At 43.5% G+C, this 144,179-nt stretch overlaps 1 protein-coding gene and 1 long non-coding RNA gene across 8 annotated transcripts; both read left to right on the forward strand.

Annotated features, from left to right (window-relative positions):
- Window positions 1–15,820: 15,820 nt before the first annotated feature.
- On the forward strand, window positions 15,821–37,122 carry LOC121493599. 2 transcript variants are annotated; one of them, XR_005988511.1, is made up of 4 exons: window positions 15,821–15,990; window positions 16,123–16,186; window positions 22,403–22,498; window positions 36,954–37,122. It is a non-coding gene; the product is annotated as an uncharacterized LOC121493599 (long non-coding RNA). The 2 variants fall into 2 exon arrangements; XR_005988510.1 differs by lacking the exon at window positions 16,123–16,186.
- Window positions 37,123–44,616: 7,494 nt separating this feature from the next.
- On the forward strand, window positions 44,617–109,247 carry IL15 (interleukin 15). Of its 6 annotated transcripts, XM_041759073.1 has the most exons (9): window positions 44,632–44,839; window positions 82,728–82,924; window positions 84,855–85,006; window positions 96,182–96,337; window positions 97,425–97,522; window positions 99,062–99,146; window positions 104,632–104,676; window positions 106,947–107,084; window positions 108,494–109,247. In XM_041759073.1, the coding sequence occupies exons 4-9, from the start codon at window positions 96,326–96,328 to the stop codon at window positions 108,602–108,604; spliced, it is 489 nt and encodes a 162-aa protein (XP_041615007.1). In that variant the 5' UTR covers window positions 44,632–44,839; window positions 82,728–82,924; window positions 84,855–85,006; window positions 96,182–96,325; the 3' UTR covers window positions 108,605–109,247. The 6 variants fall into 6 exon arrangements, with proteins under 6 accessions (XP_041615004.1, XP_041615007.1, XP_041615006.1 ...); XM_041759072.1 differs by lacking the exon at window positions 82,728–82,924; XM_041759071.1 differs by lacking the exons at window positions 82,728–82,924; window positions 84,855–85,006.
- The last annotated feature ends 34,932 nt before the right edge of the window (window positions 109,248–144,179 follow it).

Consider the following 144,179-nt stretch of genomic DNA (forward strand, 5'->3'; position numbering starts at 1 on the left):
TTGAAGTTTTAAAGATTATATTACTCAGGTGATTCATTAATATACTTTTTCCTCTTCTATTTGATCACAAATATCTAATTTTATATTAAGATTGGGTTTAGCTGTGTCTTACAGAAACCCTCAAATAAGACTGAAACAAGATAGACATTTATTTTGCTTTTACACATGTAGAAGTGCCGAGAACCTTGGGTTCCTAGGGATGCTATACAATGTGATCAGGATTTCACAGCAGCATCAGGATCCAGACTAGTCTACCTTGCTGTTTCATCATTGCTTACCTCACAGTCCAAGATGGTAACTGATCTTTAGCTGTTGCAGTCACCTTCCAGCCAGCAGCAAGGAGGAGGAGGAGTAAAGGAAGGTTCCCCTCTTCCTTCATTAACTCTTTCCAGAAGTTGGATAGAACTCGAGCACACATGGCAAAAAACAGTCGTGAGGGAAGCTGGCAAATGTAGCACCTATTTCATTTGGCCTTGTGTCCAGCCAAAAATCCAGAAATTCTACTATGAAGAAAAAAGAAGAAAACATGTATAAGGAGACCCACCAGTCTCCACTTCTGATTTAGTTCATTAAAACCCATCTGTTAGAAAATCCATATTTTTCCAAGTGTTTATTTTTTAAACAAAGAACTAGAGAATTAATATGCCAATGCTGCCTCACCCCAGAAGGTGAAATACAAATAAGAGAGGTTTTAAGTACCAGAATTTCAATCTCTTCTTCTCTCACTCTTCTCTTTCTATCATTTATCTCTCTATCATCTACCCATCTATCTTGACCTCTGTTAAAATTTGTATTGATAACCCTTACTTATGCAAATAGAAATCCACTTTAGTTAAAGCCTCTAGATTTGAAGTAGTCACTTCAGTGATACTAGAATTTACTTTGAAATGCCTGAAAAAAACAAAGCTGATTGGTGATTGCATAGAGGGATGGAAGCAGATAGGAAAATCTAATAAAACAAATATAATAATATGTAAATGATAGAAACTAGGTGGTGGTCATATGGGTATTAATGTTAGAAGACTTTCCTCTTTGCTCTTTTTGAAAAATTTTCTTAAAAAAATGTTGAAATACAAAGTCAAAATGTCTTGTGACCAGAAGAAATCAGTGACAACACAGTGAGAAAAATCCCTAAGTATATAAAGCATAATATTTCTAAATTACCCATAGTCAAAGAAGAAACCACATAATTAAAACATTTTGAAGCTAAATAATAATAAAATATATTATACTTTGTGAGATATGGGTAAATCAGTTCTTAGAGGAAAATGTATCACTTTAAATGCAATTTATAAAAAAAACCCACCAAAAAAAAAAAAAAAAGGCTTAAAATCAAGGATGTAATCTACCAACCCAAGAAGATGGGGGGAAAACAAATTTTAAACCCTAGAAGGTAGGAAAGAGAAAATAACAAGATAAGAACAGAAGTCAATGAAATATGAATCAGTTGAAGAATAAAGTGGACAACACAGCTAACAATTTGTTCTTTGAAATGACTATCATAATTCATAAACCCTAACAAGACTGAAAGGAGAGAAAAAACACAGTTTACCAAAAATGTTTTGGAGATGTTTCAAACCATCTCTGAGAATAGAGTCAATCCTATAAATTGCATGACATCTCAAGGGTGATAAGAAAATATAAACAACTTTATGCAACAATTTTGACACATTCCCAGAAAAATACATAATTCCAAATCTGATATAATAAGAAACAGAAAAATGTAAATCTACTAAAAAATATATCTACTAAAGAAATTGAAATTAAAACCTTCTTAAAAAGATGACTTCAGGTCCACCATACACTTAAGAAATAATACCAATTGTATACAGCTCGGTGGAGGAAAAATACTTCCAAATTCTTTTCGGGGGGCAGATATATCACCCTAATACAAAAGCAGACAAGAAAAGCAAATTAAAGCTAAATGTCTCTCATAAACATAGGCATAAAAAAAACCTGAACAAAATATTAGCAAATATAATTCACTAACTTATTATAAAAAAAGATAGTGTATTACGGATTAGGTGAATTTATCTAAAAAATGCATGATTGTCTATAACATTTAAAAAGTAATAAGTGTAGTTTGCCACCACATTAACTGGATAAAGGAGAAAAAAATTATTACCTTGGTAAGTGCAAAAAGGTGTTTCATAAGGTTCAATTATGATTTTTTAAAACTCAGGGAACTAGACACTTAAAAGTACGTACTTCATTAGGTGAGGAGTATCTATAAAAAATGTGCAGCTAGAATCATGCTTCATGGTGGAATGTTGAATAATTTCACCTTCATAAAATATTTGCTTTTTGGTTATTACTAGCCCTGTTTATTAACATATCTACTGCCGAGAAGGTTGTGGTAGTGGAAATACACTATTTTTTATAGGATGAAAGGAAATGTTCAGAAGAGAATAAACGACCTTGATGATACAGGGGAGAGCTCATTGGTGGAGGCTGTTGTTTCATTGCTGTTTGGGTGCAAGCATGGATGGAGACAGTGGCTCTAGTTGGGGTCTCTGACAGTTCATTCACATTAACAGAAAAGGAGATTTATTTGGGCAAAGATGTGTGTCGATGGACATAGGTTATGGTGGGAGTTTGTGGAAATACTTCTTCTGTTTGCCTCTCTTATCTCGCCATTTGATGATTTTCTTTCTCTTCTTGGCTGAAGAAAATCATTTCTTCAATTCTGAAAGTTGGTGGCTTAATTAGGATGTGTCTCATCACTGAGTTTTCTTTATCTGCAAAATTGTTTTTGTCTTCTTGTCAGACGATTTTTCATGTATTGTGTCTTTGAGGACCTCTCCTATTTAATTTTTTTGGGTTCTTTCCCTCAGGGATACCTGTTATATTTATTGATAATCTTTCTCAGTTTTCTCTCTAATTTCTTTGATCATTTTTTCCATTTTCATCTGGACTTATTCTGGATATCTTAGGCCTTTTCTGTAACAATGATTTGATTTTTATCATCTATTCCATTCCTTGCTGATTCTAATTTATATATTAATTCTAAAATGATGCTATTTTTGTTCTTGATTTATTTCCTTAAGTATGCAATTTATCTTATTATCTTATTCTTTTGCACTGTCATCTTGTGTTTAAAATTTTATTTTATTGAATTCACAGTCTTATCACTTCTATAGCATAAAGCAATTTTATGGAATTTTCTTCTATTTTTGATTTCCTTCTAGGTTACTAGTCTAAATTTTGCAAACTATATATTGTTTTGTCTTTCATCTCTGCCATATTATTATTAAGCATCATTCCTCCCAAATTTCTTTTCATTTGGCTCAGAATTAGATGGTTCTTCATAGAGTCATCATATGAGCTCTGATATATTGCAGCTTCCTTTTTGACTTCAGGGCCACAGCATATCTTTGTGCAACTGCTTTATTGTACAGGGCAATTGGTCCAAGAGGCAATTGGGGTTGACATTCAGTCAGGACATCGCTCATGCTGCTGCATCTTTTAATGGCTGCTTTTTTATCTAACTGACATATGTGTGTCCTGCTAGATTCTCTTCCCACCAAAACTGACACCGGCTTTTTTGTCCCTTCCAAATTGTAGTTTAAGATCTCCTTATTCTGTGTTCTAGCCACTTCCTAAAGTTTGAGAGAGTGGAGGTAAAAGAAATCAGCAGAGGCAGTTCGGGAACTTTTTTGGCATACCTTGGTACTCAGTCTCTGTTGTCCTGAGATTTCTTAATTGTCCTGTGCTGGTACTCAAGCCACGTACTTCAGGATTCAGGGTGGCGTTGGGAGTGATTTTCATTCTCGTGGGGATAATCCTTAACTTGCGAATTCTTTTCCTAATTCAGGACAAAAATGTCCTGTTTGTCCCTAGCAACGATTTAGCCAATAATCAGTAGACAGGAAAGATCAAGATCCTTCTCAATTGCCTTTCTCAAAATTTGACGAGTCTCAGTTGGGATACTCAGACACTTCTTGGCTCAGTAACATGGCTTCTTTGGGAAATAGCAGTGTTTATTCTAAACAGTATTTTCTTGCTCTGTCTGGAATCATGTATTTTTCTCAAATAGTCACCTTTACTCATTTGATGGCTATTAAAAGTTTTGATTGTTTTAAAATTAGTTTTGTTCACCACATTTGGGAGGGGGAATTCTATATTACATTTTCCGTTCATTATTCTTAAAACCAGAACACAAAGATCAACCTTTAAAATAGAAAAGGGATTCCAAAAATAAAACTATTGTTGTATCTTAAGATTGTTGCACTTACTGGTCGGAGCTGTGGTTATTTCAAAAATATAAATAATATCGTGAACATGATCACAGCCGATGCTTAGTTTGCATAATAATTACAGCCCTAAAATTTTTTTTTCCTAAATGTGGTTATCCCTCTCAAAAATTCCCATGGCTGTCTATCTTTTCCCCATTTTTCCTCCACCTACATTATCAAGGTGCAACCTGTGGTCTTCATGGGAAAGCTCATCATTAGGAAAGAGAATCAGAAAAGTGCACTGTAGGAGCTCTTTGGGTACAGAGTAAGTCAGTATTTCCCACCAGAAAAACACAGGGCCACCTTCTCCTTCTCTTCTGCCTCCTTTTTCTCATTTTATTTCTCTTTCTGTCTTCTCCTCCTTTCTCTTTTTTCCTCCTTCATTTTCCCCATCCCCCTCCTCCTTTTCTGCTCTTTCTCCTTTTCTTTCCTCTTCCCCACAAAGACCATTTCCTCACCATAAAAGATTTGACAGCATTCCCAAACTCTGTGTCATCTGAGTTTTCATATGGCAACTTCATAAAACAGTGCCTGCAGGCTTAATTGATATAAGATCAAGAAAAGGCCAGTCTGGAAAGTATCATTTCTATTATTTTGTTTGTTAGCTTGATCCTTTTTTTAAGAATCGGAAATAATTTGAATGGTGGGAATCATGCCAAGAAGGTTTGGCAAAAATAAGAGTAGTTTTTATCAAACAGAGTTAAAAAAAAAAACAATTTAAATTTTAACATATTCTTATAATTCTATTTTCCTTTCTCACTGACCAAAAATGAGACTATGTTCAGTTAAACAGTTATTTTACCAGTAAAATGGGCTTATTTGGGAATAGCAAAGGAATTATAGTTCAGGGCAAGCAAACCATAGTAAAAGTCATAGGGAGGTGTGGGGAAAGAGGAACCTCTTTTATAGAGTAAAAGAGGGAAGTTGGAGGGTTTGTTATAAACAAAAGTCCATTAGAATAAACCAGGAGCTCAAAGTCTAGTGGCTTTTCATTGGCTGAACTGTTGCTGGGCAAGGAGAAAGTCTTCCTTCCTTCTGTTGGGCCATTAAAGTAAGGTTTCTTCCAGTCGAGAATGCAACCTATGTCTCTTCCTGTTGGGTGTTCAAAAAGCTACAAGGGGCCATTGGCTGTGAGACCTCCCCCTTCTCCTGACTCCCATTTTTAAATGAGATTTCCTTTATTCAGTTTCACAAAGTAATACTCACCTGCTGATCTGGAGCAAAAGACATAGAATTCATTATTTCAAACAATTCCACTTTTTCCTGAGAGACAAACATAGTGTATGTTTACTAGTGAGGTACACGGCACATAGGCTGGGCTCTCTGGACAATGTGGGTCTACCCAAAGCAGAGTTCCCAAGACAGGCTCTATGGACTTTTCATGGGCATATCATGGCAAGATAATTTTGGGTTGAAATAAGCTGATTAAAGGTAAATAGTTTCAAAAATTTTATTTGAACAGCAAGACATATTATAGTTTTTGATATGTAAATTCCAGGACACATATTTCCCACTGTATTTTATCATGGTTGAGTTCCATATCATTTTGCTATAAGGAGTTTTGTTTATTCTGTACTTTTGTGTTACCTCGTGAGACACTTGTATTCCAGAGGACACAATTTGGGAAAAGATAATTTAAGGACAAGAGACAAAATTGTAGATAAATTAGAAGTTTGTTTTCCGTACATTCACTTTCTTTTTCTGGCATACCTTTGTGCAATCTTAATTATGCTTCAGGAGTATTTTATTTGTTTTCTTATTTCTAATTATGGGATAAAAGTCTCTCTCCAGTGATGGATCTTAAAAGAAAGGGCAATTGAGGTAGAGTGTAGGGAGGCCCATGCCAGCACCACTAATATCCTATGCAGAGACCTGGAAAGAGTTCAGTCAGCTGGCTGGGTTAAGGCTATTCCTGCCAGCCAAAATTGTAGATGAGAAAAAACCAAAAAACCAAAAAAAAAAAAAAAAAATCCGAAACAGCCATTTTCATTAACAATCTGATAAGCATTTTCTGCTGCCTTGAGGTAAAGACCCTGCAAACTCCAAGCTATTTTGAAAGGCTCAGCACTAATCTCTGTTGTGCTCCCAAGACTGGTGCCGCTGATGCCGTGTGCACCTGGATGGGTCTGGCTTGCTAAAGCACGTGCTGGGTTCCAACTGCCAGACCTCAAGACTCTCCTGGTCTGCTGGCTCTCTTAGCACCTCTGCTTGCCCTCACTGTAGCATTTGGGCCCATTTCAGTTTTTTCATGTCACACGTGGGCATTAAGGACCCTGGCATCAAGCTTGTCTAAATCATTATGTTCAGCGGCTGCTGCTTCAAACTATGTTGAATGACTTCTCCCTGTTATTTCTGGGAAAGCATACCACTACCACATCACACCTATCTTAATGTTTTTAAAAGCCATATCAGCTAGCTTTTGCTAAAAATAAAGCTGCAGAGCAAATAGCCAACAAGCCTAGAATCATCCAGAGTTATCCATTCATTGCTCACATGTCTGGAGCCAGTTAGGCCCTTCTACTGATCTTGGCTGGGCTCACTTGCCTGTGTGGGGTTAGCTAGTGCTCAGTGCCCTCAGCTGCTTCCATAGGTGCAAGGCAACTCAGGGGATGCTCTGTGTTTCCCATCCTCCCGCAGACTGGCCTGGGCGTATTCTCATGGTAGTGACAGAGGCACCGGAAAGCAAGCAGAGCACGAAGACTTCTGGAAGTTTATGCTCAAACTGCACTGCTGCCCCTTCTGTTTCAGTCTATCGAATAAAGCAAGCAGGGGCTGATTCAGAATTAGGTGGCGAGGGAGGTCGTCCCATCTGCAGGGGCGGGCGCTGCTAAGTTATGTGGCAAAAAAGGATAGAAACAGGGAGAGATGAAGTAATGTGGTCACGTGATACAACCTTTGCAGTCTTGGTACCAGACACATTTGGAGGTGGGCAAGGGCAAGCCACAGCCCTGGTGTTTGACTTTCCTGTTCTCCTTCCTCTGCCTCACTTTTGTACCACTCATCGGTACCCTAAGGAGCCATCTCCCCTCCTTTCTTCTTGTGATCTGGATAGGATCTCTGTTATACAATATTGTATAATCAAGCCCATCAAACAAGCCTCTTTAGTTATGAAAGAGTGAGATAAAATGACTCAAGAAATCCTTTTCTTTTTGACATCTTATTTGCATGACAAAATTATTGCTAGGGTGACTAAGAAATTCAGGTTTGAATCTCAAGGTTCACTATTGGCTTCTATGCTTTAGGCAGTATCCTTGCTCTTCTTCCCTTGAGAGACAGCCTTGAGCTTAGCTATGGAAATTTAAGGCTACTCGTGAACATGATTTAATGGAGAAATAAAAATGCATCAGCTTAATATTTACAAAATACCTACTCCCATTACATTTTGCCCCTGACTTTAGGTACAGATTTTACTTCAGGCAACAGATTTTATTGTTTAATTTCATAGTTTATTCCAAGGACATTTACATTTTGATACAGGGCCTAAGCTGCTTCACCTCTTAGGGTTTCCATTTCCTTATCTATATAAATAAAGTTAACAGAATTGAAATATATAGGCTTGGGAAAATTTATTTAACTTTTCTGGGTTTTAGTTTCCTCATCTGTCCAATAAAATCTATTGGGAATCCCTTGCAACCCAATAACACTGCTATTCTTAAAATTCCAAATACCCTCAAGACCTCATTTTAAGACTCTGATTGTAACCGCAGAATAATTTCAATACTAGGGCAAATGGGGAAGGAGATATTTGGAACAAAACTTGTCACCTCAGAATGTGTCTCTTTGACATGTAGATTTTAGGCTGATTAGTTTTAAAGAACTAAAGGCTCAGGAGGAAACTTTCACCTTCCCTTTAATTGCCTACAACAATTTGGTTAGAAGACCTGCTGGGGGAAGAGAGCCACCACCATAAATAACTATAGTCTAAGATGAGCTAGGGTTGGTAGACAGGGAAAGACTAAGCAAAATGTGTTTGTTAAAATTTTTCTATAGATTACACTGCTTCTGTATAGCCTAGCAAGCATTTGTTTATCAAACATTTACTCTTTTTCATCTTCCTGTGAGTTGTCTTCCCTCCCTTTGAAGTCCCAGATCCCTCGCCTGTTCTCCTTAGCTCTGGATGCCATATACTCCTCGGTTGCCTGACTGCCTGTGGGCCTCCTATTCTCATGAGACCTCTGTCACATATGTGATTAAATTTGATTTTCTCCTGTTGATTTGTCTCCTGTCAATTTAATTCTTAGACCATCCAAAAGAATCTTGAGGTAATAGGAAATTTTTTCCTCCCCAACAGAGACAAAGGACTCATTTCAGTACAGTTCAGGTCAGAGAATGGAACCATAATACAGCTTCTAAGGTCAGTGCTGCTAGAGATTGGAACACTGCCTGCATAAAAACAAAAGATTGGGGAGAATGTTGACTTTCTAAGGAAGCAAGTCAGGAATACCTAACTTATCTGCACCTAAAGCAGTGAAATAACTAAAAGAAAATTTTGCATTAATTTAAAATGGGAAAGTCAACTGAGGGCATATAAAATGGCAATAAAGGCAGCAAATGCAAAGTTTATTCATTACTAATTGATATAATTTATTGTACTTCAGTATTTCAGATTCTATACTTTCATTTCCCCACTAATCTTCACAAATACTCTGGCAAGATAAGCATTATTATCCCAGCTTCCAAAAGTATGAATAAAAGTGACCTACCCAAGAGCACACACATATGGGGGGGGTGTGTGCTGGCTTGTGCATGGTTCAGGCTTTTGCACAGGGACAGCACAACCAGAGGGTACAGGGACAGCGGTGTTGGAGACACCTCTTCCCAATCTCTCACATTGACAAGTGAGTTGAGAAAGTTGAGTTAACTGTCTTAGCCACTCTTGTTGGAGCACTGATCATTCTATCATGCCTTACATTCTGTCCTTTAGAAAGGTGTTAAATCCATTCAGTCCAAAATAGGTTGAAAAAACAGAGTCAGGCTATTGCTGGTCATCTTTCAAGGTTAACCATGAGTTAAAATCAGAACGCTGGGGGCACCTGGGTGGTTCAGCGGTTGAGTGTCTGTCTTCGGCTCAGGGTGTGACCCCGGGGTCCTGGGATCGAGTCTCACATGGGGCTCCCCGCAGGGAGCCTGCTTCTCCCTCTGCCTGTGTCTGTCTCTCTCTGTGTGTCTCTCATGAATACATAAATACAATTTTTAAAAACTAGATTAATTATGAAGAAAAAGGAACTCGCATCTTCTCATCACATCTAACACTAGTGTTACAGAATTCCCAATCATCCTGTATGTCACTGTGATATTGTTTTCATTGTTACACAGGCTCATTGATAAGCAAAATAATTCTTAAGATCATTTCAGATACCAATGTCAGGTATTTTTAGTATAACAATGTTATACAAGTCATTAAACCTTCTTTCAAATAAGGCATGTTAGTTGTTCTTCAAAGTTAGCTTAATCAAGGAACCCTGGTGCTCACAGGTGGGAGACACATCGATGTGCTTCTGTTGTCAATGTGTACTGAGCTTAGTGTGTTGTCACTGACCTATAATGATAAAATTGATAAAAATTTTGGAAGTAGAGACTGCCCTATACATAAAGTTAAATACTACATTGGGACAATTTTTAGATTATTCTAGCAAAGTGTTCACTTCTACAAATCATACCAACAAAAATATATTTTGTCCACATTAACTTGTCTTTTTATGTGTAGCTATCATATAAATGTTTTTTTAGGGGAAAAATACAAACTATTCTTGTTTTTTAAATGAATATGTTTTTGTATCACACAAATATTAATTTCTTTAAATGAAGACTTTGGGAATACATTTGCCAAAATGCCTCGTCTTTTTAAAGACTTATAGCCTGTAGTTTAAAGTAGATATCTATTTCATATAATAGTACTTTCATCTTTTTTTTTTTTAGTACTTTCATCTTAATGAAAAACACCTCTGAATATCGGTCAAGTAAAACCATAAACATAATAACATAAACTTTTCTTATCTAATGGTCTTTTTGGAAATAAGAAACAATGCAATTTGAAATAAACAGATTTTGGAGGGGAGCTTTTAGAAAAGATTAAGTATCAGAGTAAAGTTTTCATTGCACTCTTTGTACTACAAAAATATTATTCAGGTTTAATAAGCTATTTTAATTTCACTAAACTTACCCTGTGTTTTTTTTAAAAGATTTTAATTTACTACTTTTGAGAGAAAGAAAGAAAGAGCATGGGGGACAGGGCAGAGGGAGAAGCAGATTCCCCAGTAAGTGGAGACCCCCAGTGAAGGACTCAATCCCAGGGCTGAGCCAAAGGCAGATGCTTAACCTACTGAGCCACCTAGACACCCCTGCTTACCCAGTGTTCTTGATGAAGAGCAACAAAAATAAAAGAGAAAAGGCACAATTTGAAAGCACATCACTTATAGGAGTTTCAGCAAAGGAAAAAATGAGTGAAAATACCTATATTGGTTTTCAGAATTTGGAGGCAACGCTGAGGTACCAACTCACCACCAAGAGCATGAAATGTGGGGATCCCTGAGTGGCTCAGCGGTTTGGTGCCTGCCTTTGGCCCAGGGTGCGATCCTGGAGTCCCAGGATCGAGTCCCACGTTGGGCTCCCTGCATGGGACCTGCTTCTCCCTCTGCCTGTGTCTCTGCCTCTCTCTCTCTCTCTATGTCTATCATGAACAAATTAAAAAATAAATAAATAAAAATAAATCTTAAAAAAAAAAAGAACATGAAATGTTAGAAAAGAAGATTCTTTCCTGATAATTAAACTCTAGGGTAAACTCAAAGATCTTGACATCAAAAAGCACAGAACTCTCAAGATACGTTCCCTGACAGGATGTATGAACTCCTTAAAGAGGTGTCTGCAGCTGTTAAGGCCTAGGGATAAAGGCTGGAAGCGCAGCACTGTTAGTGCCCATCCCAGCACTATCCGGAGAGGGAGAAGCCTTGTTAACTAGCTTTAAGTTACCTGGTCTTATTGTTAAGTCAGTCCCAGTCATTGATTTGTGAACTAACCCTCTGTGTTGATTCTGTGCACACAAGACGACCTTCTGGTTCATGTGTCTGTATGTACGTTTTCATGTATCCGTATCCCCATTTTAGCTCTACCTATTAAGAAAGAATGCACTGGTCTTGGACGTACACTTGCTTCAGTCCATTGAAAAGTATATTTTACTTTCTCAATAAATGCAAAGCTCTTTTATCAGTTTTGAGTGTTCCATTAATAGAAGACTGGCACTGGATCCAGATCTCTACACAGTCTCACCCAAGTCATAAATGACTCTGTGAGGCCCTCTGGGTGCTATCCAGCCTGATTTCATGCTCAGTGACTGGAAGAAACTTTATTTGTTAATAGTCATGGCATTTCAGTATTATAAATGCTGAGTCTTACTTTCCCTCTTGTAAAGCAAGGATAATAGTCCTTATATGCCTATATAATCTTGCCAGTACTTTGCTTTGCCAAACACTCTTGGATCCTACTCTTGTCCCTTGCCCTCAGTTTCTTGGCTTGAAGAGCCTGCTTCCCAAAATAGAGTGAATATTCTGGATAATTCTAGGTAATTGTTTTCGTAGCTTCCCTTGAAGTTGGAGCATGAAGATATTACTCAGTCCTGAACAACAAAAACCCTGTAGGGAAATTATGGGAAGTTTTCCTCCCTAATAAAAATCACACTTGACAAGCTGAAAAACAAAGGGGACACTTCCTACATATGCTTCTTCTTTCTAAAGCTTTAAAAAGAAAACTTTGAAAAAAAAAATAAAAAATTAAAAAAAAAATAAAAATAAAAATAAAAAAAAAAAAAAAAAAAAGGAAACTTTGATTTGCAGAGCTTTTCTTTGGGAACAGCAGAAGATGGGAGAGGTCAAGAGGAATTTGCATTCTTTGGTGCATGCAGCATGATTCCTCTCTGACCGGAGAATCATGCCTTCCCGTCTTCTCACCACCATTGCTGGAACTGACCAAGACCAGGACTCAGCTGTGGCAACTACCTAATTATATTGCCAAAGTAGTGAATCTCTCTTTCTTCTGTATTTCCCCCCTCTCTTTCATATCACCCCCACCACATACACACAACGTGAGCTCATGGGCTAAAGCAACTAGACACTTGACAAGTAAAAAACTTTGAAGTGAAGAAAACAAACTGAACAAAATATGCTGTGTGAAGAAGAAATACTGGAATAGATTGGTTGGTATTTTATAACAGCTCTGATAATGTTCCAAAAAGATATAAAGAGAGAACTTTATTTATTATTTTTTTTTAAGAGAGAACTTTATAATATGAAACAAGAATTAAAGTAAAATAAAACCCAGGAAATATACACTATGAAAAATAAAATTATTGAAGCAAAAGCCACAATAAATCAGGTAAGTAGATGGGTAACATCTGAAAAGGAAAATAGTATGTTGAATAACGTGTTGAGGAATTCTCCCAGAAAGCACCAAGTAATAATAAATAGAAAGTTCTAAAAATATGAATAGCAGAAATCAAAGCCTAAACATTGGGATAATAGGAATCTCAGAAGAGGAAAAAAATTGAAAAGAAGATGTAAGCTGGGGAAAAAAATGGAGATAATCTTCAAAATTAAGGATGAGAGACTGATCGAAAGGGTTCACAGAGAAACAGAAGAGAAAAAGAAAACTCAAAACCTATGCACGTTTGAATGACACTGAAGAAAATCAAAAACAAATGCTAAAGGCCTCAAGAGAGCAGATAAACCACAAAAAGAATAATTAGAGTTGCATCATATTTCTCAGCAGCATCACTGGAAGTAAGGAGATAAGATATTCAATGAAAATACTTTTGTTCCTAGAATTTTATACCTAGCCAAATCACCACGTTTAAGAATGCAACAGCTGCAGAAGTCATAGTTGGAAGAATTCTTAATGCCCACCCCCCAAGATCCTCAACTGGGTGTGGACACACCCGCATAATCCCCCAGGGGGTGGATATATGGTGAATTTTATTCCTGTGGTGAAATTATGTTAGATGGCACAGTGGGCTTGGAGAAAGAAATTATCCAGGTGAGACTTTTCTAAACACATGAGCCTTTAAGCCCTACATCTTGAGGTCAGAGAAGTCCAACACAGAGGGGGTCAGAGATGTGAAACTTCAGACACTCTCCTGGCCTTGAAGGAGCAACTGCCAAGATTTGGAGAGGGTGATGGGGCAGGGAATGGCAGGCATCCTCAAGAGCCAAGAATGGTTTTTGTTCAATAGCCAGCAAGATCTAGATTTTCTCAACAACCTGAGTGAACCTGAAGGTGGATTTTTCCTCCCTGAACTTCAGACCAGAACTCAGCTTAGCCACCATCTTGCTTTCAGCCACGGGAGACCCTGAACAGAGACCCAGGTCTCTGGAGATTCCTAAGCCACCAAAACTACGAGATAGATTTGTGTTGTTTTAAGGTATTAACTAGATAGTGAATTGTTGCACAGCAATAAAAACGACTGCGGAAGTCTTGCCACATAAATACCTTCTTGAAAACAATTAGAGTTTTCAAATAAGAAAAATCCAGGGAATACTTCAAGATGAGGACAAATGAAGGACAGAAAAGTATACTCTTATTTCACTAACAAACATGGTGTAAAAGCTCCTAAATCAAATATTAGCTCATTAATTCCAACTATATATATATACATACGTGTGTGTGTGTGTGTGTGTGTGTGTATATATATATATATATATATGATTTTATTTATTTATTTGAGAGAGAGATAGCAAGAAGGAGCACAAGCAGGAGAAGAGGGAGAAATAGGATGCCAGATTGGATCCCAGGACCCCGGGATCATGACCTGAGCAAAAGACTGACACGTAACAGACTGAGCCTCCCAGGTGCCCCCCAACCAGATAGATGCTAGATAGATAGATAGACATAGAGAGAGAGAGAGATTTTAAAATCATGATTAAGTACAGTTCCTTTCAAGGCATAATAAATTACCCCAAAGCTCACCAGTGTAAGAAGACAACGATTTTGCTTGCTCTGGCTCCAGGGGTCAGGAATCTGGGGAAGGCCAAGAGGAGCAGTTCTCTTTTTCGTTACAATTAGATGCTGATTGGTCTTCTGCTTTGCCTCATAGTCAAGGCTGTGAACTTCAGCTCGGCCAAGTGTTAAGAAGGATTGGGAGGATTTAAAATGGCTTTTTCTAATCTAACCAAGTCTTTAAAGACTACCACCTTGCTTGGGACTTGAAAATCCTATTTACCATTGAAAGCTGAGAAATGGCTTTATTGCTTTAGCTACTGTATGTCTTTTCTCCAGAAATGGGTTGGGACCCACAGAGCAGCACAACCTACAATTTAACCTGATGAAAAACTTCTACGCCTCTTGTAAATCACACCAACTATATGCCAAATATTGTATTATAATCTTAGCTATGAAGATGAGTAAAATATTATTTCTGCCCTAGAGGAATTCCTAGCCTCGGAGCAGAGACAGGCATATAAAGAACTAACCACAACCTTACATAGCCAGCCCTGTAATAGTGGTATGAGCAAAGCATAATGAGAACACAGGGAAGGCTCACCTGAAAGTCTTCAGGAAAGAGCTATGCTTTACGCAAGAGGATTATAGTCCTGCTGAAATATAACGGGCAAAATAAATAACAGAATTTAGAGAAAGTAACCATGGGAAAAAAAATCCATCAATATCATTTATATTAAAGGAAAATAGTTTCTTGAATTCAAGAAAATTGACCTGATGTCCCATGAGGAAAATAAACCAATTTTTGCTCTTTTTTGTTTATTATTTGTTACTTACCTTTTTTTCTTACCTCTTTTTTTTTTAAATTAAAAGATTTCGTTCTAAAATTCCATTTTCCTAAGATTAAAGATGCATGAAGTTTTGTCTTTGAAAAATGTAATGTTTCTTGGGGCTCCTGGGTGGCTCACTCGGTTAGGCACCTGCCTTCGGCTCAGGTCATGATCCTGGGGTCCTGGGGTCCAACCCGCATCAGGCGTCCTGCTCAGCTGGGAGTCTGCTTCTCCCTCTCCCTCTGCCCCTTCTCTTGCTCATGCTGTCTCCCTAATGGTCTCTCTCCCCCTCTCTCTGAAATAAATAAATCTTAAAAAAAATTAAATTAAATGTTTCTCTCTTTCAAAGTTTAAAATTCTCTTTGACCATTATTCACGATCACCTTCGATTTGTAAGACATTGATGAAATGCTGTGGGACCTATCAAGATGGAAAAAAAAAAACAAAACCAAAAAAAAAAAATAAAAAAACCACATGAGTTTCTGGCCTTTTCAGGTTTACATGCTAGTAGGAGAGACTGTGGCACAAAAATACCATAATGTCAAGTAAAATAGAATGAATGCCACCAAGACACTATGGAAATCGGGGTGAATTTGGTTGCTGCCTGTAACCTGAGTGACGTCATGTATCTAGGTTTAGGCTTTTGGTGTTTTTATCACGTCAGTGTTGCAGCAGAATCTAGCACTGGCAGGGACTGCGGCGGAGGGCACTAAGGGTCAGCGAAGTTTCACCATCTGCCCAGGGTCACATGGTTAAGGCACAAGATTCTGAGTCTGTGTTTCAGCATTTACTTTCTAAATCAGGACTGCAGATTCACCACCTGTTGCTAAGTTCAGCTCACGGCCCTGCCTTAATGCTATTATTCTTAGCTACTGCAGTATTTTAGAGGAATCTCTTTGAATTACTTCTGGCAGCGCACGTGTATAGGGTGATCTGACCAGCGAAACAGCCAGGAGCTCCCCAGGGCATCTGAACCCCTGCTCTACGGCATGTGGGATGCGGTACGTGGGCTCCTTAGAACCTGTCCGGTGCCATTTAGGTTCTGGGTCTTTGAATTTATAGCTCCCACTTCCTGGGACAAACATTACCACCCTTTCTTATTTTTATTTTTTTGAACCATTATGTATATCAAGACTCTGCTAAGGAGCTCCGTCCCTTGGAAGTTGAGCCAGCCTGGCTTTGCCTTATCTCCTGTGTGTAAGTGCTGCATCCTGAGTCTGTCTCTGAAAAACACTTTAACTCTACTTTGTAATCATCCATTTACTTCCAGATGAATTGAGGGCAAGTATTACCTATTCATCTTGGGATCGCTAGTGCTGTGTGGTATCTCTAGCACACAGAAAAAATTCAATAAACGTTTATTGACAAGATGTTATTTTGTGAAATGGGGTGGAGAAGGCAAAAATGACATAAAAGTGCCATATTTCTTTGTGCTTTTCTAGAAAAGTAGTCTAGCATAAGCAACTCCTTGCAATTTGTGATTTAGTATCATATGCTTTTTTGTCTTTAATTATATTTTTAAATCTTCCAGGGAAAATAATTATGACTCTTAAATTATATAGGTAGTATTAGTAATTAGTAGGATATTGAAAAGAGAAAGAAAGAAATTTACCACCTAATTTTTTTTTTGAAAGCATGACTTAATAAAGTTGGATCTAGGCCAAAGGAAAATGAAATATATGAGTACAGAACGAGGAAATCCATAAAGTTTATAGTGAAGCCTCTGATCGTGAAGAATCCTTTCAGCTGGGAGTCTCTATGACTGATGGTTTTGCCAGTTGATGAGTCTGCGTAAGGGAAGCAGCTACGCCCGGCAGGTGCACCTTGGGGTTTGGATTCATTGCCTCCCAAGCCCACCTAGCTATTAGCTTGTGGTAGCTACTTCTCTTGTATTAGATTCTTCTCAAAAATAAACCCCCAACTCCCTGGCCTGCTATGTCCACTCTGGGTGCTTCAGCTCAGGCTCTGTGACTCTCGAGGCGGGAAGGGCTGTGAGTCTGTACTTGTCAGATGGAAATGGGACATTTGAGAATGCAGTTGGTCTGGTTCCAGCGGCTTCTTGACTCTACAAGAAAAAGCAGCAGCTGGCCCATTGGGAGAAACTTTATCCCTTACTCTGCTGCCCGAAGCATAGCCATTGGGTTTTCTTGATTCGAGAAGGTTCCTCTAAATGTCCACTTCACTTATTGGCTTTTAGCTTGGCCACGCTGAAATCTGATGGTTTTGACTGCATCGGGGCCACAATTCAGCCTCAGTCCCAGTTATGTGTGGGATCAAAAATGGACAGGGTTACTCTGCTCAGTGGCAGGACTCAAGGCATTTCTCAGGGCTGTGTCCAGTACGCCCCTCACTGAATTTGCTGTACCCTATCCACTCTTTAACATTTGTCAGTGAACTAGCCATTCTCATTTGTCAATTGGAAAACTGCAGATGAATTAAAGATGTTCTTTTCGGGGCCATGAACTATAGAAATAAAATCCTGATTAATGCTAATGCTGTCTTAGTCACATAAGGAGATGCCCATGATAAGGGCTTGTTTTCCGATTAGAATGCGTGGAGTCAAGCTATTAATGGAGGCTTCTGCTCCCAGATGCCACCGTTGCTCTCTGGTTCACCGTGGTGCCTGACATTCATCATCAGAGTCTTGGCACAAAGTGAAGGACTCTTGCTTCTTGATTTAGAGGGTGCCACTCTCAGACCTGTGACTCCTACCAAAAGTTGACCCATTCATCTTGCGGTGGGGAGACCACATCACACAGAACATCACCCCTGTTGTTCCCAGAAGATTGACTATATCAGGCCTTTGAACCCTTTCAGGGCTATCGGCTCTGCCTCACAGACATTGACACATTTTCAGGTTACAGCGTTATTCTTCTAGTCTGATCATCCCATTCTAGCCACGTTATTGTGTCCCTTGAAAATAATCTTTGTCATGTTTTTTGTTTCTTTTTTTTTTTTATTTTCTGGGCCACTTGCGATTGGGAAATAATGTACCTTTTATCACAAAAACCACTCAACAATGTGTAATGGTCAAAATATTCAATGGACTTTCCACCCTTCCCACCATCTATAGATATCTAGTGTTGAAATTGCCTTTCAGGAATAGACTCAAAAAGGGGCACCAGGGCGTCTCAGTGGGTTAAGCATGTACCTTCTGCTTAGGTCATGAACCCAGGGGTCCTGGGATTGAGTCCCACATCGGGATTCCTGCTCCTCTCCCATCCCTCGCCTGCTGCTCCCCCTGCCTGTGCACCTCTGTCTTATAAAAAGGAAATAAAATCTAAGAAGGAAAGAAAGAAGAAAGAAAGAAAAAGAAAGAAAGAAAGAAAGAAAGAAAGAAAAGAAGGAAAAGAAAGAAAGAAAGAAAGAAAGAAAGAAGAAAAAGAAAGAAAGAAAGAAAGAAAGAAAGAAAGAAAGAAAGAGACTCCAAAAGGTTTCTGATTCTATGTCTCTTATCTCCTCCTTCTGCAGAAACTTGGTAGGTAGCGTGGTCACTAAATACAGCTGTCCCCAGAAAGAGATAGTGGCGCATTTCCACGAAGACAGGCTTACACAAGAGTGTTTACTGAAGCTTCATTCATAACGGCCCACATTCAGGAACAAACAAAATATCCTACAAGAGGTGAATGAATAAACCAACTCTGCTATCTCATACAATGAAAGAATCCTTAGCAAAATGAGGGAATGCGCTGCTGATGGGCGCAAGGCCATGGAGGGAAATGCATGACACACGTTGACCGAAGTAAGGCAGACATGAAAGCACAACGCGTAGGCTTCCACTTGGATGAATTCCAGGATGCCCACAACGGCTTTGCGGGTGTAGAGATGAGAACAGTGCTTGTTGCTGGGCGGCCGGCACTGACCGGGGTAGTAACGGAAGTAAACTTCTTAGGTGAGGGGAAGCTTGGGGAGAATGTAGCTTATACAGCTGCATTTTTAAAACTGATCAAACTGTACATGGAAGGTCTTTGTACCTCACTCGCAGGTAAGTTACACCTCAAGAAATAACAAAGAAACATCTAGATGAAGGAAGTGTGACGTGAAATTTCCAAACCAGAGAAACCTAATTCAAGCCAGCAGTATAAAAAGGAACAAATAAAGAAGAAAACAAGAATATGTGTAATGGAAAACTAAGTAAGTCGCAGAGACGAAAAATACAGCCTAGGGAATATAGTCAATAAGATTACAGTAACGTAAAAAAAAAAAAAAAAAAAAAGATTACAGTAACGTTATCTAGTGACAGAAGGTGACCACGCTTGTCATGGCAAGTAGCGAGCAATGCATCGAATCTGAATCATTACGGTGTACACCTGAAACTAGGTAACATTGCCAACTATACTTCAGTGTTTTATTTAAAAAATTGAAAAAAAAAGACAGCAAAATAGATGGTCAGCTAGTCAAAATATATAAATAACTGCAACTAATTATTTTCAAAAGGCAGAAATTTCCAGATTAAGCCATATAAAACAAATGTTAAAAACGAATGTTAAAACTCTAGTCATTAGTGCTTTGAAAGAGGCACCCGTCAAACAATATGAAGCCAAGAGATTTAAGGCTAAAGGACCAGAAATCATGTAACAACCAAAAAACTAACTAAAAGAAATACTTTGTGGTACTATCAGAAAACACATATTCCCAGTCAGACAAAAGAGACTCATCGTGACCGGTTTGTATACTGTTATAAGGTACAATCTGCCAACGTGTCATGTCTCGTGAATCTTTTATGCACCTAACACAATGACTTTAACATAAAGGAAAAATTGTTAGAAATTTAGAAAGCACCTGACAAAAGTACCTGACCCAGTCATAGTTGGGTCATTTAACACAGTTCTCTGAAAAATTGGTAGATAATAGAGACACAATGTATATGCATGACCTGGCTAATTCTGTTAATAATATTGGACATTAAACCTAAAACATTTTCTAATGTTGATTGAATTAGTCACACATTTGATCAGTAATGGGCCAAAAAGGAAATTGCAAACATTTCCCCATGACAGTTTTGGTAAAGGAAAGTAGCACGCTGCTGCTGCTTTGTTGGTAATACAGGTGGTTATAACCACTTTGTAAGGCAATTTGGTCATCTCTATCAGGATTTTACATGCATATATATTTTGTCCCAAAGGACTTTGCCTCTAGGAATATATATGACAAAATTACTCAGTATGTGCCCAAGTATATGTAAATAAGAGTGTTTCTAAGGTACTATTATAATATCGAAAAACTGCAAAAGATCTAATAACATCACAATCAGGAGGTTGACTATATTATGCTCAACTACTATGCTTCCCCTACTGTGGAAAAGTATGAGTTCATAAAAAAAAATACATATATGTTCATATATATATATATTTGCCTATAAGTAAATTTATATGTAGCTATGTGAGGTGATAGATGTTAACTAAGTTTATTTGGGTAACCATTTCACAATACATACCTATATCAAATAATTGTGTTGTGCATCTTAAACTAATTTAATGTTGTAGGTCAATTATATCGATAAAAATGGGGAAAATAAATAAATAATATATATATGTGAATAATAATGCTTTAAAACTCGTGAATGAGGGGAATAGGCAAGAGATAGCAAAATAATATATGTATATAATAATACATACATTATAATATGATCCTATTCTGTGTGTGTGTTTAATTCCTAAGATAATGAGAAGGTGTACCCCACATTGTAGGTAAAGGTGACTTCTGAAGGAGAAAATGGGATTTGGATGGTAGAGGATGAAGGAATATACAGGATGGGATGCGCACATTGCTTTCTGTTTTCATCTATAGTTTGAGTATTTTTATAGCCACTCATTTATTAAATAGTTAACAAAATATAATTCTAATTTAATCTGCGAGTTACTAGCCATCTAATTTTTAGATATCTCAACCCATGAGTTAATCATGTAAAGAAAAATAAGATTTTAGTTTTTATTTCACATAAAATATATATATTTTAAAGGAGAGGTTTGAATTTATTACATGTGCCATAATAAAAAGTCTGTGGCATATATAACACTGGTATAATATAATGCTTGTCCAGTGTGGACTCAAGAAAAATTTGTTAAATGAACAATAAGCCCTTAGTAATTAGATATTAAATCATGGACAACAATGATGACAACAACAGACATACACTGTAATTGACTCACTTATAAAAGAAAATGGAGGGTATGTTTATACATATACGTTTCCCATCTCCATGAATCCCCCAGAGCTTGTTTGAGCTTTAGAACCAAATAAGAGATCACAACAAGCAGCATATTTTTCTCAGTGTGAAGAGAATAGTAAAATGTTTTTTGTTTTTAAGGTTTTATGTATTTATTCATGAGAGACACACAGCGAGAGGCAGAGACACAGGCAGAGGGAGAAGCAGGCTCCCTGCGGGGACCCTGATGCAGGGACTTAATCCTGGGACTCAGGGATCAGGCCCTGAGCCAAAGGCAGACTCTTAACTACTGAGCCACCCAAGCGTCCCTAAACTAGTAAAATGTTCTAATGCTGAGCTGAGCAGATATGGGCAGGGTAAATTTAAGAAACCATATAGGCTTTGATATAAGCTGTGCTTAATAATTTTTTAAAAATTCATGATTTGGAGGAACAATAATCACTGCATCATTTTTTGTTTTTTAGCTCACTTCTGTCTTTGTTACAGATCCATCTCCTCTATAGGTCTTTGAATCTGATCAGAACCTACCTTATGCATTGTATGGAATACTGGACTAGATCAGAGGTTCCCAATTTTTTTTCCATTCATGGCGTTTTTAGTATTTTAGTAATTTTTCCATGATACCCTTCGACTGAAAGGAGTATCTTATAGTTCCTTTGTAAGGAAATTGTTAGGTCCAAAAAATTTAATAAATATTTCTATCCTCAAAACTTAGAATCCATTTGGAAAAATAATAAAGTAGGAACTTGAGACTAAAAAAATAAAGATTTATGAACCAGCTGAAATCAATCTTAATCGTTCTGAGTACATTCTATCTTATTTAAGAGCATACCAATACCAGTATTCATTAATTTCTACTTACTTTATAAAAGTATAACATAAAAACTATATTCATTCTGTTTTTCTGATTATCCAGAGAACTGAAAGATGGCAATCCTAGGAACTTATTTTTTTTTTCCCTAGGAAGTTATTAACAACACTGATAATGCACAGTAATTAGTTAAAACTGATTACATGATTTACATATGAATTTTTATTTAATAAAAATTTATACATAATTCAGCATCCATTCCTTAATATAAAGGGTAAAACATAGAAGGTCCTGAATCTTGCCTTTTTTCCCAATGTAAGCCTATTTCAAGTTTCTGAAGCTTTTCATTCTGTGCCTTCAAACAAATGTTTCCCAGTGTGAGTAAAATAGACCTTGAAAACTATGGCATTTTTTATTTCCCTTCTGAAAGCAGAGCAGAACCTGGAGAGGGAAGGAGGAGGAGAGGCAGAAAGCGAGAAAGAGAGAGAAGAAATAAACAGATGCCAGCATGACAAATACGTTGTCAGAGGTAAGAAAACTTGTTGTACTGGTTTTTCCCATTCGTATCGGTTCACAAATGAGTTGTAATCATTGTGCTCTGGTTGAAAAGTTGATCTACTTAGTAACTTAAATTTGAGTCAAATCATACTTACTAGACAAACTTCCTATATGCCCAAAGGAGAGTTCATAGCCTATGTGAGTACTGCTGTGGCCATGAGACATGAATTTACAGAAGACTTCAAGCACGGGGTATTTATCAAGCAGTGTTGTTCCTATTAACTCTGACTTCGTGGGACAGTAAAGGTAACAGCAAAGTGCTGGAACAGATCTGGTCACTGTGCAGTCACAGTGCTAAGCACCAGCAGACGTACAACTGTGGTGAATTAGTCACCACAATACAGCAGGCAAAAGACACTGTAGGGCTGCGTGAAATGAATCTGCACACTTAAGCATAAGACACTAGAGAACAATAGTAACGGACCAGAATAAATTAACGTTATTGGCATGAAATCATTGGTTTGAGATCCAAGAAAAAGAAAACCACCTACTCACCCATAGGGGAAACAATATCCCAAGAGAAATCTAAGAACCTCTCTAAAATCTTGAAGAATTTATCTACATGTTTTCTGTGCATTTTTCCCTATCTCTGCTCTCTCGGTGATACTCTAAAGGGTGATTTTTCCCACCCTATCTCCCCATCCCTACGACAAGACGACACAGGAACAAAAAAATGACCCAGAGGAACATTGGCACAGAAAGATATTCTTGCAGAGTAGTTTTCTTCTTGCTTGTAGAAACTAAATATGATTGGGGTTGGGGAAGGAAGAAGGCAGACAGAACTGAAAGGAAGGACCTGGTGCACAGGTAAGGGGTAGATGAGATGGTGTCATCAGACAGAGACCCAGCACTGAGCAGTCTATCTGTGTAGACCTTCCCTGTAATCCATTGTCTGTGTCCAGCTCCTTTTGCAACAATCCCAGACTTTTGTACTCCCATCTGATGTAGAAATGCCTTAAGTGGGGATGAGGCCATGAGAGGAAAAACTCTACTCCTGATCAAGGTGGAACTCAACAGAAGCAGCTGGGCATTTCTTGTTGAGTCTGACCAATTGTGAACACAGTACCAATGTTAAAAATCTTTGTTTCAAGCAACATTACAAGGTCCCAGAAATTCTGGAAAATTCTGGAAGCTGTGTCAAAAAGACCTTTTAAAATATTGAATAAAATTGTATAAAATACCAATTACATAAATAAATGTGATCTAGAGAAGTTGATGAAATTTGCTGAATGAAGCAAGAGCACAAGTCTAGGAGGTAACTGAAAGTTGGAGCTGCCCACTGACCCAGGGAAATATGATCCCTGGTAGCTTGAAGCTTTGCTGTTAATGACTGTGCTTAAGACAGGGGCAGGACAAAGATTAGGGCCAGTGTATAGGGAGGAATTAGATTGGAGGGTCTCGTGTAAAGTCCAGACGTATAATGACCTAAACCGGGGAAGGGATGAAATAGGAGACTTCTCTGACTAGGCCTGGCTTTGGGTAAAGGGAGAAGAAGTAATATTTTTTGTCCAGAGGCCTGCTCTTTAATGGGCTTTGAACTTGAATTCACATTATTTTCAATTAAAGAATTTTGGTATAAAGAAGCTCTGGGCTTGTAGCTTTCTGGGACATAGAGAAGTAGGCAAATTCTTTCTTGCTGAACACATCCTCACATTAAGGCTCAACACAGCCCCACAGAATTTTAAAAAACATAGGCTCAGAATTAAAGATCATAAAATGCATAAATAAAACCACAAGTTGTAAGTGAGATACAACAGGACTAACACAGGAAAAGTATTGGAATTATTAGAGATACAAAATGTACAAGTGTGACTAATAAATTTATATCAACAAAATGTAGAATAAAAAACATGAGTAAGGATCAAACACCTATCAAAAATGAGCAGGCATGGTTGGTACAAAGCAAAATTACACTTTTAGAAGTGAAAAATATAGTCAGTGAAATTAAAGCTAAGTTTCCAAAATAACTGCTTAAAAGAGATTAACAATCCAGAAGATAGAAACTAACAAGTCATACAATTGGTGCTCACACAGACAAACTGATGAAAAAGTACAAAAGAGAAGTTGAGGAACAAAGAAGATAGAATGAGCTAGTCCAACACATACCTAATCAAAGTTCTGGGGAAAAAAAATAGCAGAAGGGACAACATCTAAATGGACAACGGCTAAGAATTTCACAAGACCCAGTGAGCTCATTCTGAGGAATACCAACAGGTCCCAAACAGGATAAATTATCGTATGCAGGTATGGAATTAGAAAAAACTGTAGAGAACCAAATAAAACAGTAAGTGTTAGAAAAAGCAGGGAGGTGTCTATGTCTTCTTTGGTGAAATGTCTGTTCATGCCTTTTGCCCATTTCATGATTGGATTGTTTGTTTCTTTGCTGTTGAGTTTCATAAGTTCTCTATAGATCTTGGAAACTAGCCCTTTACCTGATAGGTCATTTGCAAATCTCTTCTCCCATTCTGTAGGTTGTCTTTTAGTTTGTTGACTGTACTTTTGCTGTGCAGAAGCTTTTTATCTTGATCAAGTCCCAATAATTCATTTTTGCTTTTGTCTCCCTTGTCTTCATGGATGTATCTTGCAAGAAGTTGCTGTGGCCAAGTTCAAAAAGGGTGTTGCCTGTGTTCTCCTCTAGGATTTTGATGGATTCTTGTCTCACATTTAGATCTTTCATCCATTTTGAGTTTATATTTGTGTCTGGCATAAGAGAAACAGGTGACTGGGTGACAGGCACTGAGGGGGGCACTTGACGGGATGAGCACTGGGTGTCATACTATATGTTGGCAAATCAAACTCTATAAAAAATATACAAAAAAAAGTTTTATAGTTTGAAAGACCTGGGTTCAAATTCCAAAAATAAAACAAAACAAAACACAAATTCCATGCCTGGTACTTAAGAGCTATGCAAGTTCATAGAAATTACTCTAAATTTTTATCCTTATATTTCCTAATCTATGAGAATAATATGATAATGCAATTGTAAACATATGTATGATAATGTTTAACACATAATAATATGTAATAATATTAAAATTGCATAAGCCAAAAAAAAGGAGGGAGAAAAGATGGATTATGAGCAAAGGAATGAAACTAACATTTCACTTCTCAACAACCTCTTAACTGAAGCCAGAAGGCACTAGAATAACATCCTCAACATGTTACCAGTTTCTTTCAACCTAAAATCGTGCCCAGCAAAGGCATCTTTCAATGAAAGCCAAATTAAAAATGTTTTCATGTAATAATTGATCTACCACAACAGATTCTCCCTGAAGGAACATCTGGGGGATATACTTTAGTGAGAAGAAAAAAGATGCTAGAAGGAAGGTCTGAGAAGTATTCTTAAAAGGGGAGGGCAGAAAGACAGGTAACGGGAGAGGGTTTACAGGAAGCATCAAGAGTCTGGGTAATGTCCTATTTCATTGTATGTTATTTATTATATATTATATACATTACATATGTTCCTTTTTGTACTAGTTTTTAAAATAGATGAAAATCATCAGTCTAGAAAAGAAAATACTGCAGCATGAGAGAAAGTGAAGCATATTATTCTGAAAAATCCAATCTCCAAAAAAGTAATTGATAAAAGAAAGCAAAAGAAATTGTAGACAACTGCATGGCTTACCCCCAAAAGATTCAAGTCATTGTCATTCCTAAGAAATAGGAGTGTCAGTCCAATGGAGAGTACAGGCTGAGAAAGAGACACCTGGATGCTATGTGAAAATAAGAAGCCAGGAAGAAAAGGGAGGTGGTTGGAAGGACAACTGGCCAATGAAAGAGCAGAATAACAGAATGGGCCCTGATGAAAAACTTGATGCAAAAAATTGCACCTGTGTGTTGAAGAAAAACATCAGGTTCTCTTAGAATAAGAAATAAATAATAAGGTGAAGGACATGATGAAAGAACAATAAACACGAAACACCGCGGCCAGAAATACACTCTAAAAAGTAAGGCTAGTGCTGAGGAAGAAGGCAGACACTGGTGACAATTCGCAACACTCTTGAGCACAGAGGGTCTCTAAACCCTGGGCTGATATGCAGGCACCGTGTCACTACTGGTTTACCAATATGTGGGTTAGCACTGTCCCCAGTTACAGGAGCGGGGTAAAAGCCTGAAAGAAGCTGCTTGTTGGAAATCACATAGTTGGGGGGCGCCTCGGTGGCCCAGTTGGTTGAGCATTTGACTCTTGATTTTTGGCTGAGGTCATGATCCCAGGGTTGTGAGATGGAGCCCCATGAGAAGATTCTCTCTCTCTCTCTCTCTCTTTCCTATGCCCCACATGAATATGTTCTCTCTCTCTATAAAATAAAAAAAATATGGGCTCAGCCCTGGTGGCTCAGCCCTGGTTTAGCGCAGCCTTCAGCTCAGGACCTGATCCTGGAGACCCAGGATCGAGTCCCACGTCGGGCTCCCTGCATGGAGCCTGCTTCTCCCTCTGCCTGTGTCTCTGCCCCTCTCACTCTCTGTGTCTCTCATGAATAAATAAATAAAATCTTAAAAAAAAAGAAAATAACAAAAAAGTTTTCAAAATAGAAAAAAAAATCCCTTGATTGGAATTTGAACCCTGGTTTTTCTTATTCCAATGTTTGGATTGTTAATCTTTACCCAGAATATCAAAAAAGTTAAAATTCAAGTTGACTTCCTTTGGGTAAAAATAGAGTCACTGCTGCATGCATAATAGACCAAACGTCAGTGAAGATAAAACAGTATTAAAACTGTATGCTCCCGGAAATCCAACATAGAAATATTGTGTGTGTGTGTGTATCACAGAGACCAAAGGAGAGGATGAATAAAGACACCAACATGCTTTATAAATGCAAATGCAGATTCTAGCATCAAGTCAACAACCATCAAATTCATCAGGTTTGCAAAAGAATAAAAGCCACATGAGGGTTTAGCATATATAACATATGAGTGAAATATGCCAAAGGAGAAAATGTATTGTAACATCTTTAAATCTGAAGATGTTCAATTACAGGGTAATCTCAGTTGAATCCTAAAGGCATTTAATAACCTTAAAACTCTTCTATAATAAAATAACTTATAAATGAGAATATACTTACTTCTTTCATGTGATAAAGAATGTTTTTCTAGCCAACAACCGAAATCATATTGAAAGTTAAAATACCAGAATCATTTTCAATACAATCAAGAAGCAAGGCACCAGTATTTATTTTAAATTATTCTGGACCTGTAATCCAACTCAATGACTATTGAAAACCGTTAAGAAATACAGTTTCACAAAGTGTATAGATACGTCATGATATGCAGATAGTTGGTATGATTACCAATTGTAAAAACTATTATAAAAACGTCTAATTCAACTAATTAGAATGATCTATATTTCTTAGTATTTACATGGTATAGGGACATGGGGTTCTCAGACAGCAGGCATGCTCACAGGTGGCAAATTTCTGAAAAGAAAGTCAGAAGTTTAGACTAAGAGCCTTGTGATTGGTGGGACCTTGGTGGCTCAGTTGGTCAAGTGTCTCTCGATTTCCACTCAGGTCGTGATTGATCTCAGCATTGTGAGGGTCAACCCCGCCCCCCCCAATCAGGCTCTATCTCAGTGGGGAGTCTGCTTGAGATTCTCCTTCTGCCTCTGCCCCTCCTCTACCTGTCTCTCTCTAAAATAAATACATCTTTTTTTTTTTAAAGGGGGCCTTGTGATTATTGACTACTGGGACGCTATCCTACAAGTAGAAAGCTATGTACAAAATTATGTTTAACGATAATTACTCTGATGTTGATTATATAATTTCAAAAAATTTTAACATTTCTAACTGTCCAATTAAAGAAGAAAGTTTAAATATTGTACTGCACATTCATTACATTTGGATTTCGAAAGATGGGAAGTGACATGGGATGTTAATATAAGTGCAAAGGGTGTATATTATTTGTATGCTCTCAAAAATATAATTTAAAAATAACCCTGCAAGAGGACCCTCTATATACAGTATCTTCACTACAAAGGAAAAGGCTGGTGCCACACTTAATGTTTATGATCTTTTAGTGCTAAGATTACAAGTGATTCTTATGTCTTTATGTATTTCTGTTTTCAATTCAAATAGAAGGTAGGCTGGGGGTGGAGAGAGAGAAAGAGGAAGGAGGGAGAGAGAGGAGAGAAGGGTTCTCCAGCCACAGCTATATTTCATAGCAATCATGCCATCAGAAAGAAACGAAATATGAATCAGGGAAGGTTGCTGGCTGATGGGAACAGAGAGGAAGAGATTTGGTGGTAGTGCTCATTTATACGCCTTCCAGGAAAAAGAGTGTTTTGGTAAAATAGCAGTTATTTGACTGGGCTATTGAGAATCTGGACACATAACATTATATGATCCTAATACTATTGAACATTCAAATCATATAACAGAAGGCTGGTTAAAATATTTAACCATATTAAATTTGTTGAATTGACTATGGTGAGGCCTCCTGACAACCAAACAGCTGGCCTCTGTTGGTGACAGCCCAACTTCAACTTGTTCACACTGATGAAAACTTTATCATGTAAATTATCATAAGTTAATTCTCACAACACTTAAAAGCTAAGATATGCTTGTCACCATTTTATAAATGTGGAAACTACAGATAAAAATGGGCCTGTCCAGGATCACACAGAAATGCATGGTGAATCCAGTATTTGAACCCTGGTCTCCCCACCCCCATCTCTCTCTGAAGCCCCAAGTTCCCAGTGTATACTTATGACCTCCCACATGGCAGGCCCTCGGCTCTAACCCTAAAACTAGCACCAGAAGATAGGGATTATTAAACAAAATAAACACTGAGACCCGTATTCATCTGATTTCTGGAAGGCCAGCCATTGCCAGGCTGGAAATGCCATCGCCAGGCTGGAACCCTCACCTCTGTGAGGAAACCAATACAGCTTGAGAACAAACACATGCCCCTACACAAGAAGTGTGTTCAAATACAAAGGAATTATTCTAGAGGAAAAGGATCGTCAATTGGATACAGAAAGTCTCCTTGAAGGAAGGAGCTCTTGAGATGCTCTTTGAAAGAGGATTCGGCCTAAAGTGTCAAATACTAACTGGGAGCCAGCAAGGTGTATTTGAAGTGACAGGGGTAGGAGGCAGCAAGTGATGTGTTTTTTAGGGTAAATATAATTATACAAGATTATAAAGAGAGATGAAACTCAGTAGATCAGTTAACGAGTGGCTTTTTAAATAATGACCTAAGGAGTCAGGCCTAATTTTATAGGCAATTACCTTAAGGTTCAGCTGTGGTTGACATCCAGTGCGTAAAGCTGGTGTTTGATCTTTTCTCTTGCGAGTCAAAAGAGCATTTTATCATCCATTGCTCTCTGAATCATCTCAAGAAGCTACCCAATAAAGTCTATATTGTGCTGTTTACTTGGAAATGTTTTTTGCTGATGTGAATATTAGTGCCCACATAGGCCCATGTGAGGTTGTTTCACAACTTTATATTTTTCAGATTCCATCAAGCTGACATCGCAAAATAATATCTTATCGCGGTGAGTCCCCGTCTGTGAGATAAGTCTGACTAATGGTACTCACTTAAAAAGATCAATCTTAGAGACTTTAATCCTGGAACTTCTTTTCTATCTATTTTTTGAGTGCACAAGGATTAACCCACATCTAGCCTGAAAACTCCCACTAAACAATCACAGAAAAAAAAAAATAGCCAATCAAAAAAGATACGGTAAATTGTACCTGAAAATTCTAGCCAAGCTTTCTGTATAGGAGTTTCTACAAACCACTCTTTGCAGTCCTGATAATCTAACTTCCTGATGGTAGCACATAGGTCCTACATTTTTCCCTTTGGAAAGAAGGGACTGTCCTCTGTACAATCTGTGGCCCATGGCAGATTCTGAGTGCAGACATGATCCACAAAAGCTACTGAAGGGATGAGTTGATAGCATTAGTTTTAGGTCTGTTAGAACCTACTTCAAATCCCCAAATCTTAGATTTCCCAAACTAAGTTTAATTGTAAAGGCAAACAAGTGTAGATTTTAAGAGAAGGATGTGTGTATTTCTGGGGTGAGAAGCAACCAGGCTTCCAACACAATTCACATACCCAGAATTAGTTATTCATGTGTGGATGCATACGGTCCCTATGAACCGCACATTTAGTTATTTCCAATGCCTCTTCTGTGTTCGCCATTTTGGACATAAAAGTTCTCTTTGCAAACATAGGAGTTCCCTTTGCCTGATCTGTAACTTCATTTCTTATTCAGGTTTGAAGCAGAATAAGACAACGCTTCCCTCTGAAAGCCATTTTTCAGGAAAATGGGCGTTCAGTGTTTGCATGAGTTCCTCACTTTATGTAATCTATAGTAGATTTTGAAATGCTTTCTTGGAATATAGCACATTTCCTGTGTGCTATATTGGATAAGGATCTAAACAGGTGTCATATCACCCCTATCTGAAACGTGCTTTGCTCTTTCAGCTGTAGGAGAGTGGCTGCTCCTGTGGTTTATTTAATTAATGCAGTGTTTATTGACAGTACTTTCTTACATTGGACAAGCGCTGATTTTTGATAGGTCCTTATTCGGAATATTTCGGAATAATCATCATTGTCTCTTAGTTTAAGATCTACAGCTGAGGAATTTCAGGATATTCTTTCATGATCTACAGCTGAGGAATTTCATGATAATCATTATTGTCTCTTAATTTAAGATCTACAGCTGAGGAATTTCATGATATTCTCATGGCATTTGTTCTGAGGCCCACGCTACTTGGATAGGTCATTAGATGTGAATCACCTAGTTTCTCTACACCCCAAGTAAAGTAGAAATATAGTGAGGTTCCCTTTAGGATTCTGTAGGACTAAAGATTCTTCCAAGCAATGCCTTTGGACTCCTTTAACCAGAGCACGTGTGACCTAAGTTTAAATTTGAAATTCTCCAGCCAAATTTTATAGGATGGACTTCTTAATTTCAATAAGAAAAGCAAATCAAGTTGCAAATGACTATTTAGTAGATGAGTCGTTAATTAAGTCGTACAGCTATTACAGAAATACTATTTTTCAATGTTTATTGCCATAGAGAAATGTTTATAACTCCCAAACATGAGGAGCATCATGTCAAACTGTAACTGAATCGAGCATGGAGCACATTCCATAGAAAAATAATTATTTTACTGTTATGGGTGCTCTACCTCAATTAGCCTTGACAGTGGGGTATAATCCAGAAGAATGTAATATGTCTTCCATAGCACTTTGCTAGTGTGTATTTTTTGGAATACAAATTCTGTAAATGATTAATTTGTGTTCTACTTTTTAAAAATTTATTATAAATTAACTTTTATTATGATTTAAGGGCAACCCTCCTTTCTCTTTCTTGTATTTGGTGTGTGTGTGTGTGGGGGGGGGGTTGTGTGTTTGTTGTTATATATTTAATATTATTTTTAAAATTTAGATTCAATTAATTAACATATAATGTGTTACTGGCTTCAGAGCTCAGGATTCGGCAATCTTAATATAACACCCGGTGCTCATTACATCACGTGCCCTCCTTCATGCTCATCACCCAGTTACCCTGTGTTTTTAGACCAGGAAATTTGAGAAATAGTCAAACAATATTAAACAGGACTTTTATTGCAGGATTCTCCAGAAATTTGAGCATGTTTGCAGTCGTTTTGGACCTTAAAGAGAGAAAAATTTTAGATTTTAATGAAATCTAGTTATACCATTTATTTTCCTTCCATAGTTCGTACCTTTTGTATTCTGCCCAGGAAATCTTTACCTATTTCAAGACTGCAAAGGTTTTCTTCTATGCTTTCTTTTAGAAGGTTTGTATTTTTAGCTTTTACACTTAGGATTATGATATCTTGTGTCAGTTTTTATGAATGGTGTATCTGAAGAATTTTTTTTCAACCCAGTTGAAACCCCAAGAAACCCAGTTGTTCCTGTATCTCTCACTTAGAAAGATTATGCTTTCATTTTTTTATTTGGCACAATTGTCAAATCCAATTGATTGTGTATCTGGACTTTCTCTGAACTCTTTTTTTCTGTTCCATTGATTTGTCTGTTGGTCTTTATGCCATTATCACATTGCTTTGACTTTTATGGCCTCATAGTAAATCTTGATATCTGGTAGTATAGATTCTCCGGAATTGTTCTTTTTTTTTTTTTTTTTTTCAAGAGTACTTTGCCTCTGCTAGACCCAATTTTAGAATCAGCTCACCTAAGTTGTAAAAGAAGGCCTGCTGGAGCAATCAGACAACAAAAAGACATTAAAGGCATTCAAATTGGCAAAGAAGAAGTCAAACTCTCCCTTTTCGCCAATGACATACTCTACATAGAAAACCCAAAATCCTCCACCCCAAGATTGCTAGAACTCATACAGCAATTTGGTAGCATGGCAGGATACAAAATCAATGCCCAGAAATCAATGGCATTTCTATACACTAACAATGAGACTGAAGAAAGAGAAATTAAGGAGTCAATCCCTTTTACAACTGCACCCAAAAGCATAAGATACCTAGGAATAAACCTAACCAAAGAGGTAAAGGATCTATACCCTAAAAACTATAGAACACTTCTGAAAGAAATTGAGGAAGACACAAAGAGATGGAAAAATATTTCATGTTTATGGATTGGCAGAATATTGTGAAAATGTCAATGTTACCCAGGGCAATTTACACGTTTAATGCAATCCCTATCAAAATAGCATGGACTTTCTTCAGAGAGTTGGAACAAATTATTTTAAGATTTGTGTGGAATCAGAAAAGACCCCGAATAGCCAGGGGAATTTTAAAATAGAAAACTATAGCTGGGGGCATCACAATACCAGATTTCAGGTTGTACTACAAAGCTGTGGTCATCAAGACAGTGTGGTACTGGCACAAACACAGACACATGGATCAATGGAACAGAATAGAGAACCCAGAAGTGGATCCTGAAATGTACGGTCATCTAATATTCGATAAAGGAGGAAAGATTATCCATTGGAAGAAAGACAGTCTCTTCAATAAATGGTGCTGGGAAAATTGGACATCCACATGCAGAAGAATGAAACTAGACCACTCTCTTGCACCAGACACAAAGATAAACTCAAAATGGATGAAAGATCTAAATGTGAGACAAGATTCCATCAAAATCCTAGAGGAGAACACAGGCAACACCCTTTCTGAACTCGGCCACAGCAAGTTCTTGCAAGATACATCCATGAAGGCAAGAGAAACAAAAGCAAAAATGAACTATTGGGACTTCATCAAGATAAGAAGCTTTTGCACAGCAAAGGATACAGTCAACAAAACTCAAAGACAACCTACAGAATGGGAGAAGATATTTGCAAATGACCTATCAGGTAAAGGGCTAGTACCCAAGATCTATAAAGAACTTATTAAACTCAACTGCAAAGAAACAAACAATCCAATCATGAAATGGGCCAAAGACATGAAGAGAAATCTCACAGAGGAAGACATGGACATGGCCAACATGCACATGAGAAAATACTCCACATCACTTGCCATCAGGGAAATACAAATCAAAACCACAATGAGATCCCACCTCACCCCAGTGAGAATGGGGAAAATTAACAAGGCAGGAAACCACAAATGTTGGAGAGGATGTGGAGAAAGGGGAACCCTCCTGCACTGTTGGTGGGAATGTGAACTGGTGCAGCCACTCTGGAAAACTGTGTGGAGGTTCCTCAAAGAGTTAAAAATAGACCTGCCCTACGACCCAGCAATTGCACTGCTGGGGATTTACCCCAAAGATTCAGATGCAGTGAAACGCCGGGACACCTGCACCCCGATGTTTCTAGCAGCAATGGCCACAATAGCCAAACTGTGGAAGGGGCCTCGGTGTCCATTGACAGATGATGGATAGAGAAGCTGTGGTCTATGTATACAATGGAACATTCCTCAGCCATTAGAAACGACAAACACCCACCATTCGATGTGGATGGACCTGGAGGGTATTATGCTGAGTGAAATAAGTCAATCGGAGAAGGACAAACAGTGTATGTTCTCATTCATTTGGGGAATATAAATAATAGTGAAAGGGAATATAAGGGAAGGGAAAAGAAATGTTGGGAAATATCATGAGGGAGACAGAACATAAAGACTCCTAACTCGGGGAAACGAACTAGGGGTGGTGGAAGGGGAGGAGGGCGGGTGTTGGAGGGGAATGGGTGACGGGCACTGAGGGGGGCACTTGACGGGATGAGCACTGGGTGTTATTCTGTATGTTGGTAAATTGAACACCAATAAAAAAATAAATTTATTATATAAAAAAAAGAAGGCCTGCTGGGATTGCGTTGAATTTACAGATACATTTAGGGAAAACTGACATTTTAACATCAAATCGTCCAATTTCATGAGCATGATATTCTCCAGACATTTAGATGACGAGTTGATAAACTTTTTCTGTAAGGGGTAAGTTAGTAAATATTTTAAGCTTTGCTAAATGTTATGAGCTCTGTTCCAGCCTCTCAACCGCAAAAGTAGCCTTAACCACATATAATCAAATGGGTGTAGCTATATTCTAAACACAAAAAACAGGCCACAAGCTGCAGGCACAGTTTGCAAACCCCTGATCTGGACCATCTTCAGTTTCTCTCATCAGTATTTTGTAGTTTTGAGTACATGTTATTACATACTTATACCTAAGTATTTCATGGTGCCTACTTTTGTGGATTACATTTAGACACTTTAAATTTCCAATTACTCATGGCTGTATACAAAAATATAATTTGTTTATATATTTATATTGTTTCCTGTGACCTGCTAAATTCAATTATAGTTCTAGAAATATTTTTCTATGGGTTCTTCAGGACTCTATTGTCTGCAAATGACACTGTTTATCTATTTTTTTCCCAATATTATTTTCTTTTTCCTCCCTTATTTTATCACACGGCTTAGGGGCTCCAGTACTGATTGAATAGAGTAGGCATATTTGCTTGTAGCTGATTTTAGGAGTAAAGAATTCATCTTTCATTGTAAAGTAAGATATTAGCCGTAGCCTTTTCAGGTTCAAGAAATCTCCTTCTATTTCTAGTTTGCTAGGAGGTTTTCTTTCAGCCAAGTATTGAATTTTGACAAATGCTTTTATTCCTCTTTATTCGATTAATACGGAGAATTATATTGACTGGCTTTCAAAGATATTTCTGTGTAGATTTATTTTCATGGGATATCTTTGTCTTTGACAGAATAATTCGCCTTCACGAGGTAAGTTGAGAGGTATTTTGTCCTCTTGTATTTCTCTGAAGAGTTAGTGTAAAATTCGTATTTTTTCTTAATTTTTTTTTATTAGAATTTTCCAGTGAAGCTATTTGGACTTGGAGCCTTCTTTATGGGAAGATATTTTTTTTCTAAAGATTCTTTATTTTTTTATTTGTGAGAGAGAGCGAGAGAGCATGGGGCGGGGGGGTGGGCAGAAGGAGAAGTAGACCCCCCCTGCTGAGAAGGGAGCCAGACTCAGGGCTCAATCCCAGGATCTTGAGATCTTGACCTGAGCTGAAGACAGCGCTTAACCCACTGAGCCCCCCAGATGCTCCTGTGGGAAGAATTTTAATTATGGACTAAATTTCTATACTAGATATAATTTGAACATTTTATTTTTTGCGTGTGTCAGCCTTTGTAACTTGTGACTCTTAAGGAATTTGTCTTTCTTCTAAGTTGTTAAATTTATTGCCACAAATTGTTTTTGATACTCTTAATTTCTCTCTCACGTCTGTCGTATACGTAGTGACGTCTCTTCTTTCGATGTTGAGATCGGTAATTTTGTACTTTCTCTCTTTTTTCTTGAACAATTTAGGTTGAGATTTACCAATTTCATTATCTTTTCATTGTAATTGTTTCCATTGATTTTCTTTTCCATTTCACCTCTTAATTGTTTCTTTCCTTCTCTTTGTGTTTTGTCTCTTTCTCTAGTTTTTTTTAAGGGGGAAGCTTAGTCTATTGCTTTTATCTTTTTTTTTTTTTTTTGCAATGTAAGCATTGATAATTATAAATTTTTATCTAAGAACTATGTTAGTTGCACTTCTCAAAGTTTGATATATTTTGTTTCCATTGTCTTCATCTCAGGGTCCTGGAACTGAGCCCTGGCTTGGGGGTCAGCATGAGGGGTCTGCTTCTCCCTCTCACGATGTGCACACACTCACTCTCTCTATAGCTCTCTCTCAAATAAATAAAATCTTTAAAAAATGGATGGTATGATGAAATACATGCAAGAACAAACAAAGATACTACTTATAGATAGAAAGGACAGAAAGTCATAGTTATGATCATGACTTTCTCAGCAGACATTTTTATACGTCGCCTTTACACAGGCCATTCATCGGGTGATATCCAATGTAGTCACCTAGTCTCACATGTTCTATGTCCAAAACAATGTAGGAGGCTAATTGGAAATACACAGCTTCCCTCCTGCGTGATTCTCGAAGACAGCACGAATCTGTGTTGGTCCTGGTAACTTTCATCTTTGTGCCCCTTCCTGTTCAGATCTCAGCTTTGGTCTTCATCACTACAGCATCATCAGAGAAGGCGGATGTGGCATCGAGAGAAAATGAGAGAGAGACAGAGAGGTTACACGAACATTATACAACCCAGGATTTGGGGCGAGGGGTCTTCCGCCCATGTGCTCTATCCTACAAGTGTTTAACTTGGCGCCTTGTTGCTTTTCTTTTGTGTCTCATTGTGAATTTTAGATTGATTTAATAAATCATGTTGTTTATCTTAATTTGATCTCCAAGGCTTTCCGTTTTGATTTTTCCAGGACGGTAATTGGAAGCCAGCGTTTTGTCACAGTCTTTTCCCAAATAACAATCCCTATAATAACAAAACTAATGGTATTTTAACAGATGATGATGAGCCTTCTATTGGCATTGTTGGTATTTGTCAGTGTTTCTGAAAATTGATTTTGATAAGTGTGTGGTTTTTTTTAAAGCTTATATTTATTTATTTGAGAGAGAAAGAGCTCAGAGGGAGAGTGAGAGAGAGAAGCAGACTCCTCCATGAGCAGGGAGCCCAATGAGGGGCTCGATCCCAAGACCCTGAGATCATGACCTGAGCAGAAAGCAGACACATAACGGACTGAGTCACCCAGGCGCCCCAGATTATGATAAAAGAAAGTCTAGTTAAAACTTGAAGGAAGTTTAATTAAAAATTCAATTAAAAAATTCAATAAAAAAAGTGATTGTAATATTAAATAGACATATGGGCCACAGAATTAAGTCATGTAAATTATCAAATTATTTCATGGTCCTTGCAAAGAACTGCTGTGTGCATTTATATATGTACACGCATGCAATGAGTATGTAGACACATTTGTATATATATGTGCATGCATGCGTACGTATCTACATGTAGGTCTATAAGTTCCCAGAGTTTGGTTCTAGTAAGCACTTAAAACTGTGAAAAGACAGGTGAAATTATTTCTTACCAAAATAAATTCAACAAACTTTTATTCAGGGCCTATTTTGCCAGCTGCGGAATGGAAATCAAAATTGACGTCAGTTTAACTTTTTTGTGTGCCAGGTATGTTGACATGCACATATCAGTGCTACTGACGTCGGGTCACACCTTTTTGTCGAGGTGGTTACATGTTGTAAAAAGCGAATCTATAATTTTAACTATAAATTTAAGTCATAGAGCTAATTTAAGAAAATGTGTATTAAAAATGTAAAAAAAGAAAAAAAAGAAAATGTGTATTTTCCACATGTATTTTCCGTGTGTTTGATGAGAAGTAAAAATCCCTTTTTACAGTTAATCATTGAAATAAATGCCATCACGATTCGTATTGTGTGCATCTATGACACAGCTTTATTATGAATCTAAGTAAGGTGGGTCAAGTTTTTCTGAACTAGCTTTTGATTAGCGAGTTCAGACTTAAAAGACTATTCAGGAAAAAAAAAAAAGATTATTCAGCCCAATATTGTTGGCACATGAAATTATCTCTTGGTTCTACTTCAACCCCTCCCCGCCCCCAGTTACTAACTACCCAAACATTTTTTTTCAATAAACATGTATATTTATTTTAAATCAGTTTGGTACATGGTACAGATTGGTTTTCCAGTTTTTAATGAACTGATACAGAAATTTCTAAACAACAGCAGTGGCTGCCTGTGGAACAAATATCTGTAGGGTGAAATAAGGTGGTTTTGATGCGGGAGAGCGAGGGTCTCGTCTCACGGAGTCAAGAATGAATCTTGCCGACTATGGAGAGTGAGCAAAGCCGTGCGAGTTTATCAGGCAGAGATGCAGAGAGAGCTCTCGGGGTGAGGGGGTCCCCACAGGGCTGCCCCCGAGGGCTTGGGGGGCTGGTCTCTTATTGAGCACCTAGCCAGGGAGCCCGTGGTTTGAGACTCTTGTGCCATCCAGGTTTGAGCAGCGACTGTTGATGACACCACAACGACTTATTTCTTTGTGGCCTGGTGAGTTTCTGTGATTACTACGTCGCCCTTAAAGGGGGATACTCTCCATCATTTCAGGGCTAGGGAGCCAGGTTTATTTTATCTCTTTTTTTACTGTCTTATCTCTGTTTTCTTGGGATGGGCAGGAGCCTGACTCTGGGGCCCTTCGGGGATCCCACAGATTCCTGGGAGCCTGAGTCTGGGCCTTTCTCTTATCTTTCCCTGCCTTCTTCTCTGCCCCTAACTCACTCCCACATCATTTTGATAGCACTACATCCACATGAACAAAATCAGGAGAAAAATCTGAAAAGGTTTCTATATACCTTCTGGATTAAAAAAAAAAATTATGAATGGCTCAAGGAAGTAAAGGAAGGGGGGAGGCTGAGAGTTCTGGTGTGAGTTCTGTTGTGCTCTGCACACGCGTGAACATGAACGCGTCGGTGTGCTCTGACTTAACTGTTCGTGATTCACCTGCGGCTGGAGAGTGGGTGTCCTTTCTCTGCCTTTGCCGTGGGTACGTCGGATGCTTCAATCCAAACGAAATCACGTGTCTTTCATAGGCACCAGCTGCTGGCTCTGCTGTGTCCCACCGCAGCCTGCTCCGTGGGCCCGCTGCCAGCCACCTTATGCAAGTAGCTCTTTGTTGCAGGGCTGCAGCATCCACAGTGGCTTCATCACCTAAATACAACAAGCTCGGGAAGCAGAAATCTGTGGCCTGGTGAGTGTCCTTCCTAGTGGCTGAAGTTACTCTGGAGCAAACACCATTGGACCAAGAGACACTCCCTGGAGGTCAATGGCTTCTTTCCTCGGGAATCCCTTGTTTTGCAAGCAGTGGAGGACAGTTGTGCTTGTGGAGGAGCAGGGGTCGGCCTGCATACTTGGGCCCGAGCACCTAGGGCCGAATCCTTGCTGGGCGACTCGGGCGGATGGGACCTCAGAAGGCACGCGTGTGATTTCTCCGGGCTTTGGTCTTTCCATCTGTAGAATGGATATGGTTCGCATCTCACAGCATTGCTGTGGGAATTTAATATTTGGGAGCTAATATTTGTGCTTAGCGAGCACTCGGGGACTCACGGGAACTACAAGTATTAGCTAGTATTGCTGCACCTCTGAAAAAGCAGCGACGCAGGGACCTCTTGAAAACGTATGTAATCCCCAAGACAGAGTATTCCTTCCTTATCAGGATCACCAAGAGCAGACAGACAAGCAAACAAAATCAAGAAAACAAAACAAAACAAAAAACCAGAGGTGGGGAGCAACTTGGGGTAAAGCTGCATTTCCGGCATGTTTTAATTAAAATGGAAACTTGAGAGGCCTTGGCCAGGTTTTTTTAAAGACCAGATGGTTGACTTGGTTCTTGGCCTGTGGTTTGTTCTTGGGATCATAAATAAGGTCACAGTCATGGACTTTGAACACTAAATCAGATGAGCTAACTTTTAACTTCATTCCACATAGTCTCAAAAGCTGTTAGGAAACATTGACTAGTAATTTCCTTCAGAGACAACTTCCCAATTGGCAACCATTGTCTTTGGAATGAAAAATCAGATATGAAGAATTTACCGAACTATGATTCTCTTGTTAATTCTGTAAATTCAGAGAAAGGTTATTAGGGTCATTTCCAGAAGGTTTTGTTAGTTTTTGCATCTTTCTGCATTACCATTTTAAGAGCTGTCTCCTAGTGGTTTCATATTATTTCATCAATCTTGGTCTTTGTTTTTAATTCATAGAGTGGAATTTACTTGTTTATTGGTGTGAGTAATTTTCAATATCTTGCCAAATAGCCTGTGGCAACTGAAAATACAGGTTGCTTATAGTAGACTTTTCCATTTGAGTGCAGTGCAACAAAAATAAATCATGCTGAAAACCCAGCATCACGGACTTGTAGGCATTTATATAACTAATTCAAAATTACTTTTATTTTCTGTTATTAAGCAAACAAACTTGACCTACATATGAGGGAGGCAAATAATACAGCAAAGCATGTCTTCTGGCTAGAATAATTTCCAATTTCACCTTTATTCTTACTTCTATGTATTTTTCTCTCCCCAATGTGACTAAACGCTTTCTATCCCATTCAGCCCATCTTATTTCAGAACTCGCATGTATTGCAAGCTGGATCAATATAGACTGATTTTATTATTCTTATGTTCAGGTTGTACTTTAAAAGTCAGGTTTTTTTTTTTTTTAAAGTCAGGTTTTTGAAGGGAATTCCCATCAGTTTCCCAGAGTGTCCTGAGAAGCTCTCCAGCAGCTGCTGGTGGCCACATGCTGGGAGGGTGCCTGCTGTCAGGCTCTGAGCTGCTCTGGCTGGTGGGTGGGCAGCTCTCCCTAGTGCTCCCAGGCAGCCCGAGCACCACAGGATCTGAGACATGGTGATGGGTCCTGTGGCACAGTGACAGGACACCTTGATGGATGTGGTTGGTTGATGCCAGGCTGGTTGATGCCAGGTGTGGCCAAGGAGGTGTCTTAGTGTCTGAGCTACCACCTGCGGGGTGCGTAGCATCCATAAGGGTGCAAGGCGGTAAGGGAGGAGTGCAGGCCGCTCTGCCGCAGTCCAAGTCCACGGGACACAGGCCCCCTTTCCTCTCCTGCTCTTCGTGTCACATGTGCACTCGCTGTGCTCCCATTGCGGCTACTATCTTTGTAAGGGACTCCAGGCCACCCACAGGCCCGCTCCGAGTAAGTGAGCGCCCGCTGCGGGTCGGAGCTTCCGCACACTGCCCTGCAAGAGCCTCCTGCGGTTTGAGATCTAGGGCGTCATCACAAGAAGATTCAACACTACATTGTCTTGGGCAGAGAAGAATGTTTGATTTCTTTATTTACTTTTAAGATTTTATTTATTTACTCATGAGACACAGAGAGAGAGAGAGAGAGATTGGCTGAGACACATGTAGGCGGAGAAGCGGGCTCCATGCAGGGAATTTCATAAAATATGAAACTTTGACGTGGAATTTTATGCACATTTATTGATTTTTAAAGATTCTTTAACCTATTGACTCATGAGAGACAGAGGGAGGCAGAGACTGAAGGCAGAGGGGGAAGCAGGCTCCCTGGGGGGGGCCCATAGGGACCGGATCTTAGGACCCACAGCTCATGACCTGAGCCACCCAGGCGTCCCTTTTATGTGCATGTAATATTTAAGTCACTTCTAATATTTTTCTATCTTTTCTAGCACAGAGGTAATTGTAAAGAAATGGTTGTGGGAGCGTCCACCAGACTCGGGGGAGCCACAGCATTTCTTCCCCGGCATGAGCCTGCGAAATGGGGAAAGCTCCTTCCCTGGGGGTTCCTGGCGGTGGACACGGGGTTCCGGGCCTCCGAGGCTCCAGGGTCCAGGATCCAGGCTGTGCTGAGCACCGGGCCTGAGGGTCCCCGCCCCCCACCCCCCGCAGAGGCCCTGGGCTCCTCGGTCAACCCTGGAGCGCATCAGTCCCGGCTCCCCAGGGCTCCCCACCGGCTCCCCAGGGCTCCCCACCGGCTCCCCAGGGCTCCCCACCAGCTCCCCAGGGCTCTCCATAGTGCTCCCCAGGGCTCCTCACGGCTCCCCACCAGCTCCCCAGGGCTCCCCACCAGCTCCCCACCAGCTCCCCACCAGCTCCCCACGGCTCCCCACCAGCTCCCCAGGGCTCCCCAGGGCTCCCTACCAGCTCCCCACCAGCTCCCCACCAGCTCCCCACGGCTCCCCACCAGCTCCCCACGGCTCCCCAGGGCTCCCCACCAGCTCCCCAGGGCTCCTCACGGCTCCCCACCAGCTCCCCAGGGCTCCCCACCAGCTCCCCACCAGCTCCCCACCAGCTCCCCACGGCTCCCCACCGGCTCCCCACCAGCTCCCCACCAGCTCCCCAGGGCTCCCCACGGCTCCCCACCGGCTCCCCAGGGCTCCCCAGGGCTCCCCACGGCTCCCCACCGGCTCCCCACCAGCTCCCCACCGGCTCCCCACCGGCTCCCCACCAGCTCCCACCAGCTCCCCACGGCTCCCCACGGCTCCCCACCAGCTCCCCACCAGCTCCCGCACCCAGCTCCCCACGGCATCCCCACCGGCTCCCCACCAGGCTCCGCCCCAGCTCCCCAGGGCTCCCCACGGCTTCCCCACCGGCTCCCACAGCTCCCCACCGGCTCCCCACCGGCCTCCCCACCAGCTCCCCACCGGCTCCCCACCGGCTCCCCACCAGGCTCCCCACCGGGCTCCCCACCGGGCTCCCACAGGGCCTCCCCACCGGCTCCCCACCGGCTCCCCACCAGCTCCCCAGGCTCACCTCTGCAGGGCTCCCCACCGGCTCCCCACCAGCTCCCTCACGGCTCCCCACAGGCCTTCCCCACCAGCTCCCACCAGGGCTCCCCGAGGGCTCCCACCGCATCTCCCTCCGGCTCCCCACCGGCTCCCACCAGGCTCCCCACCAGGCTCCCCAGGGCTCCCCCACCACTCCAGCCGGCTTCCCCACCAGCTCCCACCAGGCTCCCCACGGGCCTCCCCACCAGCTCCCACCAGGGCTCACCACCAGCTCCCCACGGCCTCCCCACCAGCTCCCCACCGTGCTCCCCAGGGCGCTCCCCCACCAGCTCCCCACGGGCTCCCCACCAGCTCCCCACGGCTCCCCACCGGCTCCCCACCAGCTCCCCCAGCTCCCCAGGGCTCCCCACCTGCTCCCACGCTCCCACGCGCTCCCCACCGGCTTCCCCACCAGCTCCCCACCAGGCTCCCCAGGGGCCTCCCCAACCAGCTCCCCACCGGCTCCCACCAGCCTCCCCACCAGCTTCCCCAGGCTCCCCACCAGCTCCCCACCGGCTCCCCACAGCTCCCCACCGGCTCCCCACCGGCTCCCCACCGGCTCCCCAGGGCTCCCCACCAGCTCCCACGGCTCCCCACCAGCTCCCCACGGCTCCCCAGGCTCCCCACCGGCTCCCCAGGGCTCCCACCAGCTCCCCACGGCTCCCCACCAGCTCCCCACCGGCTCCCCAGGCTCCCACCAGGCGTCCCCACGGCTCCCACCAGCTCCCCACGGCTCCCCACCAGCTCCCCACGGCTCCCACCAGGCTCCCCACGGCTCCCCACCTCTCCCCACCAGCTCCCCAGGGCTCCCCACCGGCTCCCACCAGGCTCCCCACCACAGCTCCCCCAGCTCCCACCAGGCTCCCCAAGCTCCCACCGAGCTCCCCAAGGGCTCCCCACCAGCTCCCCAGGGCTCCCCACCAGCTCCCCAGGGCTCCCCACCAGCTCCCCACGGCTCCCCACCAGCTCCCCACCGGCTCCCCAGGGCTCCCCACCAGCTCCCCAGGGCTCCCCACCAGCTCCCCACGGCTCCCCACCAGCTCCCCACCGGCTCCCCAGGGCTCCCCAGGGCTCCCCACCAGCTCCCCACCAGCTCCCCAGGGCTCCCCACCAGCTCCCCACGGCTCCCCACCAGCTCCCCACCGGCTCCCCACCAGCTCCCCACCAGCTCCCCAGGGCTCCCCACCAGCTCCCCACCAGCTCCCCAGGGCTCCCCACCGGCTCCCCAGCGGCTCCCCACCGGCTCCCCACCGGCTCCCCCCCCCCCCCCCGGGGCTCCCCCGGGCTCCCCTCGGGCCGTGGACTTGGGCGCCCCCGGAGCTGTCCTGGCCCGGTGTGACCTGGGCTGCTAGAGGTCCCCGCAGGGCCAGGGCGGAGTGTGCAGCCCGGGGACCCCTGCCCTCCCTGCGGCCCTCCCCCTCCCCGCCCTCCCCCCTCCCTCCTCCCCCTCCCCCCTCCCCCTCCCTCCGCGCGGCGGGACACCTCGGAGGGGGCGGGCACCTGGGCGGCCCCGGGCTGCGGCGCGCCCCTCCCTGCCCTGCCCGGGGGTGTCCGTCGCCGGCGCCCCGCTCGCTGCTCTTTCGCTTTTCCTTTCTCCGGGGCTGGACTCGGGCTCAGGGCGCGGGGAGCCGGCCCAGGGGCCCGTCGGCCGCAGCGTCGCCGCGCAGGGAGCCCCGGGGCCCGGCCGCAGCCCGGACTCCATGGAGGTAGGAGGCCGCCCCGGGTCTCCGAACCGCCCCCGCCCCCGCCCCGAGCACAGGCGCCGCGCTGGGGGCTGCGGGCTCCTCCCGGGCTCCTCCGTGTCCGCGGGCTCCTCCGCGGGCTCCTCCGTGGGCTCCTCCGCGGGCTCCTCCGTGGGCTCCTCCGCGGGCTCCTCCGCGGGCTCCTCCCGGGCTCCTCCGCGGGCTCCTCCGCGGGCTCCTCCGTGGACTCTCCTGAGCGCCCACCTGCCGGGGTCCCGCGGCTGCCAAGCACCTGCGCCCCGGAGGAGCTGCGGGGGGGAGCCCCGAGCGCCGGGTCCGCGCCCCCCCCGCCCCCATCGCGCTGCGGCCGCGCAGCCTGTGCAGTGTCGGGCGCCTCCGTCACCGACTTTGCTCACCTGTCCCCCGGGAGAGGACCTGCAGAAATCGGGTCCCCCCCGGCCTTGATGGGGTCGCCTGTCCCCCCGGGAGAGGACCTGCAGAAATCGGGGTCCCCCCGGCCTTGATGGGGTCGCCTGTCCCCCGGGAGAGGACCTGCAGAAATCGGGGTCCCCCCGGCCTTGATGGGGTCGCCTGTCCCCCGGGAGAGGACTCGCAGAAATCGGGGTCCCCCCGGCCTTGATGGGGTCGCCTGTCCCCCCGGGAGAGGACCTGCAGAAATCGGGGTCCCCCCGGCCTTGATGGGGTCGCCTGTCCCCCCGGGAGAGGACCTGCAGAAATCGGGGTCCCCCCGGCCTTGATGGGGTCGCCTGTCCCCCGGGAGAGGACCTGCAGAAATCGGGGTCCCCCCCGGCCTTGATGGGGTCGCCTGTCCCCCGGGAGAGGACTCGCAGAAATCGGGGTCCCCCCGGCCTTGATGGGGTCGCCTGTCCCCCCGGGAGAGGACCTGCAGAAATCGGGGTCCCCCCGGCCTTGATGGGGTCGCCTGTCCCCCCGGGAGAGGACTCGCAGAAATCGGGGTCCTCCCGGCCTTGATGGGGTCGCCTGTACCCCGGGGAGAGGACTCGCAGAAACAGTTGCTGCCTGCCGGGCAGCCGGGCCTGGCCCCTCCATGGTGTCAGTTCCCACCCAGGACGGGCCACTCCTCGCTTTGGTCAGCGGTATTAGAAGCTTGGAAGGCACTTAGAAGAGACTTTGATTGCGATGAGGTCCTTATTCAAGGGGGATGTAAATGAAAATCCAGTGAATTTTCCCCCAGTGTTAGTGAGATTGGGTGTGGGGAACGTCTAGGATTCATTTTCATTCAGGAAGGTTCCGATAGCTTCCACGCATCCCTAAGACAAGGTTATTCTCAAGCGATGCTAACTTAGAGCCCTAAACGGTGAGTCAGATGTTCGAAACTGGAGGTAAAGTGGTTGTCATTGGCCGCTTTTCCGTTGTGTTTTTTAAAGCTACTTGCTGATGTTAGGACGCAGGGGACGACAGCCGCTTGTGACCGAGAGGCCTCACCTTGTCAGCGCACCTGGAGAGGTTCTGTTGACTCGATTGAACCAACAGCTTAGGCCGGGAGAGTTGGGGCGTCTGCAGGGCAGTGGCTGTGAGGTGGGCTCTTCCCCTGCAAGAGGCAAGGTGTGACATGGATCCAAGCTTCAAATCCTGTTGTTATACAGACAAGGACTCGGTGGGCGTGGTGGCCAGAGGGGGTCTAGAGGGGACAACGTAAGATCGATGAAGCGAAGGAGGGGGGGGGAAGCAATAGCCTTCTTCTATATGAAAGGGGATGGACAATTTAAAATTCTATGCGATCAAGAAGTCCCAGAAAGTCCTAAAGGTCTGTGATGACGGTGTCTCAAAGTCATATTCTTACATCTCTCCCCGTGTTTTCTCCTCTCAAAATTTTAGTCATCCTCGGCATGGCTTCTCTTGCAGCAGCATCCGCTCTGCGACGGGGTGATACAGAGGAGTTAGTGGTCACTGGTCCTGAGCCTCCAGTAGGCAGTGTTCCCATACTTTGATTTCTAATCTATGATTAATGAATTCATCTATTTATCTATTTATTTGTTTTTACTAAATAAGCTGTATGCCTAGTGTGGGCCTTGAAGTCACTTCCCCGAGATCAAGAGTCACACGCTCTACCAAGGGAACGAACCAGGCACCCCTGCTAGTACTTTGGGTTCGCTGTTCTCTGACAGTCTGGAGTGGGAACCCCAGAATCTGGTTTGAAGCTATAGTCCTGAAACTTGGAATTTTACTGCAGATGAATTGGTGGGTTTAAGGAAGAGGATCTGGTGCTTTTTGTTTTCGCTGGTGAGATTCATACGTGAACATCAGCAGCTACGTTGCAAGAAGTAATAGTTGCCAATGAAATACTTGCTTATTAACCTCTTTGAAGGAGAGGGAAACATCAGTGGTTTAAAGTTCATTGGAATAGGGTTTGATAATTGAAGGATTTTAGGCCCCAGAAGCTTCTCCATCTCAGGGTTGCTGGCTCTGATTGGATTTCAGGAAAGCTGTGGTTGAAGCCCTGAAAATGTTGTATGTAAGTGGATTTTTCTTAGGAAAATATCCACAACTCCAGTTAGGTTATTAACCGGGTCTCAAACCCCAAATAGGTTTTAAAACACTTACACCCAGCATACACTGAGTGTAGAGCTTGTTTAATGAAAAATAAATGAATAAATAGGTGAATTAATAATAAATTAAAAACTTAGAAAACTCTGCTTTTCTTCATTTCTGTCTTAGAGTTTAATGTTAAATTTGTTCATTAGATTACTAGGGAAGGTTGGTTAATGATACAGAGAGTTCCGTATTTCTGCCAGCAACTTGAATTCTGGGAAACGATATGAATCATTAGCTAATACTTGTTGAGCTCTTATTATGTGCTGGACGTTGCTCCAGGTATGTATGTATTTCTAAAAATTATGAACTTATATGCTGGTAGGGACTGTATTGTATTGCTGAGAAAAATCAGAGCACAGCGTCATTAAGTAACTTTTCCCTTAGCTACATGTAGAGCTAGTTGAGTGCAAGGACTGGGATTTGAACCCGGGCAGGTCTAAGATCACTGGTATTTATGAAGGATAGTATTTCCCGAGGAGACTATTTCCCCCAATTTGCTGCTGACAACCAACCGCGACTTCATTCGGATGCAGCGTTGTAATGATAGAAAGTTGGACTTCAAGTAGCGCTGCTCATACGGGACTTGCAGGGTGACATCATTAGTCATATATTTAAGGATTAGCTTGATGACCAACCAATATTCACACGAGTGTCTCTATATGTGTTTGGTTCCTCAGAGGAATTTCTTTTATGGTTCCTGAGTGGAAACATTTTTCTAATTTGCATCATTTTTGGCTGATAAGACGGAGGCACGTGCGGGCTGACCTGTGTCAGAATCCGCCCAGCTCCCTTTGCATTCACCCGCCCAGGCAGAAAGCTGGGATTCGCGGAGAGAGAACAGAGGCCTTTCCCGTTATGCTGCAACCGAGGTGGTGTAGTCGGCGGCTCGAGAAGCTCGTGCAGAGGCTTCATGGTATGAGGGTTGGCAAGAAGGCAGCTCTTGCGTTTTATTTTTTTATTATTTATTTATTTATTTATTTATTTATTTATTTATTTATTTATTTATTTATTTTTAACTCTTGCGTTTTATTGGGGGCTGAGGTGGAACCACGCTGAGTGCTTGCTGCCATCCTATTTGAATGGATTGAATAGAAACATCCCATAGGGCGGTTGAGAGAACATTCCAGCTAGTTTTAGCTAATACTGCAATATATTCACCACTGGCTATTTAATGGTGAATTTTACTAATCGACTCTCGTGATTTATGTCTATTTATTATTTTGCTTTATCTTCTTTTTTTTTTTTTTCAAGTTACCCAGTCCTGGAATCAGAAATAGGAAATAGAGGCTCTTTGGTCTGATTTCAATTCAGCGATGCTATTATCCATACTCATTTTATTATCTGGAGACAGGGTATATGTATGCACACATTTTTCAGTGTTTTATCCCAGCGTGACTCTAGGAGTTTCTTGCCGGTCATATACATATACATGTATATACATTGTACATACATATATATGTGTATATATATATACACACATATGTACAATGTATATATATACATGTATACATGTACAATGTATATATGTACAAAATGTATATTTTGTATATAGACCATATAAAAATAGATTAAAAAGTCTGAATGCCCATTAGCTGATCATGTTCTAACAGTACACGGCTGATTCTTCTCCTGATGCTAAGGTTTCTCCAAGTGCTAACAGACTACAGGAGGGATCAGGAGAGTGACAGGAAAATATTTTGTTAAATAAAGAAATTGAAACTGAAAATGATCCTACAAGAAGAAAATATGACGGTTGTAAGGTTGGTGAGGGAAGCTCTACTTATCACAGTGATACAGGAAAAACGCCCTGTGACACATCCAGTGGTCCCTTGCATCATTTCATTCTCTGGGCATTTTGCACATACACCTTCTAATAGTTAAAAAAAAAAAAAAAAAAAGGAATCCCCCTTGTGCACTGTTAGCTCTGAGCTCTAAAATGTTCAATCATTCTTTGAGTATTTCATAGTTAGGAGTTTTACAATACATTTTTCCCACTTCTGTGCTCTTCCTACTCCTCAGCAACAAAAAGTCTATAAATTTAAATTTATATTTCATATGTAGTATATTTATATTATTTTTAAAAATAATCTTAAAATTATTCTTTGCTATTTTAATATTATTTTTTATTATGATTATTTTAAAGATTTTATTCATTTATTCGTGAGAGAGAGAGAGAGAGAGGCAGAGACCCAGGCAGAGGGAGAAGCAGGCTCCAATGCAGGGAGCTGGACATGGGACTCGATCCTGGGTCTCCAGGGTCATGCCCTGGGCTGAAGGCGGCACTAAACCGCTGAGCCACTCGGGCTGCCTAATATTATTATTTTAAGTATTAGTACACAGGTAATCAAGGCAATTCATTAGCTTTCAATGAGTAATTATGAGCCATAAAACTAAACCATATTGGAAATGTGCATCGTGAATGTAGACATGAGTAGCATTAACATTGATGCCTTCCTGGAAGGTTTCTCTAGTATCAGTTTTCCACATTTGCCCCCTATTTGGCATCCTGGGGAGGCAGGGCACATGGTAAGATTCTGAATGGGAGAGGGATGCGCCTTTCTTTGGTAAAACGGAAGGAGGGTAATTATGAAAGGGGAAGTGGGAAAGGAGAACGTTCCAGAAAACGCTTTGCTGTTGGCACATTTCAGGCGTATCCCTTATTAAATCAAGGGTCCCCGTGGACATAGTGCATCTGGGAATTGGTTCCTTTAGAACTCTCTACACCCCTGGGGACCTTGGAGAGCTGTGGGCTCCCCAGGGTGACCGTGATCCACTTTGAGGGCCTCTGACCCTGTGCCGCCAGTCGCCCGGCCCTAGGGTGGCCGTAGTGTCAGAACCCAGAGCGTGTGTGAGGGAGGCTGGGGTGGGGGGCGCTGGCCTCTGTGAGGCTTCTCCCCCAGCTTGGGCGGGACGATGTCCAGGTGGCCTCAGCCTGACGGCTCTCCAGACCTGGATGCACCTGCAGGCCCTGGACGCACCTGCTGACCCTGGATGCACCTGCGTGCCCTGAACACATCTGTCGGCCCTGGATGCACCTGCTGGCCGTGGACGCACTTGCTGACCCTGGATGCACCTGCGGGCCCTGGATGCACCTGCCGGCCCTAGACATACCTGCTGGCTCTGGATGCAACTGCTGGCCCTGGACGCACCTGCTGACTCTGGATGCACCTGCTGACCCTGGATGTACCTGGTGGCCCTGGATGCACCTGCCGACTCTGGACGCACCTGCTGACCCTAGATGCACCTGCTGACACTGGATGCACCTGTGGGCCCTGGATGCTCCTGCCAGCCCTGGACGCACCTGCCGGCCCTGGACGCACCCGCGGGCCCTGGACGCACCTGCTGACCCTAGATGCACCTGCGGGCCCTGGACTGCTGTCGGCCCTGGATGCACCTGCCGGCCTGGACTCACCTGCTGCTCCTGCACCCCCCTTGCCGTCCTTCCACCTGGCTGAACGTGGCCACGCCCCAGCCCCCCCCGGGGAGAATGGTGTTGTCCCCCTGATGGGTGTATTGGGTGCTGTGAGGGCTTTTGTCTCTGAATGCAAATGCGCGCTGCGATGTGTGTCTCCATGGTCACACCTGGAAGGAACCCTTGATGGTGTGAGAGCGGCCGAAGGTAAGTCACATGGCTGGTCTGGGGGGCCTGCAGCGGGGACGTGGCCCGGACACTGCGTGGCTAGGCGGGGGGACACGGGGCAGGTGGAGACCTGATGGAGCGACCGCGGCGGGGATCGCGGTGGGCACGGGCACTGGGGGGACTGGTCTGGGGGGATTCAGTGAGGAAGGAGCCAGTGGGAGGGGAGGCAGCGGCCTGGCCCCGCCACAGCCCGGGGTGCCCAGGACGCAGCCCCGCGCCCGGTCGTCTGTCCCCATTGCTTGCGTCCCTGCCGTGGGCATGTCGCCCCCTCTGTCCTGTGGCTCTGCGTGGCCCCGGCCGCCCGCTTCCTCGGCCGCGCTCCACAGGCAAAGCCTCCCGGTCAGTCGTGCCTTCCGCGTGCAGTCCCCTCCCGTGTCCCCAGCCGGGAAGCCTCAGGGTCGGACCCCGTGGTGGGGCTTGGGGTCCGCAGGGCCCGGATCCTTCAGTCCCCGCGGGCCTGCCCCCTGCACCCCTTTCGGCCTCACCCCTGAGCCCCAAACAGAGGGGTCAGGGGCTCGGTGCCTGGCCCTTCCCGGCTGGCAGGTGGCAGGTTGCAGGTGATGATGGCTCGCTGCCCTGGGGTCTCAGCCGTCCCGTGGGGCTAGGCCCTCTGGTAGGTCCTAGGGAGCTGAGAGGTGAACCCAGTGGCGACGTCCCTGAGCCCCAACCCCTGCGGCAGAGCCGGCCTTTGAGAGCAGGTGTCCGGGCTCCTGAGACTCCCTGCACAGCACCCCCACCCTGACAGCTTCCCGGCCCCTCCTTGCCCTGAGGCCCTTGGCTCTTGGCGTCACCCACACGGCCACCAGCCCATCTCAGAGGCGCCCTCACCTTTCTGTTTGTCGCACCCACATCCTGGCCCACCACCAGGTGGCTGGCTGGGCCCGGGGCCTGTGGCACACCCGGCATCCCCCAGCCCCCTGGGCCCCCCGGCTGGCTGCAAAATCAAAGGCCCCTCCTTTGAGCCCGTGGTTCTTTTCCAGAAGAACGAGCTCTTTATCGGCAGCCCTTCCTGCTGGGAGTTGGGTCCGTAGGGACCTTTTGGGTGTTTGCTTTTGTTTACCTGCTGGTGAGCTTTTCTTAGTTAAGTTTTCTTCAACAGCTTGAGGGCTTCCTAGGAAGCCTTCCATCGAGGTTCCCTCCGTTAGGGAAGGATGGGCCCATGGGACTCTCGGGACACGCCCGGCTTTACTTTGCATGCAAGTCAGAAAGCGCTGGGACAAGCCCTTACAGGTTTTCCAAGGGCTTTGGTCGCGCTGACCCGGTTTATGAGGCACTAAAGGTGCCTCGGGTATTTTTATTTTATTTTTTTTAAGATTTTATTCATTTATTCATGAGAGACACAGAGAGAGAGGCTGAGACCCAGGCAGAGGGAGAAGAAGGCCCCATGCAGGGACCTGATGTGGGACTTGATCCCGGGACCCTGGGGTCAGGCCTTGTCTGAGGTCTTAATGAGGCATCTTCCAGCCACGCACTTGATTTGATCTTTAACCCGAGAGCGCCTTGTGCTATTGGACCTTGAATTTGAACTTCGTCCTAAATGTTTGGCCGTCTGGAGAGGCAAGAGGGATGACAAGTCTTACTTTGCAGTCTGGCAAGTCCAGGGTCGAGGAATTTCCTGTAGACTCCACTTGGACATGTTGGTCCCTCTTTCCCCCCGGCAGTGCCCAGGCAGCTCGATGGGGCCCGCGGCCGCCCTGGGAAGCTGCTGGCCAGTCGGCAAGGCCCGAGGCGTGTGTTCTCTCCCCCAGGTTGCAGCAGGGTCGCCCCCGTCGGGCCGGCCCCGGGGCACGCCGTGCTCTCCAGCCCCGTAGACACTGCCTCCCGGGGCTTCCCTCCAGGGAGGGCCTGGCTGCTGGGTCGCCCGCCACGGGCTGCAAGTCAGCTCAGAGTCGGTGCCTACCTGCTGGGCGACAGGCTCCGCCAGCCTGCGTGCGGGGACACCAGGACCATTCGTTCCGTTCAGGGTGTCGTGGTCTGAAGTTTGGACCAGACACGTGGCAATGGCTTGTCCCCACTCCACGGTGACCGTGGCCGACTCCGGTTGACCAAGGACTGAGCCATGGGGCAGGCCTGTCGCCTGGGGTCCCTCACCCTGGCCCCCGGCGGGCCCTCCATGGGCACCCGCCAGGCTCGTTCATGCAGGGGTGCTGGTGATGGTGACCATCCCTGGACACCACAACCACACGCTGTGACCCCGTGAGAACACTATGTCGCACCACTGCTCTGCCCAGAGCCTCCTGCGCCCCCTCATCTCCTTCTGTAAAAGCCGACTCCCATTACCAGGGTCTGGGTGGCCCTGAGGGTGCTTCTGTCTCTCATCTTCCCTATGACTCTTCCTTCCCGCCCATCACGCACGCTGCTCTGCTCTGACCTCGGGGTCCTTGAACTTGCTGCCCCCCAGGCCGCTTGCAGGCACAGCCCACCCCCCTGCCTCCTGGGCTTGGTTCGGGGCTCGCCCCATTGCAGCGAGGTGGTCCCAACCCGCTCACCTGCAGCGGCCCCCCACCAGCCCCGCACTTGGACTCTCCTCCGCGCACCTGCGACCGACCGTCCGCCGCGCTGGTGGTCTCTCGCACTGCATCCAGGACTCTTAGGGTCACATGTTGCCGTTCATATTTTTATCAGCTTTTGGAAAGGTAACAGTTATGGACTGAGTTCTGTGTCCCTCCCCACGCCACCCCCACCCCCGAGGCCCTCACGCAAGAGAGGCTTGCTTACGCTCCTAGAGACTTTCAGGTGTGCAATACAGTCACCGCGCTGTGCATTATGTTCCCGTGGCTGATTGATCTCATGACGCTAAGTCTGTGCCTTATGATTTCTTTTACCCCCTTCCCATTTCACCCACTCCCCATCTAGGGGATGGCAACCGCCAATCTATTTCTGTATCTAAGTTTTTTTTTTTTTTTCTTTTCTTTAATACACCAGTCTTTGTAGAGTCATCTCCTCTTTGGAGCTCTCCGGGTGAAGCCCTGATTTCCCCTCCTCTGTAGCCCCTGGCAATACTGACTGCATTTCTCCTTTGTTCCGTCTCCTCCCAACAGATACCTCTCTAGTAATATCCGGAGTATTTTATTATGTGGACTTGCGTTCGTATAGACCCTCCTCTTGAGCGAACGACCGAAGTGGTGCAAAGATGACAAGGATTGTGATGATGGGGTCGGAGGGGCTGCAGTTCGGGGAACACGGCCCCCTTATGTGCCCAGCACCTCGCCTGGCTCACGGTGTATCTTTCACGGTGTTATTTTTGTTGTCCATAATCTATCCCATGTTGCTGAGGGGTCCAGTGATCTAAAGTTTTGAGAAAAGGAGCTTGACTAGGTTCGACTCAAAATAAATCACCGGCGATCATGTCACTGGTGGGAAACCGTTCCCGGCATGCCTTACTGTCAGGGTCAGGAAGGGAAATAGAATTTCCTGAGGATCTATTTTGGGCCAGGCTACTAATAGAATCTTTCCATTCATTTTTTAGGATGGTGCATATGAGCTTCTAGATTAGCCTGAGCCTTTTAGAGCAAAAAAAAAAAAAGAAAAGAAAAAAAAAGAAAGGGAGTGCTGCTTCATATTTTGTGCCAGTTTTTATGGAGGGGATAATTTTACGAATTACAAAGTAAATGTTTCAATAAATGAAAGGAAATAGAACCAAGACACACCCTGGTTGCTAAATTTCTTAAAATAGAAATCTTTTCATTTTTTTAAAAATTTTTTCTTTGTTCATTTTATGAATTCTGTTTGCCAAGTATTTTGAAGAAAGGACTTCAAAATACAAAAAAAGATGAGAAAAATTTTGTGCAAAGAGTAATATTGTTTATTTTTATTTTTTTTAAAAAGATTTTATTTATTTATTTATTCATGAGACACAGAGAGGGAGAGGCAGAGACATAGGAGGAGGGAGAAGCAGGCTCTCCCTGGAGGGAGCCCGATGCTGGACTCGATCCCGGGACCCCAGGGTCATGCCCTGGGCTGAATGCAGGTGCTCAACCGCTGAGCCACCGAGGTGTCCCTTAAAATTTCTTTATTTTTAAGAAGTAGTATTGTTAATATTTAATTTATTTAGTGCTCCTTCTGCGAATCCGAGGAAACAAATGCATAGTCATACCAACTTTATTATGTCACCTTAAAATCTGCAGTAACCTCGCATGTCAGATTTTTAAGAATCTGTATTTTAGCTCTTTGGACTTCACCCCTGGAAAGCAAGATCCTCTTCTCATTGTTTTGAGGACCCCTAAGACCTGAGACATGCGGTTTTTCCAACGGCTGATTTATATGTGATGTCGAGGTCTCTCTCTAAACCTTGACCTTTCTTAACTGGAGCCACGTACCTCGGAGCCTCCGTGGTTTATAAAGTATTAGCTCCCGGGATCCCTGGGTGGCGCAGCAGTTTAGCGCCTGCCTTTGGCCCAGGGCGCAATCCTGGAGACCCGGGATCGAATCCCACGTCGGGCTCCCGGTGCATGGAGCCTGCTTCTCCCTCTGCCTGGGTCTCTGCCTCTCTCTCTCTCTCTCTGTGTGTGACTATCATAAATAAATAAAAATTTAAAAATAAATAAATAAATAAAAATAAATAAAGTATTGGCTCCCAGCTGTGGTTTTCCATCAGGCAGGCGAGCCACAGGCCGGAAAGCTGCCTAGGAGTGGCAAGTATTTATCGGGCACCTTCTCGGTTCACAGCCCTTGCCAAGCGCTCTGAGGGGTAAAGGCTGACTCAGACGTGGTTCCTTCCTGCAGCTGTGATCCGCTGGAGCAATTCATCTTTGCACAGGAAGGGCCGGTCCTCCGTGTGCTCCCACTGAGCAGCTGCCCGACCTCGACGAGCCAGGCTCCGGGCGCTGGCTGAGCGGGGGGGGGGGCCCACAGGCCTTCCCTGGGGGGCGATCTACCCACTGGCCTCCCCCACCCGCTGCCTCCCCAGCTGGTCCAGCACTCTCAGTTTCCTATTGTCTCCTCCGGGTGCTTTCCTAAACTCTCACGATTGGATTAGGTGTCCCCTATGTTTTTTGTTTTTTGTTTTTTAATTTGAATTCAGTTAACTAACATTGACTGTGTCACCAGTTTCGGATATAAAGTTTGGTGACTCATCAGTCGCATGCTCATCACATCACGTGCCCTCCAGTATCTCTGGTTCTGGACTCTATTGAGTAAATATTTTCAATAGTCAGTTAACGTTTATTGTTGGCTCCAGGCCAAGCACTTTGGCCCGTGGAGCCCTGGTGAGCTCCTCGGCGTGCTTTTGTCACGACGTTTCAGGTGGCGCCGAAGCAACCAGGACCGTGTGCCCGGGGCCCGCGGCGAAGGCTCTCCAAAGCCCGCGCGCTTCACCGGAACACTCAGAAGGGGCATGAAGACGGAGAGGGACGAGATGAAATCATCATTATTTATAAGTGAAAGCAATGAAAACGAACAACTAGGAAGACGAATCCGCAAGCTCAGCGAGGCTGTCCGACAGAGAAACAAAAATCCAGGAGCTTTTTTTTTTAATACTAAATAAAACATTAGCTGACCCACCGGGAAAACCCAGGGCCCAGCCTCCCCCACCAGGGAGACGTGTATCAGGATCGAATGGGATTTTCCTGAGGACAGGAGGGATAGTCTAATGTTAGACTAACCCACCGATTCCGCGTTCATGGGCGCGTGCAGGAACACTTGCTATGAGGCTTTGGGTAAGAGCTTCATGAGATCGAATGGGATCTTCCAGACGCAGCAATGAAGGAATGAATGAATGATATCTGCTCAATAGCCTCTAGTAAACGCATTCTTAATAAAGAGCCTTAAAAAGCATTTCCTTCAGTTTTGGAGAAGGATGAGTATGTCTGTATCTGTGCAACTACTTGACAAAGTACTGAAAACGGAGGTAATAGCCGCTCGTTTTTCCTGAGTGCTCCCTCCGTGCCAGGCAGTATTCGAGGTGCTTCCTAAGTTTTGCTTATTTAAAACACCAAACGTAAAATTCTTTACTTATCTTTGCTTCCTGTGTCTCTTGCTTTCTCCAAAGATTACCTCAAATGGGCCATAAAGGGTGAACTTTCCTGACCTCTTCTATGCCTGTAAATGTATTGATTTTGCCTTCGCGTGCACATAATGGTTCATCTAGGTATTTAATTCTAGGTACCAAGTTATTCTTCTTCAGCATCGTGGGGACTCTGCTCCATTATCTCGCATCTGTTGTTTCTTTCAAAAAGCATGATGTCACTCTGACCTTTGCTTTTTCACTCTGATGAATATGGTTGGTTTCTCTTTGGCTTGATTTTTTTTTTAACATTTCAGTAGACTTACCATAGTTTCAGGGGTACAACATAGTGATCCAGCACTTCTCTACACTCCCAGTGCTCGTCGTAAGTGTGCTCTTACTCCCCTGGTCCTATTCCCCACCCCCACCCCCACCCCCGCCTCTCCTCTGCTAACCCTCTGTTTGTTTTCTATACTTAAGAGTCTGCTTTCTTTGGTTTCTCTTTTTTTTCTTTATTCAATTGTTTCTAAAAATTACACGCATGCGTAAAATCCTATGATACTTGTCTTTTACTGGCATATTTCACTTAGCATAAGACTCTCTAGAACCATGCATGTTGTTGCAAAAGGCAAGATTTCATTCATTTTTACAAATGAGTAATATTCCATTATGTGTATATGTATATATATTATGTATAATATACATATTATATATAATATATACATACATTATATACATGTATACTTTATATACATTATATGCATATATAATATATACATTATATACATATATACAGTATATATGTGTATAATACATACATATTATATACATAATATGTATATATTATATATATAATGTATATGATGTATACATGTATATAATATGTATATATTATATTTATATAAAGTATACACGTATATAATGTATGTATATATTATATATAATGTATATATGTTTATAACATATACATGTATATAAGTATATAATATGTATATATTATATGTATATAATGTATATATGTATATTTATGTATATAATGTATATATGTATGTATAATATGTATATAATATATATGTGTATATATATATATATATATATATAGACCACATCTACTTTATCCGGTCACCTATCCGTGGACGCGGGGTGCTTCCATAATTCAGCTATTGTAGATACTGCTGCAGTAAACATGAGGGGTGCATCTATCTTTTCAAATTAGTGTTTTCGTATCCTTGGGGGTAAATACTACGTCGTGGAATTACTGGATCATACGGAGACTCTAGTTTTAAGCTTTTGGAGAACCTCCATGGCCCTTTCCACAGGCACAGCACCAGCCTGCATTCCCACCAGCGGTGCAGGAGGTCTCCTTTCTCTCCACGTCCTCGCCAACACGTGCGTGCGGTTTCTTGCCATGTGGATGGGGGTGAGGTGATACCTCGCTGCGATTTTTGATTTGCATTTCCCCGATGATCAGTGATGTTGAAAGTCTTTCCTTATGTCTGTTGGCCATTTGTGTGTCCTCTTTGGAGGGCCTGAAGCCTTTTGGATGCCGCTAACATATGCCTGGCGGTGAGTGGGATGTATTTGTAATGAATTTATTTATTTATTTATTTTGTTACTCTTATCTTTGTTTTGAGGGCTTCTGTTTAGAATTTTGGAAAAATCTTGATTACTATCTTTTCATTTATTGTCTTACTTTTTTTTTTCAGACTGCAAGTAGACAGAGTTGAAATTACTACTTTCATCTTCCATCTACCCTTCATTCTTCCTTTATTTTCCCCGTCTAAGTGTTTGTTCCTAATACCTTGTAGGATACCGCCACTTTCTAGCAGTGCTCATTCTGACGTTCAGGATATCTACTTAAATCTTTACTTTTATCACTTGTGGGTTTTTTTTATCCCTATTATACCCAGTTATGTCTTCATATTTTCAAAATCCTCCTTCTGTTCTACCAAGTATTTTTTTTTATTTTTTAATTCTTTTTTTTATCTGTTCCATTTGTCTTTTTCCACTTGGCCTACTTTTTTTCAGTTTTGACTTTATAGAGACCCCACTCTATACTCTTCCCTGTAGACTTCTCCTCCGTTAGTGGAGATCATCACTGACAGGTATTATCAGCCTCGAGACAAAACCCTTGACTGTAGCTTACGTCCTCAACTGCAGAGTCTGTTCTGGATTTGACGACTCTCTAACTCTCTACCATTCCAGTACCTTGTTCTCCAAGGATCTTTCCTAGTCCCTTGTTTCCCAGTCCCTAGGTACCTGTCTGTCTTGCAGCACTGATTCGAAGAACAATTACTTGGGTCGAGGGTATGCAGATGCAGCCAGATGATACATCTACAATGCAATCCAGATGCAGCCAGAAAGTGCCAGTTGAGGTTAATACGTGCAATAAAACAAGCATCTCCTAATCCTTCCTTTGAAGGAAAATAGAGGATAAAACAGGGTATAACAACTAGAACCTTCTTCCTCATCTCATCCTCTACTTCTGGCCCCTGACTATTCAACTGGTCTTCCAAACCAAGATACAATTTCCTTCTCTCTCCCAATGGGTTTTTTTTATAATGTTTTTTTTTAATTTTTAAAATTTATTTATGATAGTCACAGAGAGAGAGAGAGAGAGGCAGAGACACAGGCAGAGGGAGAAGCAGGCTCCATGCACCGGGAGCCCGACGTGGGATTCGATCCCGGGTCTCCAGGATCGCGCCCTGGGCCAAAGGCAGGCACCAACCCGCTGCACCACCCAGGGATCCCCCAACGGGTTTTTTTTATAGTTCGGGCATTAGCTCCGGAGCACGGATTGGCATTTGACAAACCTTTTATTTGTCTGGAACCTACAGGGCAGATTTCCAAAGAAAAAGCTCGTTGTTCTTACAGGTTCTTCATTTAACTTGGAACCGTGTGGGATTAATTTTTCTCCTTTCTCCAAGTGAATCATCCAAGAAACAGTAGACATGTAGATATATGACAATATTTACCATTATTATCATCAAACCACATTGGACAGAGATCCCAAAGCAAGAGTGTGATGGCTTAGCCACAGGGGAAAGCAGATGGTGAAGCTTCTGGCTTCCTCCAAGGTAGAGAAGTTATCAGCTGGGCTGCAGTGGGTTAGGGTGACACAGAGTCATTATGGGTGACATGTTGACTTTAGTGGTTCTGACCCAGAAAGTCGCTATTTGGAAATACGGAGAGTGAAGGCCATTGCATTATTGCAGCCGTTTGCTGGTGGTGCTAGCGTTGGTGTAGGATGGGGGAGCGGAGATGTGAAATCAGAACCATTCAAGTTCCACTAATACTGCCATTTCATTGACCTGTTTTGAAACTGAAACTAATAGGGGAGGCAGCCCCGTGCCTGGCCTCGCGCCGTGCGCTCCCTGTTAGCTGGATGAGCTACTAGTGGAGGCTTAAACTGGGAACCCAAGGCGACACACGGTGAACCCCAGCGTTACCTCTGGGTGTAAAACCAGACAATACATTTAGTTTCTCTGGCTTCATTTCTTTCTGGGAAACTAAGACGGTTAGAGCAGAGGAATTCCCTCAGGTGTCAAATCAGATGGTCCTGATGATTATATATAATATAACATGGCTGAGGTTGATGCTGATAAGCTACCTGTGACCGTAATAGATGTACTTAGACGCTGGGAAGGACTTTGGACGCCGTCTACTCTGGTTTCTTTATTTTAAAGATAAAGAAAGAGGTTAAGAGACACAATGTACCTTGCTAAGGTCCCATCGCTGTCTAAAGACGGCACCAGGAGCTGCACCTGGTTCTCTGGGCTTTGAGGCCATTCTGTGGTTTCAGTAGGATTAAGGAGGCTCCAGAGTTCCTCAAGGAGCCTTTCATCTCAGTGTTGCATAAACCATAGTTTTGGAAATTGTGACGTTTTGTGAAGATGGTAGCCTGCAGGGTGTCCTGGAAGAGAAAGGATTGTGAACGTCCTTGCTATGGTTTACACAACAGGTGCAGAGAGGCTTGTGTGTCTATAGAAGTGGATGTCTGTGGGCCGAGCACATGGTAGTGGCACAGTTAATGGTTGCCTAGAGGGCTATGGCCTGTAGCCAAAGGGGGATTATTTTCTATCCCAGATGATATATTCTATAAGCCTTCTCAGGGCACCTGGGCGGCTCAGCGGTGGAGCCTCTGCCTTCGGCTCAGGGCGTGACCCCGGGGTCCCGGGATCGAGTCCCACATCGGGCTCCCCGCAGGGAGCCTGCTTCTCCCTCTGCCTGGGTCTCTGCCTCTCCCTCTGTGTCTCTCAGGAATAAATAGATAAAATCTTAAAAAAATATATATTTTAAAAAAGAGTTTTCAGTTTCATTTGCTCCCGTTCCATGTTTGTCAAACCTTCTGACTACTAATTTGGTCATTTGAGTTAGTAGGACAGTCTCTGTTATGTAGGGACGGCCCTGGTGCAGAGAGACGGCCACCCATCGTAAGCCCCTCGGAGGGGGGAAAACCTTCAAAAGAAATGTGATGTTTTTGACTAGAAAAAAGCAGCCACTTGGGGTGTTCTGTACAAATGCACCCAACGGGAAGGGGCCGGATTTTCGGCACTGCCACAAACGTGCAATCACACAGAAGGGACGGGGCGCCCTGAGTGTCTGATGAGGTCTCCGTGACCCGATTTCTCTTTGCACAAAAGCTGAGGAGCGTGGAAGGGTTGATCAAAAGCAGAGAGAAATGAAACAGCAAAGGTCAGAAAGAAAGAAGGGGTGGCAAGGCCTCCCTGCCGGCGTGTTGGCTCCACGGCCTCCTAGTGGGGTGGGTGCTGGGGAAGGGTGGCCACAGCCCGGTGACTCGGCGGGGACAGGGCACCCAGGCCCACACGGCCGACGGGCACGCGTGTGGAATGTCAAGGAGCCGCCCCACCTTCCAGGGGCTGCTGCTGCTTGTCCTTGACTTCATGACAAGGTATTCGTGGGCCTTGCGGTGACCTCACCTCCCTGGTCTGGAAGGGATTGGTGGCGAGCGCCTGCCAGGCCCCACCGTGTCCCCCGCTGTCGCTCCTCCCGGCAGGTGGCCCTCGGCAGACTGTCCCCTGGCCTGTGGCAGGCGGGCGTGGGTCAGCGGCCGCGGGGGGGCTGCTTCTCCCTCTGCCTGGGTCTCTGCCTCCCTCTCTGTGTCTCATGAATAAATAAATAAAATCTTTAAGGAAAAAAAGTCTTTCCTGAAGACGAAAGCACTGTAAACTGGTACTTTAAGATTTTATTTATTTATTTGAAATGGAGAGAGCGAGCAAGAGAGAGCAGGAGCCCAGGGAGAGGCAGACGGAGAGGGAGAAGCAGGCTCCCTGCTGCACAGGGAGCTGGACGCAGGATTCGATCCCAGGACCTGAGATCAGGACCTGAGCTGAGGGCAGACGCCCACCCGACTGAGCCCCCCAGGCACCCCTAAACTGGCCCTTTACTAACACTGACCTAGAGGGTAAGGACGTGAATGAGTCCCCCTCCTGTGGGGCCTGTGGGAGGGGTGGGGCCCTAGTGGCTACTGCATTGGACCGTGTAGATCCAGATCCTCTTTAGGTGTCACTCACTATAATCACAGAAAAAACCAAACCAGGAAGATGTATTAAAAGAACATGCTCTTCTTCCTTAATTTCTAGAGTTTCCAGATCCTACATTAATTTTTTTTTTCGTTTAGTATTAAAAAAGAAAGGAAAAAAGGGCTATTTTAAATCTGTTGCTATATGGAAACGACAGGTTTCAATTAAAAAACAAATTATTGACTGCCTCCTCTGGTCCAGGCCTTCTGCCGCGCGTTGGCCATCACAAATAAATAACTGGGAAGACATAGTCTTCGAGGAGCTCATAATCCAAGTAGCTTTGTAGAGATTTTTTTTTTAACTTTGTAGAGATCTTATACATTTTATTTCCAGAATATTTTCATATATAATTAGACGATGTGTCTAAATATCTGCTATTGAAACTTGGCAGTGTTTTGCTTTTCATTTCTAATATTTTAATTTTTTTCTTTTTTTCAATATTAAAAAATTTCACCTTTATTCATATTTGCAAAATCCTATTTCATGCTATTGGATATATCCAAATATTGATTCAAACTACTCTGAAAGAGTAAATTACTTCTCTTCCTTTTTAATTTTTTTCAAAAGGCAACCTCTTCCCGAGGTTTCAAATTCAGAGGGGACCAACTTGATTTTAATTCCCTTTTATGGAAACAACCACTGTCATCATTTCCCAGTTCATACCTTTGTAACTAGTCTGTGCAAAACAAACATGGGGTCAGTCTTTAAAAAAAAAAAACAAAAACCAAAAACCAAATCTGCACTGTTGAGTAAACTCTCTCTTGCGTGTAAAAAATATATTTTGGGTACTTGGTCCTATTGGTACTTGCGGACCTTCTCGTTTCCTCCTGCGGGTGCACAGTATCCCATTGTGTGACCGTATCACCATTTGTCTGAGCAGCCCTCCGTGGACATTTAAGTTCTTTCTGGTCTTTTGCTATTACAGGACGTAGAGACATGAGTAAGTTTGGCCATTATATTCTAATGTGAGCCGGAGGGAATTGCATTCGTGCTTCCCAGAGCTTATCCCACAGTCTCGGGGGGTGTTCGGTACAAAAAGAGGGTTCTCTGGCTGAATAGCCTCCTGTAACCTGGGGATTCCTTGCGGGTCCGTAACGCGCCCTGTTGGGATAATAGAGACCTTGCGGTCACGCATGTCAGGATAGGCCGAGTGTTTCCCGACGTCCGATTTTCTCAAGCACTGGAATGGACGGTTTGGGTGGCTGGGTCCGGGGAAGCAGCCCCTGAGCTAGAGGTGCACACGCGGGAGGCCCGCTGGGTGGGTTCCTGGGGTTGGGGGGGGACACCTGACGGGGCCAGTGTGATGTCCCAGCTCCAGGGAGGCGGCCGGGCCCTGGGTGGTGCTGTGGGCCTGTGCTGGGGAGACACCCCCCGGAGCTGCCCGTGGGGGACCGGGTGCCCCGCTTCCCTGGCTCCTTCCTGGGAATGTCAATAGCCCTGCTGTTCAGAGCAAGTCGCGGGGTTACTTGGTGACCCGACTCCTTTCTCTGATGCGGGTGGAGGCCCAGCTGGAAGCCCTTGGGACCGCCCCACTTTCTTTGTTTCTAATTCTAGTTAAATATGCACTGACTGAGCTCCCGGTCCAAGGTGCATCTTCCCGAACATGCGCGTGGCCCCGCGGGGCCAGCGACAGGCCAGGTCAGCCCTCACCCCCGGGAATCCCGCTGGGCGGCCACGGAGGGGGTCGGCGGGGCCCGTTTCTAGGAGGAGGTCACTCAACCTCGGGCAGATTCTTGGGGCACAAGGGCACAGAGCTGAGTTAGAGTCTCTTTTGTGTTTTAAATCTCTTGGTTCCCTCTTCCTAGACATTCCCCGGAGAAGCCGCCTGAGCTCTCCCCAGCTGGGAAACCTTGGTCCGCGGCGTCCCGGTAGGTCAAGGATGACACAAGGGTCAGGAGTCCCGGCAGCCTCGCGCCGCGCTCCTGGGTGCTCTTTTCCGTCCTCGCGTCTGGAGCTCCGGGGTCAACAGGTGTAGCAAAAAAGCCGTAGCGGCTTCTCAGGGGCGTCCCCAGATGGGTCCATCCTGTGCCTTCTTGCATCTTTGCTAAATTCATTCTCATCTCCCGTCAGAATTCCTGGCTTGTCCTGGCTGTCAAGGAAGCTTATTTCCTGACCAGGAACGGAAGAGTCTAAGGATGGGCCTCTCTAGGTGTGCCTGGAACACTCGATGGAGCCGCGTGGAGAGGATGGGAAAATATCCCAGAAAAAATCTGGAAGCAGTGAGGAGATGCTGGAGGAGACAGACCAGTGTAGTGGGAGTAAATCCAGGGTGAGGGGCTTGGCTGGTACATGAACAGGACGCCCGGGTTGAGACGAAAAAGAAAAAAAGAACCCCCAAAAAACATGCTAAGATTGATGGCTGCGTCCAAGAACAACCTTTAAATTGAACGTTCTTCGCAAAAACTTTAATCTTTTCCTTCGACACAAAGTTTAATAAGAATTCTTTGTTATTTTTGCATAAGAAACAATGGATCAGGTGAGAGTGTTGAAAAGGGGGATTTGCAAGGGAGTAAGGTAGGGAGGGGGTGGCGGTGACTGGGTGCCGGGCACTTGACGGGATGAGCACTGGGTGTTATTCTGTATGTCGGCAGATTGAACACCAATAAAAAATAAATTTACAAAAAAATTTAAAAAAAGGTAGAGAAGATAGTGTTAGACGGTGGGAGGAAATGATGGAGATAGGAATTTGCCTGAAATAGACCCAAAACAAATCCATCTCTTCTGACCAGTCGTGGACTCTCTTTCCTCCATAACGGATGGTGTCGAAGTTGTGTTTCTGGCGACTCTTGAATGTTCCTGGAGCCGCCCCCCTCGTGATCCCTTTGCAGTGACTCATGCTGCGCAGCGCCAGATCCTATAGCACCTGGTTACTCCCGACGATTTGACTGTGGGGTCCGTCCAAAGCCCAGGCCCCCCTTCATCTGTTCCTCCGGTTCACGTTAGAGCCGTGGGACCAGGAGGAGGGGAAGGGGCTGCCTTCGAGCTTCCGTGGCCGCCAGCCTCCTTCTGGTTTTCACTTGATGGAACTTGGGACCGAGGGGGAACGTAGGGCAAAGGGGCCGGATGTCTTCGGATTCGAGATCATTCTCTGTTGGTCGTTGCTTCTCTTTCTGGCCAATAGTAGCTCATCACTGATGATGCCCCCCGCCCCCGTGTGGGCGCGGTCCAAAGTGGGGCATTTCTGTGGGACACGTGTGAGTTCTTCCCCCGTACGGTGGTCCCTCCGTTGGCCCTCCACATGCCTGGGCCTAACCCCCTCACCCCCTCCGCCCCCTCTGCGTGGGGGGTGGGATGGCCCACTAGGCCCCACTATCTGAGTCCCCTTGCAAAGAGGCCAGCTTTGACCCATAGCCTTGCTGAACCCAACGCCGCACATAGCATCTGATGCTTTTCTCCATTATCTTTTCCCCCTTTGGTCAGGTGGGCTTAGCAGCAAAGCAGCAGTCCCTTGAGCTGATAGGATGTCTACCCGGGAGACGAGATGCCAGCCTCCTCTCATGACAAAATACCTCCCTGGGCTCCTGGAGGCCGAGAAGTCCAAGGTCAGGGGGCAGCTGTTCGCTTCCCCCGTGTGAATTCCTCTCGGCGTGCAAACGGCTGCCCTCTTGCTGAGTCCTGAAATGCTGGAGAGAGAGGGGACAATAAGGTCTCCGGTGTCTCTTCTTATAGGGACCCTAATCCCGTCCTGGGGCCCCCACCCTTACGACCTCATTCAACCCTAATCACATCCCCAAAGCCTCATCTCCAGACGCCATCGCAGTGGGGTTAGGGCTTCAACAGAAGAATTTGGGGGGAAGCAGCTCAGTCTGTAGCGCAGCCTCTTTTACGTATTGTCCCGTAGCATTTTGCACCATGCTCCTGGCTGCTGTCTCTAGCCAGTGCCTTTCTCTTCCTTCCTGTATATGGACTGAGGGGGGTTCTTGGGGTGACGTTGGTGGTTTGGAGGAAGTAGACGTCGTAAGGGCTTGCCTGCCTCTGAGTTGGCTGTGGAGCGGGGTCGGGACTTAGCTATGAGTCTCTCTCTAGAATACGGGGCGGCTTAACGCTCCTTTATCCCCAACATTGCGTTCTGTTCACCAATTCCAGGGCGACAGTAAAGCCACGTTCAAAATCCTCTTAAAAGGGATCCCTGGGTGGCGCAGCGGTTTGGCGCCTGCCTTTGGCCCAGGGCGCGATCCTGGAGACCCGGGATCGAATCCCACATCGGGCTCCCGGTGCATGGAGCCTGCTTCTCCCTCTGCCTATGTCTCTGCCCCCCTCTCTCTCTCTCTCTGTGACTATCATAAATAAATAAAAATTTAAAAAAAATCCTCTTAAAATATCATGCATTCCTCATCCACCTCCTTGGATGCTGAGCCTCTGCAAGCGGCGTGCACTTTGCTAGAGGAACACTACTCCTCAGGTGTGACCTTCTCACCCAAGTCTTCCCTGATCCCTCGTCCTCTTCCTGTCTTGAGAATTAATTGCCTCACACTGTGTTTTAACACGGGCTTTTCTTTATTTTTCTCTTCAAACACTGAGAGCGTCAGTTAGTTGTTTGAGGTTTCCCTTCACCGGTTGGCAAGTTCCTTAAGGATCAAAACCAGTTATGAAGTCCTTATACATGATAGGTTTTGAATAAATATTTTAGATCATTCAGGAAGATTCCAGCGTGTGGGCATAGATACCGAATGGCTACGCTTTTTTGGGTTTAGAATTATATGAAACTTCTATCAAATCGGCGAGAGTCAGAAATAAGATCATATAGATAATTTTGTTATTGACCTAAATATCCTGTGGATCCTGGGCCATACTGAATTTTGGTTTAGATGTTTCTTATTTTATAAAATAGGAATTATACCGTTTAACTTTTAGAAATGGCATGAGTCCGACTACCTTTTTTAAAAAATAGGAAATAAAAATAGGAAATATCCTCCTTCAGGGTTTTGTAATGGTGTAGTCGTTTGGCATATTCGAACCCCTTCAAAATCACGTATGCCTTGAAAATATGATGTTTGTAATGTTGTGTTTTGCTACTGAGCATCTGACTGGACGCTTTGTGACTCCACTGTTAGAACAGATGTATTTGTGACCTTTTTTCAGCATCTTCCGTGAAGCTGGTCAGTAACTTGGTATCAAGTCCACAAATACCTTTGACATCACATTTGCTCTGTGCTATTTTTGGGGAAATGAAAGACTTTCCACTAGAGAATTGCATGAAACATTATAGCTTCTTTTAGACGATGTGTGATCGTTCGTCTTCCAAAATGAAGTAGCTATAGTCCACACGGGTGGGAGTTAAATTATGGGGGAGTCTGAAGATCTTAGGAAAGATTAATCCAGAAAAATTCCCACGGACTTCTGAAGCTTTCTCCAGATGAGTCTCCCTGTCTTCCAGGCGTGATCAGGTGTGGAGATAATCATGAATGCAAAGAAAGGAGCATTATTCAGTACATAATTTTGGATATGTTAATCCCTACCTGTGACTCCCGCAGGATGCATTCCTGTATATCGCCACCTGGCTCTTTAAAGCAATATGCCATCAGGTGCTATGCTGCCACTGTCGCAGGAAGCAAAGACGACAATGGTAGCACATAGGCGGTTGTAGAAGTAAGTTTTCAAGAATCCTATCATGTAGTAAAAGACTCTCTTATGTAATAGTGTCATTAGTAATACGGAAGATGTGGGGAACCAGTTAGCGTGTTTTATATATAAAACACCCCCTTGGAATTTTATTTTATTTTATTTTATTTTATTTTATTTTATTTTATTTTATTTTATTTTATTTTATTTATTTTATTTTATTTATTTATTTATTATTTTATTTTATTTTATTATTTTATTTATATTTTATTTTATTATTTTATTTTATTATTTTATTTTATTTTATTTATATTTATTTTATTATTTTATTTTATTTATATTTTATTTTATTATTTTATTTTATTTATATTTTATTTTATTTTATTTTTTTAAAGATTTTATTTATTTATTCATGAGAGACACAGGAGACGCAGAGGGAAGAGAAGCAGGCTCCATGCATGGAGCCCGATGTGGGACTTGACCCCAGGAATCCGGGATCAGGCGCTGAGCCAAAGGCAGATGCTCAACCGCTAAGCCACCCAAGTGTCCCACCCTCGGAATTTTAAACACGAATATCTTGGTTATAAAAGAAGATGCTGTTTGTCATAAAATGTTTAAGGTGTTTTCTAAGGGGGCCCGGCAAACAGGGAAGGAGGTGGCTGGCCTGGTGACCTTGAAGCATGTGTATGAGATCGCCCAAGTTAAATCTCAGGATGAGGCCTTCGCCCTGCAGGATGTGCCCCTGTCTTCTGTGGTTCGCTCCATCATTGGCTCTGCCCGTTCCCTGGGCATTCGTGTGGTGAAGGACCTCAGTTCAGAAGAGCTAGCAGCTTTCCAGAAGGAGCGAGCCGCATTCCTGGCTGCCCAGAAAGAGGCAGATTTGGCAGCCCAGGCAGAAGCTGCCAAGAAGTGACCCTGTCCCCCACACTCCAGGGTTTTGAAGGGAGTAGCTGGAATGGAGGCCAGTTGGAAAAGCTGTACCAAAAGGGTGGGAGGGAGGTGACACCAAGCTGATTGTTATATCCCTGACTTTAAATTATATATTTTTACATGTATGACAGTATCAAGAGATCAAACTTAAATAAACATTCTTTGTCATCCGCAAAAAAAAAAAAAAAAAAAAAAAAAAGGACAGACAACACTGCACATAACAGAGGAAGGCAGATTTTTTTTTTTTTCTGAAAAGAGCCAGATACTAAATATCTTAGCCTTTATGAGCCAAATCATGTATCAAGACTATTGCCTTTACTCCTGCCAGAGACGTGGATGGGCGTGACTCTCTCCCAATAAAACTTTATTTACAAAACAGGTGGTGGGTGAGGTTTGGCCTGTGAGTCATAGTTTGCCCATGTTTGTCCATATAAGATGAAGAGATTCTGTGTCTTACTTTTTTCTATATCATTAGGTTAATTTTAGAGGAACTGAGATGCTTAAAACCAAACAGTCTATATAATCCAACCATCCACTTTCTGAATGGTTTCACCAATGTAAGGAAATCAGCGAATGATGTAGATCAGTGTTTTTGGGTGACTCATCGAAACTTTTCAAAAATACTGAGTCTAAGGTGCAACCAAGCTCAGTCTCAAAATGAAACAAAGCCACAGAAATCCAAGGAACGGGCTTCTTTTTCATAAAGTGGAAACGCATTTTATTTTTACTTTCAGTTGTAATTTACATGTATTCCTTGAGAAAAAAAACAGTCTGTAGCGTGTGTATGTAGATCAGGATAGACAAAGGAGCAGGTCAAGGTGTTTGTGAAAATTGAAACTATAAAAAATCCATGGAGGAAAACGGTAATTCCTCTCTTGTGCAGTCATCTCCGGCATCAGAAAACAAGGAAATATAAACTGAAAGGAAAAGTATGACGAGCGTGCTTCATATGCTTCCTTGAAACTGCTCGGTTTCCTAGAATTTTTATTGAGAATTCCCCAAACTCAAGAAACAACTTCCCGACAGCCTAGGATAGACACACGTTAGGGGTTGCTGCGGCCGAGAGCTCAGAGAAGCAGCAGGAGGACGTCTCGGATGCTGAGGGTACAACTTGTGACCTTCTTACAACAGCAGTGTAGCTCTGTAAATGCTAAGGTCGCTGCGAGAAATTTATGAAAATTAGTAAACGTTATTATTATTATTATTATTTTTTAGAAAATCCATTATGATCAACTCTGGGGCAAGAAATTGGGCAATTTTCTTTAAATGAAATCGTCCTTGCAGCATGCAAGAAATCAAACAGGAACCTCCCCTCAGTTGTTTTGAGGTCATTAGCGCAGTGTCATGTGCCTTCTGTTTTTCTAATTCTCTTTGAGTCCTAGATTTTTAGTTATAGTTCCTTCGGGGCACTTCAAAACGGAGGGTTTTCGCTGTGGTTATTTCGTGCGGGGCCTGCGATAGATGTTCTTGGCCGATGCGAGGGAGGGTTGAGAAGAATACGCGCCAGGTGGAATCGAAGATGCATCTCTTACAACCGGCATAGTCAAGGTTGTAAGATGCTTCTTTTTTATTTTATTTTATTTTATTTATTTTATTTATTTTATTTTATTTTATTTTATTTTATTTTTATTTTATTATTTTATTTTATTTTATTTTATTTTATTTTATTTTATTTTATTTTTTTATTATTTATTCATGAGACACACAGAGAGAGGAAGAGACACAGGCAGAGGGAGAAGCAGGCTCCGTGCGGGGAGCCCAACGCGGGACTCGATCTCAGGACCCCGGGGTCAAGACCTGAGCCGGAGGCAGACGCTCAACCTCTGAGCCCCCCAGGGGGACCCAGTAAGTTGCCCCTTAAGGAGCACTGGGGTTGCTTGTGGCCGGGATCCAGGAGGTGCTGTTTCTATAGGACGGCCCTTGGAAGGCAGCGATTATTTTGAGTAACAGGTTGGGAAGCAGAGTCGACTCCGTGCGCAGGAGCTTTGGGCCGCGCTGCCGTGGTGCTAGCTGGATCTCTCTTCTAGTATTTACCATCCTCTTTGTTTTCTTTCTTAGATTCTGAGAATAAATGCGTTTAGAAAGCTGAATTTGCATACAGACTAGGTTATATTGGATCTCATTTGTGCGTGCTTTCACTCAAAACCTTCTTCTCTTTTATTTTGGCCAGAACTGCAGCCTACAGGTGGTGGGTGGCCTCCAGTCACCATCTTTTAACTCCATTAAAGTCAAGTTTTTAGTTTTTTTCTTAGATTTTTTTGTTTTTTTTTCTGATTGTCAGAGTAATATGTGCTCGTTATAGCGAGAGTGCGAGTACAGGAAACGGTAAAGTGGGGAAAATACCAGACCCAGCAATGCAATTAGTGAGTAATTAGTAAGTAAGTAACTAGACAACTCGTTGCACCGTTATTTTTTCTACATAGTTGACAGAAAAGTGTTTGAACATTTGCCTCCTAGTTTTGTTTTCTTAACAGCAGATGGTGACGTTTCCCCATGACATTACATAGGTAAAGCAAATATAATTTTTAATGTAAATATAGTACTCTGATTGAAAATGTGTCACAATGCATCATGATTTGACTAGTTTGTGGTTATTAAAAATAATACTTACGTGTATATATTTTCGAATGAATCTCCATCCAGGTTTCTGACAATTTTGTTAAGGAAAATTTCCTAGGAGCAGAATTAAGACGTCTGACATTTAAAATATTTTAACAGTGCTCAACACATGTTCCAGAAAATACGCACAAATTTATACCTTTGTCAGCATTTTGTGAGTCTTGTGTCACTACATCCTCACTGGTGCTGACAGTTAAGAGGTTTTTTTTTTTTTTTTTTATTAAGATTTTACTTATTTATTCATGAGAGACTCGGAGAGAGGCTGAGACCCAGGCAGAGGGAGAAGCAGGCTCCCTGCGGGGGTTGGGGGCCGCCACGGGACTCGAACCCAGGGCCCCGGGCTCATGGCCTGAGCCCAAGGCCGCTGCCCAAGCACTTGACCCCCGGCGCCCCTAAGAGCCTTAAGCCACCCTGTGGCCCTAGAGGACGGGGCAGTACAGGGCCCATGGGTGCGTGCCCAGGAGCCCCGGGGCAGTGACAAGGGGAGCGGCGGGGCAGTGGCGCCCACACAGATGCAGACATGATGTGCCTCAGGGTCGCAGGCCCAGTCCTGGTCCGAGGGGGCGCCGGCCGGGCAGGGAGGGCTGTGGGGACCCTCGGGCGGCTGCCACCCAGCCCCCACCCCGCGAGCCCACCGCTGGCTCCCACCAGGAGGCCCCGGGGAGGGGAGGGGCTGCAGCCTCATGTCCGCAGGTGCACACACACCTGCGCCTGGGGAGCCCCCCCATGTGTCCACCTGCACCCCCCCCCAGGGACCAGGGCCTTGTGTCTGCAGGTGCACGTACTCCTGCGCCTGGGGAGCCCCCCCATGTGTCCACCTGCACGCCCACCTGCACCTCCCCCAGGGACTGGGACCTCGTGTCTGCAGGTACACGCACCCCTGCGCCCCGCCTGCGTGTCCACTTGCACACCCACCTGCCCCCCCCCCAGGGACCAAGGCCTTGTGTCCGGAGGTGCACGCATCCCTGCGCCTGGGGAGCCCCCCCCCACATGCCCACCTGCACGTCCACCTGCACTGCCCCCAGGGACCAGGGCCTTGTGTCCGCAGATGCACGCACCCGTGCGCCTGGGAAGTCCCCCCCACATGCCCACCTGCACCCCCCCCAGGGACCAGGGCGTCACATCCACAGGTGCACGCACCCCTGCGCCCCACCCACGTGTCCACCTGCACGCCCACCTGACCCCCCCCGAAAATGGGGCCTCGTGTCCACAGGTGCACACACCCCTGGGCCCTGCCCGCCCGCCCACTGCACGCCCACCTGCAGTATTATTCTGTCCCTCTTCTTAGGAATTTATTTATTTAAAAAAAAAAGCATTTAGAGAATTGTGTCCACTTCTTGTAGTTCTCTTGTCGTGGGTGATACTGGGAGAGGTGTGTATTTTGTCTTGGTATTGGTTTCCCAAAACACTGTGAGGGGTAGCCATGCACACGGATCTACCCAGGGCTAGTCATACCTGTACGTAGGCGTGAACCTCACTTTCATCATGTACTTGAGTAAGCTTATTTATTTCTCTTTAGAAATTCTAATTTTCAAAAAAAATAAAAATAAAAATAAAAATAAAAAAGAAATTCTAATTTTCTTTTTTTTTAAAGATTTTTATTTATTTATTCATGAGAAACAGAGAGAGAGAGAGACAGGCAGAGACACAGGCAGAGGGAGAAGCAGGCTCCACGCAGGGAGCCCGACGCGGGGCTCAATCCCCTGGGCCGAAGGCGGCGCTAAACCGCTGAGCCATCCGGGCTGCCCCCAATATTCTAATTTTCTGATCCAATAGGTCATTTAAGTAGCTAACCTGACGCTAACTTTTCTTTTACGGGACATTAGGCTTTGTCTACCATCACGGCTAATAGTAAAGCTCACTTTACAGGGATGGAATTTGTGCATCAGAAAAGTGTACGTGATGTAGGATTATGATCATCTTTTCTGAACATGTACTTTGTGATTGTGGTTAAACCACTTTGTAATTTTAGTAGAATTTGGTAGATGGTTGATTTTGTGGTAGAGATAATACTTCTTGCCGCATATGCTGGAAAGTACACGCGTATCCTACCTGATAGAGATTTTCTTTAAAATGAAAGTCCTTCGGAAAGGTAGATGCTGCAGACCCTGTGAGCCTCAGTTTACCTTACTGGACCGTGCTTTTAAGCCATCTCTGTCTTACTGGGACCAGCTGCCTTTATGCCATCTCCCTGCTGCCTCCCCCGTGCACACTGCTGGCTCTTTCTCACCCCTCTGCTCTGTTCTCTTGCGGGTTTAGGCAGAAACTTCTGAACTCCTTCCAGAGTGGAGGCTTGGTTGTCTTAACTCGGTCCTTTCCCCTGCCCAGCCACTCCTCGCCTCTGTTTCCCTGACCCGTTTCACTGCCTCTTGGGTGGGGCCACCCTACACGCTGGTAAATTCCATTAGGAATTTCAAAGCAGAGAGGCAGGACCAAGCCTTCCCCTAAGTGTACTTTCCTCCCACTGTCCCTGAAATATCAACCCCTGGGGGAGAACTCATTGCACCCGTGTCTTCTTCTGCCTCTGTTTCTCTTAGTCCTCCTCCTCTCCTGGCTGGAACATCTACTTGCATCACATCTTTCTGATCCCGAGGGTCCCCTGTTGTCTAGTGTTTACGCATGGACGGTGTTTTCGCTCTCTACTGTGGGAGAAACTCTCTCTAGATCAAGTTTCATTTTCACGGTAGGAGCCCCCGGGAAGCTAGGTGGTAGGGACCTTCTACACGGGAGTAAACACTGGCTTAACTAAGACTGTGGGAAAGTGGTAAAAACACGGACGCAGCCCAGGCTGCCTGGTTTCTTGCTGTGGTGCTGCCACTTACCAGCTGTGTAACTTTGGGCAAATCATGTAATTTCTGTGTTCCTCAGATTTCTCATCTTTGCAATGATGATAGTGGCATTACCTTCCTTATAAAGTTGCCATAACAAAAAATTAGTTAAAAATATACGCATCGCTCAGAATTGTGGTTGATAGGTAGTACTTGATTTGTTAGCAATGATTCTTTTAATATTTTCAATCGTAGTAAAAAAGAAAAAAATCCTTCTTTTCTATATTTAAAGGCGTGGAACCTAAAGAATGTGGTAAAGTGATCGACCTTACTGGAGGTAACTTGCTGTTGGCAACTAAATGCAAAATCTGGAAATTCAGGGGCCTGAAGGGGTTGTCTAGGGAGAATTTTTTTGCGGGAGGCCAGGGCGTATTGGGAAGTATTCCTTTCTCTGCTCTAGTGTGTAAGAGTTTTTGTAGGCCTGAGAAGAAGATTTTTGACTTTAGGTTAAGTTTGAGATAGCGATGGACCATTCATGTAGAAATACCCATTGGTCAGGAGCTGACAAATGTTCTGTGTTAGGGGCCAGATGGGAAATATTTTAGTCTTTGTGCACCAGCTGTGGAATCCGCTGCGGGATCTTCTTTTTAAATGTTTTAAACTCTTGTTTTAATTTTTTTTTAAAAAAAGGGTAAAAATGTAGAACAAAAGCAAGCTGCAACCTGATTTGCCCCATAAAGGCATGGCTTGCCAACCCCTGCTATAATTTATTGCAAAAGAACAGAACTTTGGCAGATTTGTTGGAGTTAAGAGATTTAGATTTCTTCATCTTCAGTGTCTATATAATTTAAGAAATCATTAGTGAGCATGGATCCATGTATATACAATATTCTTTTTTTTTCAATGATTTTATTTGTTTATTTGAGGGAGAGAGGAGAGAGCATGAGCAGCGGGGAGGGGTAGAGGGAGATGGAGAATGGCTCGGGCCACCCAGACATCCCTATGTACAATATTCTAACTAAAACTGAATATTGTAGTGAAAATAAAATTATGTAAATATTTAAGGTAAAAGAATTTTTCCCTAGAAATAAATTTTATAAAATTATGTTTTACTTCCTGTGTGTACTATAAAGTTACTTTGTAAGAACTTCTGTCTATTAATATAGGTATGTTTTTAAAATACTGACGAGACCTTAACATAACCATTTCAGAGGATTTGTGATTCCATAGGTTCATGGAAATTAATGCAAAATAATGTTTGACTTACTAGGTGTCACAGAGATGAACAGTGATACTTTTGGCCTATGATGCTCTCATCGTGATTAATTGGTGGAATGAAACGGGGCATAATAATCGTAGCCGGCTGCACTTGGCTTTAAGACTTTGAGATTATTTATGTTTTAATGGTGGGATTGGAGGGGAGTGTATTCTTTTAAAACTGACCAAAGTAAATGCATAATAGAAAGAATTTAATAAAGCAATTTGAGTTCCTAATTCTATCCAAATTAACCGAAATCAATAGTACAATTTTAAGAAGCCTCTAAGCTAGCCCAAACTAATGAGTCCATTTATTCCTTCAATTCAAGTAGATTACGATGGAGTAAGTACATTTTCTAACTGAATTTTATGGATTGTGAGTTTAGCCAAGGCATTTTGCATTTCACAACAGATTCCTAGAGGGATTCCATTTTTTCATGTTCAAGCCTAGAAATTATTTTGTTTTGGTTAAGGTGAAACTTTATTTCAGATAAACTTTTGAAATCCACAAAGAACATCACTTTCCTATAGATGCAGAGTTCAGATTACAGAGAGTAGTTTTAGATAAGCTCAGTATTATGTTCAGTTTCTTTCAACTTCTCAGTTTTAAGGGAAACATTGAAAAATAGAATTTGACTTAGAAGTCAACCAAGAATATAAAATATCTCGATACTAACACAAGTGAAAAATAACCAAAACAAAAACAAAAACAAAACAAAAACAAAAACAACAAAAAAAAAATGAGCCTGGAAAAGAAAGACCTTGGAGGGGCTGGGCTTGGGGGTGGGCTATGTCTTTTTTCTTAAATATTTAAAATAGCAGATGAAGCACCCGTTGATTCATTCATCCATCTATCTACCCATTCATCATCCATCCAACCTTTGAAAAATAACCTTCTTTATTTCGGCCACCTTGTGTGGGCTGGAGATACAAAGCTGCGTAAGATAAGCCCCACCTGAGGAGTCTGGGAGACTCAGGTTTGTGGGCACACTTACTAGCTGGCTGAGCTAATCAGCCGTTGTTTCCCCCTCTTTAAATCCAGGTAGTAATAACCAGCTCATAGGTTATGTCAGGAAAGGTGAGGTTGTGAACAGCTCCAGGGCGCATGGAAGGTTAAACAGTTGCACGCGATAGTCTGAGGGACACACTGACAAGCAATCACCAACTCATACTTTCTAAATCTTGTGATTGAAAAATTTGTATGTGTCGGATCAGTTGACCTGTTGCTAGAGAACCAAGGGGCCAAAGTGTAGCGGCTTGGAGTCTCAGCTCTTGAATATTTCCCAGGAGCATGTGTGCTGGCTGCTCGTCATCAGGGCGCCTCACCCCCGGGTCTGGGAGTGGGGGGCTGCCTCTGCTCTGGGTTGGTCTCTCCGTGTCGTTTTGTTACTAGTGACTTCCTGGGTTTCTACTCCTGGCCGTGGAGGCCTTGCCAGGTGGAGCCGACCCCGTGGCGCAGCCTCCGGCCCTGGGTGTGGGCCTTGCTCCCTGGTGTGGCCCACGCAGCCCGAGGTGGGCTGGCCCTATCGGTGGCCCGAGGCGACACCCCTTGAAGGGACGGGGCAGTGGTGAAGGCACCTTGTGCCGGGCCTGCCATCACCAGCCTCCTAAAGTGTGGGTTTTCACCCCACGACTGATAGACTGTAAGTGCTTTTCCACACCCAAGGACACCAGCCGTCCTGCCTGTTGGGCAGCCGCTCTGGCGGGTGACCGTGGCCCTGAGCTGCTGTTTGCGCTCCCGGTGACGGCAAAGCTGCAGCCGACCAGGGTGCTAGGTGAGGGGGTCTGTGGGCACCCTTGGGAAAGCTTGCGGGTCTGAGGGCCTGAGGTCGTGTGGGTCACACCCCACCTTCCCTGGTCCCCAGTGGGAAGTAGTCTTCATAGCTGTCGCTTTGGTTCCTTGATGACCTCAAGATAAATACAGTTTGATGCACATTTTTCCATCTCAGTGTATAACCAAGGCTTAGCATAGAACAGGGAAAATTTTAAAAATTTAATTTTTTAAAGATTTATTTATAAATCTTTATTTATTCATGAGAGACACAGAAAGAGAGAGAGAGAGAGAGGCAGAGACCCAGGCCGAGGGAGAAGCAGGCTCCATGCAGGGAGCCCGAGGTGGGACTCGATCCCAGGACCCCGGAGTCACGCCCTGAGCCGGAGGCAGACCCTCAACTGCTGAGCCCCCTGAGTCCTCCTGTACCCAATTACTAAATGAGAAGTTCTAAGTTTCTGTTATTTTAAATACATCTATGGCATTTTGGGGTCAGTTTCCATGTTGCTGGAAATATTTATTTTGGTTTGACTGCTTAGAAATTTGTTTGCTGGATCTCATCAAGACATATGAAAAAGTTTTATGGTTGAACGTGCATGAATATTATAGTAAAAAATCATTGGGATGCGTATGGGGCTTGTCACACTTAAGTTATGGGATTATTTTTCTATCTTCCCACAAGAAAAATTTTCTTGGGTTCCAACGTTTATGCACACTTTGCTCTTCTTAAATAAGGGTTGCATTTTTTTTTTTTTGTCTCGTTTCTCTTTATTTCACCAGAAATATCTGTTACTTGCAACGTTATCGGTCACAATTTATGCACGATTGTTCCCGGATGAGACATTCGCCTTTCCGCCGTCCAGGACAAAGTGCTGCATGTTAAGACACAGACATCAAGGTAGCAGGCTGAGGCCCGAGTCGTTGCGCGCTGTCTCAGCAAAGTCGATTTTGCCTTTCTTTGTGAAATATGTTGTGTGCAGCACCGGGATGGTCATTCTTATGGGTTCTCCTCCCAGCTGATGGCCCAGTTGTGACAAGCCCAGGCATCCTGTTGCTGTCTTAAAGTGTCAAAGAAAATTAAATGAACAGTTAAGTTAGAAATGGGGTCTGAGCTAGAACCTCCCTCCCTGGAAGGGAGGATATTATGGGCAACAGGCACACAGGGGATGGTTTTTTCTGGTAATAAAGTTCGGGAAAAAGCAACCAAAACAGAACAGAACTATTCATGCTGTCATCCGGCTCGTAGAGAACGAGAGTCTCCTCTGTGTGAGGACCTGCTCCACTGCGCGTTTGCGCCGGCGCCTTAGTGCAAGGGCCAACAGCTGCTTGTCTGCTTTTCTTTCCCTTTTATGCTCTTTGGACGCTGCCCGTCTCAGCACGGGGCTTCATAGAGCCGTGGGATTCTGGTGCAGAACCACCGGGTCCGCGGGCCGTGGGGGCCGATGTGCTGATTCTCCAGCTGGACGGTGATACCGTGTGACAGCTGGAGGGAGCGTGGGCCCGAGAGCTCAGGCGGGAGCCGCCCAGCACCGGGTCGGTGATGCAGATCGTATCCCCGCTCCTATTTCGTTGTTGCTGTTCTTGGACTATCAAAGACGTGTCAGCCGCTTCCGTTTCTGCCGAAGCCTTGATGGGAACTTGGGTCGTCAAGCCTCCTTGACGGGGATGGCTCTTTGCCTTGGCCATAAAGGAAAGCCCTATAAGATGTGATCGGAAATCACCTTCGGGAGTTGCCGCCCCGCGTGCTCTTCAAAGCGCAGACCCCAGTGTCGGTGGGAACTCAGGGCCGTGGCTGCCCGGGCGCCGGGAGCCTCCCTCATCCCCAGCTGTCCTCCTCCACCTGCCGCAGTCTTGGTGGCCCCCATCCCGGGCTGTTCGTTAGGACCGAGCTTTCCGGGTGTCCCCCTGTCGAGGACCAGCTATGGTTTATGTTCCGTGATTCACCTCTTCTGAGGCTGCAGGTGTAGCTCCCGGGAAGCGCTTCACGCCGCGCAGTCCTCGGGGAGTATGCGGTGAGCATTGGGGGGGGGGGGGTCTTCACGGCACTGAGCATCCTCCGATGCCGCTTCTTCTGTGTTAAAATTTCTTGCTGTCCACGTGCGCCTTGAGGCCATGCCACCGCGCGTCTGTATTCACACCAGCCCCCATCCCGCTCGGCCCCGCCAGCACACGCTCTGCAGCCCGTCAGTGCCCCTGTGTCGCCCTACGTAAGCAGGGCCTGAGACACGGCCTGTTTCCCATGATGGGCCTATGTATATATTTTTTCTTTCCCCAAAACACCTGATTCTTGCTCTGAGCTCTCACCTGCGATGCACCATGAGACGTGGTTTCCTTCCTTCTCTTGTACCCCGATGAGTTGGCGTCTCTAACCTAAGTAAAAAAGGGAGAAGACTTTATTTTTTTCTTAAAGGGGGACAGAAGTCACAGTAATCTCTTGCCTTGCCTGGAAACAGGTTGCTCAGCAGCCATAAGGGAGTCTAAGCTATCCAGATGTTTCCTCACCTCTCCCGTTAAAAATAAATAAATAAATAAATAAATAAATAAATAAAGGGATACGCGGCCGTCCAGGAAAGCTGTTTCCTTGTGTTTCAGTCGCTCCTGGGAGCCCCGATGTTGAAACGCCCCAAGTGGGAAAAGAATTTTCTGTCATCTTCTTTCCTGCTAATGGTGTTTATTTTATGTAAATATTCAGTTCGGGAGTGATAATGGGTGCCCAAGGGAATCAAAGTGAAATAACAGGATTCTTAGCGTATTTCTCATTCCCATATAATTTATGTTTCATATATTTCTACTGGAAAGGGAGAAAACATTGCTGTTGTTTTTTTTTCCTGAGGCAATTACTCTGCATGGCCTTTCTACCCTATTAGAGAGGCTTCTTCCTTTTCAGATAATAACCCACAGAATCTCGTTGGGTGCTTGAGTTAAGTCATTAATTGTCTTGATAAGGGGTTGTTAGTACAGAAAGCTTGTTCTCTCCATTTGCTGTGCGTGACTCCCAGACTCTCAGTGACCCATTTTGTTGTTCCTGAGGGCAAGAGTCATTATTTTCCTTTGGCACCATAGAGACTGTGGATTTCAATTTAATTCGTAGACTCATAGCTCATGTCGAAGTGCTTTCTGCCGAGAAGTGATTTTGCTAGACAGTTATTCAAAATTTTTGGTGAAGAGTCAACACCAGATATAACATTTGAATGCCTGTACTCTACTAGGGACATTAATTTGCAAGACTTTGTACCTTTCTTCCTTCAAAAATAGTTTTTGCTCAACTGTGGGTTTTTTTTTTTTCTGAATGTTTGTTCAGAGTTAACAATAAAGGCAAGTTTGACTAGTAGCCTCCCATATGAATTATTAATACCTTAATATCCAGCTTGGTTCTCCCTCTTCTTAAATTAAGATCCGTATTTGTTGAGAGAAAATGTGAACACTGGGAAAACTTTACTTACTGGTGATTGACTCTGAATTTTCTTTACCGGGTCTAACCTTGGAAAATATTGATAATTGAATTCCACAAATAAAATTAATGTTATCAAGTTACAGATTTTTACCCACCAAACTTCTATAACTGCGTCAAAGGAGAGTTCATCCACTCAGTGCACAGCAAGCCAATAAAAAGGGACCCTGAAAAAACAAAAACAAAACAAAACACACAAAAAACTGACCCTGGAGCTCTTGCGGTGAATGAAGATAGACTGTTTTATTGTTGCGTCACCACCCAGGAAAATGGGGAGCTCTGATACGTAAAAGAACCAAGTTCTCTGATGCCTTGCGAGTGAAGGTTTTTAAGGGCAAAATTTGGGGCAGGTGTCTCCTGGGAAGGTGGACATTGCTGATCGGAGGCCCCGAGGGTCATGTTAGCAGGTGCGACTTACTGACCTCTGGTGCTGCTCCATCTGGTCCTTCTGTTCCATCTCGAGAGACTTGGAAGCTGAGATATATCTTTGTCTACGTGAGAGATTTCCTTGGTGCTGGTTAACTGCGTGTCCTACAGGTTACTTTGAATGATGCGTGAGCATTCCTATCCCTTGAGTCTAGGCCTCTGTGTTCCTTGGCGGGTCTGCCCGTTCCGTGGGGGTGATACGACCTCTAGTTGTTCATCCTTTCATCTGAACTGGCAAGATAGATGCCAGCCTCCTAGGTAGAGTCCTACAGGTGGACAGACCCCAATCATACTGGGAGTGGATTTGTAGACGGATTAAATAGTGATGAGCTTCAGGAGCCAGGTCAAAACACAGAAACAATGTGAATACTTGATAAAGCAAATTCTAAAAAAAGGCACTTAAGGAAGCAACAGTAATGAAGAGGGCCACAGTCCCGAAGACAGCTCCTATTGGACATGTGTGCTGAGGGGTGGAAAGTTTCATATAAGGTATGAACCAAGTATGATCCAATCTTGTACTTATCCAGCTAATAATTAATACGTGGACTCAGCATTAAATCAACTACAAATTCTCACTCTTGAAAAATCAAGTCTTGGGCAGCCCCGGTGGCTCAGCGGTTGAGCGTCTGCCTTCAGCCCAGGGCATGATCCTGGAGTCCCAGGATTGAGTCTCACGTCGGGCTCCTTGCATGGAGCCTGCTTCTCCCTCTGCCTGTGTCTCTCTCTCTCTCTCTATCATGAATAAATAAATAAAATCTTAAAAAAAATAAAGATTTATTTTTCCTCCCTCCATAGAGAGAAATTTTAACAACAAATTTGTAATCCCAAATATATCTGCCATCTTGAGCCGAAATCTTAAAACATGATAACATTAGCTCGTCCATATTCCATGAATGAAAGGACTTATCCTATGTTTATGCACCATTGCTCACACTCCTCCACTCGGCTGATGAGAATGTTTAATTCATTGTGATTCCTCCTTTATTTATTTGTAGCGCTTTTTAATACCTTTCTGTAAAGGTATTATGCTTTCTATTGCAGCATTTTGGGTCTCATTATTAGTCTTTATGGTTTGTGGGGGTAGGAACTATGTAATATCAGCCTGGTATTGCCCAGCACCCAGCACATCTGCTTAACTAAAAAAGGGGCTTTGGGCAGCCCGGGTGGCTCAGCGGTTTAGCGCCACTTTCCACCCAGTGCCTGATCCCGGAGACCCGGGTTCGAGTCCCACGTTGGGCTCCCTGCATGGTCCCTGCTCCTCCCTCTGCCTGTGTCTCTGCCTCTCTCTCTCTCTCTCTCTCTGTGTCTCTATGAATAAATAAATAAAATCTTAAAGAAAAAGGGGGATTAGTCACTGGTGAATGATAAATGAGAGGCTGTATATCATAGCAAAGCGCAGCAAAGTTATAATTTTTTTATTTCAGTATAGCACAGAGTTAAAAGAACATGAACTCGAGCGTGAGACGTGTTCAAATCTTGACACCGGCCTGTCATCCCTGAGTCACTTCTAGAAAGTTCCCTAAAGTCTTTGCCCTCAACTCTCTCATCTGATGAAAGCATCTACCTCCTACGTTTACCCGATTAAACCAGCCGAGGGCTTGGAGGAAGAGTCCAGCACGTCGTAAGTAAAAGCGAATCCAGGTCTGGAGGGCCGCAAGCGTTTGCGGCGTCCGGGCCCTCTTTAAGGGAAAGAGCGCTAAAGTATGAACACAGAATTAGCCAACTGGAATATTTGGGGGGTATTTATGTGCAGCGGGAACAGCGATCACAAATTACAGACATTAAAAGAACTGAAAAGGGCAGCCCGGGTGGCGCAGCGGTTTGGCGCCTGCCTTTGGCCCAGGGCGTGATCCTGGAGACCCGGGATCGAGTCCCACGTCGGGCTCCCTGCATGGAGCCTGCTTCTCCCTCTGCCTGGGTCTCTGCCTCTCTCTCTCTCTCTCTCTGTGTTTCTCATGAATGAGTAAATAAAATCTTAAAAAAAAAAAAAAGATAAAAAAAATTAAAGAACTGAAAAATACCACGAACATCACTAAATATTATCATCATCGGAAATAAACTTCCTAACTCCTCTTTACATGCTTCTCCTACAAGTCTTTGTCTTCATGCACTCAGATTCCCTCTTTTACATGATCGTGGATTTTAATATTTTTTATAGAGCAAATAGAGATAAATTTAATTTTTTTTCTATAGCAAAGTGGGTTGGAATTTCATTTATTTATTTATTTATTTATTTATTTTAATTTTTATTTATTATTTTATTTTGTTTTTTATTTTTTATTATTATTTTATTTATTTTTTTATTTTTTTATCGTTGATGGCTTGGGAAGCATTCGTTCACCTTGATAACGCAGGGCGGGAGACGCTGCATTTCTGATTGCCGCCCAGCTTCCTGCTCAGGCGGCCTTGTTCAGAGGGAAGCTTCGGGGGAAATTCGCCTTTTGGGTTTCACGTGCCCTGGTTTCAGAGAGGCGGGAGCCCCCACACGCGGCCACCCACGTCTGCGCCTCCCTACCCGGGGGGCATGCCTTGCAGTGAGAGCCGCGGGGAGCGAGTGGGAGCTGGGGCGCGCGGGGACGGAGAGGCCCGGGCATTGGATCCGCAGCCGTCGGGAGGCCGCCGGGTCAGGTGGCCGCTGGGGTCCAGACTGAAGGAAGTGGTGGCAGCTGCTTGCAAACCCGGATGACCTCCAGGAGGGGGAAGCTGACCGAGAGGCCCCCTACCCCCCGCTCCGTGCCCCCCGCGGGCCTAGGGCTGATGCTCCCTGGGCACCAGCTCGCGAAGCCGAGGGTCGGAGCCCCCGGGCTCTGCGGTAAATGTGCCCTTCAGGCCGCGTGCCCGGGAAGCTGGCACTTGCCACCGTTTTGCTCGTTCTTGGCCAAATAATTTTTCAGTAAATCCCTAGGAATCTTTTAGTGAATATATATTTTTTTGCTCTTACATGAGTCTTTTTGGATTTTCCGAAGTGATTTCCTTCACTCCATCCCAAATAGGGCGGGATCTCCGATGACCTACACTCGTACTAAAATGGATTTTAAAATAGGTTGTGCCAGAGAGCGATTGTGTCTCCGGTCTCACGAGTGATACGGTGATGAAATGCCGCGTCCTCATTCCTGAGTGTCGTTTGTGACCGTGCCTGGCTCGGGCCACGTTCTCCGTGAGGGATGAAGGGCCGCTCGCAGGAGGGTCGGGGACGGACGGTCCATCCGGGAGGAAGCGTCCCCGTCCAAGTCGCGGCCCGGCCAGAGGCAGCCTGCACCCCGGGCCTGCAGGGCCTTCCTGTCGGCGACTTGGCCCACCTCGAGGCCCATCCCGGCCTGGCGGCGGCTCGCTGGCCTTGCTCCCCCCTGTGCCCAGTTGGCTCCCTCCCAGCCCCGCAGACCTCATCCTAAAGACCCTGCTCCGTCCGGGGCCTGCACGTACCCCTGTCAGTCCCCTTCCCCGGGACCCGCCGAGAAACTCCGACGGTTTTTAAGCAGCACAGTCTTCTTCGTGAGAGCTTCTCTGAGGATGAGGATGGAGATAATTCATAAGCTGTGACCCTGTTTCAGAAACGTTCGCGTTGAAAGGCCGAGCGGCTTCCGTTCCAGGAGACGCACCCCAGAGCCCGTGAGAGCCCCCTCGCGTGCCGCGTGGCCGCCTTGGCTGTGACCGTGACCGAAGCCACCCGAAGCCTGTCACTGCAGCCGCGGCCTGGACAAAGGTCAGAGATGGCTCCTCGCCCTCCTCCCTGCAGCTCCCCCCGGCCGCGGCCCCGGCCCCGGGCCCGGCCGTGCACCTGCCTTCTCCTGTGTGCGCCTGGGGCCTTGACCCCACTCACCCCCCGCCCCACAGACGGGCCATCTGCACCCCAGGGAGTCGGCCTCCTCCGTGGGGCCCTGCCCGCGAGTGACCTGCAGGAGGGACCTCACCACCGGCGCCTGTGGACCTGGAGGCACAGGCTGGTCACCTGAGCCTGACCCCCTTCCCCTCCTCGGGCAGCTGCCTGCCAGCTGTGGGGGGGCTCCCCGTGGGGCTGTTCCGGAGCCGCCCCCCGCCCCGTGCAGCTCGGGTCCCCACACGGCCTTCCCCGCGGTGCCTCCTGCTTTCCGCCTGCGCCTTGCTGCCTTGGCAGGTGCTGTTCCCCTGCGGCGTGACCTGTGGCGGGGGGGCGACCTACGGCAGGTGGGGGCGACCTACAACAGGTGGGGGGGGCGACCTACGGCAGGCCTAGCGCACTGCTCCGGCAGCTCGTGTTCCGCCTCCGAACCTGTCGTGGCCTCCGCCCTCAGGTACTGGTGGCCCACACCGCAAGGCCTCCACTTAAACACAAGGTCCCCTCCTGGGTGAGTGGGGTCCCCCCTCTCCCCCCTGCATGACACCTGTAGCTCCCCTGTAGCCACCATAGGTGCCACGCTGTGCTTGCTCTGCCGGGTCCAGGTGTCCGGGTGTCTGTGCGTCCAGGTGTCCGTGTGTCCATGCATCTGGGTGTCCAGGTGTCCGTGCATCCAGATGTCCGGGTGTCCGTGCATCCAGGTGTCTGGGTGTCCATGCATGCGTCCACATGTCTGGGTGTCCAGGTGTCCATGTATCTGGGTGTCCGTGCATCCAGGTGTCTGTGCATCCAGGTGTCCGGTGTCCATGCGTCCATGCATCTGAGTGTGCAGGTGTCCGGGTGTCCAGGTGTCTGTGCATCCGGGTGTCTGGGTGTCCACGTGGCCATGTGTCGGGGTGTCTCGGCGCCACATCCTCAGAACCGTTGCCGGCACTGCTGGCGGCTCGGAAAGTGGCCGATGGCCGCCGAGCGACTGAGGGGAAGGGCCGAGCCCTGATGCACCCTCCGGTGTGTGGGTGCACACCGTGGGCCCGTGGGGGCAACCCTGTGCACCTGCCGGCCCGGGGAGCCAAGGTGACGCCACTCCGAGCCCTCAGTGCTCCTCTCCAGCTACCGACGCAGAAATCAGTGACCAAGGTGTGCACATGTCTGGAGGCGGGGAGAGGGCGGGTGTGCACCCACATAGCCCAGATGTTCGGTGTTCGCGAGACGTCGCCGTACAACTCTTGTTTGGGGGCTATTATTACGCAGTATTGATGCCAGATTTTGGTGGCCCCGATCTTTCTTGATGAAGCATGATCTTCATGTTGACTTTCTCTTTTATACTAAAAGTATCATCTTACATCTTTAGGTGGACAGAGGTTAGAAGTCGCCTCTTCTTTTATTAGGATTTTAACTCAGAATTGTTAGTGTCATTATAATGATTCACTATATGAATCATTCCCATCAGCAACATTATTATTTGGGATCACGTAATGTGGCAGGTATGATTCCAGACTTTTTTCATTTTTGAGATTCTATTTTATTTAGGTCAGGCACCTAGACATCGTCGATCTAAGTCCCCGGCAACTTTCATGATTGCCCTATGTGCTGTCCGGCGGCGTGGAGCGTCCTCCTCCCTCCCTCCCTATTACTGTGGCGCACACGTGTACTACATAAAGCGTGATCCGTCGCGTTTTCAAATCTCCCCGCAGGCCGTGGTGGGACGCAGGCCTCTCACTGGCCTGTGAAAGCCGGTCGGGCATTTAGTGAACCAGTCGTTAGACCATTGGTGGCTTGGAACCAGTACGGTTGGGGATTTACACAACACAAGTTGGCAAATGCTGCGTAGCGCTGCTTTTTCTCTCTCTTTCTTAGGGTTTTTTTTTAAGAATCCGCTTCCTTGCATACCACAGACCACAGTCTTACTCATTTTTGTATTTAAATTTCTCAAAAATGGGATCCCTGGGTGGCGCAGCGGTTTGGCGCCTGCCTTTGGCCCAGGGCGCGATCCTGGAGACCCGGGATCGAATCCCACATCAGGCTCCCGGTGCATGGAGCCTGCTTCTCCCTCTGCCTGTGTCTCTGCCTCTCTTTCTCTCTCTCTGTGACTATCATAAATAAATAAAAATAAAAAAAAATTAAAAAAAATAAATTTCTCAAAAATGTCCTGAAATCTTTAATAACTCCTTGTTTTACTATTAGTTTCTCCTTTAATCAATTTATGGCCATATAAATTGCTATAAGGTGCCTGAAGTTTTATGCTTCTTTTATCTTTCTGTAGATTGTAACTTTAACCCACGTGTTATTATCCTTTGTATCGCTCGGTACTTGTCACTTGAAATTGAACTTTCCTCAAATTTGCTTAGCATATCGTTTTCTGTTCTTGCACTTTGACACTTTCTGTACCGTTTTATTTCTGTTCCATTTGTTATAAATAGCGTATTTTAAAATTTGTCTTTCTGCCTCTCTACTTTTTAAAATCAATCTAAGCATCTGTTCTTTTGGAAAACAGACACAGTTTTTATCACATTTTTGGATTTGTAGAGGGATATGCCCTATGTCTAGACTTACTACTGCCACTTTGTATTTTTTACTTATTTTTTTCCTTTTCTTCCTCCACTGTCTTCTGTTAGATTACTCAAGTATTCTTTGCCTTATTTTCCTTTTTTTTTTTTTTGGTTTGGAAATTATAATGATAATGTTATATTTAGGTTTTTTTTTTCCTGCAGTAAACTTTTATGTTGATCTTCTGCAATTAATCATCATGAATGTGTTTCACATTCTCCAAATAAAATAATAATCTTAGCATGAGTTGACTTCCTCTTCTTTTCCCACACCGTTTCCCACATGGAGATTATCTGTACTTTTCCCTCCACAATCACTATTCGGGAAAGCACGTAGTGGGTCAGTTAGTTGCCTGGTATTGAGGTTGAGCATGTAGTCACTGGAAAGGGGCGTGAGAGGAATTTTCGTGATTATATATACATTTTATATCCATGTGTGTTATGGTTGTGGTGGTGATTTTAGATGTATACGGTTTTTATTTTTTTACTTTATTTATTTATTTTTATTTTTATTTTTTTGTATACAGTTTTTAGAACCTGCATACTGTCTACCTAAAACGAGTATATTTTATTATGCTGAACCTGTACCTCAACAAAGCTATTTTTAAAAGCGTGGAGAATGTCAGCGAGCAAGAAATTATTAGCAGGACATAGAGAAGGCCCGTTGGAGGCTGTGTCTCGAGGAGTTATGATGGCACATTTTTCCCCAGTAGTGCTTCGTAGCTTGTGATTTGAAATGAGCAAAATCAAAGAAGCAGAAAGACGGAAAGTGGAGGGAAGTTAGGGTGCAGGTTAGGAGTCCGGCGCCCCACTGTGACACCTGCTGGATCGGGAAACAGGTGCAGCTAAGAGGTCGATGGTCCTGAGAAAGGCAACAAGGCAGCTGCAAACCAGTGAAAACAACCAAACCCAACACGCAGAGTCCGCGTGCTTATCATACTCAGCTAGTGTGCACAGTGGACAAGGGAAACTGGGTTTCTAATCACAAGGATCTCACAGTTTTACAAAATAAATGAATGAATGAAGTGGGGGAAAGAAAAAACCATGCACTTTGGAAGAACAGTGCCTTTATTTAGGCCCAAATATAAATGTCAACCTGTTTTATGCTTCATATTTTTATATCCAACATCTTTTTATTTATTTATTTCTTGGACATTTTTATTTTCATAAAATGCATCTTCACGCTATTATTTCACATTCTGTGGATCTTACATGTTCTAATGTCTTATATGAAAGAGTGTTTTTTTTTCTTTTGCCCTATTTCTTAAGTACTAATATCTTTCTAGATTCAAATTCATTTTCCCTTAAACTTTGAAGATTATATTGTCTTGTAAGTACCATGATCAGATTCATTCTGCTCTCGTTTTTTAAGTGAGTTGACTTTTCTCCATGAATACTATTAGCGTGGTTTTCTTTATCCTGAAATTAGAGAATCTGAGTTTAAAAATACCACATTTTTCGTCTGTCCTCTTTATGCCCTTCACCGTGAAAGCTGGTGTCTCTTTCCAACTCTATAGCGTTCTTAAGAACCATTTTGTAATTATTTCCTCCTCTGCATTCTCTTTGCTCTTCCCGGAGTTCCACTTCAGTCCTATGTTGGAATTACTAGATCCGTCTTATAATTTCCAACTTTTTGTCCTTTTGTGCTCTAGTTTGGGAGAATGCCCTCACCCTTCCCAAGTGTTCTGAGTGCGGTACTTTTGGAAAGCGGACTAGGGAAGCAGACCTCATTAGCTATTCCTAGACAGGTTAGATATTATAGCTGTGCTATTCTGGGCAAGCTGTCCATTGTACCTGCCCTAGAGAATTATACTAGCTGGCATTTTTCAAAAACACTTACACAACACATCTTTCAAGAAGACTTGCACCAAGTGATTAAAAAAAAGCATGTGACCATATTGCTACGTGGAACTATGATCAGAGAGTGGTAGGAGCCTATATGCCGGTCAGCCACATGCGTGCTTCATTGTCTTTCATAGATGATAAACTACACAAAGTATTTCGATATTCATTTTTTATAATACCATCTATTTAATTGATGCTTTTTTGAGTCGTCGTCCTAACTACGGTGTCCAAATTTTGGACCTTAGTCCAAAACACCTTGTGTTTGGTAGCATAGACAATTTTTTTTAAAAGATCTATTTATTTTAGGGAGACATGCATGCACGTGAGTGGGAGTCGGGGGGAGGACAGAGGGAGGGGCAGAAAGAGAATCTTAAGCAGGCTGCATGCCCAGTGTGGAGCTGGACCTCGCCATGCTGCCATCGTGACCTGAGCCAAAATCAAGAGTTGAACGCTTAACGGACTGAGCCCCCCAGGCATCCCCTTGGTAGTGTAGACTAAATGGTTATGATTTGCTTTAGAAGCACTTAAGCATAATTAAGCAATTTGCCTTAAGTATTCCCCAAAACTCAAACATTGTTTTTATTTAAAAAAAAAAAAATAGGGATCCCTGGGTGGCGCAGCGGTTTGGCGCCTGCCTTTGGCCCAGGGCGCAATCCTGGAGGCCCGGGATCGAATCCCACATCAGGCTCCCGGTGCATGGAGCCTGCTTCTTCCTCCGCCTGTGTCTCTGCCTCTCTCTCTCTCTCTGTGACTATCATAAAAAAAAATAAATAAATAAATAAATAAAAATAAATAAAAAAATAAATAAAAAAATATATATATATTAAAAATAGGTACTTTGTAAACCTTATATGAAACAGTATTTTTAAAAGAAGAGACATCTTACTTAATCATTTATTTTTGTTGTTTTGATAAACCATGAGACTTTCAGGCCCTGTTAATGTGTTGTGTGGCCTTTCGAGAGAATCACATACCAACTTCAGATCTTACATGAATTAATTTTTAAAAGTGAAAGTGGGGGCATCCCAGGTGGCTCAGCAGTTTAGCGCCACCTTCAGCCCAGGATGTGGTCCTGGAGTTCCAGGATTGAGGACTGCATGGGTCTCCCTGCATGGAGCCTGCTTCTCCCTCTGCCTGTGTCTCTGCCCCTCTCTCTCTTTGTTTCTCATGAATAAATAAATAAAATCTTAAAATAATAAAAAATTTAAAAATAAAAGTGAAAGTTGTACCCATGGTAACATAGTCCCCCTGAACACAGATTGTGTTTAATGCAACCTTATATATTTGAAAATTTTATAATATCAGAGTCCATTGAAAACCGCTTAAGAGCAATTACTGAAAAAAATGCTGATATCCTTCATGATGGGACAAAGGAGACATTTAAGCACACCACCTTCTCGGCTGTTTTCCGGTTGGGACTGATAAAGAGACTCCCCGCGAGTCAGAGGCCTGTTAACCTCAGCCTGCAGGTCGGATTTGTGCCTGGGCTGAGCGTGCTCGTCTGTCCACCCACCGTCTGCGGCCACCTTCCCACGGTCACAGCAGGGTGAGGCAGCTGTGAGTGAGAAGCAAAGACAGAGGCCGACAGACTCACTCTCAGGCCCTTCGGGGGAGACGTTTGCCAGGCCCTGCTTCACGCCCCACGGCAGCTTTGTCCGCTCTTCCCTGCCGCTGCTTTCTCATCATTAGCACATGACACCCTTGCCTCTGAATTCTCAGAGGTCTTTGCTCGGGCTCTTTCCCGTGCCAGGGGCGCTGTCTCTCTCTCTCTCTCTCTCTCTCTCTGCTTACATCTAAGGTCTAGTCATTCTCTCAGATGTGACTCCAAGAGCACGTCCTCCATGAAGCTGTCTAATAAAAACAGAAAATCGGATTTCCTGGGTGTATCTCCATCATCCTCCCCCAGGTACTCTGAGGTCCCCCGCCTCTGTCTTGCTGGTGTTTGCTGGCGTACACCAGCACGACTCAGTGCAGCTCTCACCCGTGCCAGGCCCTCCTCTTCCTGGTAGTTGGCCGCAGCTGGAGAAAGCACTCATGCGCCAACTCCTCTTCTCTCTGACCATTCATGGCCCTGGACTTCCAACAGGCATGGCTCTCACACTGTACTTACATTTGTCGCTCTCCTGTTCACCCCAATGGCTGTTTCATATATTTTTTCCCGGTTCTCAACCCCTGACGGAGCTCCCTCCCCATCCTCACTCTCCGAGGGTGACTTTTTGTCCTAATTCACCTAGAAAATGGGAGCATTAGTCGAGAACATACACTGCCAAGCTGTGTACCACCCAGACGTTGCCTCTCCCCGACACTCAGCCGTCTTCCTTCCATGACAGAGGGTGACCCGGCTGCCAGCCCACTTGTGCGTGAAATCCCATTCTCATCCTCACGTGCCTATTCGAGAACATGGCTCCAGCCCCAGTGCTCTCTGCCTCTGATGTCCTCAGTGTTTCCCTCGGCACGGAGTCATGCTCTTATTTCCCCCGACCGTCTATTACCTATTCCCGCCCTCTTTTCTTTCTCCCTTTTGGAGCAGTATTTTGCAAAATATTGCCTGCACTAACATTTTATAAATCCCTTCCTCCCTCTCTCTCCTTCGCCCATTTTGGGCAGGCTTCTGTCTCCGTCATGCCCCTGAAAATGCCCTTGTCAGCGTCACCTGTGACCGCCAGGTTACTGAGCCCACTGGTCAGGGCTCAGTCTGTGTCTTCCTTGGACGTCTGCACCTTTGACGTGAGCATCACTTCTTTTCCTGGGTGTAACTGTCATTGATTTCTAGAACATCACCGTCTCTCCATTTTCTCCCCTTCGCTGGTCTTCCCTTTGAGTTTCTCTTTGGTGGCCCTTTTTTTCTCTCTCTCTCTGACAAGTTAACATTGAAATGCCTTGGCCCAGGTTTGGCCCTTCCCTCTGCCTTTTTCTTGGTGATCTCAACCAGAGTAATGAATCCCATAAGGATTCCAAGCTCAAACCACTTTCCTGAACTCAAGATTCTTGCATCTAACTGCCTATTTGACATTGCCACGTGGGTATGTACTAGACGTTGAACTCCACACGTCCAAAATAAAAACTCCCGATCGACCCCCTCCCTTCAAAGTATCTGCTCCGCGCACTGTCCACCTTTCTTCATTTGGTGGCAGCTCCATTTCTCAGATGCTCAGGGCAAAAGACTTGGGAGTGTTTCTTTCTCTCATGCCTCACGTCCAGTCTGTTGGCAACCCCTGTTGGTTCCACCATAACAGTGTTTCCAGACTCCAACCACGTGTCCCCATCTCCACTGCCATCCCCCACAGCCCCCCCCCACCACTTGTCACCCGCACTCCCATCGTCACAGGACTCCTGCTTTTCACCTTGGCCTCCCAACCCCCACCCTGCCCAGCCTGTCCTTAACACAGGAGCCAAGGCAGGTTTTTAGAAAGGTCGATCGGACGGTGCTCTTTACCCAAGGTGGTATCCTTGGGGCACATTCCCTTGCTGCCTTTCCATCTTGGATCTGGTTTTGTTCTCACTGAACTCCACCCTGACCACCTACTCCAAAACGCAACGGCACCCTTCATGCCTTATTCTGTGTTTTCTTTCCCTGTATCACTTAACTGTCTCTAATAAAACATATAACTAACTACTTTTTAATTTTTTTATTGGAGTTCAATTTGCCAACATGCAGCATAACACCCAGTGCTCATCCTGTCAGGTGCCCCCCTCTATAACTACTTTATGTTGATTGTGAACAGTCTGTCTTTCCCTCTAAAAGCAAGATGATTTGTCCTCTGCATTCACTGATGTATCCCAAGGTCATAGAGAAATGCCTAGCGCATGGTGAGCCCTGAGTACGCTGAGTGCGTAAAGGGCGGCGGTGCTGTCCTCCAGTCATTTCAGTGCACATTAACGCACAACATGGGTTCGCCCTCATTTTTAGCGTCTTTGAATAGGTGAATATGTTTACCAAGTTAACTGACGCTTAGCACACTTTTTCTGCACTAAACCTTTAAAAATCCACCTTAAATATGTGACTCGGCGAGTGAATAATGAAACGAAATCAAGCAAAACGCAGGAGCGCTGTGTCAGGCGGTGTCCCCTCGCAGGAAGGACTGTAGGACGGGTACAGGACGCAGGGTGCGGGTGGTCGTTTTCACAGGTCACTCCAGCGTGGGGCCCCTCGAGCTGCCCAGCTGCGTTCATTTGTCTGCCCTTCCCAACATCTTGCCCTGGGCAGTGACGTCCTGCCGCAAGCTCAGCGGCCACCCCACAGGGACACCCGGTCACAGGCTTGCAGGGAACAGCGTCCCTGCTTAAGCTTGGTGAGCAGCTGGAGTGTAAGGCTGGGACTCGGTGTTTTTCTGCTCCTGGGTCCAGGCCTGCAGCCAAACAAAGGGCAAACCAAAGAGGCCGAGGCAGGGCACGCACAGCGGTGACACACGGGGGGCAGGCCAGGGTCACCCGCTGCTGCCCTGGCTCCCCACAAACACGGCAGGGAGGCCGGAGGCTGGCTCAGCCCTAGACCGGCCCTCTCAGAGCATCCCTAACCAGGCCTCAGCCGCTGCTCTCCAACAGGTATTTTGTGAGTCAAACGAGATCATGGGTGTGAGTGAGCTGGTGCCCTGCTTCACACAACAAATTTGAAAGATGTGTCTTCACTTATCGTGTGGGGCGACCGGCTGCCTCCTGTCTGCAGGTCTGCAGCCTCCCCCCTGCCCCAGTGTCACCGCCACAGGCATGGCCCCTGCCCCAAGCCCAGGAGCTCCCCTCTCAGAACCTCAGGGACTTCGCTGGAGTCCGAGTCGTGTCCTCCACAGAAGGAGGTGGCCCGGGTTGAGCGGGGCCACACGTAGCAAGTACCTCGAGAAACCTGAGGGCTGCAGGGAAGCAATACTCATCAGGGCGCTACGCTCGTTAATAATATTAGTTATGTCAACTGTCAACCTGGATTCCTGGTTCAAGAGAAAAGATTGTTTTACCTTCTCAGGTTGCTTTGACTGCCCCCCCCCCACACACACACATTTCTGGAAAAACTCCTGGTCTGCAGAATTAGCGAGTGGCAGGCTGAATGCTTCCAAAGCTGCTACAAAAAAAAAAAAAAAAAAAACAGATTCTGGGCAGCCTGGGTGGCCCAGTGGTTTAGCACTGCCTTCGGCCCAGGTCATGACCCCGGGTCCTGAGATCGAGTCCTGCGTCAGGCTCCCTGCATGGAGCCTGCTTCTCCCTCTGCCTGTGTCTCTGCCTCTCTCTCTCTCTCTCTCTGTGTCTCTCAGGAATAAATAAATAAAATCTTTTAAAAATACAAATTCTTCGCTGCTGGGAAATCACATGCATTCTGTTGTGGGTGGTGAAGCTATGATCGTCCCTCTTCAGCTGCACTGGCCTCTGCGATCACCAGTTTGCTTGAAGCTTTCCAGGTGGTTTCCTACTGGGTTCCACCTGCTTGGCAGGTGTGGGCGCCAGGGGCAGGGTCAGAGGAAGTCCATGGGGCCACGGGTGAGACCGGGAACCCCACATGTGGGGTGACGGGCAGTGAAGCCTTCGCTTCGGCAGGCCTTAGTTCCCTTCATCGTCCCCAGGATTGCTCAGCCTGAGTCAGTAGCTACTTTTACTTGAACTATGTGGAGTTTGGGATACGACTCAGAAGGATGGAAGGAATTTAAGAGGCTTTGACAATTATGATAAGGAAGTTATGAAGTCTGGTGAAAACTTGAAGCAAGGAGATGACACAGACAAAGAGGATTTTTGTAAGATGGGAGTAATAAGGAGGGTTCCCTGTAATTAAGATCATGTATACGAGTCAGATCATATGTAACAGGAGGATTCAATTTAATACGTTATTGTTGAAAAAAAAAGCCATTCCTGGTGAATATATTCTTACAGTATCTTGTTTAATGCTTAGATAAATGCTAATTTTTTTCTTTCAAAGATTTATACATCATATATCATAAAGCGATCGTCCGGAAAATAAAATAGTTTAAATAATTGAATTTGCAGAACTTAATAGCAGTGAATGTTTATGTCAAGGCTGTGGCAGATTGTGATTTTTGCGGTGCGGTCAATAAATACCTACTATTTTGAAAGGATGGCACAAATAATCGTTTATATTTTATATATATCTTGGTTTTAATTTTTGCTTTGATAAAATGGAGTTGAATATGGGAGTGCGTAATCTTCACATTCTTCATTGCCTTGAATTAGAAAAACTAGAATTTGTTACTTATGAAATTCTTAAATCATGTTTTAGTTAACAGTGACTTATTTCAAAGACTGAAGACAGCTGTTCAATGTCTGTAGAAGTAGCTGCTTATGTTGTAAATTAAATTAACAGTCGGTAGTTTATATGAAACCAGGTAGTTGGTTGTTTCTGCTGTTTGCTAATATGCAATTTTGGAAATTGCCAATTCAAGAACATGCTATAGTGGAAAGTGTTTAGGCTTTGTCATCAGACAGGCCTGGTCTCAACTCCTTGAGCTTGCTGTGGGGCCTGGGCAGCTTACCCAAACACTGCTAACCCTACCCATTAGGATCGTTGTGAAATTCTAATGTGATATATATATAATGTGATTATATATATATATATCTCAATAGAGAGCCCATGAAAGAGTAAGTGCTCAATGAATATTAATTTCCTCCCTTTCTTTCTTCTCCTAGTCCACTTGTGTTTTTAATGGATCATTTCTTACCCTGGATTGTATTATAGGAAGTATTCTGTGGAGTTTGGGATACGACTCAGAAGGATGGAGGGAGTTTAAGAGGCTTTGACATTCTGGATGGATGGCTGCTGGAAACCCATTGCCATAGCCAGCTCTTCTTCAATACTTAAGGATTTACCCTGCATTGAGTAATGAGAATTTCGGTAAGAAAAAATAGGTAGAGGTAGTATATGGGCTTTTCATAAAAGATCTCTTGAATCTCAGATACTTCATAATAAGTTATATGACTCTTCTCCAGAGACCTTAAGATGTCACAGATCCCCGTTCATGTATGGATTATTCTTATTTTGAAAGTAAACAGAAATAGGTCTTCTCACTAACACCCTGATGTGCTCTTCATGTCATTGTAAATGTATTATTTCACTTGCCTCACATTACTTTGTTTTTTGAATTTTCATCTAATCAATGAATTGTGTAGCCTTTGATGACAAGGTCTGGATATTATTCATCTCTTCAGCATAGACTACATGAAGCACAGACTCTCAGTGGTTAAGGTGCCCTCTGAAACTGTAAAGGCTTTGGCAGTGTGAAAGAGGCAGGCAAAAGTATCAAAACTGAGAAATTCTAAGACAAGTAAATATGTTCCTAAATCACTAAGAAAAAATTCTTATATATCGCTTATTAGGATGAATGGTATAGGGTATCTTTAGTTGGGTCTATTTTTATCCATTTTTAAAATGATATCAATATATAATTAATTTAATATAGTTACACGAAATTAATATATAAGTAATACCCCTGTCTCAGTAACTCATGTTATTAGTCTGTGCTATATAAAATGTGTTGGACTATTATTGTCAACCACACCCAAATAAAAAAAATTAAAAAAAAAGAGAATGAACATGTGATGGAGAATTTAAAGGCAATCAAACAAATACATGCTGAACTGTTAAAAAGGGGGAAAAAAAAAGATGGGGAGGGAGGATAAGGATAATAGAAACAAAATAAGTGGTGATTTAGTATATATGTAAATTGCAAATATGTGAATTTTCTTAAAATTATCATCACTGAAATGCATCCACAGTAGTACATATTAAAGAAATTTTCACCTAGGAGACAGAGCTGGAGGTGGGGAGAGAGCATGAAGGATAAATTCTGGCTTCACCAATTCTAATAAAGAGCTTGATAAATTTACCTTTTGGAATCTAAAACTATGATAAAATACTATTTTAAATATCATTTTGTAACTAAAAGAGTTTTAACCACTCTGCCTGTGATTATATTTTTCAGAAACCACATTTGAGAAGTACTTCCATCCAGTGCTACTTGTGTTTACTTCTGAACAGTCATATCCTAACTGAGGCTGGCATTCATGTCTTCATTTTGGGGTGAGTTTATCTTTCAGCATAAATATCATCAGTTAATGACCATGGTCATTGTTCCTCAGTGTCTTCTCTACTAAACTGGTTTATGTTCAGTTTGCTTAAATCTTTAGGGAGTAACTATTGGGGTACGATAGAGGGAAGATTATGGGGACTCAGAGGAGGTTTGGTCAACACTGAGCAAACATTCTGGTAATATTCCAAATGAGTGTTATACATAAGTTGGACCTCTTGGCATTTAGCTAAACTCAGAAATCCGTTCTTTTTTATTTATTTTTTATTTATTTTTATTTATTTATGATAGTCACACACACACAGAGAGAGAGGCAGAGACATAGGCAGAGGGAGAAGCAGGCTCCATGCACCAGGCACCCGATGTGGGATTCAATCCTGGGTCTCCAGGATCACGCCCTGGGCCAAAGGCAGGCACTAAACCGCTGCGCCACCCAAGGATCCCCGGAAATCCATTCTTTATTAATAGCTTAGATGACTTTCACAGCAGTGAAAAATAGACACTAGGGCTTGTCTGTGTTACTTTCTTTATTTACTTCTAGCACTGAAATCTCCCATCCTCTGAGCCCTATTGTACTTCAGTTTGAAATGTTTCTTTTTTTAGGCTTTTCGTTTTTCCTCCTAACAAACACTCATATGTTTCCATGCCTGTTAACCTTTTTCTTCTCTCTTAGATGCAGCTAATACACTACACAATTGGCGCAAAGCACCCAGCCTGTAGTTACATAATATGACCCTCTGCTCAGTTTCTCCTGCTCATGCCTTCCTGGTGTGGGCATCCGTAGATGTGTGCAGGTGCATCTTCCTCACAGGGAAGCCTAGCGTTGCTGCTCTCGCTTCCATACTAGATCCACTAGGGAGCAACTGTCTTTCCTCCAGCTTGAGGAATCATTCTGCAGTCACTGGGTCAGTGTATGAGTCTTTTGTCTCGATGTTAAATTTCAGTTTTACTGAAAGGAGTACGTATATGACCATTCAGCCTGGACTGGTCTCAGGCCTGTAATATTTATGAAGAGAGCTACTGCTCGCGTGGTCACAGTGTAAGCAGTGTGTGAGGGGAATGTTTAATCTGGGGCAGAGAATATTTACTATCAAAATCTGTGCATGAAAATGATTATTGCTTATTTTAAAAATTTTACCTATTTGTTGGGCTTAAACGTCTGAGGGAACCTCCACTTAAAGAAAACTAGCAATTCATTCAGAAACATATCGAGCACTGCCACACATCAGGTGCTGTGTTTATTCCATTGTGATAAACTGTACCAGGTTATTTATAAGTTATCCTTCTAAATTAAGTTTTTATCTAATCCTTGTAGGTCAGTTCTTAAGTTAGTCTGAAGTGGCAAGGGTGGTACTGGATGTTTGGTGCTTTTATTCACCTACAAGTCTGTTGAACGCACGAAGGGAAGGATAACACTTCTCTTTTCACGGATCAAAATAAAAAAATTCTGATTGCTCTTGCCTGTGGCATTCATCAGGCATGTATTGTTGTGCTCACTCAAAATGTTTTTTGCTCTTTGGTTTTGCTTTCAGCTGTATCAGCGCAGGTCTTCCCAAAACAGAGGCAAATTGGCAGGACGTGATACTTGATTTGGAAAAAATTGACAATCTTATTCAAGTGAGTAATCATTTTTCCATAAACTATTTGGTATGATTGCTAATGGCGTATGCTTCTCCCCATGTTAATGAAATCTCATTTGAAATGATATTTTTGTAGAAATTCATGAGCTTGGTAAAGCCTTAAGTGAAATCTTTTGCTTAAAATGTTCAGATCCTAATTGTCTTTAAACCTCAATTTTTAAGTGTCCTGGTATGAAGAGCTCTCTATCACCCCAGGCCAGAGACTCTCCCTTCTCCAGCAAAGAAATGGGGAAGCTTGGTGTGGCTCTTGTAGGGAGCATGGGCTGACCCAGAGAAGAGGTCTCTGCCTTGTGGCTAGAGAACCCCTTCCCTCACCCAGAGATGCCAGCTGGCCTACCAGAACCCATGAGGGAAAAGAGAAAAGGGGCCCCACTGATGACTCTGGCCAGGGCCACTGCCTTCCACCACAGGGACTGTTGCAGCAGGGGCCAGTGGGAGTCCCAGGGGCACCAGGTGTATCAAGCATTTCGAATTAGCACCACAAAGACTCTGAAAGCCATTGGAACCACAGCATACACACGGAAGTCTGAACCTAGACCTACACAGGGTGGCTGCATGCTGATATAGAAGATTTAAATGGAACCAGGTCTCTTGGCATAAAGCTAAAATACCAGAACACAGCTGAAAAGCACTCATTATACCAAGAAGCAGGAACATCACAACTTGACTGAGAAATGACTCTGAAATAGACTTTGAAATGGAGATGGATTAGATGTTGGAATTATTTGACAAGGATTTTAAAGCAGCCATCATAAAAATGTGCCAACAAGCAATTACAGATACCCTGAAACAACTGGATGAAACAAAGTCTTAGCAAAGAAGCACGATATGTAAATGGAACCAAACGGAAATGACAGAACTGAAAAATACGATAACTGAGATACAAAACAAACTGGAGAGATTCATGAGCAGAATAATGGCTATGACAGAGGAAAGACAGTGAACTTGAATATAGAGTAATAGAGAGAAAACACACTGAAAGAAAAAGCCTCAGGGATCTTTGGGACAATTAAAGATCGAACTTAAAAAAAATTTGTTTTTAATTTATTCACTTGAGAGAGGGGGCGGTGAGCTGGGGAAGGAGGAGAGCAGAGGGAGAAGGACAAGCAGACACTGCACTGAGCGTGGAGCCTGACGTGGGGCTCTATCTCACCACCCTGAGATCATGACCTGATCTGAAATCAAGAGTCAGACACCTAACTGACTGAGCCACCCAGACACCCCAAGATCCAACGTTTTTAGTATTAGCATCTCAGATGGAGAGGGGAAAGAGAATACAAGTAAAAGACAGAGATTGGCCAAGTTGATAAAACACAAAGCAACACATTTCTCTGTCTACAAAGATTTCACTTCAAACACAATGATCTAAGTAGGTTCAAACTGTGAAGAGAAAAGAATATACTGTATTATAAAAGGTTGAAGAGTGCCCACCCACCACCCCCCCACTAAAAATTCATGTCTACTCGAAACCTCAGAATGTGACCTTCTTTGGAAATTGGGTCTTTGCAAGTATAATTAGTTAAGAAGAGGTCCTACTGGGGTGGGTTGCCCCTAACTCCAATGACTGGCTGTCCTCATAAGAAGAGGACAGGATACTGAGAGTGACAGGGAAGAGGGCCGTGTGGGATTGGAGGCCACTATAATAGCCACAGAAGGCCCAGGATTGCCAGGAGTACTAGAGACTTGGGAAAGGTCAAGAAAGATTGTTCCAGAGCCTGCAGAGAGAACATGGCCCTACTGACATCTTGACTTTGGATCAAGCTTCCAGAGCTGTAAGAGAAACTGTTGTTGTTTTAAGCTCTGGGCAGCTGTTACGCATACAATAATTTAAAAATCAGCAGTGGCTCTCTTAGTGTCAGACAAAGTAGACTCCCCAGCAAGTAAAGTTACTAGAATCAAGAGATACATTACAAAATGCGGAGAGATTAATCCACCAGGAAAATGTGATCTTAAATGTGTACACATCAAAATACGAGATGCAAAAACTAATCAAACTGAAATGAGAAAGAGGCAAATTCACAATTGTAGTTGAGGATTTTACCGCCTCCTAACTAACAAGTGGGATGACAAGGCAGAAAATCAGAAAGGATACAGAAGAACTGGACAACACAGTCAACCAAGGCTACCTCATTTATACAGATGGAACATGGAACATTTCACCCACCAACAGGGAATTCTTTTTTTTTTTTTTTTTTCAGGCGCCATTCACCAAGACTAAACATATCATGGACCATAAAACAAAATTTAACAAATTTATCAGAATTGAAATCATGCAGAGTATGTTCTTTGACCACAGGGGAATCAAGTAGCAGTCAATTATATAAATACCACAGGAAAATCTCCAGACACTTGGAAATTAAATAGTAGACTTCTAAATATTCCGTGGGTCAAAGATTAAGTCCCAAAAGATATAAAAAAAAGCACATAGACCTGAATGAAAATGAAAATACAACATGTCAAGATCTGTGGGATTCAGGTAAAGCATTCCTAAATGGGAAATTTATAAAACGAAATAGATTAGGAAAGAGGAAAGATCTCAGAACAACAATATAAGTTCCCACCTCAAAAAACTGTAGAAAGAAGAGCAAAATAAACAACACAAGTAGAAGGAAGGGAAAAGTAAAGATAGAGCAGAAACTAATGAAATTGAAATCAGAAAAATAATAGAGAAACTTAATGAAGCATACGCTCATTATTTGGGGAAAGAATCAATAAAACTGATAAACCTCCAGAAAGCCTGACAAAGATTAACAGAGAGATGACATAAACCATTGATACCAGAACTGAAATTAGAGACTATCACTGTAGAATCTGCAGACATTAAAGGATAATAAAGAAAAACTTGTAAACAACTTTATTCTCTAAATTTGACAACTTGGAGGAAATGGACCAATTTCTCAAAAACCACAAACTACCAAAATGTAATGAAGACGATGTAAACAGTCCCCAAACTGCTATAACCAGTAAAGACACTGAATTCACCATAAATAAGCTCCCCAGAATGAATCCCCAGGCCCAGCTGGTTTCATTGGAGCATTTTACTAAACACTTGCAGAAAAATTAACACCAATTTTACAATCTCTTCTAAAAATAGGAGAGGGAAAACTTTCTGACTCACTTAGATAAGTATTACCCTGATGCTAAAACCAGGCAAAGATAGTATCAAAGGGGAAAACAGCAAATACCTCTAATGAACTTAGATCCAAAAATTTTCAATAAACTATTAGCAAATTAAATCTGCCTGTGTATTAAAAGAATTATATACCATGACCGATGGGCTTTATTCCAGGTATGCGATATTGAGAAATTCTCTATAATCCACCTTATCAGCAGGCTAAGGTAGACTGTCACATGATCAGATCACTTGATGGAGAAACAGCATTTTAAGAAGATAGCTATTCCTAGTAAAATTTCTCAGCAAACAAGGAAAGAGGGGTAACTTTCTCAACTTGATACAGAGAATGTGCAAAAAACCTAGAACCAACATCGTACTCAATGGGGAAAGTCTGGATGTTTTTCCTACTAAGATTGGAAACAAGGCAAATATGTCATCTCTCCCCACTCTTACTCAACACAGTATTGGAATTTTAGCAAAATTGCCAAGTCAAGAGAAAGAACTAAAAGTATGTAGATTAGAAAGGAAGAAATTATAAATCACTACAAGTCTTTTTCTGAGAGACGGTGCCAATAAGTGGCCGTACATTATTTAGAGAGTGCAACTTAAAACCACAGTGACATCACAGTGCGCTTACAAGAATACTTAAATTAAAAAATAATAATAATGCTAGATGCTGGCAAGGTTGTGGAGAGACTAGATCACATATTTTTTATGAGAATATAAAATTCTACAGCTACTTTAAAATAGTTTGTTTTTAATATTTTTTAAAAAAATTTAATTGTTTTTTATAAAACAAAACATGCATTTGCCATATGATCCAACAGTTGCACTCCTGAACATTTATATTAGAGAAATGAAAACTTAGGTCCACACAAAAACAGGCACATGAATGTTTATAGACCTTTATCTGCAATAGCTGAAAAGTGAAAATGACCCCAGTTCCCTTCAATGCATGAATTATATCATGGAACAATACTGAGCAATTATAAGGAAAGAATTACTGATACAGGGGATCCCTGGGTGGTGCAGTGGTTTGGCGCCTGCCTTTGGCCCAGGGCACGATCCTGGAGACCCGGGATCGAATCCCACATCGGGCTCCCAGTGCATGGAGCCTGCTTCTCCCTCTGCCTGTGTCTCTGCCTCTCTCTCTCTCTCTCTGTGACTATCATAAATAAATTAAAAAAAAAAAAGAATTACTGATACAACAAGTTGGATGGATCTCCAGCGTATTGCTCTTATGCTGTGTGGAAAAAAGCAAATATACGCCAACTATAGTACATCCATACAACAGAAAACTATCCAGCAATAAAAAGAAATGAGCTTCTAGACATGAAAAGACAGGGAGAAACCTTAAAAGCATATCCACGAAGGGAAAGAAGCCAATCTAGAAAGGCTACCTACTGTGGTTCCAATCATATGATGTTCTGGAAAAAGTAAAACTATAGATGATGTAAACACATCAGTGGGAAATTTCCAGGGGTGAGAGGAAAGGGTGAGATGAATACATGGAGCACAGGTGATTTTTATGGTAATGACACTATTTTGTATGAGACTGTAATGGTAGATACATGTCATTATGTATTTGTCGAAACTCAGAATATCCCACCCAAGACTGAATTCCAGTGTGATCTATGGAACTTGTTACAAATGCATCAGTACTGACTCATCAATTGTAATAGATGCACCTATTAATTATTAATAGTTAATAATTAATAATAGGAGAAACTGGGATATATGGGAACGTTCTCTACTTTCTGCTCATGTTCTGGAAGCCTACAACTGCTCAAAAAATAGTTGAGTAAGTTTTGCAAAAAGCCAGTCTCAAAAGGTTATATGCTCTAGGAGTTCACTTATATAACATGCTTGAGATGACACAGGGATGGAGAGGAGAGAAGTGGTTGCGAGGGATTAGAAAGGTGTGGGGAGTGGGATGTGTGGTAAGAAAGGGGGTTTAGGCTCTAAAAAAGTAGGAGGGGGATTCTAATGGTGGTGGAACTGATCCGTATTGTAACTGTGGAGCTGGTTACGTAAATTTACACATCTGACGAAATTGAGTAGAACGGCACACACCCATTAGTAGTGCACGTAAGAATGGTGAAATCCGAAGGAGGGGGGTGCATTGTATTGTGTCAGCTTCCGGGTTGGGATACTGTACCGTGGTTATGTGATGGCGAAGGGGACACAGGATCTCTGGGTTTTCTCTTACAATTATTGCATGTGGATCTGAAATTATCTCAAAATAAAAAAAATTAAAAAGCGTAATTTAATGTTTTCAGTATGTCGTTCTCACCATATCTAAAGCAGGGCATAGTTTTTCATATTATCTAATTTTGTTTCCTTTCAGTCTATACATATGGATACCACTCTGTATACTGAAAGTGATGTGCATGTGAGTATAGTTCATGTTTTTCAAAATTGCTGTAGGTTCCAGTTTTCAAAAGTCAAAGAAGTGTATTTCCATGAATTTACCGAAGGATGTGTAGTATTTAAAAACTAAGTTTAAAACAACTTAGTTAAAAAATAAACAAACAAATAAATAAATAATAAATAATAAAAAAATAAATAAAACAACTTAGTTGTGTATCTAAACAACTTAGATATGTTGTATTTAAAAACAATTTCTGGTGGTTTCTGAAAACATGGGATCAATGAATTTTGTAAGTAATGGTTGAGGTTGTGGGACTTGGGGACGAAGAGCTACGTAGATGCTAGTTTCATAACGGTATCAAATCAAAATATAAAACAGCCTTTCCATCAATGTCAACCAAAATATGTTACACATTTTGTGATGCAATTAGATCATGATGCAATCAGATGCAAAAATCAGGTTAACTGATTCAGTTTTAAACTGTCCACCCTATCTGTTGTTTCCACTGCTGGAGCGTATCACCACCCTTAATCATATTTTCTAAAATCGCTTAAAAGAATTCATGTCCTACATTTTGCATGAATCTCTACAATGGTCAGAAAGGGATTCTGGTTGGTTACCCTCCATGTGGGAAAAGAAATCAACACAACTCATAAAACCTATCAGAATTCGAAAATGATCTGGAACTTGTCTCAGTAGTACACTGACACGAATGATTTTAGCCACATTGTCGGTCCTTCCCTCTGGATTGGCTGCTGCAAACCGAGAAACGACCCCTGACTTCTTCGCCTGGTGGAAGACCGACTCTGTGCCGTGTGCGTGGAGAGCAGCGAGCTCACTCTCTATTAGCGCTCAATTAGAACTTCCCTGAAATAGAAGATTTTGCTCCTATGAGGACTTTCTTAGCTTTCACCAAAAACTAGGAAAAAGCATATTCATCAACCGCTTGGCTAGTGCTGCTACACATAAAAATTGTCTTCCTCCTTTGGCTTCAGCATGTCTTCTATTTTTTTTTTTTTTTGCATTTTTTTTTTCAAAGAAGAGAGCAATTAACCACCAAAACTCAGCATCCCGAGGTTGCTCTTTTTTGCAAGAAGATAATGGTTGTGACTCTTGGGTTATAGGAAGAAGCTGAGGTTGAAGTTTGGATTTAAACTGATTTAGCCGCTTCCTAGTGGTGTTACCTTAGAAGTCACTAAACATTGCTGAACCTGTCTTATCTATTTATTATTTTCTCTGTCCCCTGTCTGTCTCTGTCTATTGCTCCATCTGTCTATCTACGGGCAGTACCCACCCTTGTCATCCTGAGCAGCTGCTGCGGGACACACGGCGTATTGCCAGTGTCAGACACACGGGTGTATTCCTTCCTCCTTTATCCACCCCGTAAGCATTTGTGAAGCGCCGGCAGGGCCCCGGCTCTGTCCAAGGCAGTGAGACAGAAAGTCAAACAAGTCACCGTCGAATCTCCAAACTTCGGATAATGCTTCTTTTAAGTTTATGCTTTTGTTAGAGTATCCATTGTGGGAAACATATTTTTGAGGTATCTAAAAGGCATCTTTCAGGGACGCCCGGGCGGCTCAGTGGTTGAGCATCTGCTTTGGGCTCAAGGTGTGACCCCGGGGTCCCAGGATTGAGTCCCACATCAGACTCCCTGCAAGGAGCCTGCTTCTCCCTCTGCCTGTGTTTCTCATGAATATATAAATAAAATCTAAATAATAATAATAATAATAATAATAATAATAATAAAAGGTACCTTTCTGATTGGCCAGCCCACGAGTGGGTAATACTGCTCCGTTGATCTTTCTAATACATTTCTTGGAATCACTTCTGCCTCCAGAACTTTGGGACTTGCAGAGAGAACATGATCAGCAGCTGTCCCTGTTTAAAATATCAACAACACAGTCTGGTTCTCAAAATCCTTCAGTGCACTATCCATACAAATGTTTTGGGAGTCTCGGGCGCGTATTATCACCCTTTCACAAAGAGGAAATGTTCTCAGTGAGAAAAGGAGGCCTATTATTTCCATGTTTTGTAGACTTAGGTTCTTTCTTCTGTATAATATGCCGTCCCGTTAGGTTGTTTCGTTGTCAGTTTGTCTCGGTTTTTATTTCAAAGCCAACAAAAAACAAAACCTGTGTCCTCTGTACAACATCTTCGCAGTATTGTGTTTTTTTTTTTAAATAAAATATTTGGGTCAGCTTTTTAAAAAAATCAAAATTACATGTATATGAACATGAATAATGGAAAGATCTTTTTTTTTCCAAAATGATTCTTTGTAACTCTATTTTTAGCCCAGTTGCAAAGTAACCGCGATGAAGTGCTTTCTCCTGGAGTTAGGTGTTATCTCGCTCGAGTCCGGCAGTCATCCCATTAAGGAAGCAGTAGAGAACCTCATCATCCTCGCAAACAGTGATCTGTCTTCGAAGGGGGTGAGTTCTCCATGAGTCCGACCGAGCCCTGGATTTGCCCGCGAGATGCCCGGTTGCTTTAGGTTCTGGCTAGAACGTCACCTCCTCGGTGATGTCACCTCCGCGCTGCAGCCCATCCCGTGGCCTCCCCCCACTCCCTGCCCCACCTGCTCCGGGGCTCTGCTCCATCCCCGGCCAGAATGCCTGTTTCAAAGGGGCAGTTATTTCTGTGGGATTTTTCCCAGTGCTGTGTCCCAGCTCCCAGAACATGGCCTGGCCTGCTCTAGACACTTAGCGCGCTGATGTGCAATGAGCCTACTGATGCCTAAAATACTCTCGTGGGGCGTTGCTCCCATGGCCTTGGTGGAAGGGCCGCGCCGGGCTGCAGTGACTCAGCAGCACCGACGGCGGGCCCGGGTCCTGTCGCCGGGGCCTGATGTGCAGCACAGGGCGCGGAAGCCGTAGGCAGGTGCGCCGTCAGAAGGGCTGCGGTGGCACGTCTGGGCCATGCGGGCTGCCGGGGCCAACTCCCAGTGGGGCCGTGCTCTGTGGACATGCCGGGCCCGGCCCAGACTGTGCACCCGAGAAACGTCGGCGGGCCTGCCTTCCAAATGCTTAATGCACATAGAATCTAATTTTGACTTTTGCTGGCACGGCCTTTAGGGTTCAGACGATCTCTATGTAGTTCATGTATGATGACTACGTTTGGAATATTCTAGTTCTCCGTGAAACTGTTTGAATGACACCTTGTAGGATTCACCTAACAGTTCCAATCAACCGGTAGCGGCTGAGTGAATACGGGGGCCAGGCCCTGTGCTAAATGCGAGGGGGACAAAATGCAAAAGCCCAGAGAGTAGTAGTGTGAGAAGCGTAAAACCCCATGAAACCAATATAGTACATGATGCAATGAGAGGGGGAGTCTGCAGGAGTCGAGAGAGAGGGACCGATTAGGGCAGCTGGGAGAAGGCCTGGGTTCAGGAATGGCCTCCGGGGAGGCGGCACCCGCGTGGGCCCGACCTGAGCGGTGGTAGCTGGAACAGCACATGAGCTCCGTCTACTTAGGTCTGTCCTTAGGGTGGTGGGGCCGGCGATGGAAGCAGGTAAGGAGCACCTGCGGGAGGCTGCCAGGCCGGGCGGGGAGCCGTGGACCTCACACTCAGGTAGGGGACCCGAAAACTACTGTAGGGCAGCAAGCGGGAAGTCCCGGGTGTGATGGAGACGCCCTATTTTTCCAACGTCCTTAACCCATGACGGGGAAAATAAGCCTAAGTCAAATCCTCCGTTCTCTTTTCCAGTGATTCTTCCTACTTAGATATTAATTTGCCCAAATTTTGTATGTCTCGGGACCTCCCCGGATGGTTCATATGATATTTCCAGCAAAGAGATACCATTAGCCTTTCCAATCTGATCCTTTCTGTTTTATTTGTTAGAATATAACTGAAACGGGATGCAAAGAATGTGAAGAACTGGAGGAAAAGAGTATTAAGGAGTTTTTGCAGAGTTTCATGCATATCGTGCAAATGTTCATCAACTCCTCTTGATGGCAAAGGATCCTCTTCGGCATTTCTGCGATTAACCAGCGTCTTCCCACGGCTCAAAGGCCGCGAAACCCTCTGCAGGTCGCTCGGGCCGCCCGAACGAATTTTTCTAACGAGAGGATGATCCGGAATCCCGGCTCGGATGAACTCTTAGAAACCAAAGGCAGAAAAATGGCATCGAGTGACGTGTCCGTGAACTGTCCTCGTGCTGATTTTGTTCATTTATTCTTAATTTATTACCGACGTTGTACATATCTGTAGCATACTATAGAGCATTGAATAAAATCGTGTACATACATACCCAATGTCCTTCGGAATTGCACTGATATTCACCCCTTATAAGAAAACGGGCTGGGGGGGCTCGTTCACGGGCGACGGGCGCATCGCGCAGCGCCCTACCCTCCCCAGTACGGAGAACCGTGTATTGAAAGCCCGTGACGGTAATGAGGTTTATATTTCACGCTTTCCCGAGTGTAGATATTTTATTTTCACATTTTTTTTGCCGCATTTGTATGATAATAAGGAAAAGCCTGTTGATTCGTGAGAGCCAGCAGTATCCGACAGACGATAATTGTTTATATATTTTTGCACTGTACTGTCTGAGACTTACAAGCTCTTTTTTTTTTTAATAAAACTATGACTAAAATGAAATATTTTTGGCGCGTCACCGTTTCTGTCGCCCAGTTCGCCTCTGGGACTTACAAGGCTGGGAACTGATGGTCTACGAATCTCATCTCTCCATTGCTCACTACGGACCAGCTCTCTCTGGAGACATTCTCGTATCCCCCAGTGCCCGCCCACGCTCGTGCATCCCCATTAGGCGTCAGCGTGCGCTTAAGCATGTCTTTCAAGGTAGTTTTGGGGACATCGATATCCTATTTGACTTTCAAAGAGTCTTGTGTTGCATGTCAGCCTGATATCAGTCCAGACGAACAGTATTTGACAGCCACACTTTAAGGTTTAGGGGTTGGGATTGTGACAAGGTTTTTTGTTTTAACGTCATCCCAAATGGATTTTTAAGATCTACCTTTCATTTTTTACCCCCTAGCTTTCCCATTGATGGAGAATAGGAAAAATGCACCATTTTTAACTGCAGGTTGCTGATCCAATCCTTAGACAAAAGTTAGCCTCCTCCCGGTGTTTGTGGGGACGGGTAAGGAGGACCGTGATGGCAGTCACGTCACCAGGACTATTTTGTAGTGACCGGTGACCCGTTCTGGTTTTGTGAGCACACACCGGGGATTAGACCCCAGAGCTCAAAATTGGGATCTCTCCCGTGTTACTTACTTGGTATGGGTCACTTCAGTTCATCTTAAGGAACTCAGGGCATAGGAAAGAGCTGATGGGGACACCCCAGGTGGCTCAGTGGTTGAGCACCTGCCTTGGGCTCAGGCCGTGACCCCGGGGTCCCGGGATCGAGTCCTGCATCAGGCTCCCTGCATGGAGCCTGCGTCTCCCTCTGTCTCTCTTTGTCTCTGCGTCTCTCATGAATAAATAAATAAAATCTTAAAAAATAAATAAATAAAAGAACCAATCGTGTAAAAACCTACATTTTATCGTTCAGGCCTGAATTCTTAATAAGAACAGTTTTTCGTTTGTGTCTCAAAATTTTTCCTTCCTGAACCGTCCCCCTTGATTAACCAGCCTAACGTTATTTGCATAGTGTCTTTATCTCACCTATTGCCCTAAATGCTGAAAGCATTTGCCTGATGTAACTTCTAATAAAGAAAGTGCAAATCCATAGGCTTGGAACCTCAAATAGTAAGGGCAAGCCTAGTAAGACTGTAATAGGTTTACAGTTCAAAGTCATTTTGATGGATTATATTCTCACCTTTTTAAAAATCTCAAATAAAGGGGCATCTGGGCGTCTTAGCAGTTGAGCATCTGCCTTCGGCCCAGGGCGTGACCCCGGATCCCGGGATCGAGTCCCACGTCGGGCTCCCTGCATGGAGCCTGCTTCTCCCTCTGCCTGGGTCCCTGCCTCTGTGTGTGTGTGTGTGTGTGTGTGTGTGTGTGTGTGTCTTGCATGAATAAATACATAAAATCATTACAATATTTTTTTTAATTTTCAAAGAAAGCAAAAGATACATGAGACAATATCATGTCTGCACCATCCCTGGCAATGAGCAAAAACAGGTTAGAAGGCGGAGCACACGGCAGCACAAACGGAGCCACCACGTAACTGGTGAGCCCGGGAGCATCGAGCCCCAGCTGCAACCTCGTTCCACGGACTCTCATTTTGCCCCGGAGAATCGATGGCATCGCTTTCTTTTGCCGCGATCGCTCTTGTCGTGCGGTGGGGCTTGTGATGTGTCCCGACGTGTCATCCTCTCCACCCTGCAAATTCAAAGGCTCCCAGAGTCCAACCAGCATATACGACAGGTGGCGGGTCCCCACCGTGGCCCCAGGGACCCCAGAGAAAGCCTGTGGGCCCCGGGTCTGCACTCTCTTGGGCTCAGCGGAGTTCGCTGCGTTCGTAGGAGTCTCAGTCTCCCGACCCATGTCACGGATGCATATTTTGCCCAGAGGAAATCCCATTTCCACAGAGATTTAGTTCAATGCTTCTGAATGTGTCCAATGATCGGGTTTTATTTTCACCGAGGAATTTATTATGCAAAGCCAACTTCGGCTTCATTGAAGAGTCCCCCAGTCGTATAATCTGTCTGATGCAGCCTAGAAGAAAAAATTAGCGGATCGTTAATAAGGGCCTGGTTTTGTCCTTGCTAAGGAACCAACGGGGACCGGCCCTGAACAGCTCCCGCGCAGACGGCCGGTCCTCCGAGCCCATCGGCCTCAGCTCGGCCTGCACGACTCGCCTCAGCAGGTCGTTCCTTGCTCCTGTGTCTGCACACCGTGAGCAAAACCTGGACGGCCGGGCGGTAACCGCTGGCCGAGTCCCTGTCATCCGAGGAAACTCGGCCCTGACGCCGGGCCAGTGTCAAGGGTGCCCGGGCAGGGCGGTGAAGCCCCCTGCGATGGCACAGCCTGAGTTGCAGGTGCCAAGCGGGGCCTCCGGGGCGAAGAGTCTGCTGCGCTGTGTGCACGGGCCTCGGACGGCCCTCTGTCTCAGCTCCCTAATCCTGGATTTCAAGATATGCATGGAAAAATCGAGGGGACACTGTTACCCAGACGAAGGTCGTGCATTTATCCCCGCAGATGGTGTCTGGGCGTCAGATGCTGCCGGAGGACCCGGGGCCACCCGCACTCATGTGCCTCCGTCACGTCCCCCTCCAATGGGAGGATGCGGTGCACCCAGGAGCCCGGGCCCAGGCCAGGGTCGGGGGGCTACAAGGCAAGCTGGCAGGAGGAGCACTCGCGGGTCCCGAGGCCAGCAGGGCCACCGCCTGTAGGGGTGTCCTGTGTCCCCCAGGATGAGGTCTCTGCCCCGGCAGGTGCGGCAGGTGCACCCGCTGGGTGTCTGCCCAAGTCAAGACCCCGGGCTGATGGAGGTGCCTCTGGCATCCCCGGTGAACTCCCAGCAGCTCAGCGGGGATGGCCGTGGGCAGCCCCTGGCCACTTGCTGCCCATGACGCCCAACTGTTGACAGGACTTGGCACTCGGGGCGCCGACGTCACCAGCATCAACACATCAATCCAGTGCTGGGTCCCAAGGCCAAGCAGAATCGATCCGTGATCAGACTCCTGACCCCAAGAAGGCTTTTTTGGGGGGGGGAAAGGATTTTTTTATCTTTTGGTATTTATTTATTTGTTTTTTAATTTCTTTAAATTTATTTTTATTTTTAATTTATTTTTTTAAAGGATTTTAAAAATCATTTCTTAATGAGACTTATTTGCTCGAAGGGGGGCCACTCATGTTCATCAGGAGAACTAGGGTAGAGGCGGGCCCCGGGATTTGGGGCCACTGCTCTGCTGTCTGGTGGCCAGACGCGGTTGAGACGGGGAGTGGAGCGTGCAAGGTGGGGGCCTTGGAGGGTGGGGAGTGCAGGGGGTGCACGGGGGCCGGGGGCCGCTCTGAAGGCACAGCCACACACACAAGCAGGCCTTGGAGGCTCGGCCGCACACTGGTGGAGAAGACACAGGTCTGGGACGTTTGCGGAGAGGACAAGCAGCAGCAGCCAGGGCCGCCCAGGGGACACCGGGTGTCGGAGCAGCGCTGGGCGCCCGGGACGGGGCACGTTCCCAAGGACCTTAGGGGTCACCGCGCGGGTGACGGGGCGGCTCTGGCTCCCTCACACTCCTGGGCTCCTGAGAGTCCCCAAAGCACCCTCATTCGTATGATCAGGTCTGCGAAGAGCTTCCGTCCTCGCGGGTGTAGATGACACGAGCGCAGACCCGGAGACGTCTTGCTGATGCTGTTGACGGGGGACACAAGGTTGGAGAGAAGCCGCGGGAAGGGCTCGCCCGTGTTCAGCTCTGCCTGCTTAAATGCCCTGTTGCCTCTCACAGTTCCTACCAAATAAGCACGAGTGTAAACCTTGGGGTGGAAACATGATCTGTGGTTAAAGAAATCCGGACGGGGCTTACGCACGCACTTTCATCCCGTAGTTGATTATTTTTTTTCTTCACACGGTTCTGTCCCGGCGCTTTGTTTGCTTTGCCCAGATGGCAGATGCACCATTAAGTTTCTTCAGCCTGAATTAATTACCTTTTTATAGCAGAAGAAAAGCCTCTCCTTGTGACAAGGAGGATGTTGGCGCTGTATTTATGAATAAATAGAGGCCGCTGTTAGACACAGCAGTAGTCGTGGCATCGCTCGAAGCCTCTCGCGACCAAGCATCCGCCGTTTTCAGCAGGACTGGGCCTCCCGGCGGCCCAGCGTCTGTGAGCACCGGGCCGTGGTCCACGCCGCTGCAGGACCAAACCATCGCCGCTTCTCTAGAAGGATCCAGCCCGAGTCACAGGCCGTGGCCGCCTCTGCTGGTCCTCGGGCCGTGACTCCTGAGCGCGTGGCAGGTGCAGCGTCGGGCCTCAGGGACTGCGGGGCGCCTTGGGGGAACGCCACGGCCAGGCTGGCAGAGGGGCTGCCTCGCCCCAGAAGGCAGGGTGGGTCTGCAGGGCACAGGAGCCTGGGGTCCCCGAAGGCTTGCTGGGTGCAGGCAGGAGGGCACGAGGATGCGACGACAGCCTGGCCCCACACGTGGCCCACCCACCGGGCCTCGGGCTCCAGGCCCAGCATCCCGGCCGCCCCCCGAGCTCCAGGGCACCTCTCAGCACTCCACACCCTGCTTCCCACCCCGAACCCAGAGTGCGCTCGAGGAGTGGCAGCCACCCTGGGCACGGGCTGTCCCCGCGCACTGTCTGCCCGGGGTCACGCGGGCCAGCCTGCCTGCCTCCAGCATCCCCGGGTGCCGGTGGAAAGTGCCCCCTGGAAACCGGCAGGGGAGTCAGGGTCATAGAGGACAGCTCGGGTCCCACGGCCTGCACTCCCATTAGCCCCCTGGGGACGTGGCTCCCGCACACTCCTCAGCGGCCCAGGCCAGCGACGGCTCCGCACCTGCCCAAGTCAGAGCCCAACGTTGCCACGATGTGATTTTTTAAAAATTTTTTAATTATTTTTTTATTGGGACTTTTTTTTATTAGAGTTCAATTGGCCAACATAGAGCATAACCCCCAGTGGTCATCCCACCAAGTGCCCCCCTCAGTGCCCGGCACCCAGACACCCCAATCCCCCACCCACCTCCCTTTCTACCACCCCTTGTTCGTTTCCCAGAGTTAGGAGTCTCTCCTGTTTTGTCACCCTCGCAATGTGATTTGTGCTTGACACTTAAAACTGAGAAAGAGCAAGCCAAGTGACGTAACAGGTCGGTGAATTCAGATTTTATTTCGCTCACAAAATAGTTTCCTGATTGTGACCACCTGACTTTGAAATTCAATCTTTCAAAAGTGTTGATTGTGTGATTTAAAACTAAAATATTTCCCACTTATGAGTGGGAAATATCAGAAAGGGAGACAGAACATGAGAGACTCCTAACTCTGGGAAACGAACAAGGATTAGTGGAAAGGGAGGTGGGCGCGGGGTGGGGGTGACTGGGTGACGGGCACTGAGGGGAGCACTTGACGGGATGAGCACTGGGGGTTATTCTATATGTTGGCAAATTGAACACCAATAAAAAAATAAATTTATAAAAAATTAAAAAATAAAACTAAAATAAAAATAATAGTAATTTAAAAATAAAAATAAAATAAAAATAAAAATAAAATAAGAATGAAGAAAGTGAGATGTTTCAGTGGCAGTAGGATCCTGTGGACTTCAGCAGGTGTCTCGGTTTCATCAAAATGTACTCGTCCGCTACTGGTCAGTTACAGGAAATGAGACGTTGTCAGGATCCAAGTCTGAGCTGCTGTGTGGGTTTAAACCAGTTAAATAGTTGTGGTGTTTTTCTTCAGAAACTTAAAGGAATTTAAAATTATTTGTAGTATTTTTGGGAAAGTAGCAACCAATTCATAATTATTCTGAAATTTGTAAATAAACGTATGTGAGGGAACTCTACCGACGAGAGATTACATCCACGTGGATTCTCCTCTAGAGGCCCCAATAGTGAGGAGGAGAGAAGAAATACCAGCAAAATTCAAAACCAAAAACTTTTATTTATTTATTTTTTTAAAGTTTTTTTTTAAGATCTTATTTATTTATTCATGAGAGATAGAGAAAGAGAGAGGCAGAGACCCAGGCAAAGGGAGAACCAGGTTCCCTGCAGGAACCCCGGGGTCACGCCCTGAGCCAAAGGCAGACGCTCAACTGCTGAGCCACCCAGGTGTTTCCTCCAAAACTTTTAAATGGAGAAGACAGAGATACTAATAAAGGCCAAATGAGACTGGAGCAAGACTCTAGTAAAGACTTGGACAAGACAGAAACTTTATTAAAGAAGAGAAGATGGATGAGAATCTGTTTTTATGTCATTATGTGTCCAGAACCGCTTACAGATGACTTGAAAATTAATCTGGCTGAGAGAGCTGGACCCTTCAGGATAAAATAAAGAGCAAACATTGTTTAATGTCCAAAAAAAAAGGGGGGGGGGACATGAGGATAAAGGGTGCAGACAACATTTGATGACTTTATGGTTTTAGAAATATTTACCAAATGGTGAAAAAGAATTGAGAACTTGGAGAGCCTATTCAAAATAAGAAGTTTATATTTGGGGTTTTTCTTTCTTATTTTTCTGCAGACTTGCGGTTAATAATACAAAAACTGGAATATCCAACTTATAACTAACTGCAGTGGTAAAATTGTTGAAATTAAGTCTTAATATCATTGTAGAGACTATATCCCCAAGTCCTCAAGAAGGATGTGACGCTAAAACATCATCTTTCAGGAAGCACCCTTTATCAACGTGGAAGATCTTTGCATTGGGAGTGAAACTCCAGATAATTATTGATCAAGTCCACTGACAGGAAATGAATAAAGAAAGAAATGGAGACAACACTGCTAGGAAAACCGCTGTGTCTGTGAAAGTGAGTTAATGAAAATATTTTGCCAATCTCTAGGAATATGTGTGTGGTTGACTTATATAACCGTACTGCTGACAATTGAATGAGTGGACCGTGGGGCGCCTGGGTGGCTCAGACTATTGAGCATCCGACTCTTGATTTCAACTCAGGCTGTGATCTCAGGGTTGTGAGTCTGAGCCTCCCATTGGGCTCTGCTCTGAGCCCGGAGCCTGCTGAAGACTCTCTCTCCTTTTCCTTTTGCCCTTCCCTGCTCATGCTCGTGCACTGTCTCTCTCATTGTCTCTCTGGAGAAGAAGAAGAAGAAGAAGAAGAAGAAGAAGAAGAAGAAGAAGAAGAAGAAGAAGAAGAAGAAGAAGAAGAAGAAGAAGAAGAAGAAGAAGGAGAAGAAGAAGAAGAAGAAGAAGAAGAAGAAGAAGAAGAAGAAGAAGAAGAAGAAGAAGAAGAAGAAGAAGAAGGATGAGGAGGAGGAGGAGGAGGAGGAGGAGGAGGAGGAGGAGGAGGAGAAAAGAAAGAGGGAAAAAATGTTTTTTGGTCATGGTTTCACGTTCCAAACTCCTCGTACCACATTGATCTCCTTACCTTAATCACCTCTCAAAGGCATTCTTTTTTTTTTTTTAATTTTTATTTATTTATGATAGTCACAGAGAGAGAGAGAGAGAGGCAGAGACACAGGCAGAGGGAGAAGCAGGCTCCATGCACCGGGAGCCCGACGTGGGATTCGATCCCGGGTCTCCAGGATCGCGCCCTGGGCCAAAGGCAGGCGCCAAACCGCTGCGCCACCCAGGGATCCCAAAGGCATTCTTAATCTAGAGACTACAGGTACCGAGGTTGCACCTGCACGGGTTTCAGGGGGTCCCTAGCCCCAGGAAGTGAGCATACGTGTTTGTCAGTGTGCATTTCTTGTTTTTCTGGAGAAGTTCCATCGTTCTCATCAGGCTCTTAGAGCATTCAGGGGATCAAAGGGAATCCCTCGTCGCCCGTAAAGTCAAAGGGTCAGGCAGTGGTGTGTCTTGTAAACCCTGCAGTGCACTTTGATGCCATCTCAAGATCTTGTTAAAATGCAGATTGTGAGCCATCGGCTCCCAGGAAGTGCACGTTGTGTCCAAGGAGCGCACTCTGGATAACGAAGGCCTTAGTACTACTCAGAGGGCTGGACGGAGGAGAGCTCTTGCCTCTGAGCTGTTCCAGACGCCGCCATTCCAGGAGCCGTGACCCAGGGGACGTCACCCAGAGGGCCAAGGAGTGAGATGTGGGCTCCGTGACCCGATGTGGGGCACGCTCTGAGCCTATGTTCTTGTCTCTAAAAAGGCAGTAGCAATATCATCGGATAGGATCGCTGTGGATGAAGTCAGACGCAGACGAAGGTCTTGGTACAGAGTAAACACGAGGTGACTTCGCTCCGGAGTCCTCCCCCGAGCACCTCGCGTGGTGTGTTGCTCTAGTGAGGCGACTACTCCGGAGGTACAATCAGCAGAACTGACGGCAGCCTCGGCGTAAAGACAAGCACCGTGTTACCCGTGCCCAGACCTCCCGGGGAGGGTTCTGCTGTAATGCCTCCTGCGCAGAATGATTGTGCCAGTCTTCTCCACCGAGCAAATTTCATCAATCAAGTATCAAAACAAATTGCTAATTTGCTAGGCTTTTTGGCTTAGCGACTGGCTGCCCCGGGAATACTTCCTGGAAGCTGATGTGCCCATCGTCCTCTCTTAGCCTCATTTCCACACCCTCCACACTTATTTGTGCAAGTTGCGTTGGTTAATTGTCACCTACCAGAGGGAACACGGTGAGATTCCAAAATTCTGATCCTCTCTCCCCACTCATTTGCAAGCTAATCCTACCCATTAGCTCTCACCTGTCTCACTACCCTACAACCTGCGGTGTTGAATATAATGGCTTACAGTATTTATATTAATTTTTGATCAGATGTATTACCTTGGTTACTCATCTTCTTTTTTTTTTTTTGTTCTCAGATTGCCAAGAAGCAAATATGTCTAGGTGGCATTGCATCAAAACCCCCAAGGGTCAGGTGAGGCTGGGGGCTTAAATGCTTTCGAATTGGTCATGGTTACTCTTTCTGGGAATTTCGTTTGCTGCCCTTGCTAATGGATGATCTCGTGCTCTCATTAAGCTCCAAAGGCTGGGCGGTTTGGTCAGCACTTTTTCAAGTTATTATTATTACCAAGGCATCAAGGTCATGATTAACAGGGAACTTACACTACTTTGGCCTACTATCAAATTCTCATTATCGATAAAGTCTCCGAGCAGATGGTGGTAAACACATGTGATAGAAAACAGAGGTTCTTCCATAATTTTTCAATTCTTGACGTTGTCACTTGCAAAGAGAAATCACGGTATAAAAAATGGAGAAAAAGAACAAGACTTCTGTGTTATTCTGGAGACCATTAGTCTCAAGGTTACCAGCCAAGCGTAATTCTTGTTTAATTCTCCCATTACCACCTAATCCTGTTTATGTCAGGAACACCTTTAATCGAATGTCACTTCGAATCACTGAAATACAAAGACAGGCACTGTAATTTACATTAGCTGCAAAATGAACGCCCTTTCCATGGGGACCCCTGAGCTAGCAAGTACATCAGTGACAATGCAGGTTGCCTCTGAGATCTTTCTGGAAGCTGTAGCCATTAACTTGATTAATACCATCAAAAAAAAAAAAAAAAAAGGAGAGAGAGAGAAGGAGAAAGGTAATTTCCTTTTTTCTAGGACACAGGTCTGAGTGTCCTCCTCCTTTTTGCTGAAGACAGTTCTGGGTGCTTATCTGGGGTTGGGGGGAGAAAAAGACTTGTTGTTTCTAGTACTATTGTTTGATTTTGGCAATTCTGTCCAAAAAGAGAGGATTTGACTTATCTACCCAATTGCTGGGTGTTAGTTCTGCTCTCCAGGGTGTTTTGATGTTCCCAAGGGACTTTGGCTATCTTCCGTGGGTGGTGTGACCCCATGAGAGGAATTCCCCAAATGCGTGACTACTCAGATATACTGAAGACATCTAAACCGGTATCTTTAACCCTGCTTTGGTCCTCACGTGTCCATGGAGGCCATGTAGGGGTCTGGGCCCTGGTAGCTGGAGGCAAGAAATACAACACAGTAGAATTCATTGACAGAACCTCAAAAGGACAATTTCAAGAACAAATCTTTGGAACAAAACCTCTTCTAGAAATATCATATAATTCTCAGTAACTCAATTATCACATTGATAAGGCAAGGGTATAAATATTTGTTGACTGCCAACGGATGACAAGAACGAACCCAGTGGGGCAGCGGAGTGTTCTTTGATTCTAGACGTCATCAAAGCTCACGGAAACCGTTGTTAGGATGGCGAATCGAATTTGTCGCATGGCCAACAAGTCGGTAACTTACTATCGGACACACTTTGCAAATGCAACACCGCACGGCATTTTATCTTCGTCTCTGTCATATGTACTACAGAACTTTGAGGGTCCTAACCAAGTTTTCTACCTTTCAGGGCCAAAGCGCCCGGATCCTCAAGGGGAATGAGGTGGGTGGAAAGGAGGCGGAGTCACACTTCTATCTCTACCTCCTTAGAGTACTAAACGGAAGCACTTTGTTAGACGTACTCTTGGGATTGTTAGAGGAACTCAAGGGTCTTGAAAGGAGCCTGATCAAGGCTAAAGTTCTCTCTTGAAGAAGGTAAACAAAAAATTTAAAAGATGCAAAGAAGTTGACCAAAAAAAGATGTGTGGAGAAGGACATCTCAACGCCGTGACCCTGACCTCAGGGCTGTTGTCATCGGGCCCTCATCCCTTTCATCTCCTGATGCTCTCTCCTGGCCCCTGTGACCATCTCAATCTTCCTCCCTGTTCCAGAAGGGTGGAAAAGGCAAATGGCTTGTTCAGAACATGCATCTCCCATTCCAGGTTCGTATTAAAGTTTCTGTGAGGTTTTTTTGTTTTTTTGTTTTTTTTTTTGGCCTTAAGTGCTGCACAGAATGTTCTCTGTTAGAACAAAGACAAAATTGTCTTTCATTTCCTCCTCACATCATTTTCCCCAAAGACTAATAGTTTCACCTTTTCCATACAGCTGTTTCTCGAAATAACTCTAGAACAGAATTGTTACTCTGGATGATCTTGCTTTAATGGCCTCGCGATCACCTACAGGAAAATTAATCAAACTGAAATGATGACTGGTATTTGAAAAAGGAGACAGGATCTCCCGAGAGGCTGGTCCTAAACAATTGCCAGGAAGTTCTGGTGGCTCAGCCAACACAGGAGCTGAATATTTTGGAAAGAATTATCAAGAATGCATGACTCCTGGCTTTTCCGATCACCCCTGAGATTGGCTTAGGTTCTTTCATATCCTTGATATTTCAGACATTTCTGCGGGGTTTTGGTGACTGTTTGAAGTCACTTTATGGTTTTGTAAAATACTCAGCTTAGTTCGGTGTTTCTTACGTCAGTGGGATGGGCTCTCTTCAGTCACAAGCCTCACACACTTGCTTGGTTTTTTACATCTGTGCAACTCCCTGGTCTCTGCAGCCACCTGGTGATACAAACACTGAAGATCCTGCACTTACATGTTGTGTTGTGGGGTCATCTAGGAACCATGGTGTCAGAACCCAAATCCTGGCTGCCAGGGCCACCTTTTCCTGAGAGATTTCCAAGACAGATGTATGTACAGAAGAAGAAGACCGATACAACTTGGGTTGGCAACTATCACTAGCTTGGGTTCGGGCAACCCCAAGTCCCCGGATGGAATCTTTTTGAACTAAGCTAAGCTACAGGACGGCAGTGGTGATGTTGCTTGCCTTTGACACTGTAAGCCCATCTCCCGAATCTCAAAGCCTAGCACCCAGGCCAAGAGAGTAAAAATAACCTCTCAGGAAGAACAAATAAAGAATAGAACGTTTCCTTAGCTCTTAAGTAGAGGAGAGTCCACCTGGCTACTCTTAGGCATAGAGTTCTTACTAACATTACCAGTTCCATGAGAAGAAGAGAGCCCCTAAGACCAAAAAGAAAGCCTGAAAGACACCCGCCACCCCCTCACCAATACGTGCCTTGACCCCAACCTTTAATCGCTCCCCCATGACTGGTCCTATTCAGCACGATGGTCTCACATAGCATCTTCGATCCAAATTAGTTCACCTGCAAGTGAGAGTGAATAATGTCGGGTCACATACGCAAGACAAAAATCACCTAACATTTATTTTAGAAGAATCCATGTAAGAGACCCATAGCAATTTCCAACAGGTGGCCCCAAATGAAGTTTTTTTTTTTTTAAATCAATTCTTCATTTGTTGGGAAGTGGTTCCTGCAAAAAATTTTTATTCCTTCCTGATTCCTGACATGACTGTGTCTTTCATTGTGATTGACCCAATCAATTCTTCGTCATTTATTAATTTTTCAGGCTTTAGTAAAGGAAAAATTAAAATCACATATAATACCACCACTTAGAGATAATCACTATGAGCAACCTGCCATTCCTCTACATGTACACTTCTTAAATTTAAAAATAAAGTTATATTGTATATAATATCTTATGGATCATGTTCACCTAATTTATTGTTAACCTGATTTTAATGGCCATATAGCAGTCTACTGTATTAATGTAATATATTTTCTTACTAAAAACCTTTTTTTTTTCTATTTTTGGACATTGTTTACATTCTTTTATTCTTATGAACCATCTCTTCAATGAATATCCTTGAGATAAATCTTCTTGCATACTTTTAATTATCCTTTTAAGATACATACCTCTCTGTCAAAGGACCTGGACAAATCTAATGACACAATGCAGTTGAATGGCACCCTCCTCCCCTCCTCACATTTTTGCTCCCGCCCATAAGAAAGACTGAACATGCTCTCAGCATCTTCATTTAGGGACGTGTGAGAGGAGATACATCTGACCTTTCTGCATCTCATTCTCCACCTTCTCCCAGGAGGAAGGGTGGCTAATATATCATGCTCCATGATAAGGAGCATTGGCCATAAATGGAATAAAGATAAAGGAGGGCCACAAAGACAAACAAATGCAGGGAAAGGTCATGTTTTTGGGTTCAGTAGCTCAAGACTTGATTTATCATTGCCAGAGATAACACATTCCTCTCATAGTGACGCCTGGACCAGCCTCAGAGTCTGCAGTCACTAAGTATATGAATTTTACTACCTCCCTTTGCTCTGACTTGCTGTTCAGTGAGCGAGTCTGAATAAAAGCTGGCTTCCTATTGGCTTGCCTACAAAGAGAGGAGGTCCTGGCGTGAGAATGTGTGCATCTGGTACCTCAGCAATTACACATCTTGTACATTTTTTGACTGCCGTCCTCTTGTGCGCTTGTGTGTGTTGGTGTCACTGAAATTTGGGGGCTGCACAGATGGAAATGAAGCAGTGAGTCAGGAGTCCTTTCTGAGCAGAGCCGACAGGATTCACGTAATATTAATCAGATACTGGTCTCAACTGAACCAAACAATCTAGGTTTCTAAAAATACACTTTCTCTATTTCCATCAATGTGAGCTCATTCCCTCCTTTTTTGTGTTTTAAATGACAAGAGAACAGATCTCTGGAAGGCCTATTTAATAATACCAAATGATTTTAAGAAAGATTTAAAATAAGAAAACACAGATATTAATTATTTACCCCCCAAGAGAGCATTCTCAATTTAACAATGTGTTAACTCCTCTTAAAAAAAAAATAATCCAAGAAAATCATTTGCAGTCATGGTTATTTACATTGCATCAGCTTCAAGAGGTCCTCAAGTTTAACTAAAAATTGGTGAATGACTCAAAGAAAGAAAAGTTGGAATCGATATGTAGAGGAATCCTATTTAATTTGTTCTTCAAATCCTAAAACAAACAAACAAGTGGATCTAATTGCTTAGCAATTACCCATCCATCAGGTAGGAATAGATGAGGGGGAAAAGGAAATTTCATTGCAAATCTGTTTCTTTTCTTCCTGAGACAGTATCATTTGAAGTGATGGTTCAAAGTACTTGTCTTCTCTCAAATTCTTTTCTCTGTAACCCAACAAAAGTGGATTTTTTAAAAAACTTAAATTCGGTTAGCCAACATATAGAATATACTTAGTTTCAGATGTAGTGTTCAAGAATTCATCAGTTGCACATAACACCCAGTGCCCATCACATCACGTGCCCTTCTTAATGCTCATCATCTGGTTACCCCATCCCTCCGCCCACCTCGCCCCCAGCAACCCTGTTTGTTTCCTGTTCTTAAGAGTCTCTCGTGGTTTGTCTCCCTCGCTGATGACTTCTCATTCAGGCTTCCCTCCCTATGAGACTCCGCGATGTTTCTTATATTTCTTGTACAAGTGAAACATATTACTGTCCTTCTCTAATTGACTTATTTCACTCAGCATAATACCCTCCAGTTCCATCCACGTCAGTGTAAGTATTTGTTCCTTCTGATGGCTAATATTCCACTGTGTGTATAGACCACATCTTCCTTATCCATTCATCTGTTGATGGACATCGGGGCTCTTTCCACAGTTTGGCTGTTGTGGACACTGTTGCTATGAACATTGGGATTCAGTGCCCCTTCAGATCACTGCATCTGTATCTTTGGGGTAAATACTTAGTAGTGCAATTAGTGGGTAGTAGGGTAGCCCCATTTTTAACTTCTAGAGGAAACTCCACACAGTTTTCCAGAGTGGCTGCACCAGTTCACATTCCCAACAACAGTGCAAGAGGAATCCCCTTTCTCCACATCCTTGCCAACATTTGTTGTTTATTGTCCTGTTAATTTCCCCATTCTCACTGGGGTGAGGTGGGATCTCATTATGGTTTTGATTTGTATTTCCCTGGTGGCCAGTGATGCGGAGCATTGTTTCACGTGTCTGTTGGCCATTTGCATGTCTTTGGAGAAATGTCTTTTCATGTCTTCTGCCCATTTCTTGACTGGATTATTTGTTTCTTGGGTGACGAGTTTGATAATTTTTTTTAGATCTTGGATACTAGCCCTTTACCTGATAAGACGTTTGCAAATAATCTTCTCCCATTCCATAGGTTGCCTTTTAGTTTTGTTGACTGTTTCCTTTGCTGTGCAGAAGCTTTTGATCTTGATGAAATCCTAATAGTTTGTTTTTGCTTTTGTTTCCCTTGCCGTTGGAGATGTCTCTAGCAGAAGTTGCTGTGGCCAAGGTCAGAGAGGTTGCTGCCTGTTTTTGATGGATTCTTTAGGTTTTTGTTGGATTCCTGTCTCACATTTAGGTGTGTCCTCCAGTTTGAGTTTATCTTTGTGTATAAACACAAAACACTTTGTGTTTATCTCTTGTGTAAGAGAATGGTCCAGTTTCATTCTTCTGCATGTGGATGTCCAATTTTCCCAGCACCATTTATTGAAGAGACTGTCCTTTATCCAGTGGAGAGTCTTTCCTGCTTTGTCGAATATTAGTTGACCATAGAGTTGAGGGTCCATTCCTGGATTCTCTATTCTGTTCCATTGATCTATGTGTCTGTTTCTGTGCCAGGACCACACTGTCCTGATGACCACAGCTTTGTAATAGAGCTTGAAGTCCAGGATTGTGATGCCCCAGATCTGTTTTTCTTTTTCAACATTCCTCTACCTATTCTGGATCGTTTCTGGTCCCATACAAATCTTAAGATTATTTGTTCCAACTCTCTGAAGAAAGTCCATGGAGTTTTGATAGGGATTGCATTAAATGTGTAAATTGCCCTGGATAGCATTGACATTTTCACAATATTAATTCTTCCAATCCATGAGCATGGAATATTTTTCCATCTCTTTGTGTCTTCCTCCATTTCTTTCAGAAGTGTTCTGTAGTTTTTAGGGTATAGATCCTTTATCTCTTTGGTTAGGTTTATTCCTAGGTATCTTAGGCTTTTAGGTGCAATTGTAAATGGGATTGACTCCTTAATTTCTCTTTCTTCAGTCTCATTGTTAGTGTCTAGGAAGGCCACTGACTTCTGGGCATTGGTTTTGTATCCTGCCACACTGCCAAATTGCTGTATGAGTTCTAGCAATCTTGGGGTGGAGGCTTTTGGGATTTCTATGTACAGTATCATGTCATCCGCAAAGAGGGAGAGTTTGACTTCTTCTTTGCCAATTTGAATGTCTTTTACTTCTTTTTGCTGCCTGATTGCTGAGGCTCGGACTTCTAGGACTATGTTGAATAGCAGTGGTGAGAGTGGACATCCCTGTCTCATTCCTGATCTTCAGGGAAAGGCTCCCAGTGTTGCCCCATTGAGAATAATATTGGCTGTGGGCCTTTCGTAGATGGCTTTTATGATATTGAGGTATGTTCCCTCTATCCCTGCACTATGGAGAGTTTTAATTAAGAAAGGATGCTATATTTTGTCAAATGCTTTCTCTGCATCAATTGAAAGGATCACATGGCTCTTGTCCTTTCTTTAATTAATGTGCTGCATCACACTGATTGATTTGTGAATGTTGAACCAAAAGTGGAAATTATTTTCAAAGATTTGTTATGAGGATATGGAAATATGGTGTATTTTTGGTGGTCTTAAATTTTGAGGAGGGTGGAGATGATGCTTTAAAACAAGTTTGCAGCTCCAGAAGATGCTAAAAAGTATCTCAATAGATAAAAAACTATCCCACCTCCTCTTTTCTTTTCTCATTCTCTCCATCCTATTTAATTTCCTTCTTCACTAAGAGAGGATTGGACTACCCCGCCCTTCTTTGTGTGCCTTTCCAGCTAATATCATGACTTATTTCCTCCTCCAGTGTTGCCCTAAATGTGTTTTTACCTTACAAAAACATTCAAAAGAGGGGATCATTTATTTGGAGTGATACGTTATTTGTGATTATCTAAACTTGGGAGTTGGTATTACAAAATTAAGTACATTTCAGCCAGCTCAGGAGATTGTTTTTCTGCAGCTAGCTTTTTTCCTCTTTACTTCAAAATAAAAGTACTAAAATCTCATTAATATTCAAATTTGATAAATTGTGTTTTGGTGCAAAATGTATCAGGGATAAAAGGTAATTTTGTACCAATTTGTCTATAAGACCTATGCCTGCAGGTTCTGCTCTATTAAATTTCTCTCTCTCTCTCTCTCTCTTTCTCTCTTTAACAAAAATAATTTATGGATGTATTTTTTCACAGGCCAACAAAAGCCTTCCCATGCTCCATGCCTGAGTCCTGCTCCCAGGTTGCATCCACTGTCAAAAATGGTAACACCTCTATGTTTGTCTTCCTATTTCTAAATGCTAAGTTTATACTTTATTTCTAAAATGAATAGAGTTTTTAGCCCTAGATATTATCTGATGACTCTTCTCCTTGGCAGATGTGATCTTTCCCTTTCCCCTTCCCCTGTTCCCACCCTTTGTACCAATACAGTGGTACCAAAATCTTTGGTTCAACTAATACTAAAGGTTTAACTATTATGAGTATGTAGATACTACTCACCAATGAGCCACTAGTGCAATTTATTTTGCTAAAGAGCATATTTTGGTTGTTTAAAGAGAATTCACTCAAATAGCATCGGTAACAGGGGGAATGGTGTCAGCACATCTCATAAATCACACAAATATCATATGATATTTGTCACAGAATGTTAATATTTTGAAGCCATTGGGGGAAAAGTGGTCTCACAATTAAAACAAATCCTCAGTATTATACAAGTATTTTACAACACTGCTGAAAATCCTATAAATACTCTTTTTGGGGGGGGCAAGAATCTGTTGGTTTCATGAGTGCAAGAGCTACTAAACTTTAAATAATTTTTAAATAAAATTATTTTAAGTATTTTGGGAAGCTAAGTGCAGAAGACATTCTCTCTGGTATTAAAAAAAATATTGATGGAGAAGTCTATCCCTGTATCATAGTTTTAGTGGTGATGAAATTGATCACTCACAAAATAAGAATAAGCCAGATAATCATAAAAAGAAACTTTATTTTAAAGGGAATATAAGGGAAGGGAGAAGAAATGGGTGGGAAATATCAGAAAGGGAGACAGAACATAAAGACTCCTAACTCTGGGAAACGAACTAGGGGTGGTGGAAGGGGAGGAGGGTGGGAGGTGGGGGGGAATGGGTGACGGGCCCTGAGGGGGGCACTTGACGGGATGAGCACTGGGTGCTATTCTGTATGTTGGTAAATTGAACACCAATAAAAAATAAATTTATTAAAAAAAACTTTATTTTTTTAACCCATTGAAGACCTAATGTCTGAAAGTAACATATCAATTAAAATATGAGAAATGCCAAGTGCTCTTAGGAGATATGGAACCCATGGATATTTTAATCTTCAGCAGAGCAGAAGAGAAAACTGCCATAAAAACGGTAGGAAGAAAACTGGTAATACTTATATGGATTTTTAAATGTTGAGTGTAGGTGAGAGTGGAGTTTGGAGACCATCCAGGGTCCACAAGTGACTCCGAACTACCCTGCTAAGCCCTTAACATAGGCCTTCACTGGGTACTCAGCAGAGGGATTGGTGACAAGGCAGCAGACTGGAGAGACCCTTCTGCAGCGGAAGTGTCCCAGCATGTTGTAGTCTGAGGACAAAACAAGAGAACTGAGAGAAGCTCTCCCACACTCCAGGCCTGTACTGGATATGAGACCGGAGCAGTCTACTTTGGGGGGTGGGGCAAGATAGCAGGACCCTTCTGAGGTACACACATAGGAGCCTTCCCAGTTATGATGGCGAGAAGACGGAACTTCACAGGAACTCCGAGCCTTCCACCAGGTGCCGAGGACTGGCAGTCAACCACTGGAGGAGGACTGAGGGCTGGGGAAATCCTCCCCTTGCTGGGTGGAGGCACAAGGGTGAAGGAGGAAACTGAGGGGAACCCCAGCATCCCAGGTCTGACGCTAGAAGTCAGGCAGTGGCTCCTACCACAGATGAGGTTGGAAACAGACCTGCAGGTGGATCAAACGGCTTCATACAAAGAGACCCAAGCAATTCAACACGGAAATTGAAATCTGTTCAGCGTAGCGCTTGAGGAACTGGATATTCACCTAGGAAAAAAGAACATCTCACATCATAAAGAAAAAATAACTTGTGATGGATTATACACTTACACCTAAAGCTAAAACCATAAAACTTCTAGAAGATAACATAAGAGGACCTTCACAACTTTGATTTAAACAAAGCTTTCTTAGAGCAGATTCAGTAAGCAGTAACCATAAAAGTATCAATAAGTTCCACGTCATCAAAACTAAAATTTATGCTCATGAAAACTGATCATTAGGAAAATAAATAGGCAATTTGCAGATGGGAGAAAGTATTACTTGAACTGGGATCAAGAGTTGGACATTTAACCAACTGAGCAACCCAGGTGCCCCTGGAGAAAGTATTCTTAATGCAAATATCCAACGAAGCATTTTCCCCCTAGAATATTTAAGAACTTTTACAACTTTTTAATAAAAAAAGGCAAAAAATCCAATGTGTGAAAGATCTGACAGTTACGGCACCAGAGAAAACATATAAATGGTCAATAAATACATGACAACGTACTTGATGCCATTAATCCCCCGGGAAATGCAATTCAAAACCACAATGAGGATATACTACCTACCATCTAGAACGGTTACACTGGATAAGATGGACAACAGCAAATGTTAGAAAGGACGTGGAGCAACTAGAACTCTTCTTATTGCTCCGTGTGTGTTAAATAGCGCGATAACTTTGGAAAACAGTTTGGTAGTTTCTTATGAAGCCCAGTGTATACTTATCAACAATTGTACTCTTTGTTTTTTATCTTTGAAAATAATTTTTAATATGTCTCTGAACCTGTAGTGTGATAATTTTTTCATAATAGCTTAACCTGGAAACAATTCAGCTGTCTACCAACAGGAGAATAGTTCAACAAGACGTGGTATAGACGTGCAATTAAACACTACTACGTAACAAGAAGGTACAACTTGCTGAAACAAGCAACAACATGGGCAAATCTAGAGATTCATCATTATAAAATTCACCCAGACCATTATGCTAAAATGAAAGGAGACTCAACACAGTGTTTATGACAAGAATCTATGCACGAATCTGTGCACAAATGTATGATTAAGATTTTGATGTTTCTAGCAGCAATGTCCACAATAGCCAAACTGTGGAAGGAGCCTCGGTGTCCATTGAAAGATGATGGATAAAGAAGCTGTGGTCTATGCACACTGGGATATTCCTCAGCCATTAGAAACGACAAACACCCACCATGTGCTTCAACGTGGATGGAACTAGAGGGTATTATGCTGAGTGAAATAAGCCAATCGGAGAAGGACAAACATTATATGGTCTCATTCATTTGGGGAATATAAAAAATAGTGAAAGGGAATAAAGGGGAAAGGAGAAAAAATGAGTGGGAAATATCAGAAAGGGAGACAGAACATGAGAGTTTCCCTAACTCTGGGAAACAAACTAGGGGTGGGGGAAGGGGAAGTGAGCGGGAGGTGGGGGTGACTGGGGACGGGCACTGAGGGGACGGGAGCACTGGGTGTTATTCTATATGTTGGCAAATTGAACACCAATAAAAAATAAATTTACAAAAAAAAGATTTTGATATTTCTCTGTATGTAAGTTATATTCAACAGCAACAACATATTTTTTTTAAGTTTTCCAACTTATCTTTTATCAAATAGACATGACCTGCTACACTCCCTCCTCTATGGAGTTAACGTAGCCAGATCTGAGTTATCTTTTAAAGAATTTTAAAGAATGTCTTTTCCATCCCCAAAGACTTTGGGGATTTAAATAATTCACGTTAACAGAAATGAACCAACTTTAAATTGAACCAAGCCCCCTTGGGGAGTGAAGTTCATTCAGTAGCAGGTGTAGGGCAGCTCTCCACTGGGGGAGTCTCTGGGCATTACAAGAAACCTGACTAACGCATTCATTATCTCACGAAGCATGATTTCACAGTGCTGCGAATGTGTTAAACTTTTTCAGCCAGAAGACTTAGTGCCTAGTTTGCTGTGATAAACAATGGAATATTCCAAAATATTCAGCCAACATATGTTTACTAAGAACTCACAGAGGATATAACCCTACCCAGGGCTGCTTTGCAAACACCAATAGAGTGCTGAGACTAATTTGTTAACAAACACAACCATGTCATTTATCTAAGTCAGCGTTGTCCTTGCGAGTCCTTGGATCTAGTTTCCCATTTAATATTGTATGCTTTTTGCTTAAAACTTTGAGTGCTAATTTCAAAAATCACATTAAAAAAAAAGAAAATCTGGCAAACACGAACATTAAAAAAAGACACAGCTTGAAAAAAAACAGGTGAAGACATACTTATGGATTTTTAAGAACACAATTAACTATATTCTTTATCCAAATATAGTTCCAAACTATGCTTATTATTTTTAAGATTTTTTTATTTTTTATTTATTCATGATAGACATAGAGAGAGAGAGAGAGAGAGGCAGAGACACAGGCAGAGGGAGAAGCAGGCTCCACACAGGGAGCCCAATGCAGGACTTGATCCCGGGACCCCAGGATCGCACCCTGGGCCAAAGGCAGGTGCCCAACCGCTGAGCCACCCAGGGATCCCCATATACTTATTATTTTTAAAAATGATAAAAAATGATAAATCCAAAGATGGTCATTTGCTACTATTGAGGATATTTAAGAGCTCTATTTGTAGATCACGATATTATTTCTAAGAACTACATCTTTAGTCTAGTTGAAAATATTAAATAAGTAGTTCCAAGGTGACTGGCCCTGTGGTCGGAACTAGACAAATAATATAGGAATATACCACTTCTACCTACAACTGCTTCAACCCTCGAGAGACTCGGAACCACCCCATGATGATATAATTTCACAAGTCTGCGCCAGAATTATGTGGAAGCCATGTGGTCGGTGAAGGAGTAAATAACTTCGTCTGGGACAGCTTCGCAGAGGCTGTAACGGAGACGGAATGTGAGTCTGGAGGGCAAACAGGGCAGGGAAAGGATCCCCCGCAGTAAGGACAGCGTATGTGACGGCACGAAGGCAAGGAGCCAAGAAAGGTAGAAAGACTCCAGAGTGTCTGGAGTCCAGAGGTACAGAAGGGTAGGTCAGGTGTCAGATGATGAAAATGGTCTTACAGGATGGGTTAGGAGTTTCAGTTTTTTTCTATATGAGGACAAGAAACAAAGATTCTAAAGCAGGGGATTGCCGTGTCCATATTCAGACACATCCCTCTACTGCCAGTGTCCAAGATGGACTTACAGTTCTCCTCGGCTTGACCAAATTTAGGCGGGTGTCTTTCTGTCTACAGACCACTGACCTCCTTCTTCTTAGAGCATTTACTTTAGAAAACTCGTAATTGCATTTTCTTTCTCCATCCCCTTGAAATGCATGTAAATCTCCTTAAAAGCCTCTTGCTTCAAAAATCACATTAAAAAATAAATTAATTAATTTAATGGATTAAAAAATTAATTAATTTAAAAAAATTCTAAAGTCTTAGAATCCAGAGACTGTCTCTCTCAAGGAGCGGGGCGCCATCCCTCTGAGATGTAATCATCAGTGAATGTTGCTCCCCTAGCTCCCGGTCTCTGTGGGAAGTAAGAGCCTAACTTCCATTAGGCTACTAGTTCCAAGTTGCAAAACCACCTCCTATGATGATGATGATAGGAGAAATTTTACTTTTTTGGGGGGGATGAGGCCAATTAGCAAAGACAGGTGCCAGGCAGGTGGCAGGGTGACATATACTTCCTCCCATCCCAGTTCTTCAAAAATCTGCAGCCTTTTATTATAGCAGAATTGTTTTCACTCTCTCCTTATTGAAATAGTCTTGAATAAAGTCTTCCTTTCCTGCTACGTTTGTCTTGTGCAGTTTTTTTACTTTGACATCAGTTTGGACAATGGTTTTATAAATAATAGATAAGGGGGAGGAGACACTGGGTGCAGGTCATTAATTATGAATCTGTGAAGATTATCCAGGCAGAGCCATTGAGACTCCACTAAGAAATTAGCAGAGGGAGAGACAGAAATCAGAAATATTTAGAGGGTAGAGTCTATAGGACTTGGGGATCATGGACTTGTAAAGATGTGTTTGGAGAACGATTCTCAGAAAACATGAGTGGAGGATTGAACTTCTGACTGGGTGGGTGGTACTAAAACCCACTGATGGAGAGAATAAAAAACCACACTTATGAAAATGGGGCTGGGTAACTACGTTTTTCTCCTACTAACGTTCTGGGCTGATATTTGGAGGCCTGCCCAACGTCTACGCCACAGAGTTCCCCTGCATCTAGTCAAAGTACAATCCATAGAAGAAAGAATGCGGTTGTAGGTAACGTTGGCCCACCTCATCCCGAGAAAAATGGAAGTTCTTTCTTTCAGAGTTGCCCAGAAGTTCTTGTAAACATGTTGCTGGCGGATGAGACGCATTAGGGGGCAAGCAACTTGCACCTCATCTCTGCATTGATCAAGACAATCCCATCACTTCCATCATTTGATTAGATTTAACGCTGGAACCAAAAGTCCATTGGAGAGATATTGGCAAATAATAGCATTGAACAGACTCAGATTTCTGCATATTTTCAACCAGAACATAAAACTCTGTCTCCAGGGCCATTCTCTACATTTCATCAACAGACGGTGTCACAGTTGATTGCTGCGCTCTTGTCCCAGCATATAAAATCTAAAGCAGCTATCCAAGGGTGCATTAAATATAAAATGCCTGAGTCATTCTGTCTTACACAGAAACATATGGGGATCTTTGCTTCCTAATAAAGAAAACAATGGGGGTGGAAGCAGTCACCCCGGGATTAATCTGAATCACAAAGCTTCCAGACTCAGCAAACAGCTTGAAATGTGCAACAGTTTTAGGCTGTTAACTTTCAAGTATAATGGAAATTTGGAGGGGCAGTATTTATTTCCCCCAAAATTTCCAATAAACTCAATTCCTCTTTGGCCCAAGAAGCCCATATGCGCTCCTCAGCTGAATATTAAGCTTCTTCAGACAATACCTTATTAATCACGTCCTGTGCACACTTTATTTCTCTGAAAACCAATCCCAGTCTACGCCTACATTTTAACCATCCTCCCACCAAGGAAAATCCAGAATGAATATGCTTGATCTCATCTTCCCATTTGAAACTCTTGAGTCCACTTGATGTGGGTGAGGCTCAATCAACTGGACTGGACTGTACTTGGAATAGAGACAGGAGTTTGAGAACAGAGAGCAAGTGCTTTGAAACTGGGGTGGTTCTTAAGTTCCAGAGGTTCTGTCTCTGTCTTAGAGACGTTGGACTGGTGGCATCGGATTCACAGAATTGGACTGTAGCAGCTGCATGACGAGCTATGCTGCTCCCACTTGGAAAAAAGGTAGAGAAGAGAAAGAAAGCTTTTGCCCTTCCCGATGTAAACCCACAGGAGCTTATCCTCTATGAACGTTGAGCCAGCTCAGTGCTGATCCTCAAGGTCTGAGCATGGAGCTGTTTTATATGTGTTGATCTTCCTTCCTTCCTTGCTTCCTTCCTATTGTCTACCCTTTCCTCTAGCCTTCCTTCTGGAGGGCTGAGAGACTAGTAGGGTGTCTACTGATGCTTGAGGCTGGTGCCAGGTTACTGAGGCCCTTAAATACTTGCAACTGGGGTGTCTGGGTGGCTCAGTCAGTCAAGCTCCCGCCTTCAGCTCAGGTCATGATCCCAAGACCCTGGGATCAAGCCCCATGTCGAGCTCTCTGCTCAGTGGGAAGCCCTCTTCTCCCTCTTCCTCTGCCACTCCCCTTGCTTGTGCTTGCTCTTTCTCTGCCAAATAATAAAAACTCTTTTAAAAAATAAAATAAAATAGTTGCAACCTAATTGTCTAAGAAACTCATTTCTTACTAAAATCAAGATAAAACTTTAAGGCTTCTTGTAGAAATTGTCGACCTTTGAAGGACTAGACATAAATTGCATTGAGGGTGTTGTTTACTGCGTTCTAGTTCTAACGTACTTGGGGGCAGTTTATTTTCATGTCAGTAGTCATAGAGCCAGTGCCCTCCAGTGAAATAGAAAAGTCTTATTCCTGTATTGGCTGTTCAGTATCATAACTCAAAATAATAGAACTGCAAACAATTGAATCTCAGGAACATAGTTACATAGAAAGAATGTGCAATTCTAAGTTGGCGTATGGAAATGTTGGCTAAAATTGAAATAGTCACAACATACTATTTAATTGTCACTTGGGACCTGACTTATAGCAGTTTTACTTTCCCCAAAGGCATATCCCTCTCATTTTATACAGTTATCAACCACCTGCATTTTCTAGGGCATTCATGCCAGTTCTTGATGACCGTACCAACTGGTTAGCTCCATTAACGGGAATTCAAGGGATATTAGCACCAGAGGTTCCAACTAAAAGCGATGGAAGGAAAGAACAAAAACCCTATGGATAATGGGCTTTTATGGGATGGATCTGATGCATCTTGCTGACCTAAAAATAGTTCCTTTTATGCATCTGAGGTTTACTATCCAGTCACCTAAAGCCTGTTTCTGTCTCCACTTCAACTTAGGTAAATGCCAAAGCACCTTCTTGAAGTAGGATATATAAACCACCAGTCTCTTGTGAATGACTTTAAAGGAGTGAAATAAATATTTTACAGCCTTCTTGGGCCCGTTAACCATCAGGGGAGCAAATTAATTGAATAGTTAGTGGATGTCAGCAAAGTACCAAGTCCATCTGCTTGACAGTCATACATGTTTGCTCTGGAGTGAAGCGTAAAATGACTTCTACCTAAATTAATGTTTTAAGAAGATACTTTAATAGTTTGCAGTGTAATCACAGACCAATCTATGATAATGACGTGTGCATCTCTGTTAGTATAAGAAGCTTAAAAATTGCCAAAACGTATTCCTCAGAGACTTTCATTTCTTAAAGGCATAGAAAATTCCAATAAATTATGAATCCCAGTAAGAGAATTAATATTCATAATTACTCAGTCTTGTGTGTGTAAGTCATATTTTTCTGGGAAGGAGATTGAAATAAAGAGGGACAATACGGTAACCGGTATTTCCAAAACGGTACTTGTGTGTTTGAACCCCTGCAAAGCAATGGAAGTTTTATTTGCATGAAAAATAAACTATGTTAAAAAAATATTTTTAACTTCCAAATATAGTTAGCCCAATCATTGCTGAAAGTTCCAAAGGACTTTTATGATACTCTATCACTATCAGTGCAGATTTCACACTATTACTATGAGAAGGAAAAGCAATATTATCTGTTTAAAAACGTAGCTTTTATTTAAGTGATTATTTTAAAGCCTTGCGCTAATATTTGTGAGATTTTATAATTCTAAAGTCTTTAAGAAAATATTCTAGGTCAAAAAGGAGATTATGAATGTTTCCAGGAGCTAGCAACGTTCTCAGGGAAAGAGCTGAATGTGTAAAGGTGAGCATGGAATGCAACCTATTGCAATATGTTGGCAAATCAAACTGCAATAAAAAAGTATATATATATATTAAGAAAGCAATGCAAACTCTTGCAGACATTTTAAGTACAAGATAGAAAAGAGACTTTAGAAACAAACAATATTGTGGCTAGTCCGTAGGAAGGATAAAATAGGAAATTGTGCTGATCTAGTTATAAAAGTAATCATGGTTTTTTATACTGTAGAAATGTAGACAGATTATTCCATGATAAGGACCGTTTTCTGCTTCTTGTGTGGATTAAAAACAAAACAAGGGAAGATATGAATGAGGAAAGCATACAGTATAAAAAATGTTCCTTTTCTGTACTATTTAAAAGGAAAAAAACAGGCATAATAGAAAGTCCCCAATTTTTCCTTTGTCTCCTTCTCTCCTCTCTCCCTCCTTCCATCCTTCCTTCCTCCCTCTCTTCCTTTCTCTCTCCCTTTCTTGCTTGCTTCCTTGCTTCCTTGCTCCCTCCAGATGCCCCCCTCATACTACTTAACCACCATACTGAAAGGTCTTTTGCAAAAATGGGTCTCGGAAAGTCCTGTTAGATTAGACATTGGAATGGGAGTGCCCCCCCCCCAATTATCCAGAGCAAGAGCCACAGACCCCGGAAACTCTCCAACTGTGAGTTTCACAGCATTTAATGAGGAAACTGTGACCCCAGCCAAACCCAAGACAAGGATACGTGTCCCCCTCTTCTCCTCACCTTCTGAAGCTCCAACCTGCTTTGACTCAGTAGTTATCAATCTTCAGGGCTCTCTGATGCTTAGCAGCTGAATAAAACCTTCAGCCTTGGTTCCAGTCACTTTTTTTTTTTTTTTGCAAGACTCCATTTGTGTCTCTAACAAATAGAAGTCAACGAAAAATTATAAAACTGCTGCCTGAAAGGAATTTGATACCAGAACTGCTCTGAATAATCAAAAAAGAATATAAGATACAAACGTCTTTAAAATGTTTCGAACAGGGGCACCGGGTGGCACAGTCTGCTTAAGCGTTCAACTCTCGGTTTTGGCTCCGGTTGTGATCTCCGGATGGAGAGACTGAGCCCCTCATGGGGCTCTAAGCTCAGCATGGAGTCTGCGTGGGATTCTCTCTCCCTTTTCCGCTGCCCCGCCCTCCGTGATTTCTGTCTCTCTAAAACAAACAAACAAATCTTTAAAAAGTTGTTTTGAATATAAACTAAAAGATTTAAGGAGTGTGGCTTTTCTTAAGCCTGAGGACATAAATTAAATAAATAAGCTCCCTAATTGCATATAAACACACCCTAACCGTCATGTTTGACCCAATGTAAATAGTATTAAATGAAGAGTTTTGTTTGTATAAAAGGACATGAGTGAGTGGAAAGACACAGCACGCCCTTACTCGGTTAATCGTACCTAGAAGCACCAACTCAGCTACGACAGCACCTTTCAACACCTGCCAGGTAACTCTATTTAGAGGCAACAAACCTAGTAAGATGTAGGGACTGTTATCAAACTACCCGAATATTTTTCTTCACTGTTGCTTGCTTAGAACATCCTCTAGACCTCTTCATTATAAAAACACTTAAGGTCTTTTAAAAATACAGGTGATTATTTAGAGTCATAGCACCACGCTATTGGCAAATTTATACCTTTCTGGTCCTTATTCCAAGGCTCTATGGAAGCTCTCAAGAGTCTGTGAAGAGTTTGGACACCTCTAGGGTAAATCTTCTGCTACGAATAAATTCCCTACTCCTCGTAAAAAAATGTGTATGTATACTTTAGGCACTTAGATCTACTTCTAATCAGTTTAATTGGCATTATCTAGAGAAATCAAAGGAAAATTACATGACATACCAAGACATATAGACTTAGGGATTCATTTGGAAAGTAGCTATGACAACAAAGTTTGTCTGTGAATTCTGTTGTAAGTCACCATTGATTAAGCAATTCCAAATGGCTACTTATAATTAAGGATTCCAATTTGGCTGTGCTCAAAGAGGCCCTGGAGAGTAAATAGGAAATGAAAGAACATCCAAATGAAATATACTTTATTAAGATATGGATTTCTTTCCCATTTGTAGGCTTACACTTCATTTATTTTAGAAAATTAAAGTTTTAACCTAATTTAGCTAAGATAGTGAACAACAAAGGACTAATAGAGATACATCTGTGATCCACTACAAATTTTGGAAAAGCACTGGAGGCACTGATTCCATATCAAACCACACCAGGGCATCAGGAATGAAGATTTTTTTTTTTTTTGATTGTGGTATTTTTGGTCTTGCCTGATTTATAGCAACATCTAAAGCTGTTAGAGGAAAGGGACATACATTGAGGGCCTATTCTGTTTCAGGCACTGCTACAAGGGATCTTTTTCTATAATCCTTAAATAGCATTAAGAAATAGGCATTATATTCTTGAAAACATGATGCTCAGAAAGGCAAAATAACTCATCCCAGGTTAAAGAAAAAAGAAAAAGTTATAAAAATCAACATTAGAAGCCAAGTCTTTTATAAGTTAGGCATTTGTTTGACAATGGAAAGATCAGATATTGTGGCACGTGGATTTGAGATTCCCTGAGATTTTTAAGATCCTTGATTTAGCTGCCATTTGTGTGTGTGTGTGTGTGTGTGTAAAATTACTATGTAATTATAGTTAAACCATATAATTATATGTACGAAGATTATAATTCTTCCAAATGATAAAAAAATTATTTCTTATGTCAAATCTGTAACAGCTAGTCCTGATTGTTGGGTGGTTCTCCTAACAATGACTCAGTCAAGCTTTTTACATCTCACTCTACCATCTTCAGCACTTGGCTTCTGTTGGTTCCTTCAAGATGGCAGAGGGAGAAAGAGCATGAGATGTTTCCTTTGGTAAGAAAGTTGGGCCAGTTTTTATTAACCATTTTTAAGTGTGAAATTCACTGGTATTCATTATATTCACAATGTTTTGCAATCATCACTGCTATTTCCAAAAGATTTTTACACTTTTAAAGAGCTGTAAAAAAAAAAAAAAATGCAACAACCCCACAACCAAAAAAAAAAAAAAAATATGCAACAGACTATATGTTGGTCTCAAAGCCTGAAATACTTACCACCTGGCACTTTACATAAAACGTTTGCTGTTACTTGTTCTAGACACAAGAAGCTGTCAAAAGCAAATGCTCTTATGGCAGAAAGACTCCAAATGTTGGGATAAAATCTCTGTTCTATTTACCCTGTTTCTTCCTTCCTTCCTTCCTTTCTCTTTTCTTTCTTTCTTTCTTTCTTTCTTTCTTTCTTTCTTTCTTTCTTTCTTTCTTTAGTACTGTTACGGTCACAGCAAAATTGAAAGGAAAATATAGAGATTTCCCATATGCCTTCTCGCCCCACACATGTGCGACCTCCTCAGTTAGCGACATGTCCCACCAGAGCAGTACGTTTGTTACAATTGATGAACCTACACCAACTCTTCATAAATCCCCCATATCTGTAGTTTACCATCACGTGGGTTTGGACAAATATATAATGGTATGAATCCACCACGGCAGTGATACACAGTATTAGCATACATGGCAAAATACGGAGTATTGTCACTGCCCTTACAATCGTCTGTACTACCCTCCCCAGGCCCTGCCAAGTAATTATCCTTTTCTAGAGTGTTATATAGCTAAAATCATACAGTCTGTAGTCTTTTCAGATCTGCTTCTTTCACTTAACGATATGCATTTAAGTTTCCTCCATGTCTTTTCATGACTCTTCAAGCTCATCTCTTTTCTCACTGAGGAATGTTCCACCGTCTGGATGTACCACAGTTTATTTACCACGTCACCTACTGAAGGACAGCTTGGTTGCTTCCAAAGTTTGGCAATAATGAATAAAACTGCTATAAACACCGACATATGTTTTCACCTCCTTGAGTAACTACTGAGGAGCACAATTGCCAGGTCACATGGTAAGGACATGATATGTATCGTATTGCAAGAAACTGGCAAACTATCTTCCAGAGTGGCTGAACCATTTTGCATTTCCACCACCAATGAATAAGAGTTCTTATTGTTCCACATCCTGGCCAACATTTGGTGTTGTCTGTGTTTCAAATTTTGGCCATCCTAATAGATGTGTAGTGACAATCTTGTTTTAATTTGCATTTCCCTGATGACGTTGGATGTGGAACATCTTTCATATGCTATTTGCCATTTGTATCTTTGTTGACAAGGTGTCTGTTAAGGTTTTTGGCTAATTTTTTAACCAGGTTGTTTGATTTCAATTGTTGAGGATTTATTTTAATTCCAGTATAATTAACCTAACAGTGTTTTATCAGTTTCAGGTATACAATATATTGATTAAACGCTTCTGTATATTACTCAGTGCTCATCGTGGTAAGTGCATTCTTTAATCCCCATCACCTATGTCTCCCATCACTCCACCCGCCTCCCCTCTGGCGACCATCAGTTTGTGCTCTATAGTTAGGGGTCTGTGTCTTTGCTGCTCTCTTTTCCCGCTTGTTCATTTGTTTTATTTTTTTAAATTCCACATGTGAGTGAAATCATATATTTGTCTTCCTTTGACTAACTTATTTTGCTTAGCATTATATTCTCTGGCTCCATCCATGTCATTGCAAATGCCAAAATCTCATTCTTTTTGTGGCTGAATAATATTCCATTATATATGTCATTTTAATTAAAATATGTATTATATTTAATAAATATATTTAAATTTTATAATATAAATTTTTATATAAAAATATATTTAAGGGATGCCTGGGTGGCTCAGTGGTTGAGCGTCTGCCTTCGGCTCAGGGCCTGATCCCGGGGTCCTGGGATTGAGTCCCGCATGGGGCTCCCTGCGAGGAGCCTGCTTCTCCCTCTGCCTGTGTCTCTGCCTCTCTCTCTGTGTTTCTCTCATGAATAAATAAATAAATCTTTTAAAAATATATAATATAATATTTATAAAAACATAAATATTATATGTTATATTTATAAAAATGTATTTTTTTCCTTATCCATTCATCCTTTTACGGACACTTGGGTTTCTTCTATAATTTGGCTATAGTAGATAATGTTGTTGTAAACATCAGGGCACATGTATCCCTTTGAATTATCAATTGTGGAGTTTTAAGAGTCAAGTATTTTGGATTATAACCTGTATGAGACGTATCTTTTGCAAATATTTTCCCCCAGTCTGTGACTTGTCTTCTCATTCTTTTGACATTGTCTTTGTAGAGAAGAAGCTTTAAATTTTAACAAAGACCACTTATCAATTATATCTTTCATGGATTGTGTCTTTGGTGTTGTGCCTTATAAGTCATCATCACACCTAAGATCATATAAGTTTTCTTTTATATTTTCTTCTAGGAATTTTATAATTTTGTATTGTATACATTTTATATTTAGGTCAATGATCCATTTTGAGTTAATTTTTGTGGCAGGCACTTTCATCTTTTGTGTAGGCTCTGTGTCTAGATTCATTCTTTGTCCATGATCTTCTTTAATATTGTGTTGGCTACTCTGGGCCTTTTGGCTTTTCAAAAAAACTTCAGAATTGCTGTGTCAATATTCACAAAATAACTTACTTGTATTTTGATTGGAATTTCATTGAATTTATATATCACGTTGGGAAGAACTGTCATTTGACAATACTGAGTGTCCCTATCCAGGGACATAGAGTATATCCATTTTTTTAGTTCTTTTACTTCATTCATCAGAGTTTTATAGTTTTTCCCATAAATATTGTATACATATGGTGTTAGATTTATGCTTCAGTATTTCATTCTTGGGGTGCTAATGTAAATTGCATTTTTTTAATGTCAAATTATGCTTGTTCATTGCTGGTGTATAGGAAAGCAATTGACTTTTGTGTATTTTATATTTTGTTTATATATATATTTTATTCAATGGCCTTGTATCCTACAACCTCAATATACATATTTATTAGACCCAGGAGTTTTTGTCATTTCTTTCAGATTTTCTCTATAAATAATCATGTCACCTGCAAATAAAGACAGTTTTATTTCTTCCTTCCCCAACCATGCCCCTTTATTTCCTTTTCTTCTCTTATTGCATTAGCTAGAACTTCCAGTATGGTGGTGTAAAGGAATGGTGAAAGGGAACATCCATGCTTTGTACCTGATCTTAATTGAAAAGTTTTAGGTTTCTCACAATTTAGTATGTTAATTTTTTTCTATATCACACAAGTTTTCTTTATCACATGAATTTTTTTAGCCATTAGGATTAAAAGAGGTTCAAACAACCTCCTCTCATATTCCACGGGCTAGAAAATAGTTCATGGGAATATCAGACTGGGATCTGGAAAAAGTCATCTTTCTATGTTCCTAGGAATATGAGAAAATAGATTTATTAAATAACATGCATTTATTGAATAACTTGTATTTTGATAATTCAAAGAAACATTTTCCATTTGAGTTGCACAGGTTACTGCCAAAATGGTGCCAAATACACATGAAATGTTAATGAAGGACAAAAAAAGGTTGAGAGGAAAAAGAATGCTATGTTGGCTTCAGAAAAAAACAAAAAACAAAAGCAATGAGCTTTAGTGTCAGCTCTGACATGTACAGTCTATAGCATCTCTCCCAAACAGAACTGTCAATGGGAATTGTAACTACTCCTCCCTCATAAATTGCAAAGTAAATATAGATGAAGAGATTTAGTAAAATGTAAGCTTTTTCTTAACCTGCTTATTATCCATATTGCTGATAGGAAATAATTTCCTAGAAGAAAAATATTATGTTACTCCATGTTTAAAACCTTTCACTGGTTCTTTATTACCTATAGACTATAGTATTGTAGCCTATAGATATAGTCTTCAATTCTATAGGATTAATTCTAAATTCTTTAGTATTTAACATAAGACCTTATAATATGGTTCAAGTAATGTGTTTAGGAAAATTTTCTTCTGTTTTTCTCTGATCAACTTATTTCCTCTTTTTTTTATGTTTTTTTCTTCTTCTAGAATACTTACTAAAATTGGATCTTGGCATAACAGCATACATCCTCTGTCCCTAATGTTCGTTTCTCAGATATCAGGTAGTGAAAATTTCCTTCTAATTCTCTAGGATATTTTTGACCTTGTCTTCTAATCTAGTATCTTCCAACTGTTCTATTTTAGCAATTTTATTTTTAATTTTTGTGTATGTTGTAATATTTTCCCAAATTTCTTTCAGGATAATAATTAGAAGATTTAAGTTGTCTTTCCTGCATTATGTGTGGATCCTCTCTTTATCTTCTCTTTCATGACACTGTTTTCCTTATATATCTGCTTATTCTTGGTTGTCCTTTCATATTTAAGAATTGTGGGCTAGACTTATTTTCTTGATAGATACTTGGGGCTTTTTTCATTGTCATATGGGTATTTTGGTTTCCCCATTTTTTTCATCCCTTTAAATGGGAAGAATTTCTTGGGATATTTGTGTACCTTCCTTATTGGATGGTTCACTTCATTTTGGGGTACTTAGACAACAATCTAAATGGTAAGCTTCAATTAGAATAGCTTAATGCTGAAGGAGATTATGTTAATACCAGACATCTTAGCTCCCCACCTCCAATCCATTTATTTAATTTCTTTATTTAATTTTCTTTTAACACTCTGAGGATTAGTACAATATCAGCACAAATATTTCATAGCTAGATTTTCAATATACGTAAGGTTACAAAGTCTCATGATAGTAGACATCTTAAAAACATTTTTTAATATCTTTCTAAGATATTTAGAACAGCCAAAATTGTTAAAAAATTGAGGATTTGAATAATATAACCGACGAGCTATATCAATAATTTTTTTCTTCTTCCTGGAATGTTCTTCCCCAAGATCTCCACAAGATCAATCAATAACTGCATACAAGTCTCTTCTCAATGTCTGACTTGAAGAAAACTTGCCCTGGCTACCCTATTGAGTCTAGCACCTCTGCTACTCTCCATTCCCTTACATTGCTTTATTTTTTTTCATAGACATTATCACTAAAAATACCTTTATTTATTTATTGGTTGATTCCTCCAGCAAAGTGTCAATTATATTGAGATTTGTCAGTTTTGTTGACTCTTCTGTCCTCGTAGCCTATGACAGAGCTATGACAGTACATAGTACTGTATGACAGTACATTATCCTACTATGAATATCTGTAGGATAAACTGATACAAAGAAACTAAACTTCCCCTTAACCTCAGAAAAAGGGAAACCTTTTCAGCATAGTCAGTTTAAATACAAGTAACAATTACAAAAGTTGTTTAGGTATTAGGTAGAGTGATATTTATAACTTGTAAAAACCATGCCATATGGTTCATAATTAATAATACAAAACAACATAAATAAGGAATTAATAAGTTGGAGGTGGGCCCCAAAATTTAAACAATGTCTTAAAAAAATAAAACCCTTTTAATTCACTGCTGGGTTAAAAAAGTTTTTAAAATACTATTTTATTTTTTTTAATTTTTATTTATTTATGATAGTCACACAGAGAGAGAGAGAGAGAGAGAGGCAGAGACATGGGCAGAGGGAGAAGCAGGCTCCATGCACCGGGAACCCGACGTGGGACTCGATCCTCGGTCTCCAGGATCGCGCCCTGGGCCAAAGGCAGGCGCCAAACCGCTGCACCATCCGGGGATCCCTAAAATACTATTTTAAATTAACTACATATCAAAACCAATGGAAACTTCTTTCCATTGTAAGAAAGAAAACTTTCTCTGAGTAAGAATCATGCTCCTAAATATATTCACCAAGTTGAAAAACCTGAGAATAAATACATTTTAATCTCAAAAAACTAAAAAAAAGAGCAGAAAAATGACCACCTTCTTCCAAATAGAACAAATCATAAGATTAATAAGGTAAAGATTTCCTTACTTTCAGCTAAGGAAATAGAAAACTAAGCTATTGTGACAAACTTTATTTTATGCTGCTTACAAGCACAAGTACTGAAT

This window comes from Vulpes lagopus, chromosome 6 (genome assembly GCF_018345385.1).
Source record: "Vulpes lagopus strain Blue_001 chromosome 6, ASM1834538v1, whole genome shotgun sequence".
Classification (NCBI taxonomy): domain Eukaryota; kingdom Metazoa; phylum Chordata; class Mammalia; order Carnivora; family Canidae; genus Vulpes; species Vulpes lagopus.

Excerpts from the sequence above, each read along its gene's own strand:
- IL15 (XM_041759070.1), top strand. The coding sequence starts at position 50,555 with ATGCACCTGCTGACCCTGGATGTACCTGGTGGCCCTGGATGCACCTGC. Across the intron at positions 51,012-54,073 it reads TGGTGTGAGAGCGGCCGAAG|ATACCTCTCTAGTAATATCC; the intron begins GTAAGTCACATG and ends TCCTCCCAACAG.